The 122,025-nt window shown below is 38.2% G+C and overlaps 5 protein-coding genes across 10 annotated transcripts; 4 read left to right on the forward strand and 1 right to left on the reverse strand.

Moving 5' to 3' along the window:
* Nucleotides 1-17,071: 17,071 nt before the first annotated feature.
* On the forward strand, nucleotides 17,072-28,993 carry dhx40 (DEAH (Asp-Glu-Ala-His) box polypeptide 40). The gene is made up of 17 exons (XM_052110197.1): nucleotides 17,072-17,464; nucleotides 17,628-17,773; nucleotides 17,862-17,981; nucleotides 20,953-21,180; nucleotides 21,308-21,374; nucleotides 21,507-21,638; nucleotides 23,402-23,501; nucleotides 23,628-23,714; nucleotides 23,867-24,049; nucleotides 24,152-24,232; nucleotides 25,693-25,850; nucleotides 26,118-26,232; nucleotides 26,355-26,463; nucleotides 27,500-27,594; nucleotides 27,815-27,884; nucleotides 27,971-28,199; nucleotides 28,283-28,993. Exons 1-17 carry the CDS (start codon nucleotides 17,272-17,274, stop codon nucleotides 28,399-28,401), a joined length of 2,232 nt encoding a protein of 743 aa, XP_051966157.1. The 5' UTR covers nucleotides 17,072-17,271; the 3' UTR covers nucleotides 28,402-28,993.
* A 403-nt stretch (nucleotides 28,994-29,396) lies between these two features.
* Nucleotides 29,397-70,626, forward strand: cltcb (clathrin, heavy chain b (Hc)). Of its 4 annotated transcripts, XR_007969003.1 has the most exons (34): nucleotides 29,397-29,719; nucleotides 32,674-32,881; nucleotides 35,180-35,448; nucleotides 36,203-36,364; nucleotides 36,475-36,588; nucleotides 38,334-38,507; nucleotides 41,881-42,078; nucleotides 42,169-42,369; nucleotides 43,541-43,693; nucleotides 43,805-43,927; nucleotides 44,069-44,206; nucleotides 44,313-44,477; nucleotides 44,641-44,821; nucleotides 44,959-45,122; nucleotides 46,598-46,723; nucleotides 46,847-46,989; nucleotides 47,106-47,340; nucleotides 47,485-47,607; nucleotides 47,768-47,913; nucleotides 48,009-48,192; nucleotides 54,553-54,745; nucleotides 54,853-55,010; nucleotides 55,150-55,314; nucleotides 55,495-55,602; nucleotides 55,774-55,941; nucleotides 56,162-56,311; nucleotides 57,707-57,838; nucleotides 57,935-58,045; nucleotides 59,003-59,173; nucleotides 59,265-59,486; nucleotides 60,057-60,077; nucleotides 63,014-63,089; nucleotides 63,643-63,719; nucleotides 69,399-70,626. XR_007969003.1 is itself a non-coding variant. In XM_052109858.1 (33 exons), exons 1-33 carry the CDS (start codon nucleotides 29,678-29,680, stop codon nucleotides 69,527-69,529), a joined length of 5,055 nt encoding a protein of 1,684 aa, XP_051965818.1. In that variant the 5' UTR covers nucleotides 29,397-29,677; the 3' UTR covers nucleotides 69,530-70,626. The 4 variants fall into 4 exon arrangements, 2 of the variants coding, with proteins under 2 accessions (XP_051965818.1, XP_051965819.1); XR_007969004.1 differs by lacking the exon at nucleotides 60,057-60,077; XM_052109858.1 differs by lacking the exon at nucleotides 63,643-63,719.
* Nucleotides 70,627-71,443: 817 nt separating this feature from the next.
* On the forward strand, nucleotides 71,444-91,359 carry LOC127631795 (vacuole membrane protein 1). 3 transcript variants are annotated; one of them, XM_052110140.1, is made up of 12 exons: nucleotides 71,444-71,487; nucleotides 72,303-72,410; nucleotides 73,273-73,405; nucleotides 73,609-73,699; nucleotides 73,904-74,014; nucleotides 80,258-80,425; nucleotides 81,108-81,239; nucleotides 84,711-84,791; nucleotides 84,998-85,114; nucleotides 86,349-86,410; nucleotides 88,937-89,039; nucleotides 89,860-91,358. In XM_052110140.1, the coding sequence occupies exons 2-12, from the start codon at nucleotides 72,332-72,334 to the stop codon at nucleotides 90,001-90,003; spliced, it is 1,221 nt and encodes a 406-aa protein (XP_051966100.1). In that variant the 5' UTR covers nucleotides 71,444-71,487; nucleotides 72,303-72,331; the 3' UTR covers nucleotides 90,004-91,358. The 3 variants fall into 3 exon arrangements, with proteins under 3 accessions (XP_051966100.1, XP_051966101.1, XP_051966099.1); XM_052110141.1 differs by having other exon boundaries at nucleotides 71,470-71,483; XM_052110139.1 differs by lacking the exon at nucleotides 71,444-71,487 and adding an exon at nucleotides 71,533-71,648 and having other exon boundaries at nucleotides 89,860-91,359.
* A 1,508-nt stretch (nucleotides 91,360-92,867) lies between these two features.
* tubd1 (tubulin, delta 1) lies at nucleotides 92,868-99,477 on the reverse strand. The gene is made up of 8 exons (XM_052110249.1): nucleotides 99,058-99,477; nucleotides 98,532-98,679; nucleotides 97,924-98,140; nucleotides 97,608-97,839; nucleotides 97,352-97,516; nucleotides 93,984-94,124; nucleotides 93,419-93,602; nucleotides 92,868-93,332 (listed from the first exon to the last, which is right to left on the reverse strand). The coding sequence occupies exons 1-8, from the start codon at nucleotides 99,206-99,208 to the stop codon at nucleotides 93,230-93,232; spliced, it is 1,341 nt and encodes a 446-aa protein (XP_051966209.1). The 5' UTR covers nucleotides 99,209-99,477; the 3' UTR covers nucleotides 92,868-93,229.
* Nucleotides 99,478-101,378: 1,901 nt separating this feature from the next.
* On the forward strand, nucleotides 101,379-114,522 carry rps6kb1b (ribosomal protein S6 kinase b, polypeptide 1b). Its single transcript, XM_052109900.1, has 15 exons — nucleotides 101,379-101,551; nucleotides 102,647-102,690; nucleotides 102,791-102,911; nucleotides 107,589-107,657; nucleotides 107,748-107,895; nucleotides 108,174-108,231; nucleotides 108,466-108,566; nucleotides 108,655-108,745; nucleotides 110,363-110,453; nucleotides 112,580-112,687; nucleotides 112,830-112,892; nucleotides 112,994-113,071; nucleotides 113,164-113,271; nucleotides 113,360-113,472; nucleotides 113,696-114,522. The coding sequence occupies exons 1-15, from the start codon at nucleotides 101,483-101,485 to the stop codon at nucleotides 113,940-113,942; spliced, it is 1,509 nt and encodes a 502-aa protein (XP_051965860.1). The 5' UTR covers nucleotides 101,379-101,482; the 3' UTR covers nucleotides 113,943-114,522.
* Nucleotides 114,523-122,025: the final 7,503 nt, after the last annotated feature.

Consider the following 122,025-nt stretch of genomic DNA (forward strand, 5'->3'; position numbering starts at 1 on the left):
ATTTATCCATGCGTATGTTTTATTTATTTTAAAACATTTTTACCTTGTAATCTTTAATCAAAATTTCATCACTCAATCCTTTGGTGAAACGACAGACTTCTCTCTGCTGATATATGCGGGACTTCTTCATCAATTAGTCTGCTTAAACCCTGTCCCTTTCTTATAAATACCACAACCTTGCATAGAGCTGAACGAGTGCAAATCGAATATTGGTGAAGATGACAAGGTGTGTTTTTGTCTGTTTTCCTTCAAAACTATCATTCCTTAACTCAAACTTCCTTGGTTATGGGTCAGCTAGCTTGAATTTACATTTCGAATGAAGAGGAATAACAGCATTTCGAGACGTGTTCTAGACATTTCACGCCTGAATAGCTGATGTGATCACCTAATGAATACAACTCTTCAGATGCCTCTGGAGTTTATTAATATTTTTGAATGCAGTTATATTGGGATGCACAACACCAGTATGTGCATCCCAATATATCCCAATTATTTATTTATTTTTTTAACCAAAGTGCTGTACAATATTTTACAAACATTAATAACAGAATTAAATAGAACTTATAAAATGTTAAAAAGAACAAATTATAAACTATTATATAAGTAAAAAAGAAAAACCTACACAAAAAAATTTTATAATTCTCAACCAACGTTATAGGCTAAAGAGAAAAAATTTGTCTTCAATCTAGACTTAAAAATAGGCAATGAGGAAGAAGACCTAACAACAAATGGAAGTACATTCCACAACCTGGGGGCCGCAACTACAAACGCCCGATCACCTTTGGTTTTCACCTTTGGTTTTCTTCCGGAGAAGGTGGTGTCCAAGCAATCTCTCGAAGTATTCGCGTTGCCATAGATACCATGGTAAACTCACGTCCTCCTCTCGGTTTAGGCATCCACGATAAGCACACAAACGCACTATTGTGAGTAAAGAAACAGATCAGTACAGATCTAAACCAAAACCAATGAAGCTTCTGTACAGCGTTCCTCCAACTCAGTTGTAAACAGTGCTGCTCTTCCGGCTGTGACGCATGTGCATCAGTTCTCGCATGTTTCAAATGCCAATGCGATTATGTCACACGTGCGTACCACTGCTCACCAGAAGCATAAAAAAAAAGTACTTAAATATTTATCTTTTTCGCACCAAAAATGATTGTATTGCACACATAGTTTATGCTGACTGTCTGTGATTTTCAGAGCTTCAAAGAGATATCTTCATCCACTTGTATTTTAAGGACCTACTGAGCTGAGATATTTTTCTATTTTTCTTCAAACTTGTTCTAGTGAAGAAAGAAAGTATCACAAGGGTGAGTAAATAATGAGAGAATTTACATTTTTGGGTGAACTGTCCCTTTAAGTAGGCTGAGAAATCACACCCCATGATTCTCATATTAGATTAGATTAGATAAAACTATTGTTAGAGTCAGTAAAATACAATAGCACCAAAACAATAGCATTAAATTATATTGTGTAAAATGTTGTGCAAATGTTAAAAGGTAAAGATGGTAAGAGACTAGTCAATGCAAATGACAACTAATGTAAAAGGAAGGAGCATTGTACAATGAGTGAGCTAGAAATGGCAGAAATCCTTTACATATTCAGACTGTAAAAACAAACCCATTTCTGTGTGGTTTGAATCTAACCAAATGTCTCAAGCATGATAGAGCCCCTGCAATGGAATCATTTTGCATTCAGTTTTCATCGGCTCAAGGGGAAAACTTGGAGGGGGAAATAAGGTTAATTTTGAACATACATATAAGGCTCTGATGTGCCTGTTGTATAAATGGTAGAGCATGGTATTAGCAAAGGCAAAGTCAGGGGTTCAATTATCAGGGAACTTTAGGCCTACTGAGTAAGATGCTTTGGGTAAAAGTATTTGCCAAATGCATAAATGTACTGTTATGTACATGTAGAGTTTATGGGTCTTTGGGATGACAAACAATAATGAGGGCAACAGAAAATGAGGGTTAAAAGGTGTGGCGACAAATAACAAAGTCTGCTTGGAGGAAATGCTGTGGTTAACGTAGCTTTCGGAATCTTTTCACATGATTTGCGTGGTCCTCATGCAGCTATTCTTGCAAACTTTTTTGGACCTCAAAATAAACTCTGCACGGCTACGTTTAGCTTCAACAAAAGTCACAGTTGAAACCAGGATGTAATTATCATTGCATACTTTTTTCCTCTAACATTAAACATTTTTACTCCACTGATGTTGATGTTAGGTTTAGATTGGATAGTCCACCAGAACTAATACAAAGCGTTGCCTGTGTGCGGTCCGTTCAAATGGCCCGACGAGGTCCATAGCAATTCTTTTGATGGGGACCTCGATTAGCGGTAGAGGGTGCAATGGCACAATAGTGGCCGGTGGATTCACCAACTGACATTCACGGCACAACGCACACCACTTTCGAATGTCCCCGTGAATGCCCGGCCAAAAAAAACAGGCCACATTTCGGTTAAGTGTTTTCTCATGACCTAGATGGCCAGCCATTGTATTTTCTTGTCACTCAATAGAATGAGCTGGTTTATTCAAACTTTTAACTGATAGGTACCTGACAGGCTGCTTGGGCTGACAAATCCCACCCCCCTTTGTCACCAGGTTGTGTATAAGACCAGGGTGTATGTTTTTACAGGAAATAAAAAGGGTCTGTTTTAGTCTGGGAAGTTCTTTGTGATTTGACACGGATATTTTGAATGGCAAGCATGCTGTACATTTTGAAGCTTTGGATATTTTTTGGTGCTCTGGTATCTTCAAATGGTAGGTTCAAAAATTAAGAGATGCCGGTATTTTTCACCTCTAACATCTTCAAATGAATCAACAATGGCTTCAAACTAGAAATCTAGAATAAATTATTTTATATAACAAGCTACTTTATTAGATTGTGCATGTTCAATCTCTGCAACTGCCTGTGAGTGATAAAATAAAGGATCTGTCACATTTTTATGCTCTTCCCCTGTTTAGCATTGGACCACTGCAGAGAAAAATGTGAAGAGGTCACACTGATCACAATCAGTGCCTCTCTGAAATCTGAAGTCTTTCTGCCTTGTCACTTTGATACAAGGCTTCAAAAAAGCACTACAATTGAAAGAGTTGAATGGAGACACTTTTCTAGTCTCCTGCAGATCACACAGAATGGGACTGTCTTATTTGACGATCCTAGAGAAGGACGAGTGAATGTTTTTCCCAATCTAGCATGCAGAGGTAACTTTTCCATCATCATTCAAAACCTGCAGCCTTCAGATCTCGGCACATACTGTTGTGAGCTGAGCAGGACATGCTGGAGAGTGCAGATCACAGAATCACCTCATCCAGCTAAGAGTAAGATCAGTCCATGAAAATTTACATGCAAATTTATGAAAATGTATTCAAATCCAATAGAACAGAAATCACATAACAGTCTACAATTTTTTAAAGAAATATTGTAGGTTGTTATGAGAAGGTCTACCAGATCAGTTCAAAGTTATTCATGTGTATTATACAGTAAGTATTTGTGTAACTGTCTTTGAAATTGTTGCTTTTTACGTTTCACAGATATCTGAAAATATAGTCTATATTCAAAATATTTTGTCTTGTTTATGCAGAGAAAAAGGAGTACCAAAACCCCTGGTTATTCTTTTTAGCTGGAGCTGGAATTTTTACTCTTCTTTTTATTGCATTCATTTGTATTTCAAAATTCAGTGGTAAGCATTGCTTTCATTCACAATTCAAAATTGAACAGGAAATAAAAAAATCAATGGACTGTTATTATTCCAAATTATTAATCATCCTATTTATTTTTGTGAAATAATCTTTAGCCATACATAACTTTTTGCTTTACTGGACAAGAAAAAGTGTGAGACCATCTAAATGGTACTCTTCCAATGAAGAACACCAAGAAGGTAAGTTCTGTAATCAAAATTTAATTTTCAGAAACGTTAAAGACATTTTTCTGGCAAAAAGCACATTGGTAACAAACACCTTGGAAATATTTTAAGGTGCATCTACAAGAAAGTTTATTAGTGTCATTGTAATATAGTAATAACACTATATATGATTAAAAAAATACACCAAATATATTCTGGCGAATAATTATAAAGCTAATAATCTAAATGTTATTTTGATTTTATCAGCATTCAGAAAAGTCCCAGAGTCAGCTCTAGATCTTGATGACTCTACCACTTCTATAGTGTACTATGGTAAGACAGTTTGTGTTTGTAAAACATATATTTCTATTATAAAGCACTGATGCTCAGAATAAAATATCCACTTGAAATTTACAATCAACCAGGAGAACTTCACAATCCAGGCGAAATCGAGTGAAATCAAATGGAAAATAAAAATGCAATTATTTCCAGATTACAAATCTGTTGTTTATTTTATAACTCGGCAAAGGTGTGTCAAATTGTTTATTCTTTTTTCAAATGTCTGTTTAGAAGCATGTGTTTATATTACCATTCACTAATTTATGTTGATAAAAGAGAGCTGGTAATATCCTAGACTTTTGAATACATTTGTAGAGGTAAAAAAAAAAAAAAAAAGTACATTTCTCAGTTTTGTCCAAGTCTTGCCTGAATTATTGTTAAATATGATGCATTAATACAGATTTTACCCTTCCGGGTTTTGACCGAGACGCAGATCTGTAATTAATATGATAAATTTTTATCATTAGAATTAACTGTTTGATTTCTATGCTGATAAATCCACCACAAAAGTATATTTATTTTGCTTATTTTGGTGAGGCAAGTGGCTTATTTTGGGCTTGTTTTTTCCAGACCAGGTTGCTTGTTTCTCTTTATAGATCTGGCAACACTACAACTGATGTTTCTCCCACCCCTTATCACAAAGTACTGACATTTAAAAAAGAATATTATTAACCATTATTTTATTTTGTTCTAACTGGTAAACTTTTGGAAAGGAGGCTGTGGAACATCTGAACCAGAACAAAAAAAATAGTTTTTACTCAGAACAAACCAAAATGAAAAATATTTAGTTTTTAGTCCCTGCACCAGTGTATATCTACTATCTGGATGAACCAAGCACTTTTACTGTGCTCCTGACATGGGTCAGACCCTCAGTCATTTCTCATAGATTTAATATACACATTGCTTGTGACATTATAGTTAATATTATGTTGTACATACAAAAAATGTATATATGTCCATGTACCAAACAACTGTACAAATAAAAGAAAAAGCTGCTGTTGTGTCTGTGATGAAGTCCTCATTTGAATCAAACAATTTTGCACACATGATGTGACAAAAATGTGTCTGTTTCGAAGAACTAATTATCTAAATCATTTTTAGTGTATTCTGATGTAACATGGCAAAATAAATATGTTGGTAGAAAACTGAATCAAAATTGGATGGAGATTGGAAGTTAAGCAAAAGGGTATCAGATCTATCACATAGTACAGAGAAAGTGTGTAAATGCTATGTGAGTGAGTTGGGTTATTATTATCACTGGCATCTTGTTCTCACTGCGCAAAAGCGCATGCACCTAACCATCTGAGCTGCTCTAACTCTGACTTTGCTACAGGATGTGGTAAATATGATATATGTTTATAAGATGTAAACCTATGATTCTAACTGAGGTAACTAGCCAAACCTTTGACCGAAACCTGAAACACAAATATGCAAATGTAAATCCATCTGCCGTCACACTTTAATGTTATCAGATGTACCACAAAACACTTTTTGGTCATAGTTACAGCACTAATGTGGCATTAGAACACTATACTCACAGGTAAATGACAAGTTACTTGGGCAAAGAAGTTGCACCCACAGATTGCCACATGTTAAGAGGAGGGTTTGTGTATTTACAGGAAATATCACAAAGGACATCAGCCTACACATTCTCAGTTTTTCATATACTGTAGGTCTTGAAAACTTGACATTGGCTCGAATGACATGTATATTGTACATTTTACACCTTTGGATATTTTTTGGTGCCTTGGTGTCTTGTGACTAGGTCCATAAATTGAATATTATCTTGATATGAGCAATTCTAATGATTATTTGTATTCCCTGTTGGCATATTTAAAGGGATAGTTCACTCAAAACAAAAATGTTGTCATCATTTATTGACCCTTATGTTGTTCCAAGCTCGTATGACTTTCATAAAAGAAGATGTTAGGCAGAATGCAAATCTCAGTCACTATTTTATGAATTGAAAGTGAATAAAAATGATATCTCCTTTAAAGATAAAGACTATCGAATGACGTTACAGACTGTAGCCTTTAGCCTCCTTGTTAGAGCACCCACCTCCCATGCCAGAGACGCTGGTTCAAGTCCCATTCAGAGTGGGGTGACCAGGGCTGGTTACAGTGATCCCGTGTCCTGGATGGGAGTGAGGTTTAGGGGTTGAGTGTAACAGAAGCCAGCTGGTAGATGGCTGTGCAGTGTGTAAAATCTCACTCTCCTGACCTCAAGAGGTGCACTAACGACTGATGCTAGAGGCTGTAGCCTTTAGCCTCCTTGTTAGCGCACTCGCCTCCCATGCCAGAGACGCCAGTTCAAGTTCCGTTCGTAGCGGGGCGACCAGGGCCGGTTACACCTAGAATAATTTCAAATGATCTATAAATCTATGCTCTTTTACACTTTTAGGTAAGTCTTTATGGATATGGATAATCTTTACCTGCGTGTTATAGTACCAAATCAGTTATATTTTGATGCTCTTCCATTTTCACCACTTTTTCACCATTTGGACCACTGCAAAGGATGGTGTGAAAATGTCACAGTCAACGACTCTCTGAATTCTGAGGTCTATCTCCCTTGTCACTTTGGCAATAAAACAAGGAATAAAACAGAGAGTTGAATGGAGACACCGTTCCAGTCTCCTGAAGATCACACATGAAGGGAACATCGTTCAGAAACCTTGAGAAGGAAGAGTTCATGTTTTTCCCATTCTAGTGTCAAGAGGAAACTTTTCTATCGCCATCCAGGATCTGCAACCTTCAGATCTTGGCACAGACTGTTGTGAGCTGAGCAGGAGAAGATCAGACCTTGAAAATATATAAAAAGTGTATTGTTTTTCAAATGTGGTTGGAGAGTCTGAGATCACTGTAGTGAAAATTATTTTATTTTTTTATTGTATTCAGCTTGCTTTCTCAATTCTGGGGTGAGCATTGGTTCTTTCCATTTAACAATATACGAATATAAGTCATTTACTCAAATAAATGTTACAAATTCTGCAACTTTGTGTAATCCTGTTCATGTAGAACAGAATGAAGGTGAGTTGTACAACACACCTGAGTCTTTAATGTTAAGCAATGAGTGGATCATTTCCTTTTCACATTTCGGGAGTCTCTTGTCCTCTTTGAATTTGACTCTTAGGTAATAATCCCTCGAATAAATACAAAATACGTACAGAAAAAAAGTGTTGAGCACAGAAACAATAACCACAGGTGTAAGAGATAAAAATATGATCCAGAACTGTGAAAAAATAAATAAAACATAGTCCATAGCTGCAGTAGCTTTAAAAATTGTCTAGGCACACTTGAAAGTTTATGAATGTCTGATGCAAGTGGCTAGAGACCTTCCTATATTTTACACTTTTGCTTATTACTATACAAGCATACTATACAGATTTATGTACTCAACTATAATCAGAATATAATCATATACTTCACAGTCATGTAATCAGCTTATATGGCATTATCACTGTATTGATAATTCATGTATTTCTTCTATGCCCATCCATGACTCCTGTGTTTATACATGCATGTTTCCAGACTTAAGCCTTACAGTATATGTTCAGTGTGTGTGTTAGAAGATTACTTCATGCTCCTTCGCTATCCTTGTAACTGGTTTGTGCTTTCTGTGTCCAACGTTCCCGTGAGAAACTGGAGCGCTGCGTGCGACAAAGTATATACATATTAGACTCTTAGTATATGAACTTGTTGCCCTTTTGACCTGATAAGGTTTCAAAGCTGGTCACAGAGAGAGCTAAGTTTTATTGTTGTTATTGTTCTCAACAGCCTTTTTAGACACCTGTGTGTGCACTTTGCTGAGCATGATATTTACGAGCGCTTTGGCAAGAATGTATGCACAAATTATTCTGCAAAATATTCCTTCCACTTATCTGCTGCTTTTGCACTTCAGTTGGTCATGACAATATGAGCTGATACCTTGAGTTACAACTGCATCAATTGTGCAGAACCCGCTTTACGATCAAGAAGGTATAAAGAACTTAACTTACATTTTGGTCTTCACACTAACATCTGAACCCTCTAGCTCTTCGCTTCTGATCTCCTAATTTGAGGCCTCATCTTGACTCTGTACTTGAACTTTTTTCCATTTAAGTAAAAGACAAGACTTTGCATTATTAGGTTTATTCCAGGACTTAGTCCTTGAATATATCTACTTAACATTTTATAATCAAACATTTATTTTTCTGTATTGCATTTATTTTAAATGGATTTGATTCATTTTTATTCATTTATTCATATTTACAAATTAAAGATTGTTACTCCTACAAATCATCTGATTTATTGAAGTCATTTTCCATCTGCTAGATCTCACTGCATCAATGTCATTGCATTATTATAAAAGTTACTAAGTTGCATTTATTTATTTTAAATAAAGATAGCATGAGTACACTTTCTCAAGCAAAACATTTCACATAAAGAGGTTTTCTAGCTTTGTGATGAACTGCACCTGTGATTACGTTGCGAGGACACATGTGTGAGCTTGAGGGCAATCAACTAAAAGACCTTGGGAGCAGCTGGTAAAGAGTAATTGTAAATGTGGCTGGCAAAGTAAAGTTAGTTCTGGGACAGGATTTAGCAACATTTGTTTGCACTAATGCAACTTTGATATTTTGTTGTCTAAATCATATATATTACGTGTGACTTCAGTGTCCAGATACTGTACTCTAAACTTGGTTTAAGCTGATTTTGTCTGTGTGTTTCATTTTGGGATTTCAACAGACCAAAGGCTGAAGTGTATGTTCATACAATATAGGATGAAATTATGTCTGTTTACAACTGCAATAGAGATGCAACTTCAGAATGAACATGTCATGTATGTATTTTAATATTATTTCTGAAGGTCTGAGCAGAGGGAATACAACTGTTATGGTATGTCTTTATCTGTAAACAGTTGACAGCAGTTAGATTTCATTTTAATGATTTTACCTTCCTTTCAAATGAATTTTTTTCTCACAATCATTTGATGTCAAATTATATAGGGTTTTTCATGTCAAGAAAATGACCAGCATGCTCCCAATCAAATTTCTGTTGTGCAACCGGCACAATATCCTCAGAGAGGTGACTCATAATCTTTAGTTCTCGATTACACTACTTAATTAGTTTATTATTTGATTACTCTTTATAATGACTTATTATACTGTAAATTATAAAAATCTAATTTTTTAAATATCAACGTTCAGACCAGTTCCTGAGTCAAGTCATCAGTCCACTTCAAAACCATACTATGGTAAGGCAACCTTTAAAAATGATGAGAATTTTAATTTGTGGGTGAACTGTTCCTTAAAGTGAACGTTACATGAAAAAACAATGTATGCTTCAAAAACTATTGCTGTTATGATGCTCTCCCATTAGTATGCATAACAAACAGCAGTTAATGTATTTTATTTGCAGTTTGCACAATAATACATTTACATTAGTAATACAACCCATTAAATGTAAACATAATATTTTTGAGGCATCAGTTTGACCTTTCCAGAATTCAGGATTTAAGGGAATTTAAGTGAAATGGATTGATCATATTCAGCCTCTAAGCTCTCTCTTTTTCTTCTTAGTTACCTAAATTCTAAGGATCCATGTTTTCACAAATGTTCAGTGCTTGGTGATAACAGATTATATTATCTGGATTACATAACCAGATTACAAAAATCTTGTACTTTTAATTGGAATACATACTTATTTTTTAATGTGTGTAAATAGATTATAGTTTTTATGGATTACATTATGTATTAAATCATGTATAGGCCAAAGGCAATTAGAACTATAATTTACTAATTATTTAGCTAAATTTTAAAAGAGTGGTCTGTATTTTAAATATTTTATGTGACAGGGTTCTTGTTGCTCAACTGGTAGAGCAAGGAGCTTGCAATGACAAGAACATGTGTTTGATTCCCAGTGAACACACAAACGGATAAAATTTATACATTTTATGCACTGTCACTTTGGACAAAAGCGTATGCAAAATGCATAAATGTAACATACCAAGAGTGCATGTAGCTACCAAAATTGATACACTGAAATGATCGTGCTTATATAATCCACAAATACATTTATGACATTTGGTTTTAAATTTAATTTCCAAATTAATGCAGCATCTTATCATGTGGCTTGTTGAGCGTGTTACTGCCGAGACATAGTGCATGTGGAGGTTTCACACTATCCCCTGCAGCATCCATGCACAACTCACCACACACCCCACTGAGAGCAAACCACATTATAGTGACCATGAGGAGGTTTACCCATGTTACTCTACCCTCCCTAGCAACCGGACCAATTTGGTTGCTTAGGAAGCCTGACTGGAGTCACTCAGCACGCCCCGGATTCGAACTCGCGACTCCAGGGGTGGTAGGCGAGTTTTTACTCCAGGCGTCTTTAATCGCTGAGCTACCCAGGCCCCCAACATTTTCTCATTATAGATTTTAAATGACTCGTTATAGATTTTAAATTGCATCCATTACGTAATCTTAAAGATCATGATGTAATTTTAATCTTAAAGATTACGTAATGGATGCAATTTAAATGATATTATTTGTAATCAATTAATTACATTTCAGAAGCAAATGCAGTGCCCTATCTTAGCAAGGCAATACTTGTTATGGTGCTTTGATACTTGGTATTAAATAATTACCATATTCGTGTATCCTTTATATGGTATTCCAAACTATAAAAGAATACTATGACCACATGTCCAGTGTTAATAATAATTTAAAAAGTAGTGCCATGATGACAAATTTTTTTTGTCAGTGTAGTGAGTTTAGCATTTATTTAATCTTTTTGGTTAAATTGTGATATGCAGTTAAATACATAATTATTTATAATTATTAATTAGGCCTATTATTTAGGGTTATATACAAGTATTATTTTATGCTTGGGCCAAAATTGAGAATTTAGGAATAAAAATGCCCAGTCCTCTGTTTTTAACATCTGGTATAGTTCTTAATAAGCCTAGATAAGCAAATTATCATATTAATGTTATGTTTACCTTGTCTTGTTTCACTGTTGCCCTTTTGTTTGTCATTTTTGTCACTTTTGTTATTCCTTAGTTTTCACTTTTGTCACCCTTGTACCTCCATAGTCTTCCTGTCAGCCCTCGTGTTCACTGTTCATTGTTTTCACCTGCCCTCGTTTAGTTTCCCTTTGGTTTCTGTTTATCACCTTATCATCTTGTTTGAGTTCTGTTTGTTCATTGGTCCCTTTTTCCTATGTTCATGTATTTTAACCCTGGTTTTTGGTTTAGTCCTTGTCTATCGTTGAGTGTTGTTAGCTGGTATGTTTTCCCTTCCTGTGTGTTCAGCTTTATGTTTATTTCCCCATTGAGGGTTTTTCCCTTTGTGTTTATTTGTTTATTTTGATCATTCAATAAAGTTAACTGCATTTGGATCCGCACCTCCTCGTCTGCCTCGCTGCTTACTCGTTACAGAACGATAGACCAAAATATGGATCCAGCGGTTATCCGGGCATGCTGCCGCCTCCTGGACCTGAAGCAAGGAAGCCGCCCGGTGGAGGAACACATTAGGGACTTCCTGTTCCTAGCGAGCGCCACCGACTATCCTGACTCCTCTCTGGTGATGTTCTTCCAGGCTAGCCTGACCAGTTCGCTCCAGGAGCGGTTGCCGCCGGCGACGCGTGGCTGGACGCTCTGTGAATTCATGGAGGAGACACTTCTGGCATGCGGCTCACTGCTTACTGTGGAGGTGGTTGAGGATCCTGCCTCTCCTCCCACGGCTGTGGCCCTCCAGTCGTCCTTGGCTCATCCTCTTCCACCTGCCCCACCGTTCAGCGAGCTCGCCCCCACGCCTGTCACGGCAGCCACGATCTGCGAGCCAGAGCCCACACCTGCCTTGGTCAGTGAGCCTGCACGGCCCACTTCGTCTGCCCGGAGGAGGAACAGAAGACGGGCTTCCTCCTTCCGGCCAACTTCAGCCACGGTCAGCAAGCCTGTGCCCACGTCAGCCACGGTTAGCGAGCCGGCACCTACACATATCACGGTGAGCGAGCCAATGCCTACGCACGTCACTGTGAGCGAGCCTGTCGCCCCTGAAGTCACTGAGCCAGCGCCTGCAGCCTCGACCGTCCCTGAGCCAGCGCCTGCAGCCTGGACCGTCCCTGAGCCAGCGCCTGCAGCCTGGACCGTCCCTGAGCCAGCGCCTGCAGCCTGGACCGTCCCTGAGCCAGCGCCTGCAGCCTGGACCGTCCCTGAGCCAGCGCCTGCAGCCTGGACCGTCCCTGAGCCAGCGCCTGCAGCCTGGACCGTCCAAGAGCCAGCGCCAGTGGTCGTGCCCGTCCTAGAGCCAGCGCCTCTCGAGCCTTCCAGGGCTCCTCCTCCCAAGCTTCTCAGAGCTCCGCCTTCCGAGTTTCCCGAGCTTCCCAGAGCTCCGCCTTCCGAGTTTCCCGAGCTTCCCAGAGCTCCGCCTTCCGAGTTTCCCGAGCTTCCCAGAGCTCCGCCTTCCGAGTTTCCCGAGCTTCCCAGAGCTCCGCCTTCCAGGGCTCCTCCTCCCGAGCCTTCCAGGGCTCCTCCTCCCGAGCCTCCCAGGGCTCCTCCTCCCGAGCCTCCCAGGGCTCCGCCTCCCGAGCCTCCCAGGGCTCCTCCTCCCGAGCCTCCCAGGGCTCCGCCTTCCGAGCTTTCCAGAGCTCCGCCTTCCGAGCTTTCCAGAGCTCCGCCTTCCGAGCTTTCCAGAGCTCCGCCTTCCGAGCTTCCGAGCTTTCCAGAGCTCCGCCTTCCGAGTTACCCGAGCTTTCCAGAGCTCCGCCTTCCAAGCTTTCCAGAGCTCCGCCTTCCGAGCATCCCGAGCCTTCCAGGGCTCCTCCTCCCGAGCCTCCCAGGGCTCCGCCTTCCGAGCTTTCCAGAGCTCCGCCTTCGAGCTTTCAGAGCTCCGCCTTCGAGCTTTCCAGAGCTCCGCCTTCCGAGCTTTCCAGAGCTCCGCCTTCCGAGCTTTCCAGAGCTCCGCCTTCCGAGTTTCCCGAGCTTTCCAGAGCTCCGCCTTCCGAGTTACCCGAGCTTTCCAGAGCTCCGCCTTCCAAGCTTTCCAGAGCTCCGCCTTCCGAGCATCCCGAGCCTTCCAGGGCTCCTCCTCCCGAGCCTCCCAGGGCTCCGCCTCTCAAGTCTCTCGAGCCTTCCAGGGCTCCACCTCACAAGCCTTCAAGGGCTCCTCCTCCCAAGCCTCCTAGGGCTCCGCCTCTCAAGTCTCTCGAGTCTTCCAGGGCTCCTCCTCCCGAGCCTCCTAAAGCTCCGCCTCTCAAGTCTCTTGAGCCTCTCGAGCCTTCCAGAGCTCCTCCTCCCGAGCCTCCTGGGGCTCTGCCTCTCAAGCCCCTCGAGCCTTCCAGGGCTCCGCCTCTCAAGTCTCTCGAGCCTTCCAGGGCTCCGCCTCCCAAGTCTCTCGAGTCTTCTAGGGCTCCGCCCCTCAAGCTTCTCGAGCCTACCATGGCTCCGCCCCTCAAGCCTCTCGAGCCTTCCAGGGCTCCGCCTCCTATGGCTCAGCCTCCCACGGCTCTGCCTCCCGAGCCTCCCACGGCTCTGCCTCCCGAGCCTCCCACGGCTCCGCCTCCTATGGCTCAGCCTCCTACGGCTCCGCCTCCCGAGTCTCCTATGGCTCCGCCTCCCGAGCCTCCTACGGCTCCGCCTCCCGAGCCTCCTACGGCTCCGCCTCCCGAGCCTCCTACGGCTCCGCCTCCCGAGCCTCCTACGGCACCACCGCCCTCAGCTCCGCCTCCTGAGCCTTCCTCAGTTCTGTCTCCTGAGCCTCCTTCGGCTCCGCCTCCGGAGCCTTCCAGGCCTCCGCCTCTAGAGCCTCCCAGGGCGCCACCTCCATTGGCTCCACCTCCTGAGCCTTCCGGGCCTCCGCCTCTAGAGCCTCCTACGGCGCCACCTTCCTCGGATCCGCCTCCTGGGCCTCCCTCGGCTCCGCCTCCTAAGCCCCCCACGGTCCTGCCTACGCCTCCTTCGGCGCCACCTCCCAAGTCTTCTACGGCTCCGCCTCTGAAGTCCTCCTTGGCTCCGCCTCACGTGGCTCCGCCGGTCCCTATCCTGCGGCCACCACCCAGGTCCCCCAAGCCTACCCACATCCCGTGGTCAACTCCCAGGCCTCCTGAACCTGTCCCTGCCCTGTGGCCCGCTCCCGGGCCTCCTAAGCCCGTCCTTGCTCTGAGGCCAGCTCCCAGACCTCCTGAACCGGTCCTTGCCCCATGGCCATCTCCTAGGCCACCTAGATCGGCCTCTATCCTGTGGCCTCCTCCTAGGCCCCCTGAGCCGGCCCTTGCCTTATGGCCAGCCCCCGGGCCATCTAAACCTGTCCCTGCCCGGTCGATATCTCCCTGGCCCCCTAAACCTGACCCTTTGTGCCCTCGTGGACTGTCTCATTACCCTTTGTCTCATTAACCTTTTGTGCCCTCGTGGACTGTCTCATTGCCCCTCGTTGCCCCCTTGGACTGCCTGTCTGCCCCTCGTTGCCCCCCTTGGACTTCCTGCCTGCCCTCTGTGCCCCTTGGACTGCCTTCTTGTTTTTGTACCCCCCCCCTGGTCTGCCTGTCTGCCCCTGGTGCCCTCAATTTTGTTATTCCTTAGTTTTCACTTTTGTCACCCTTGTACCTCCATAGTCTTCCTGTCAGCCCTCGTGTTCACTTGTTTTCACCTGCCCTCGTTTGGTTTCTGTTTATCACCTTATCATCTTGTTTGAGTTCTGTTTGTTCATTGGTCCCTTTTTCCTATGTTCATGTATTTTAACCCTGGTTTTTGGTTTAGTCCTTGTCTATCGTTGAGTGTTGTTAGCTGGTATGTTTTCCCTTCCTGTGTGTTCAGCTTTATGTTTATTTCCCCATTGAGGGTTTTTCCTTTGTGTTTATTTTGATCATTCAATAAAGTTAACTGCATTTGGATCCGCACCTCCTCGTCTGCCTCGCTGCTTACTCGTTACAATTAAATAGTTTTGTGATAATATGCATGCATATGATTTAATGTTGATTTAAGTGTATGGGAACTAAGAGGTAATAAATGTAATAATTCAGTTAATTTATGTTAAAGAACTGATTAATTGAAGTAGGCTATTTGATATAAAAGGACGAGAAACGGTATGTGTTTTATATGGCCATGAAAATCAATTCCTGGGTGCCAAAATGTTATTATTTGTATTATTTATTATTATATATTATGAAATAACATTTTTAATACAATATGTTATTATTTTTTTAGGTTACTTTGTCTGTTACTTTGTCTGGTAACCTACGTCACAGTAGTGGTGGTAAAATCTGTTTTTTTTTTTTTCGGATTACTTTTTTTAATTATTATATTTTTTATTTTATTATTATTATAAAAATTATTTCAAGATCTGTCGTTGTCGGCTGTGGCTTCAAGCCATCAACAGAGCTGACTGGACTGAGGAGATCAATTTCAACTCACAGCTTTACAGCAAACATTTATAGCGAACATTATTACATGTTTGTTATTAACTAAAATAATTATAATAATTGTATAGTTAAGAATATGTCTGTATTTTTTATGGTTTTGTGTCATACTTTTGTTTAATCATCTGATCTGTCAAATCCAGGGTTGGGGAGTAACAGAATACAATCTTAAAATACAAAATATATAAGTAACAGTACTCCACTTCAGTTATAATTTAAATAATTAGTAATTAGTATACAGTTACATTCAAAAAGTATTTTTATTACTGAAGAGATTACTTTGCATTTTATTGTCTTTTGTTTAATTTAATAATGTGATCCAAAGTGCATTTGAACAGCGGTGAAACTCTTTCTTATGTTGTTACATTCATACGATCAGACAGAGAAGTAAGTTTGAAGTTTGGAGCAGAAGAAATAGAAATAAACTGTAAATTGTCGGCTTTATGCTAAGCTAAAATGCTATTTCTAGCCATTTTACATACACATGTACCAGACACGATCATATTTTTTATCAAGAAAATTCACGTTGGATCACAATTTATTTTTTTCTAGTAAGACCTTTGATATTAGGGCAAAAATCATATTCTTGATAATAATTTTTGTATTGCTTTCCTGTAAGAAATATCTAAAAATCCTTAAAACAAGATTAATTAGATTGATCTTGTTTTAGAAACAACATTGCATAAGATATTTAGGTGTTTCAGAGAATGTATTTTTAACATGTGTATTTTGTCTTACTGTTCTGGCAGAATTTTTATAACCAAAACAAGTGAAAATAAATCTACCAGTGCTGAAGAAGTAATCCAAAGCATTTAGAAATGTTACTGACCTTGAGTAATCTAACGGAATACGTTACAAATTACATTTTACAGCATGTATTCTGTAATCTGTAGTGGAATACATTTCAAAAGTAACCCTCACAACCCTGGTCAAATCTAACACATCAGTCTACTACCACCACTTACTGTGCATTCGCTGTAACTATGCAACTCATCCAGAATTGACATAAAGGCAGGCACTTACTGTGAATTGTGTTGTCAATATTAGCTAAAACATACTGATTGATATTATAATGTCCATTGACATAAAAGCAGAAATGACATCATAATAGCAAATAGTAGCCCTGTTCACACATGCATCCAGGTAAATTACAATAAAATCGTTGGGTTTCTTTTAATGGTAAATGTACCACATGTGCTGTTCACACATACCATCAATATGGTAATGTATAAGTAATGATGCAACTTCTCATTAAGGGAAATTGTCAGAGCAAAATGTACCAGTATTTTCAAAAAGGTCATGTTCACATCTCGAACTTGAAAAATTTAGTACATTTTATAAGGCTGTATGTGTGAGATATATCCAGCTGCAGACCCGCAGCACCACCAGTTGCTATTGGTATGTGTGGTAGGGGCTAGTAACTGTAATAATACATCCTATCCTGCAGGTGGCACTACTGTTAGTGTAATGAGAGGGCCGTAAGCGAAGAAGAGATATCTTAACCTCAAACATCACACATGTTGAACCAACCAAACAACAAATTATAACAAGATGAAAACAATGTTTGCTGTGCCATTTAAGAAATCGTATACGGATTGCGTCTTATCATTATACTGCTGAACTTTTCTTACGCGTCTGGAGCACCGAAATATCACTTTTAGCCACGTTAAGTGCATGAACAGTCATAGACATGTCACAATCAGAAAAGAGCAGAGGCACAGAGGAGTATGCCAAGACACATATGGAGGAATCAAGACACCTGCCTATTTACCAGCACAGAGACGAACTCATTCAGGCTGTGAGAAAAAACACGTTCCTGATCGTGACGGGAGAAACTGGAAGCGGAAAAACCACTCAATTGCCTCAGTACTTGTATAAAGCAGGTTTGGATGTTCTGCTACACTAATAAATAAATGAACGAACTCGCATATGCATATTCCTTTGCTGTGTATCTTCAGTATGTATATATGTATATATATATATATATATATATATATATATATATATATATATATATATATATATATATTATATATTTTCACCCAGATCTTTGTAGGCATGGCGGAATTGGTATTACACAGCCCAGGAGAGTTGCAGCTATCACTGTTGCTCAGCGGGTGTCTCAGGAGATGGGTGTCAGGCTGGGTAAGGAGGTGGGCTACCAAGTGCGCTTTGATGACTGCTCAACAAAGGTGGGAGGCAATACCACATATATTTAATACATGAGTTAAGTAATGTATGGAATATTATTTTAATGGGATTGTTTTTTCCTTGTATCAGGACACTGTGATTAAATACATGACAGATGGCTGTATGCTGAGGGAGATTCTCGCAGACCCCAGTTTGACGCAGTTCAGCATAGTGATCCTGGATGAAGCCCATGAGAGGAGCTTGAATACAGTATGTTGACTTTTTCAAAGTAGTTTGGGGTTCCCTTATGATTCAGTTCACTTGACATTGTGTCACTAAGCTGACGCTATGCGGAGTGTCCTTCTACACGACCTAGTTAAAACACTTCTACAATAACAGCAGTTAAAAAATTGACTATGGTATTTAAGCCCCGCCCTTTTAGGCGTGAAACTGTCCGGCATACATGACCCAGCAGACGGAATCTTTGGGTTGGGTCCTCGCTTTGACAACACACCTGATCCATGCAGCGCTTTGGCCTGAGTATCCTTTATTGCTATATTGTATTATATATATATATATATATATAAAGAGCCGCATGGTTGCGTCTTTTTAAAGATGTCGTTCTGTAAGTGTTCCTTATGCAAGGGACGCGTCCTGCCTTAAGATCAATGTGAGAGCTGCATTCCCGAGAGCATGAGTCTCAAGACGCTTCTCAATCTGGGGGACGATTCAGTCTCCCGCGACCTCCCAATTACCACTTCTGTGGTAGGGATCACACGAGTAGGCAAGATGGGGCCGGAGGTTGAGCAGGATGAATTTTAGTTGGACCTCGTGCCGGCCCACGCCCTGCGAGGTTATGTATCTCGTTGTATCTGGGAAGTTGTCAGTGGAGGACAACGAGATGCTTTGCGTCCTTTCAAGGGCAGTCGAAGAGCTTGGTCTCGAGTGGTCTCCTCCAGAGGAACCTGAAAAATCTTGCCTTGATGAATGGTTCCTGCAGTCCGGATGTCTCAAGCAACCGCATTCCTCAGATCTACCCCCTTCTTCCCAGAAGTTCATAACAAACTGACAAAATCTAGGTGAGCACCCTATTCAGTTCACTCTGTGGAAGAGGCGGTAGCAGCACATCTTTGTCCAGCGAGTAGCAGGGTGTGGAAATGGCCCCGTTCATCCTTCCAAGCCATGTTGACTGACGTACACACTGGCTGGAAAAGCATACTCAGGGTACAGCGCTAGTTGCACATGCACAAGACGCTCACACTTTTTCCAATAAAAAGCACTTTTCCAGTTCAAAGCCCACACATTATGCACAACTGCTTCTCAACTGTGAGTGGTGCATTATATCATACACGCGTACAGCGCTCGTTGCACATGCACGAGACGCTCACACTTTTTCAATAAAAAGCACTTCCACTTCAAAGCCCACACATTATGTACAACTGCTTCTCAAAGTCTGAGAGGACAAAGAAACAATTCTATTGGTTGCGCCAAAGTGGCCCAATCAGTCCAGGTTTCCAGAAATGAAAAATATTCTGGATGGCCCTCCATGGGGAAAAATCTGCTGAAGAAGGATCTCCTCTCTCAAGCCTAGGGCACAATCTGGCATCCCCAGCCAAGCTGTGGAACCTGCATGTGTGGCCCCTGAATGGAGCGCACTAAACATGCCAGAACTGACTTGGTCGGTTATGAACACCATTTTACAGGCTAGAGCGCCGTCTACAAGATGCCTTTACACTCTGAAATGGAATGTGTTCACTAATTGGTGCTTTTCAAATGGCAAAGAACCAGTGAACTGCCCCATATCTGAAATTCTCAAATTTTTTCAAGAGCGATTGGACGCAGGGCTCACTCCGTCAATGCTCAAAGTTTATGTGGTGACTATTTCTGCGTATCACGCACCCGAAGCCGGCACCTCTATAGGCAAACATGATTTAATCATAAAGTTCCTTAGGGGCTGAACGGCCCTCGCCTGGCTACAGTTCCGACTTTGACCCTCAGTCAGAAAATTCTGGGGAATGGTGTTTGGGTGCCTGCTTTTATACCAGACAACTTTGTGCCTAATTGGGCGGGGCTTAAACACCATAGCCAGTTTCAGAATTGGTGTTATTGTAGAAGGGTTTCAACTAGGTTGACACTCCCCATAGCGTAAGCTTAGTGACGCATGGTCTCGTTCCCTTCATCTCTGGGAACCGAGGTTACATACATAACAGAGACATTTTATTTGGGAAGTTAGTGAAAGGTAAACTTTTTATAATGCTCTTATTTCTCCCTTACAAAAAGTAATGTGGGGGTATCATGGCACAATGATGGTATGGGTGATCAGTGATGATTTTACTTTGGAAGTTTGATGTAAATCATGGTAATGAATGATTACCATTCATATACCATAGTATTTACTGGTACACATAGATGCTTAAATGGAAAGTTCACCCAAAAATGAAAAGTCTCTCATCATTTACTCTCCCTCATGGCATCACAGATGTGTATGACTTTTTTTTTCTGCAGAACACAAATTAAGATTTTTAGAAGAATATCTCAGCTCTTGTGGAACTTTTAATGCAAGTGAATGGTGGACAGAACTTTGAAGGTCCAAAAGGCTTATAAAGGGAGCATAAAAGTAATCCATATGACTCCAGGGTTTAAATCCATATCTTCAGAAGAGATATGATAGGTCTGGGTAAGAAAAAGATCAATCTCTACTTTCACATTCTTCTACTTTTGTTCTTAGCAATTCGTGCATATCACCACCTACTGGGCAGGGAGGAGATACTGAAGTAAAAAGGACTTCAATATTTATCTGTTTCTCACCCACAACTATCATATTACTTCAATAGACATGGATTAAACCACTGGAGTCTTTTGGATTACTTTTATGGTGCCTTTATTTGCTTTTTGGAGCTTCAAAGAGCTGGCCACATTTCACTTGCGTTGTATGGACCTACAGAGCTGAAATAGTATTCTAAAAATGTTTGTGATCTGCAGAAGAAAGTCATACATATCTGGGATGGCATGAGTAAATGATGAGTGAATTTTCATTTTTGGGGTGAACTATCCCTTTAAATGAATGCCTCGGAATTACCATAATACATATGCAAAATGTATCATAGTGTTACCCACTACAAAAAAAAACACGGAATACTATAGTAGGATTTATTATTATGTTTTGTTTGTGACCGCTTTGTAGTGTGCAGATGGCTTGATTAATTCCTTAGTGACTGACTTGAATTGTTTTTTTCTACAGGATGTTTTGCTTGGATTACTTAAAAAGACTCAGTCAAAAGGGTCCCATGGCCGTAAAACAACCCTGAAAGTGATTGTGATGTCAGCGACATTAGAAACTGAAAAGCTAAGCTCTTTTTATGGGAACTGTCCTGTATTCACCATTCCTGGGCGTACATATCCAGTGAAGGAGAAATTCTGCAATCTGATTGGTCCAAAAGATAAAGATAGTTCTGTCTACGTGAAAGAGGTGTATTGTGACCATCCAATATGTTACAAACTCTATTACAAATGTGCTATTTGCAACAAACTTTGTTTGAAACAAACGAAAACTCTGACTGTTTACACAGTATAACTGTTATGCTTATAATCTATAGGTGGTGAAGATGGCTTTAGATGTACACACAAATGAAGTAACAGGGGATATTCTGGTCTTCTTGACCGGTAAGTTCAGTAGTAATATCATTTATTTAAGATGAAGTAGTAATGCTGCCGTTTTTGATAGTATGTTTGTAGATCTATCATATTTCCTATATTCCTTTTTAGTCTGTAGCTCTGTGCTTGTGTTTTGAACAGGACAGTCTGAAATCGAGAAAGCTTGCGATTTGCTCTTTAACAAGGCTGAAGTCTTGGACTACCGGTATGATGTCCATGATCGAGCTGTTGAAGGTCTTCTTATCCTACCTTTGTATGGATCCATGCCAACAGGTAATCCTAACTATAGCTTCGTCTATAGAGTGAAAATCAGAGATTGACCAATAATCGGTTTGACCGATATTTTTAGCCGATATTTACACTTTTTCACTTAATCGGTCATTGGTTATTTTCAACCCCAATTCCAAAAAAGTTGGGACAGTATGAAAAATACTAATAAAAACAAGAAGTGATTTGTAAATTATATTCACCCTTTGCTATATTGAAAGTACCACAACTACACATAATTTGATGTTTTACCTTGTGAATTTTATAGTTTTTTTTAAAATGTACAGTCATTTCAAATCAGATGATTACAACACGCTCCAAAAAAGTTGCGACGGGGCAATTTAAGACTAAGAACAATTTGACGAGTTGAAATAACAAGGCGATGTGAATGTTAAACAGGTGAGGCAATTGTGTCATAGTATATACGGAACCTCCAAAAATAGCTTTGTCCTCCAAGAGCAATTTGCCAACAGATGCTTCAGCAAATAATCCAGCACTTTGAGAACAATGTTGCCCAAAGACAAAAGTAGCAAATGCAAAGCAGAAGCCCTACATCAACACTGTCCAGAAGTGCTGCTGACTTCTCTGGTCTCAGTCTCATCTTAGATGGAAAGTTGAACAGTGGAACTGTTTTTTTTGTCCTAAGAGTCCACATTTCAAAAAGATTTAGAAAAACATAGCCATCATGTTATCTGGGCCAAAGAGGAAAAGGACCATCCAAGCTGTTATTACCGTCAAGTCCAAAAGTCAGTGTCTGTATGGGCCAGGGGTGTGTCAGTGCCCATGACATGGGTAACTTGCACATCTGTTAGAACATCATGAATGTAGACCGATATGTACAATTTTATACGTAAAATTTTGGAGCAGCATATACTGCTATCCAACTCCTTTTATACTGCCTGGATTTCAAGTGTATGGCTGTGTAAGCAGAGAGTGTGGGTGCTAGATTGGCCCACCTGCAGTCCTGACCATCTCTAATTGAGAATGTGTGGTGGATTATTAAGCACACCATCTGGCAATGAAGACACTGTACAATTGTGCAGCTGAAGACCTGCATAATGGATGAATGGGGAAAATTCCACTTTTTAAACTTAACAATCTTTTGTCTTCAGTGTCCAAATGCTTAATAAGTGTTATTAGAAGAAATGGTGATGTTTTACTGTGGTAAACACTCGACTGTCCCAACTTAATTGGAGCGTGTGGCAATCATCTGATTTGAAATTACTGAACTTTTTTTTTTAATTAATATATATATATATGAAATTCACAGGGTAAAACATCATATAATGTGTAGTTCTGGTGCTTTCAATATAACAAAGGGTGATTATGATTTACAAATCACTATTTTTTGTTTTTATTAGCATTTTTCATACTGTCCCAACTTTTTCTGAATTGGGGATGTAATATTGGGTTTACTGATAAAGACTTTATATTTTAAATATGAATTAATTAAGGGGCTTTGAACAGTGTAGTGTATATTGCAAATAGAAGTAGTCAAATTAATTATTTTTAGACTGTGTGCAATTTTAGTTTGTAAAGCAGTTCACCAGAGGTTAGTGATAAAAGATTAAGTTGTTAAAGTGACTAAAATCTGAAATAAAACAAGAATTAAAAACCAGTTATGCATATTGGTGATAGCACACTTAAACACAAAAATAATTAGTATAGTATCCAATATCGATTGGATCTCTAGTGAAAATCTTGCACATAATAATAATAATAATGACAAAGCAATCAAGACATGTTTTGTGATATTTAACTTTTTTCAGATCAGCAAAGGCAAATATTTCAGCCTGCACCCAAAGGTGTAAGAAAGTGTGTGGTAGCGACTAACATTGCTGCAACTTCACTCACAATCAATGGAATCAGGTAGAACAGTCACAGAATAACACAGCAGAAATAAGTTTGAATTTTGATGAGAGGAAACATATTTTTTTTAGCATTTCGTTGCTACCAAAGGCTTTCTAACAGTTTTTTTGTTTGTTTTTGTAATAGATATATTGTTGACAGTGGACTTGTGAAACAGCTAAACCACAACTCAAGTGTTGGATTAGATATTCTGGAGGTGGTACCGATTTCAAAGTGAGTGTTTAACATAATTCTGCTAGAAAAATCATGCAGGGTTTCAATGTCTGTTTCCTGTCACATCTTAAAGGTGGAGTGCGTAAGTTTTTAAAGTTAAAATACTTCTACAGTTTATCTGTCATAAAAGTGATGGTGATGTTTCTATTCAGGAGTGAGGCTAAACAGAGAGCTGGTAGGGCTGGGCGAACTTCAGCAGGGAAATGCTTCAGGATTTACAATAAAGAGTTCTGGGAAACATGTATGCCAGAGTACACCATACCAGAGATTCAACGGACCAGCCTTACATCTGTCATTCTCACACTGAAGTGTCTCGGAGTCCATGATGTAATTAGGTATCATCAGGCTGCATTATTAGTTTTAGATTGTTTAATTCATAATCGATAGAGTAGACTTACATTGATTATTTTTGCTTTCCCCAATTATTGTGCATTTAGATTTCCATATCTTGACTGCCCAGAGGAACGGTTTATCCTAACCGCTTTGAAACAGCTGTATCAATATGATGCCATTGATAGGTGAGTAATATAATTTAGTCTCATACTATTGTGATCCACAAACTGTCACCTGTTTTGTCAAATTTTAAAGCAATAGTTTACCCAAAAATAAAAATTATTTCTACATTTCCTATCCTTCTTGCCATTCTGATGTGTATGACCATACAATGCAAATTAATGGGTTCCAAAATTTGGAAGCTCCAAAAAGCACATTAAGGCAGTATAAAAGTCATCCATAAAATTATATGATAGGTGTTGGTGAGAAACAGATCAACATTTAAGTCCTTTTTTTTTTTTCATAAATTCTTCTCCCTGCCCAGTAGGGGGCGATATACACTAAGAATGCAAATCACCAAAAACACAAGAAGAATGTGAAAGTTAAAGTGGAGATGTATCGTAAAAAACAACTTATCTGAAAAAAAAAACTGATCTGTTTATCACCCACTTTTATAATATTGCTTTTCAAGATATGTTTTTAACTACTTAAGTCATATAGATTACTTTTATGCTGTCTGTATGTGCTTTTAAAGCTCAAATTAATATTTTGGTACCCATTCATTTGCATTGTATGGACCTACAGAGCTGAGATATGCTTCTAAAAATGTTCTTTTAAAGTCTGGGACGGCATGAGGGTGAGTAAATGATGAGGGAATTTAAATTTTTGGGTGCACTATTCCTTTAAGTAACTGTGCTGCAGTGGAATATGGCCAGTTGCTGAGATTCTAATGTTACCTCACAATGACAATGCACATTGTTTCATTTCATTATGCCAGTTTTGTATCTACGTTAAAAAGATTCACCCAAAAATGAAAATTCTTTAATAATTCATTTGCAAATGCTGCTCCAACCCCGTATGACTTTCTTCATAAGGTGAATATTGACTCTTAACAACAAATAAAAAAAGCTTAAATCAAATATGGCAGCTATGTTATCGCAATAGAGGTTTGCAATCCTGCAGAACTCACACGGGACCCGCTGAATCTGATTAGATTTCTTGCGGTGCATGATTAAATTTCCGAGGTGAAGGTGGGAGCAGACGGCACTTCTTTGAGTTGTGTGTGGGACTCAAAGGAGAAGGAAAAATGGAAAGTGGATATAATGTGGATAAAAATCAAATAATAGTTTTGCAATCTTGTCAATTTGTTTGACTTTTGCTCTATGTGGAAAAAACAAATGCAGGGTTACAGGAAGTTGTAAAGTAAATCATTGCAGGCAGAGAGCGGGTTAAGGCGGTATGTTTAGCACAAGCAGGAGGGTGCGGGATAGAAACTTGCAGGAGCGGATGGGAACGGGATGGAAAAAAACAGTTCCGCACAGACCTCTACATCACACCTCGTGAAGTCTGGTAAAAAAAATTACGTTTTGTGTTCCATGGAAGAACAAATTGGTATGGGTTTGGAGCATCATGAGGGTGAATAAATAATGACAGAATTTGAACTATTCCTTTAAAATGCTCTACCATATATGGCTTTTTATTGCAGGAGAGGTGAAGTGACAAAACTGGGGCGATTGATGGTCGAGTTCCCTCTTCCTCCTAATCTTACTCGTACACTGATCAAAGCTGCCACTCTCGGATGTGAAGATATCATGCTGCCCGTGGCTGCCATGCTCTCAGTAGAGAATATCTTCATTCGACCAGGTAACCAGACTACACACCTAATGAAAGCCATGACTAGGTGTTGAGGTGACTTTTTTTGGCAACACTGTAGAACGCTTCTCGCAGAACTGAGACAACAGACACAAACTTACACTAGAGTACAATAGTAAATATATGCATCCCGTTAATAAAAGTGCATGGTGACTGAGGCTTTCATTCTGCCTAACATCTCCTTTTGTTAATTCTGCCACCTGTTTGCTATCAGGAAAAAAATACTTTTTTGACTAACAATTTGTTTTGTTTTTTTAGGCAAATCAGAAGCACAGAAGGAAGCTGAGATCAGACACAAAGAGATAGCAGCGTGTGCTGGCAGTTCCAACGATTTCCTCTTGCTGCTCTCTGTCTTTGAAAAGTGCAAAGCGAGGTATGCCATGCACAGACATGTATTTGACTGAACGCCTAAATTAATTCCTGAACAACTAAGGAAAACAAATAGGCTTTGGCATATGGAAATATAGGCATTCTAGATGTTTCTGTTCTCTGTAGTGACAATCCATCCTCATGGTGCAAAGATCACTGGATCCATTGGAGAGCAGTAAAATCAGCCTTCAGTGTTGAGACTCAGCTGAGGGAGATCCTTTACCGTCTTAAGCAGGTAGCACATAGTTTCTTTATTAAATGGATAGTTCACCCAAAAATGAAAACTCTACTCTCCCTCATGTTGTTTCAAACCAAAATGACTTTCTTTTTTAAGTGGACACATAAAAGATGTTAGAAAATATTAGTGACTGACAACCTCAGTCCCCATTCACTCTCATTTTTATTCCCCCCATACAATGAAAGAGAATGAAGAAGTGAACTGAGGCTTTCAGTTCCTAATATTCTGCCAAACATCTGCGTTTATGTGTCCACTAAAAAAGAAAGCTGTATTGCTCAAATAAAAATTCTGGCAATATTTATTTGCACTCATGTTGTTCCAAATCCATATTACTTTGTTTCTTCCATGGAATACAGAAGGAAATGTTACAGGAATAGTTCACCCGAAAAGGAAAATTCTCTTTATCATTTACTCACCTTCATGCCATCCCAGATGTGTATGACTTTCTTTCTTCTGCAGAACACAAACAAAGATTTGTAGAAGAATATTTCAGCTCTGTAGGTCCATACAATGCAATTGAATGTTGAACAAAACTTTGAAGCTCCAAAAAGCACATAAAGGCAGCATAAATGTAATCCATAAGACTCCAGTGGTTTAATCCATGTTTTCTGAAGCAATGCAGTCAATTGTTGGTTATTTTTATGCTGCCTTTATATGCTTTTTGGAGCTTCAAAGTTTTGGGCACCATTCACTTGCATTGTATGGACCTAAAGAGCTGAGATGTCCTTTTAAAAATCTTTATTTGTGTTCTGCTTAAGAAAGAAAGTCATACACATCTGAGATAGCATGATGGCGAGTAAATGATGAGAGAATTTAAATTTTTGGGTGAATTATTCCTTTAACATCTCCTTTTGTTTTCCATGGAAAAAAGAAAGTCATATGAAGTTATAACGACATGAGAGTAAATGACAGAATTTTTATTTTAACAGTATTTTCTGTTATTTTTGTGTTTTTAATTACCACATCATCATTTCTGTTATTTTTGTGTTTTTAATTACCACATCATCTTCTTGTTTGTTTATTGTTTATGTAGCAGAAAGACTTTCCACACGAGACGTTTGTGGGCAGTAGGAGTGAGCTGCTGAGGCAATGCCTTTGCCTGGGTTATTTTACCAATGTAGCCAGGAGGTGAGCATCATACAGCAACAACAGCTACGTCTACACAATTCAACATAATTTAAGAGCAGGGGTCTTCAAATGGGGCTCTGCCTATCATTGTTTGATCTCTGTCTATTTTTGGGGGGATTCACCAAGGGGTCCTTGGCATAAAAAGGTTGAAATCTCCTAGTTTAGAGCAACAATTCAAATTTCTGTGAAGCTAACATTAAAGCTACCCTGTTTTTCCCAGATCTGTTGGGAAATCATTCTGCACCATGGATGGGCATGGATCTACTGTTCTCATTCACCCTGCATCCTGTGTAAGGAATTAACCAAATGCTCACTTCTGCTATTATGTTATTGAATTGAAGAAGTGTTTATCTAGAGATCATTTCTCTTTATTCAGCTCTTTGGTCAAGAATTGCAGCTGGACTGGATCATCTTCCATGATGTGTTGGTCACCTCCCGGGTGTACGTGAGAACAGTATGCCCCATTCGTTATGAGTGGGTGAAGGACCTGTTGCCAAAGCTGCATGAAATAGACGTCTATGAGCTGAGTAGCGTCGCAAGAGAAGAAGTAACTGACGCTGAAATGGCCCAGTGGGACAAGAAAGAGGCAGCAAAAAGACAAGCAGGTGCGTTTGAATAGGTTAAGCCATATTTTGATGTTGCCAATTAGTGTCTTTTATTTTTGTAACACATTGTAATGTTTAAACAGAGGCGGCAGAGGACACAGCAAAGAAACTGGAAAAGAGAAACAATGAAAGCTCAATCACGGAAGCTCGAGCCCGATACCTGGAGCGAAAACAGAATCGGCTACAAAGAAAGGACACGTAAAAAGGAGGAGAGAGACACGATCAGATGTACACCACACATTCTGCAGCTGCTTTATTCAAATACTGGAAAAGACTTTATAATCTAAGATTGCAGAACGCAACACCTTTTTTTACTGGCAAAGCTCTCTGATTATCTTTTAAGTCATCCCTGTGGATTTGGAATGTAGACCTCATTCAGAGCAGAGCAATGACGGCAATGATAATGAGGCTGTGAGGGAAAGATATGTACACACTCTTCAATGGGCTGTGCTGCAGTTTAAAGATTTTTTGGATTGTTCTGCGGACAAAACATTGAAAAATGTATTTCCAAGAACATTCAGTTGACAAAAACTCCAGACATGAGAATCACATGTGATCCAGGAGCTTTGTACAGCTTTATACAGGGGATATCAGTGAAGAGACTGTATCCCTCAGTCTCGTTTTCATCCCATTAAAAACCAAAGAAGGCGCTGCTGTGAATAAGGTCTATGGCTTAAAATCACAATTAATAATAAACATTTTTAAGTCTACCTATACTTTTAAGTATACTAAGTGATTTTTTTCTTTTTTTTTTATGGAAACGTTGACATGGGGACAAAACGTGACAAATTGTAACTTGCTATCCTATGGAAAGGGTTTTCACCCATATATATATATATAATATATATATATATATATATATATATATATATATAAACCTGCTAAATGACAAATAAGTATAATTTTTATTGTCATTATTATTGTCATTCATTCTGGGCGTACATAATATTGGAGTTCTTAACGTCAATTTCAGAGCGCTCCCGGAACTGACGTACGCAGAATATGAATAAATTAATGATATGGCAAATATTAAACGATTTATTTCATTTCGACCAGACGAAGCGAAACACGTTTAAATCAAACATATAACCCTAAAAGACAGTAAACGTTCGTTTACGCCAAATCGTAGCTTTGTGCATCACCCTCTTGATTAAACAAATCGCAAATGTCCTTCCGCCGCTAACTCTGCGCAGCTACTTCCGGATTGTCAGTCTGAGCTGTTTCCGCCGCCATTGCGAGTCTGAGCGACTCCCATCCGTGCAGAGAGGGTAGAAAAAAAAACATCAGCCATCTGGCGGATTGGCTTGACACGACGAAAACACGATACTTGCATTCACCGTGTAATTTACGCAGCACTCCTGTATTTGATTTATATTGAATCGGGGTTGTCCGTGGAGAGGAGGTCGTCGCTCGTTAAAGCTAGGCAGAAATATTGCGAGGAGTCCGGCCGGGAGGATTGTGAGCAGAAAGCCAAAACCATGGCTCAGATCCTGCCTATCCGCTTTCAGGAGCACCTGCAGGTGAGTTTATAGACCTTATTCACGCTAGCGCCATCTTTGAATTTTAACGGGAATAACAATAAGACTGTGAGGGATAGACTTGCAATCTCTTCAATGGGCTATGGTGCAGTTTAACGTGTTTTTGGATCGTTCCATACAAAACATTGATACAATATCCGTACAAGCACTTTCAGTTGACAAAGAACTCCAGACAACACGAGTTGTGTAAAATTAGATGTGATCTAGGAGCTTTATACCGTTCGTGCCATTAAACTGTATGTCTATCCCTCACAATCTCGTTTTCATTCCCATTAAAAATCAAAAATGGCGCTAGCGTGAATAAGGTCTATACTGCTGCTCAACATTATGCGTTGCGTTTGAAGTATTAATACACGGTACTTCTGCTGGGATGAATGTGACAGTGCTCGTTAGCTTTAGCGCGTGCTCAATGAATGACCTCCCATACATTTCTGTGACTGTCTCAAAATCGAGCGAACTGCCTGCATGGACAGCATTATTCGAACGTTCGAATCGCACGCGCTGAAGATTCGAAGTATACTAGACATTCGAACGTTCTAACGCGCCTTAGATACACAAATGCTGTCCAGTTAGGCAACTCGCTAGATTTTGAGTCACAGCATGTGAAGGTGGATGCACTGATGGGTGAAAGGATTACACCAGCTTTATACCCAGCATACTTTAATTGCTTCTATTCTGATTTTATGTGAGGGATGTTTTCTGTGGTTTTGTTACTAAATGGATTTAGACGCATTAAATTGTGGTGGAAAAATAAGACTTTAGTCCATAGTTACTGCTTGAAAACGTCGCTGCTGCATTTAATGTCTATCTGTAACTGATTTAATACGCTGTGCACATCTTTATTTTCACTTTAAGTAACATTTAGCATTTAGATCAGGGGTCTTCAGATTTAGATTTTCAGGCCAAGGACCCCTTGGTATGTAGAGACTGAGCAGAGACCCCCATTCCATATTGTCTGAAAATTGAGTGTTGCATTTTATGCCTATAAAAACATGTATGGTACCATATTTTTTATGTACATATTTGATTGTTTACATTGCAAAGTCATTAAAATAATCATTAAATTAAGTATAGTAGAGGTCTGCAACCTTTTTACAAGAAGTGCTATTTTTAATTTTCCTATTTAATCACTGTGCCACACCCCCTACAATTAAAAAAAAAAATAAAAATACAAAAGGGACAGAAAGACAGACTGTCCATGCGGAATAATTTTTTTTATAATGTTTTTGATAGGCCTATACCTGGAGTCTTCATCTCATGTTAGTGATTGATTTTATACATGCTTTTCAAAATTACAGATCATTTATGTATGAGGCAAACATGACAAAATGACTGTATGCACCTTTAAATTATGTTGATTTGACAGTCACCTTCACCAGGTGCAGACTGGTCATTGGGAAGTTCAGGAAGTTTCCCAGTGGGCCGGCCGCAAAACGGGGCCGAATGGCTTAAATGGGCTGCCACGTTATGCGACCCCCGCTCAACTTTTGGCCCGGTTCCTCTTCCCAGTCCGCCCCTTACCGTCAGTGTAGCCTATGGCAGCTTGATAATCTCAGTGGTATCTATATTTAGACATATTACATATACATAGGTCTATACTACATATTAAGTAATAGGCTATTTTTCTGAAAGCAAAAAGCTACTAATAATACAAGAAATTTTAGGCTGACATTCGCACACCGTGAAAAATGCATAACAAACGCGTTATGCAACCCTCTACTGCAGCGCTGATTAACATGATATGCGTTGCATTATGAGCGGCTTGTAATGAGCAGGAAGTAGGAAAAGGGTACTCTGAGTTAAAGCTGATCAGGACATTATCTGGTTTATTCAGTATTTATTTTTGTTCGTTGATGCAAAGTGAGGACAACTTTGATAGGTGTTTTTTTTTTTTATGGAAAATATCATTTAAAGTTTTCTTAATGTATTGTTTGCTATCTTACAGATCCCTACCTTTAATTTAATATTTATGAATTTGTTGTGTTTTTAAACACTTTTTTTTTTTGTTGTTTTTTAGCAGTTTAATATTGTGACCTCTTGCTGAGGACAGGTTAAGTTACATGTGCTTCCAAGTATAGAGCATGCTTTTAAAAAAAATTCTAATGAAATTGTTTTAAAATACAGTAAAAAATGCCCTGAGTAAATGTATTTCCTTTTTAACTTTTCCAGTATTTTTATTGTTATGAATTTCTGATTGTTATGGATTTCTTGATTTTTAAAATAAATATGACTTGTATGCAAGACGCGTTTTGTCCCTTATCTCAAGAATCAGTCAAATATTGAAGTTTATATGAATGATCATGAATGTTTGACACCTATGTGACTCGAATGGCAATAAAGTTACTAATGATGTTATATTGACTTGATATCACTCGAGTCATTACAGTATACAACCTGACATTGCGCAGGTGCATCTCAGCGGAAGGAAGATATTTCGGGCTTGTGAAAGTGCCAATAGCTCTCTATTTTTATTGAAAATAATGTTCATCATAAACATTTAAACCCACAGGAGAAACATTTAGGAGCTAGGATGTGTATTAAAACCTAGAAAGTATTTGTGGGCTCTTCCAAATCCCGTTCATGACACCAAATAGACATAGTTCAGACTCCGAGTAGCACCATATTTAATTCTTTATGAGAATAAAAACAAGGCTGTGATTTTTATTTATTTATTTATTTATTTTGTCTGCTGGAAGTTTTAGTGCATATATATATATATATATATATATATATATATATATATATATATATATATATTTTTTATTATTATTTTTTTCATTGTTTTGTCATCCAAAAGTTGACTAAAATTTCAGTCCATTGAAGAAACTTTAAAGTCAATCCTTCACAGCCTTGTTTTCATTCACATTAGAAATGTAATTTGGCACAATGATTTCTAACAGTATTCATCTTGAGTAATGTCTGTTCCCCTCTAACAGCTCCAGAATCTGGGCATAAACCCAGCAAATATTGGGTTTAGTACCCTCACGATGGAGTCAGATAAGTTCATCTGTATCCGGGAGAAGGTGGGTGAACAGGCCCAGGTGGTGATCATCGATATGAGTGATCCAAACACACCCATCCGCAGGCCCATCTCTGCAGACAGTGCCATAATGAACCCAGCCAGTAAAGTCATTGCTCTTAAAGGTAAGATACAGGGGTGTAGTAGTTAGCATTTAAAAAGTGGGGGGGACACGTTAAGGCACGGATCTGTGAAATGTAAAAATGTGTTTTGCGATTAATTTATAAATTTCTACTGGACAGTTCCATGTGGTCCCCCCCCCCCACCCAAATATACATGACTGCAGTGTATTTGGCTGACCGCATTTCTCATTTGATCATTAAGACAGTTCAGTATAACATATTTAATAAAAACCCTCCATATTTATAACAAATGTATGTTCATAGCCATCTCTTGTCTCGCTGTGTAATAAAGCTTTTCGCTGTAATTTTGGTTAAGAATAGCCTTTAAAATGCTCATTGGAAATGTCTTGCCGTCATAAATGCTTTGTCTGTTCTTGCTTGTTTTTGTTCCTTTTTATTTGTTTTGTTCCTTACTGCTTTCTTATGTTTGCAGACGGTGAGTTCAATTTCATCTATCATGAGTTGTGGGATTTTAATGGTTGAATGTGGGGTCAATTGTTGGATCAATCTGAATGTTTTGATGTTCAATGATTTGTTGTAAGAGGGGGTAGGGATCATTTAACATGCATGTAACATGCCAAGAGCCTGCTTTCCACTTGTTTAGCATAACAATTAATACATTTTGTTAATAGTCAAAGCAACAATTTTCAGTTATTTCATTTTGTTTCGTTGTGGTAGCCTACTGGTAATGCAATGCAAAGGTTTACCATGTTGCACTATGTCATCTAAACTCAGATAGTTTTGCAGAGTAGTACATTTATTTAGACAGTTGCCTTTCAAGTCAAATGTTAGAATAAAACGTGAGATATGACCTTGAAAGTAGTGAGATCAAATAAACGCTATTATCATATTACAGTTCTGGATTGTAACATTCCAGTTGCTTTTAAACCATAGTGATTTTGGAAATCAAAATTTGATGGCAGTCAAATTTCAAATCCTCTGGTCTCTATGGTGACCCTAACTAGAGACAATGAATTGTGCTTTTGTTTAAATTAATATTGCTCATGTTTTTTCCTCTCTAACATATTATATACACTGCAATTATTTATTGATGAAAACACTGTAGCTTATAAAGACATTTAAATATGTGCAGCAATTTCTTTCTTGGCCTCAGCTTTACGTTAAGTAAAAAGCGGGGTTTATTATGTATTATCCCATGACATCTTTGTATAAAAGGTCAATGTGAAAATAATTTATCAAAAATTGAAGCCTGAACATCAGGTTAACAGAGATTAGAGAAAGTACAGTCACTCAAATATACAGTATTTGGACACTTAAGCCATACTTAATATATAAATTAAAACAAATATAGAAAATACTAAATTATCAAACCAAAGTGGCTTATGCAAACAAATGATTTTAGACATTTTCTTAGAATTAACTTGTCTTTTCCAAGCCATTTAAAACTATGTTTTTAACCATCTGGTCCCAACATAATATGAAATGATAGTGTCCTAGCAATGTAACCACAGGTGTAGTTTATCCCTTTAACTATGGACATGTTCCACTAAGTTTGACAACCAGAAAGTGTCCAAATACTTCTTGGCTTCGTTTTGAACAGTATATCTATTGGTTTATGGTTTAAAAAGAACAAACTTATTTTTTTGAAATGTTTTGGTTGAAAAGTGTGCTTGCTCTATGTATAAATGGCACTTTGTTTTGATATTTTGCTATTGCAATGACATTCATACATTTTGAAGTGTTGCTTAAGTGTCTAAATACTTTCTCAGGCTACAAAAACAATATGCTTTTTGCAGGTTTGCATAATATATCTGTAAATTTATCCAGTTCTAGTTAAGGTCAACATTTCTAGGAGAAAAACAACAACCTTTTACACATTTTTATACATGTTTTGTAAATTGTAAGACCACATACTTCAGATAAGGTGATGATTTTTGCGATTGCAGATTTCGAATCTGCATTGCATTTTTTGTAGTGCAGAGTAAATAAGTAGCCTATTTTTTTTTTTTCATTTAATGTTTGGGGGTCTATTAACTTTATTTTTAATAATTAATAATACATATTGGCTATAGAATGACGCTAAAAATTGTTAAACTAAATGCAAAATAAAACTTCGCTTGATGTTTGTAAATGTTTGCAGTGTTTGTCTTTTAGCTGTTCCTTTTGCATTGTAACTGCTTGGTCATGTTGTTCATATCTTTGTCATTACAATTTAACATACACATTATGATATCAGCATTATGCTTGAGGTCTGTATGCTAACTAATTAAAATAACAATCCACGAACAAGACAAAAAGTATTGTTGTTTTATTCAAATGACTTCTGTCCCTGAATTTCAGCTGCAAAAACCCTTCAAATTTTCAACATTGAAATGAAGAGCAAGATGAAAGCCCATACCATGACCGAAGATGTTACATTTTGGAAGTGGATCTCTCTCAATACCGTAGCACTTGTGACAGACAATGCCGTCTATCACTGGAGTATGGAAGGAGACTCACAGCCTATCAAAGTCTTTGACCGACATTCCAGTTTAGCTGGCTGTCAAATTATTAACTACCGCACTGACGCCAAACAGAAATGGCTGCTCCTTATTGGAATTTCAGCACAGGTATATTAACAAACCTTTATTTTTATTCTCCACTTTCCTCTCAAATAAAGGCAAAAAGCCCAAGAAATAAAATTTAAAACTCCTTAATGAATTGGTTTAAATTGACTTACCCATAAGCTGTAACCTGCATGACATAAAAGATAAGACCGATTGTTAGTTTGACTGATAGTTTTAACCGATATTTACACACTTTCACTTAATGGGTTCTTTTACAGTGTATATATATGAAGAAGAAAAAATCAGAATGTATTGGTTTAGTTTATCTTACCCATACACTGTAACCTGCATGTCACTAGAGACCGATAATTGGTTTTACCGATATTTACACGTGTTCAGTAATAGATTATCTGGTCATTAACATCTGGTTTATGGGTAGTTAGGCAGCCCAAAACAAAGATGAACTCTCATACTGGAAGACAAATTGTGCGTTTATTAAAATTTTAAGCTACATTAAGTGAAGAATCTTGGGCAAGTGTGTATTGCCAATAATATGTGTTAGATTATTTCATAATTGATTATGTGCATTGTCTTGTAAAACACTGTTCACCTTCAGAGTGTAGTGATGATTAAAATGATTCATTCATTTGTCTATATGCAGAAATAAAACATTTATAAATCAGTTGTGTATATCAATTATTGAACACTTCGCCTAAATGTAAAAAAAAAGTAATTAAAAAAGAATACCGGTTAATTTCTAAATGTTACTCTGCTTGAAGTTTTCCTGCTTAAATGTTTTTTTACTCGTTTCTCTTAGCAAAACAGGGTTGTGGGTGCAATGCAACTTTACTCCGTGGACAGAAAGGTGTCACAACCAATCGAAGGCCACGCTGCTGGGTTTGCCCAGTTCAAAATGGAGGGGAATGCTGAGGAATCCACACTATTCTGCTTTGCTGTTCGGGGACAAGCTGGAGGAAAGGTCTGATTATTTTTTCAAACAAACTCCATGTGGAAAGAAGAATAGTAGTAATGTTCTTGAATTTAAATGACTGTCAATTTGATGTCACTCTTGTAATTTTCCAACTGTAGTTGCACATTATTGAGGTTGGAACACCTCCGTCAGGTAATCAACCTTTTCCAAAGAAAGCAGTGGATGTGTTCTTCCCTCCAGAGGCCCAGAATGATTTCCCAGTTGCTATGCAGGTATTCATCATTTTTAATATTAAAACGGTGGGTTTCTCAAGTCTGACTCCACTGGAGAAATGTATATATATATATATATATATATATATATATATATATATATATATATATATATATACACTCACCTAAAGGATTATTAGGAACACCTGTTAAATTTCTCATTAATGCAATTATCTAATCAACCAATCACATGGCAGTTGCTTCAATGCATTTAGGGGTGTGGTCCTGGTCAAGACAATCTCCTGAACTCCAAACTGAATGTCAGAATGGGAAAGAAAGGTGATTTAAGCAATTTTGAGCGTGGCATGGTTGTTGGTGCCAGACGGGCCGGTCTGAGTATTTCACAATCTGCTCAGTTACTGGGATTTTTCACGCACAACCATTTCTAGGGTTTACAAAGAATGGTGTGAAAAGGGAAAACATCCAGTTTGCGGCAGTCCTGTGGGCTAAAAATGCCTTGTTGATGCTAGAGGTCAGAGGAGAATGGGCCAACTGATTCAAGCTGATAGAAGAGCAACTTTGCCTGAAATAACCACTGCTACAACCGAGGTATGCAGCAAAGCATTTGTGAAGCCACAACACGCACAACCTTGAGGCGGATGGGCTACAACAGCAGAAGACCCCACCGGATACCACTCATCTCCACTACAAATAGGAAAAAGAGGCTACAATTTGCAAGAGCTCACCAAAATTGGACAGTTGAAGACTGGAAAAATGTTGCCTGGTCTGATGAGTCTCGATTTCTGTTGAGACATTCAGATGGTAGAGTCAGAATTTGGCATAAACAGAATGAGAACATGGATCCATCATGCCTTGTTACCACTGTGCAGGCTGGTGGTGGTGGTGTAATGGTGTGGGGATGTTTTCTTGGCACACTTTAGGCCCCTTAGTGCCAATTGGGCATCGCTTAAATGCCACGGCCTACCTGAGCATTGTTTCTGACCATGTCCATCCCTTTATGGCCACCATGTACCCATCCTCTGATGGCTACTTCCAGCAGGATAATGCACCATGTCACAAAGCTCGAATCATTTCAAATTGGTTTCTTGAACATGACAATGAGTTCACTGTACTAAAATGGCCCCCACAGTCACCAGATCTCAACCCAATAGAGCATCTTTGGGATGTGGTGGAACAGGAGCTTCGTGCCCTGGATGTGCATCCCACAAATCTCCATCAACTGCAAGATGCTATCCTATCAATATGGGCCAACATTTCTAAAGAATGCTTTCAGCACCTTGTTGAATCAATGCCATGTAGAATTAAGGCAGTTCTGAAGGTGAAAGGGGGTCAAACACAGTATTAGTGTGGTGTTCCTAATAATCCTTTAGGTGAGTGTGTATATATATATATATATATATATATATATATATATATATATATATAGGTTTTTGCAATTTAATGCAGTTTTCTTTTTCTTTCTAAATTGTATTATCAGTATGACAAGTTGAATTGAAAAATGTACATTCATTTCAAAATGTCTTAGTGTTTTGCTTGCACAAGTTTGTGCAAACCCTAGTGATCACAAATTGCTTATTTGATTAGTGACCTACAAATAAAGCAGAATGTAAAATATTTTTTTCATTTTTATTGCTTGATTTTCTGTATGGACTAGACTTTTATTTTTGAACCCCACTGTCAGTTTGCAGAATTTATGCAATTGGCAGTGAAGTGATGACTTTGATGCCAATTAATTGTCTCCAAGAAAGACTTTGGAAGTCTGATCTGCTCCTTTTTTCATTTAGATAAGCTCCAAGCATGATGTTGTCTTTCTCATCACCAAATATGGCTACATCCACCTATATGACCTTGAGACTGGCACATGCATCTACATGAACAGGATCAGTGGAGAGACCATTTTTGTGACCGCACACCATGATGCCACTTCTGGAATTATTGGTGTTAACCGGAAGGGACAGGTACTGACTACACTTGGTTTCTGCTGCTATTGCAAACAAAAACATCACAGTTTTGAATTGGTCCACTTTTAGTTTTGATTAAGGAGTTTTGGTCAGCACATTTGTCTGGACTGGTGGAGCTAGTTGTTGACACACCAGGGGTTTGTTTCCATGTTGTTAACATCTGATTGGACTGCCTTCTATATCTGAAAGCAGACTAGTTTGTTTCGTTTTCATTTTTATTATTATTTCTATTATTATTTTCTTTCCAATTTTGGCATGCCCAATTCCCAGTGTGCTCCAAGTCCTCGTGGTGGCATAGTGACTCGCCTCAATCCGGGGGGCGGAGGACGAATCTCAGTTGCCTCCACGTCTGAGACCTTCAATCCGCCCATTTTATCACGTGGCTTGTTGAGCGCTTTACTGTGGAGACCATTTTCAGTAGCATCCACGCACAACTCACCAAGCACCCCACCTAGAGCAAGAACCACATTATAGCGACCACGAGGTGGTTAAGCCAATGTGACAATACCCACCCTAGCAACCGGGCAAATTTGGTTGCTTAGGAAGCCTGACTGGAGTCACTGAGCACACCCTGGATTCAAACTTGCGACTCCAGGTTTGGTAGTCAACGTCTTTACTTGCTGAACTACCCAGGCCCCCCTAGTTTGTGTTTCTTAATCTTGTGTGACAGAGTGCCATCAGCTGATTAATTATTTTGGAGCTCAGACCAAAGTTCCATTAAATATGCAGAAAGAGAGCAGAAACATGATCCCCACTCTGTTACGCTCCTGTTTGTTCAAGTCTTGTGTCTTGCAGCCTACCTGATCAAACCACAGGACTGTCAGGCTAGGCCTTGGTGATATGTCCAATGTATCGTCTAAATTATGGCCAGGCAATACAAAAAAAAAAACAATATCGTTATTATCAAGATGATTGTATTTGGTCAAGTAAAGACCCACATCACTAGACTCATTTTACAATCCTGCCCTTTTTTGCGAAACAAAAGAGATATTTTAATAGAATCTCTGGTTTAAAGGTCAGTTACTAAAGCACCATTAGAGTTGGCAAGTTCAATTCATTTCTGTGACTCGGTTCAAACTAGCCTACCCTTTTAATGAACTGATTCAAAATTCTGATTCACCAATTGGTTCAAGCCATCAATCAAAAATGTCTGTGTGGCAATTTCATATATTAAAATGTTGTAGTGAACTAAATGTAGGTAAAAATTGCTGTCGTTTACTATATTTGGTTTTATTGGCCCATCTGTTTTTGTTTATATTTTTAGCAGTACTTTTATATTGCTTCTTGCGTTTAACCGACTGAATTTATTGCAGGGTTCCCATGTTTGTTTGTTTGTTTGGGGGGCTTATCTGGTTATTCATTAGAATTCTTTAATAATAATTAAAAGGAAATAAGATAAAATAGGAAATTTTAATATAAAAACAAGATTTCCAGGCTTAGAAAGTTATGAAAATCCATACAATCTTAAGTTGAAAAGCATGAAAATCTTATTTCTATTTTGCTCATATTTTGCTTTTATAATATTTCATCAGCTAGACATTTGTTTTTGTAAGTACTAATCTTTATCATATACTTTTCACAAATGACTGGAAAAGTCATGGAAATTCTTTGGACAAAAGGTGTAGGAGCACTGGTTGTTGAAATGAATGTTCCTTTGATTGAAAACACAATGTCCCTTATTAAGCCATTTCAGAGCAGATAAATACATTTCAAGATCAAATATTGCCAAAAACCGAACAATATTGCTTTAATATCACCCAGCCCTAGTCCAAACCCAGTCCATATGTGCACACACAGGCCGTAACATACCAGGATGCCGTGACCTGTGGATGAAGGAATGCCTGTTAATAATGGCATTGGTTGATCCCCCAACACATACAGTGAGAACAGCATGTGACTCGCAGTAGGAGGTAGAGAGAGACGGTCACTGTAATCCTCTTACTGCAGTCTGTGATATGTTCTCTCGTGCTCTAGTGCTCAGATGACTGATGACCACTTCAGTATTGTTACACTATGTGCTGCAGACTTAAATAAGTGCCTAATGGGATACCGGCCTATTCATTAACATATTACCTTGAGGGGCAATTTTGGTGGATATGGGTACTGATCAACATCATTTTGAGCCAATCAGTGCTTTAATAGATGTTTTTGTGAATATAGATTTTCAGGCATTACAGCTAATGTGGTAATGCAGCAGATATAATGGGCTGATCTTGACACAGAGAGATTTGTTCATCTCAAGAAGCCAAACAGTCTTCACAAGTGCAACAAGTATTAATGATACAGAAAAACAGAGACATCTCTCGTTAATAAAATGGAACACACTGTGTGCAAGTCTTTGAGGCACTCTTAAAGTGACAGTACCATTTAAGCGATTGTTATACAAATGAATGAACTCAATGTTATTACTTGTGATTTTTACACATTCTTATACAATTTGGGAGTGTGTACAATTGTACACCAAGTTTCAGAAGAATTGGACAAATGGGGTGGAAATAGTATCACTTTGAAAGTTTTTTAGCACCCCCCTCTGGGCGAATGTGGGCCATTCTTGGTGTGGGGGTACCCGTTGGCATGTAGTATCAATGTGCCAATTTAGAAAATTTTTGAAATGTGACTTTTTGAGATAATGGGGCTCAAGGAGAATAATAATACAGTCAATATGATACGTGGGGTATTTTGAGCTGAAGCTTCACAGGCACATTCTGGGGACACCTGAGACTTATATTATATCTTGTAAAAAGGGGCATAATAGGTCTCCTTTAAATTTGATTCTAAAAACTCTACAGCGACACTGTTATTTGTTTGTGATCTGTTCTTATAAAGAAAGGGACATGAGAAATTCTTATTTAAACTTTGAGCATTTTTATTGTGTGTATTAAAGAACTTGATGAGAAATTGTTATGTACATTATTCACATCATTTGCTAAATATTTTCTGACATACTTTTTTTTTTTGTATATTGAACCAAATCATGAAAACCATATCATCCCATCCCTACTAGTTTGATGTGTAGATACAACTATAAGTATGAAATTTGTTGGCTGTTGGCTGACTGACTGAAAAGTGTACACACTTTGGCTCTTTCAAATTTCAATGCACTGTTAGAGCAGTCCAATTTGTCATCTTCTGGCCTAACCAATGGTGTGAGTTTTGGCGGGACTACCTGTTTGTCCATATCGTTACAGATGGGAGAGTGTTTTGGAAACCTGTTTGGAAACCATCATTATTTTTTGCAACTTGGTTTGGTCAGCACAGAAATTACACACTTTGTCATTGTATCATAATATTTAGGATAAATGCAATATTTCTGACATTTTGTCTGCATTCATTGTCTGACACTTTTTTTTTGCTGCCTTGTGATTGTCAGGTGCTATCTGTGTGTGTGGAGGAAGAAAACATCATTCCTTACATCACCAATGTGCTGCAGAACCCTGACCTGGCCCTCAGGATGGCTGTCCGTAACAACTTGGCAGGCGCCGAAGAGCTGTTCGCACGCAAATTCAACAACCTTTTCGCTGGCGGCAACTATTCTGAAGCTGCCAAAGTGGCTGCCAATGCACCAAAGGTACAGCAGACTCTGTCGTGCTATCCGAAGCCTCACTGATCTTAGTCTGGCAAATACTAAAGTTTCCCATTGGCTTTTGTGTTCTTTCAGGGCATTCTGCGCATCCCAGACACCATCCATCGCTTCCAGAGTGTTCCTGCCCAGCCTGGTCAGACCTCTCCCCTGCTGCAGTACTTTGGGATACTGTTGGATCAGGGCCAGCTGAACAAGTTTGAGTCATTAGAGCTTTGCAGGCCAGTGCTGCAGCAGGGTCGCAAACAGCTTCTGGAGAAATGGCTCAAGGAAGATAAGGTACATCCTCTTTCAAATAAATATAATTTATGCAACATGAAGCCATTTGAGCTGGAATGTTGTGGCTTATGTAGTAACAATAGGTGACTAGTTTGCTATGCAGTTGGGCCAGTAGATACAATTTTTAGGCCAGGCGTACACAGTGCGAGCTCAAGATGGTTTTTTTTCGTCATACCTTTGCCATACATGGAGGTTGCGCCAGAAAACATTTCTTTGCATTCTAACAGACTGAGTTGAGAAAATTTCTGTCATGGTCTATTTTCTTGGTTCAAATTGTATTAATTTCAGTTATACGGCTACATTCAGGGGCCAGTAGCATCCATTCTAATGGTATATACATGTTAGTGGATTTATGGTTTACTTTTTGTACTCAAGCGCAAGTCCGGTGAAACCAAGGACCTCTAGGGTGACAGTTCTACCTGTCAATCAACTGTTGTGTTAATCACAAGCTATTACTGCCACAAGGAGTTAAAGCAATCTCCTCCTCTGGCTTTGTTTTATAATGATAAATAGCAAGAAAATTCATGCCTTTACTTCAGAATTCACCAGGTCGGAAAGTAGTGTCGTGTACCACTGCCATCTGTACGTGTATCAGATAATCTGACTCACGACCACCGTTGCACCGTGTACACCCAGCCTTGCCAAAAAAAAAAATCAGCAACATATTTACAGATGTCAGGAAAGATATTTAAAATTTTCCATAAACTTTGTTTTTCCTTCGAGTAATTTTATTAATTTAATGTATTATAATAATTTATCTTTATAATTTACAGTTATACATTTTTCTTTTTACAAAATTTTTATAAATCAGGAAAAATATATTTTTCATAAACATTTTATAAATGTAATTTTTTTTAATATAATTTACAGTTTTTTTAATTTAGAAAAAATATATATTTTTAATTGTTTTAATAATCTAATGCGTTAATGTTATACTTATTTATCTTTTAGAATTTACAAAGTTACAAATAATTTTTTATAATTTTTTATTTGTAATTAAAACATTTTAAGTAATTAAATTATTTTTTTAATTTTGGTTGTATATATCAAGCCATCCTTACTGTTAAGCTCTGTTTAAAGTCATGTCTCAGTGACTGATATCATATTTTTTTTCTTTTAAGCTTATTATTATCATTTGCAAGGAAAACTTGCCTGTTTTTGCTTCTTCTAGCTGGAGTGTTCTGAAGAGCTTGGCGATTTAGTAAAGTCTGTGGATCCAACTCTTGCTCTCAGTGTCTATCTGAGGGCAAATGTTCCCAATAAGGTTATTCAGTGCTTTGCAGAGACCGGGCAGTTCCAGAAAATTGTACTGTATGCGAAAAAGGTGAGTTTAAGATCTGTTTCGAGGTAATACATTTTTACACTCCACTCTGTCCTGTGTAAGAGCTTAAAAATGTAAAGATCCGTCCTTTAAAGTTTGGTCATCTGTGTGTAGGTTGGCTACTCTCCAGATTGGATCTTCCTGTTGAGGAATGTGATGCGGATTAGTCCAGAACAAGGCCTGCAGTTCTCTCAAATGCTTGTTCAGGATGAGGAACCTCTGGCTGACATCACTCAGGTTTAAGACAATATAATATGGTTACTGCCATGACTGCTATGTAATGCAATTTCTGTACCTTGTAAATATGAATGTAATTATCATGTAAATATCTAACAAATGTGTTTACTAAAGGTTCTTTTTATAATTATTATTCCATAGATTGTGGACGTGTTTATGGAGTATAACCTGATCCAGCAGTGCACTTCTTTCCTGTTGGATGCCCTGAAGAACAACCGCCCCACCGAGGGTCCTTTGCAAACCCGTCTGCTGGAGATGAACCTGATGCATGCTCCACAGGTCACACTGTCATTAAAAAACACCTCATTCCTTGTTTCTTTTTGCTGTTTTACAAAGATGTATTTCAGTGCACTGAATTTAACTGTATTTGTATCATCATCTCTAGGTGGCTGATGCCATCTTGGGCAACCAGATGTTCACTCACTATGACCGGGCTCATGTGGCTCAGCTTTGTGAGAAGGCAGGTCTTCTGCAGAGAGCTCTGGAGCACTACACTGACCTATTTGACATTAAACGTGCCGTGGTCCACACCCATCTGCTGAACCCAGAGGTAAAACACACAGTCCTCTGCCTGCTCTGCTGTTTAACTGTATGAATCATATGGATATATTTGAATGTATCAACTCTCTGATCTTCATGAATGTTTATAACTCATTGAACATTAAGCACATGGCATTCATGCAGTCATATGATGTATTCTACTTTGTTTGCAGTGGCTGGTGAACTTCTTTGGCTCTCTGTCTGTGGAGGACTCTCTAGAGTGTCTGAGAGCAATGCTATCTGCCAACATAAGGCAGAACCTCCAGATCTGCGTCCAGGTGGCCTCCAAGTATCACGAGCAGCTCTCCACCCAGTCGCTCACAGAGCTTTTTGAGTCCTTCAAGAGCTTTGAGGGTATATTCTTGCTGTACTTGGACCAGAATGGGTTGTTCTGATCCTGATTCTGTTCTTTTTCATTCTATTGCGATTGGCAACTGTTGAGATATAAATTGAAACATTCCACAAACAGTATCTGGTTATGTGCTCTACAGGTCTGTTCTACTTCCTGGGCTCCATTGTAAACTTCAGCCAGGATCCTGAGGTTCATTTCAAATATATTCAAGCTGCCTGCAAAACTGGCCAAATCAAGGAAGTGGAGAGAATCTGCAGAGAGAGCAACTGCTATGATCCTGACCGTGTGAAAAACTTCCTCAAGGTACAATACCAGAATTTTGTCATTTAAAGGGGTCATGAAATGCTATATAAATTATTATTTCCCTGAGGTCCACTGATAAAGTCAGTATAGTTTTTTGCACCAAAACTGTAATAATTTAGAAATAAAAGATAATTATCCACCCTGTCTCTGGCCCTCTGACTGAAACACTCTGTTTTGGTCGCAGCGTCTCCTTTAAACTTCAATGTAAATGCCCACTGTTCTGATTGGCTAACATTGTGCAGTGCCTCCAATACAGCCATATTTGAAACCCAATCGGAAGGTAATAAAGAAGCTCTCCACAAGATTATAAAACGACATTTCAGGGTTTACACAAAACACACATCCAAAATGTTGCATCTGAATATTTTGTTCACTCAAGCACATAAGCACCATAAATATCAAACAGTCATGACATTTGAAGTATTTATTAATTAAACTTTTCTCACAATTTTGCAGTCAAGTCCAAGTGTTTTTTTAACTGCCCCATTCTTCAATATCAGTTCCTTTGCAAAGTTTGAAACTTATTATGACTGGTTCACAAGCAGTCCATGCTGATATTAGCCACACCAACACCATCCATAGCACCGTGAAACATGACGCGCACACATATGTGCACTGAGGCGCAGATCATCTAAAAATGCATCCAAATGGTCAAAGACGTCCAGCTGGTGCTTGTTTACATACACCAACAATTAAAAATAACACAGATGGCCGCAACAACAGCAAGATGAAGAGCAACTGAATGAATCTCCTTTTCTGATTTGTAACTGACACGTGTCTTTTAAAAGTGGTGCGATAAACATGACAATGAACAGAGAAGTCTGTGTAATGCATGTTATATGTAAAAAAAAAAAATTAAATAGTCCAGATGTGTCCTCCAACTATTCTTGAACAATAAAGTTCACAAAAGGCCTGCACTCCCTCTCTGTTTCACTTAATTTATTTGGTAAGTAGCTGTGTATTAAGTAGAGGTCGATGGTTTTCAATGGCTGATACCGATATCTATAGAGCAGGATGGCCGATATAAATGCCGATAAACATAATACCATTTATCAACAGTGAATCAGATGTACACAAACTTTCTAAAGTGAAAAAAGTTATTTTGTGTAATATTTACTCCAAATTTGAAAGGAAACATCTTGAAAACAGAAAGTGTTGACTGTCCATTAACCAATACATTTGTAAATGGATAGACAACACATTCTGTTTTCAAGGTTTTGGAATTGACAAAGGAAAGTTAACACTTCTGTTTATCGGCCAAACAAACACTGTTATCGGTCGATGCCGATGACCAAATATCGACCGATTAATCAGCCTGGCCAATTTATTGGCCTATCACTAGTAATGACTGCCTCTCAGTCTGTCATTATCACAAAATAAACCCCAAAGTTCATTGACCCTTACTTGTTAAATATCAAAATTAGTGTATTGTGTTATTTAAAACATTACAATTCTTTTCTGTGTGTCTTGAACAGGAGGCTAAACTGACTGACCAGCTGCCCCTCATTATTGTGTGTGACCGTTTTGACTTTGTCCACGACCTTGTGCTCTACCTTTATCGCAACAACCTGCAGAAGTACATTGAGATCTATGTGCAGAAGGTAAAGTGTTGGTTATTCTGCATCTCCTGTGTTCCTCAACCTATCCTCTCAGTTTTCTGTCTGGTGTTCCTGTAGCATGGTAGAGTTGAACAGTGAGTGATGAATAGTTGTTGTGTGTGTCAGGTAAACCCCAGCCGCTTACCTGTGGTGATCGGAGGTCTGCTGGATGTGGACTGCTCTGAGGATGTCATAAAGAACCTCATTTTGGTGGTGAGAGGCCAGTTCTCCACAGACGAACTGGTGGCCGAGGTGGAGAAAAGAAACAGGTGTGGACTGCCTTGGCTGTTTTTTAGATGTGGTAATATACTAGCTTAGAAAATGGATTGTGTTTTTTTAGTCTTGGGTTTGTCAGAAATTGACCAAGCTTTGATTTGTATGGCAGACTGAAGCTGCTCCTGCCATGGTTGGAGGCCCGTATCCATGAGGGCTGTGAAGAACCTGCAACTCATAATGCCCTGGCTAAGATCTATATCGACAGCAACAACAACCCAGAACGCTTCCTCAGAGAGAACCCATACTATGACAGCTGTGTGGTGGGCAAGTACTGCGAGAAGAGGGACCCCCACCTGGCCTGTGTGGCCTATGAAAGAGGACAGTGTGACCAAGAGCTCATCCATGTAATGAAATGAGGTCTTATTGTTTTGGAGAAGCATTTGTAACTGTTCTAACTAAATATGAAAGAAAGATTGTTCTTTCATATTTGTTTGTTTTGGGAATTTATTTTTTTTTAGCTTTAATTTGTTTACCTTTCACTTTCATAGGTTTGCAATGAGAACTCCCTCTTCAAGAGTCTGTCCCGATACCTTGTGCGTCGCAAAGACCCTGATCTATGGGCTAGCGTGCTTCTGGAAAGCAACCCTTACAGGAGACCTCTGATTGACCAGGTACAATTTTTGAAATGGATGAATTGTGCACAGTAAGACCTGGAACATGTATTGCAAAAACGTTTAAAGGATCTATTTTAATTTCAAGTTAATTTTATGTCTCAAACAGTTTACTAACTTCTAAATATTCATAAAGATCTTATTTTCCGGCCCACCACAGGTTGTGCAGACTGCCCTCTCTGAGACCCAGGATCCAGAGGAGGTCTCTGTTACAGTCAAAGCTTTCATGACCGCTGACCTACCCAATGAGCTCATTGAACTCCTGGAGAAGATTGTCCTGGACAACTCTGTTTTCTGTGAACACAGGTAATTTTAGAATATTCCAGAGAAAATCACTATCACTACAAGCATTTGGAAGATGATGGAATGAATGGAAACCTTGCCTTGCCATTCTTTCTCAGAAACCTGCAGAATCTTCTGATCCTGACTGCCATCAAAGCTGACCGCACTCGTGTCATGGAGTACATCAACCGCCTGGACAACTATGATGCCCCGGACATCGCTAACATCGCCATCAGTAATGAGCTTTTTGAGGAGGCTTTTGCCATCTTCAGGAAGTTTGATGTGAACACATCAGCAGTGCAGGTATATCTCACCACCTTCTTTTCCTCTCAAATGTCATCTATCGCCCAAAGCAGATTTTGTGCAAGGATGTGAATACAAACACTTTCAGCTATGCAAGCTTGATTCCACGTATTGTTTCATTCCAAAATGTGGCAGAATAAACATTTAGTTGATTAGTAGTTGCGTCGCAAACTTTCCAGGGAGCAGCATTCCTGAAATGCGTGTAGACGTCAACATCACGCAGAGCAGCGCAAGTGAAATTGAGGGGGGAGAGGACGCTGGCGCAATTGTGGCTGCCGCTTATCCATCAGCGTGTTAAATTGTTTTATTGTTTAATCAGGTTTGCACATTTGAACACTCACTCTATAAACAATAAAGCGGCTTTATTTTGTGACATTGTCTTGGAAAAAAAACGGGACTTTTTCTGCCTTTGTGAAACGTGGCATCAGCCAAATGTTTATTTCAATCTAAATTCGTCTTCTCTGCCTGGCTACACTTATCTTGACCTGCCCCGCACCACCGGTAGAGGTGGCAGTCTTGCTGTCATTTACAGATCTGATGTTGCAGTAACTGAGGTTTCATTGCCGTGCTTTTCATCATTTGAATGTTTGGCCTTTAAGCTGAATGGTCTCTCATCAGTTATTGTGTTAAATATTTATTGTCCTCCCAAACTTAACTCTGCATTTTTTTTCTGAATTTACTGAGTGTTTGACACTTGCCAGTGCACTCTGTCCAGTTACTCTTTTAACTGGTGATTTTAATATTCATGTTGACAATATGGCTTGCAATAATGCTGTGTGTTTCATGGATACACTAGAATGTTTTAACTTAACTCAGCATGTTAATTTTCCGACACACAAACACGGACATATATTAGATCTGGTTTGCACCTCAGGAGTACTTATTGAACAACTTGAGTGTACTGATGTATGTACAAGTGATCATAAGCTCCTCACGTTCAATCTAACTCCTCCGTCTTTGCAGACAGTGAAAGCACATGTTATCAGTTTTAGGAAAATCAGTGATCTTGATCTTCTTAGTCATACTATGGGTGATTTACCAGTTGCGGCCTCTATTGACCAGTATAATGCTGCTCTTACATCTATTCTGGATGAGTTTGCCCCTTTGAAAAAACTTGTTGTTTCTTTTAAGAGATCGTCTCCTTGGTATACATCTGAGTTGCGCAAGTTGAAGATGAGTAGGTAGGCAGTTGGAACGGAAATATAAAAAAATCTGGCCTAACAGTACATAGATCAATGTTTGATCAGCATCAGATTGAGTATCATAAAGCTCTTAAAGCTGCAGAAGCGGCATATTATTCTACTATTATTAGTAGTAACATCTCAAATCCCAGAGTTCTGTTTTGAACAGTTAATAATCTAATTAAATCTCCCAGTAACTTAAACTGTCCTACCATAGAGCAGTGTAATGCATTTCTCAATTATTTTTCATCTAAGATTGAGACTATTTATAATGCCATTGCCTGTGAGGATGCTTCTGAGTTTGTTGAGGCGCATTCTCCTAATCTCTCTGGTCTTGCTTTTTCAAGTTTCAGTACTGTTAATTTAGATTTTATTTCTAAACTTGTTTTGTCAATGAATTCTACTACTTGCATACTTGATCCACTACCTACGACTGTTTTGAAAAACTGTCTGCCTGTCATTGTGCCCCACATCACTGCTATTGTAAATGCTTCAATCAATACAGGGAATGTCTCTTCTGCTCCAAAAATGGCTGCAGTTACCCCAGTTCTTAAAAAGCCTGGGAGTGATATCACCGATATGTCAAATTATCGACCCATCTCTAATTTACCTTTCCTGGCAAAAGTGCTTGAGCGTGTGGTTGTTGGCCAACTCCATACTCCTCTCTGTATGAATAGCCTACTAGAAAATGTTCAATCCGGGTTTAGATCTGGACACAGTACAGAGACTGCTCTAGTCAGGATCCTGAATGACCTCCTCGTTATAGCCGACTCTGGGGCTTGTGGCATTTGTTAGACCTTAAGGCTGCATTCGATACCATATGTCACAGCATATTATTGGAAAGATTGCATATGTGGACCGGTCTGTCTGGAACTGTGTTAAATTGGTTTAAATCTTACCTCTCAGATCGTTCCCAATTCGTCTACCTGGGTTCTAACAGATCTCTGACTGTGCCTCTGTGTCAGGGTGTCCCTCAGGGGTCAGTTTTGGGTCCTGTTTTATTTAGTGTTTATATGCTGCCTCTTGGGCAGATCATTCGGAAGTATGGCCTGAGCTTTTACGCGGATGACACCCAGATTTATATCAGCTCTCAGCCTGATCATAATTCTTCCTCTTCAAAACTTTCTGACTGTTTGTTGGAAATTAAAGCATGGATGAAACTCAACTTTCTAAAACTAAACTGCTCCAAAACTGAAATCTTATTAATTGGTACTCCAATTAATGTCAATAAATGTAAGGATTTAGTAGACAATACCCAGTTGTCCCCTTCTGGCCAGGTGCGTAACTTGGGCGTGATTTTGATGCCCAGCTAACTTTTAATTCACATTTTAAAAACATATCAAAGGTTGCTTTTTTCCATCTGAGGAACATTGCACGTATTAGACCATTTCTCTCTAGGGCTGATGCAGAGAGGCTTATCCATGCCTTAATTACATCAAGGCTTGATTATTGTAACACTCTTTTTGCGGGTTAATTCGATTAGGACGTTGCAATATATACAGAACTCTGCCGCATACATCCTCACGCCATCACATTACACCCGTGCTCCAGCAACTGCATTGGCTTCCAGTTCAGCCACGTATTTACTATAAAATTCTGATTTTAACCTATAAAGCAGTACATGGGTTGGCTCCAGATTACATCTGTGATTTGGTTACTCCATCCATTCCCGCTCGCTCTCTCCGCTCTGCTGGCTCTCTCTCTCTGTGTCAGCCTCGTTGTAAATTAAAAACCATGGGGGAAGGGCCTTTTCCTATAACACACCTAAGTTATGGAACACACTACCCTCATCTATTAGGGATGCTGCTTCTGTGGACTGTTTTAAGAAACTTCTTAAAACACATCTTTTTAGTCAAGTTTTCAATTTATAATTGTATTATTTTTATTTATTTTTATTTTTGATACTTCTGTATATATTTTTATTCACATATTTGATTATTTTGTTCTGTACATGCTGTAGCGCTTTGAGTCTGAGAAAGGCGCATTACAAATAAAATGTATTATTATTAGTAGCAGAAGAGTTAGTTAGTGAAAGAAGAGCTAGTTAACTAGCTAGCTAGTAAGTTAGTTAGTTGCGAAATGGTAAGTTAGTAGCAGAATAGTTAGTTAGCTTGTTCGTTGCAGAATGGTTAGTTAGTCGGTTGCAGGATAGTAAGTTAGTAGAATATTTAGTTGGTGTAGGACAGTTCAATGGAAAGGAGGCGAGAACTGGCTTAACAATATAAATAATAATTTAATGATTAACTTCCCAAACATGCTGGGAAGCTGCCCTTAACACTCTCTCTCGAACTGCCACCTCCAGTCACCTTTATCCCTCTCAGGTTTGATCAGCCTGATCAGGACCCGGGTGTGCAGAATCTCGGGCCTGCCCTCTGCCCTGCCACAGTTGGCTAGCTAGTTAGTTAGCTTGTTAAATGCAGAAGGGTTAGCTAGCAAGCTAGTTAGCTTGTTATTTTCAGAATAGCTAGTTAGTGGCAGAATAGTTAACTAGTTAATAATTTAGCTTGTTAGTTGCAGAATAATTAGTACATTATTTAGTTAGGTAGCTTTTTTATTTGCTGGATAGTTAGTAGCAGAATAGCTAATTACTGTAGCTACCTTGATAGTAAGTTAGCCTGTTATTTGACAAATAGTTAGCTTGTTAGTTATTTAGCTAGTTAGTTGCTGAATAATTAGTGTCAGTATAGTTAGTTAACTTGCTAGTTATATTGTTAGATGCAGAATAGTGGTAGAAAAGTTATCTGGTTAGTAACTGGTAACTAAAACTTGCTTATTAGGACATATTTCAAATTTCAATTCTCTGAATCCTGGCTGGCAAGTCTGGAAACAGTCCCACTAGTAAAATATGTACATGTTTATATAAACTAGCATGTCAACTAATGAAAACTAAAAGTCCAGCTCTTCTTCTGAGGAAAATCTTCGTCACTATCCAGGAGTTTTCTCACTTGTGTATCGTGCTGTCTTTCAAATGTGCAGAAAAGTGAATGTACTTTGTTTTTAAGGCACAGTCAGGGGAGTTTTAGCATTTGCATTGATCGCCTCAGCACATTACCGTATGAATAGCGTGCTCTGCCCGTGTGTGTGATCATATTAGGGATAATTAGCTGAGCCTGGAGAAATTGTACATCGTTTTGTTTGATATCAATTACATTGCAGGAGAATATTTGTTTTATATTTGAATTGTTTTATTTAAAAGTAGACATTTTAAGCTTTCTTTAGACATATGTTTCATGTTTGTGTGATAAGTATTCGCTTCAATACATTTTCGCTAATTGTTTACAGACAGATTTTCACTTTTAATTGACTATATCACTATTCCAGCGAGTCAGAAGTTTACATACACCAAGTTAACTGTGCCTTTAAAGCAGCTTGTAACATTTTAGAAAACGATGTCAAACCTTTAGACAGTTAGCTTCTGATAGGAGTTGTACTGAATTGGAGGTGTGAAAGTGGATGTATTTTAAGGCCTACCTTCAAACTCTGTGCCTCTTTGCTTGACATCATGGGAAAATCAAAAGAAATCAGCCAAGACCTTAGTGTCCATAAGTCTGGTTCATCCTTGGGAGCAATTTCCAAATGTCTGAAAGTACCACGCTCATCTGTACAAAAAATAATACGCAAGTATAAACTCCATGGGACCATGCAGCCATCATACTGCTCAGGAAGGTGACGCATTCTGTCTCCTAGAGATGAACGTAGTTTGGTGTGAAAAGAGCAAATCAATCCTAGAACAACAGCAAAGGACCTTGTGAAGATGCTGGATGTAACTAGTATCTATATCCACAGTAAAACGAGTCCTATAACCTGAAAGGCTGCTCAGCAAGGAAGAAGCCACTGCTCCAAAACCACCATAAAAATTCCAATCTACAGTTGGCAAGTGCACATGGGGACAAAGATATTACTTTTTGGAGAAATGTCCTCTGGTCTGATTATACCAATATTTAACTGTTTGGCCATAATGATCTTCATTAAGTTTGGAGGAAAAAAGGGTGAGGTTTGCAAGCCGAAGAACACCATCCCAACCGTGAAGCATGGGGGTGGCAGCATCATGTTGTGGGGGTGTTTTGCTGCAGGAGGGACTGGTGCGCTTCACAAAATAGATGGCATCATGAGGAAGGAATATTATGTGGATATATCGAAGCAACATCTCAAGCCATCAACCAGGAAGTTACAGCTTGGTCGCAAATGGGTCTTCCAAATGGACAATGACCCCAAGCATACCTCCAAAGTTGTGGCAAAATGGCTTAAGGAAAACAAAGTCAAGGTATTGGAGTGGCCATCACAAAGCCCTGACCTCAATCTGATTTTTGTGGGCAGAACTGAAAAAGCTACAATTTAGGACTACAATCCGTTTCAGTTACAGCAGTTCTGTCTGGAGGAATGGGCCAAAATTCCAGCAACTTATTACAAGAAGCTTGTGGAAGGTCACCCAAAACATTTGACCCAAGTTAAATAATTTAAAGGCAATGTCACCAAATACTAACAAAGTAATGTATGTAAACTTCTGACCCACTGGGAATGTGATGAAAGAATTAAAAGCTGAAATAAATAATTATCTCTACTATTATTTTGACATTTCACATTCTTAAAATAAAATAGTGATCCTAAATGACCTAAGACATTAAGTTTAAATGTATTTGGCTAAGGTTTATGTAAACTTCTGACTTCAACTGTATCTAGTTAGTTAGCTTGTTATTTGCAGAATAGCAAGTTAGTGGAAGAATAGTTTGCTAACTTTAGTTGTCTTGTTAGTTGTAGAATAGTTAGCGGAAGAATAGGTAGCTAGATATGTAGTTAGTTAGCTTGTTATTTGCAGAGTAGCTAGTTAGGTGGCAGGATAATTTGTTAGCTAGCTAGTTAGATAAATTGTTTGTTGCAGAATAGTTAGAGGCTGAATAAGTAGTTAGCGTTCTTGCTAATAGTTAGTTAGCTAGTTCGTTAGCTAGCGACCTGAATAATAATTCAGACTTTTAAAGGTAACTATCACCCCCTTGAGTATTGAGGTTTGTTACCATTACAATCATGCACATGTTGTGTATGTACAGTGGGGCCACAAGCTTGTAATTTATTGGCAATTAATTTCTTTGATCGCATACTTGCATAGAGTGCGTTTCTGGCTTTACTTTCACTTTCACGGTTTCTATGGTCTCAAATCAACTTTTGTATTGTTTGACTGTAGGTTCTTATTGAGCACATTGGGAATCTGGACCGGGCTTACGAATTCGCTGAGCGCTGTAATGATCCGGCAGTGTGGAGTCAGTTGGCTAAAGCTCAACTGCAGAAAGGTCTTGTGAAAGAGGCCATTGACTCGTACATAAAAGCTGATGACCCGTCAGCTTACATGGAAGTGGGACAAGCTGCGGCCCAAAGCGGTGAGAACCCATTTTTAAAAAGCATCTAAATGATCACAAAAATGACTTTATTCTTTGTTTTAATATTTTGAGGTTAATGTTGTGGGTTTTTATTGCATTATCCTCAGGAAACTGGGAGGACCTTGTCAAATTTCTGCAGATGGCCCGTAAGAAGGCCCGTGAATCATATGTGGAGACTGAGCTGATCTTTGCCCTGGCCAAGACTAACCGTCTGGCTGAACTAGAAGAGTTTATCAATGGGCCAAACAATGCACACATCCAACAAGTATGAGTCCCCCAACTCCAGTTTAGCATAGAGAGATGTTATGCTTTGCTGGATATTGTTTTAATAAAATTTTGGACACATTTTTGTTGTAAATGTCAGATCTTTAACTAATTAAAGAATAATCTCCTTTTCTACCTAGGTTGGTGACAGATGCTATGATGAGAAGATGTATGAGGCAGCTAAACTACTTTATAACAATGTTTCCAACTTTGGCCGCCTGGCATCCACTTTGGTGCATCTTGGGGAGTATCAGGCTGCTGTTGATGGGGCCCGCAAAGCCAACAGCACAAGAACCTGGAAAGAGGTCAGTTTACAAATTGTGATGTGATTTTCACATTAGTATCCAACCATTATCAAATGTTATGCTTCAGTAAAACCATTTTCAGTATTGGGTTACCATTTTGTTTATAAAAACTTTAATATTTGTGTTTCTTGTTTTTGACATTGATTGTACATTGTTGAAAAGGATTTTATTTGGTCATAGGTTTGCTTTGCCTGTGTTGATGGGAATGAGTTCCGTCTGGCTCAGATGTGTGGATTGCATATTGTTGTTCATGCCGATGAACTTGAAGAGCTCATCAACTACTACCAGGTTTGCCTGAGAACTGTGACAGAATTATAAGTAATTTAAAGATCTAGACACATTTTAACCTCCTGAAAACCAACCTTTTTTCATCTTTCCACAAGAGCCTCCTTAGTGTCTGTCAGTCTCAAAACCCAGCAGGGCTGACTGCTATTTTTTTATATTTGATTCCGCTATCAGGATCGTGGTTATTTCGAGGAGTTGATCACCCTGCTGGAGGCAGCGCTGGGGCTGGAGCGTGCTCACATGGGCATGTTTACAGAACTGGCCATCCTCTATTCCAAATTTAAACCACAGAAGATGAGGGAGCACCTGGAGCTCTTCTGGTCTAGAGTTAATATTCCCAAGGTGAGAGAGCTATGAAATGTCTGCCTGCATATAATATGTATTGATTGACGTGAATGTATTTTGTATTTTTAGAATGTTAATTTGCTTGCAGGCCAAACAATCTGTCATCAAAATAGTAAACGCATTATATCTTGTTTCTTGCACTCTTTTGTATCTCTGTATACATACAGCATTCTGAATTGTTTTATATTAATTGATTTCATTTGTTGATGTTGTGCAGGTTTTGAGGGCAGCTGAGCAGGCTCACCTGTGGGGAGAGTTAGTCTTCCTGTATGATAAGTATGAGGAGTATGACAATGCCATCATCACCATGATGAACCATCCTTCAGATGCCTGGAAGGAGAGCCAGTTCAAAGACATCATAACTAAGGCATTGTCACACTTTGCACCTCAATATTTGTGTATTCTTATGTAATCTTATGTTTTACCTTTTAAAGTCAATATGAGACATAATTTTCAAACTATATTACTTCTGCTATGTGATATATGCTTGAGTGGAACAATTCAATGAGGAAAAAAATGTAGGGCGGAACTCATTTTGTATTTTCCTTAACCTGTTGATTCCTTAACCCTTTTTGAGCACAAACCATGAAAATGACATACCTGAACTTAAATGGTTGTATTTACTGACCCTTTGGAGTATGGACACAGTTGTAGTATCTTTTGAAAGAAGACACTTTGGGCTTTATTTCACAAGTTTCAGAATTAATATATGTTGTTATTTTTTAAAGTTAGAGAACTATGGAGTTTATAGGAATGGAAATATTTTGTGCTGAACATGTTTTTATAATCTAAAAAAACAATAATAAAAGTACCAAAACAACACAGGAATACAATGTTCCAAGTCTAAAGAAGTTACGTTTCAAATTTGAAGATGATCTAACTAAAAATTATGTTCCTGCAAGCTTTTGTCTTTGTAAAATCACTGCCAGTGTACAGAGTAAAATTAAGGCTCCACCTTTCAAGACGTAACAAAATTTGACTACACTTCTCGGCTATTATGAATAAAACTATGCCGCATTTTTAAAAATAGACTTTGGAGGCAGGCTCATTTTGTTTACGAGACTCTAATATATAAGATAATATACAGTTTTACAACATGAATGCTGCTCAGATTGCAGTTTGTTGAAGAACGATGACGAATGGTAACTCTTTCAGGCGAGATCTCATGTAAACAATTGATAAATATATCAATATTTCTCAGATTTATCATTTTATGGACAAAAAGTGCTATTGGATGTTTTTCAATGAACGCTTGTCATGGACAATTGACCCAAGTGTGACGAACTGGATTCATCTGGCGATCATGTTTTCATAATAAATGTATGAAGTCCCGTTTTGATATTGCATGTTTTCATTTGTACTCGTGGCACAAATAACTAAATTGCTGTTTCCGGAGGATTGCTATCACACAACAGAGATCGGATATCAATGTTGAACCCTTAGACCTTTGAAAAGATGTATAATTTTTTAACATGAATTACATTTAGAGATGGTAAATTATATATTAAATGTAAGCAGAGTGACGTCACTACAGCGTGCGGGCAATTGCGTATCATCAGGTTAATTGGTTGGATTGTGAAAAGGGGGGTGTTCCATACCAGAATGGAGCCATGTGGTTGGTGGTTTCAGAGGTGGAGCAAGTAATGTTTTGATGAAAGGTCAAAAGACCTTTTTTTTTTTCCCCTCAATAAATAAGGTACATTTTTATTTAATGTTGACTTTGAATCTGCATGGGAACTATAATAACTTATATATATTGCAGGTGGCCAATGTTGAGCTGTATTACAAAGCGGTCCAGTTCTATTTGGAGTTTAAACCTTTGTTACTGAATGACCTGCTGATCGTACTCTCCCCACGGCTTGACCACACTCGTGCGGTCAACTTCTTCAGCAAGGTACTGTGTGTAAATCTCTCCATACACTTACATCTCTATTAAAATCAAACATTAGCTGGGAACCCCTAATTTTGATGGGGTTTTTTTGGTGTTTAGGTCAAGCAATTGCCATTGGTGAAACCATACCTGAGATCTGTACAGAACCACAACAACAAGTCTGTAAATGAAGCACTAAATAATCTCTTCATCACAGAGGAGGATTATCAGGTAGGAAGCTTGTCTGGTGCACACCGTGTCCTCCCAATACTTGTGCAGGTGGCACTGTTCCAAATGTCACCCTCAACCCTTGTGGTCTGTTTTGGAATCCAAACTTTGGTGAAAGTTTGGACTTTAGACTTCAAAGGCCATTCTGGTTAAGTGTCATCTGTAATGCTGCATATAATTTTGGATGGTAGTCCACAGCAATGTGGGCCTTGTAAAAGGGTTAATCCCAGGTGCAAAGTGGGGCTATGGTCTTGTGGACTTCATTGATGCAGGCAAGCAAGTGACCCATTTGGGACAAAACTGTCTCTTAAAGGAATATTCGGGTTCAATACAAGTTAAGCTCAATCAACGTCATTTGCGTCATAATGTTGATTAGCACAAAAATTTTATTTCAACCAATTTTTGGAGGGTTTTAAGGCAGAAATGTGAAGCTTATAATTTTATAAAAGCACTTACATAAATTATTATATATTCTGTTAAAACTTGTGTATTTTTTGAGCTGTAAAGTTGTTTTAATTGTAATTTTTACAGTCATTTTAGGGTTTTATAGTTTGTTGACATTACATCGTCATGATGTAAAATCGGCTATAATTTTAGACATAAAAGGTTAGTAAGTGATTTTATCACACTAAAATCATGTTCACAAGCATATTATGTCTCGTGGCTATACTTTTGAAAAATTAGTATTTTAACATTAAAAAATTGGCTCCCATTCACTGCCATTATAAGTGCTTCACTGTAACACAGTTTTTTGCTTTTTTTAAAGAAAAGGAGGGGCAAGACAAAATAAATGTTTATGGTAATCAGCATTATGCCACAAATGCTGCTGATTGAGCTTAACTTGTATTCAATCCGGAATATCCCTTTAAGCCCAAAGTATACTTTGGCCAAAACCGAAGTATTCTTTGGGCTTTAGTTGACTGGTTTTCACCCCTTGTCTTCCTCATTTGTTTTTCACAGGCTCTGCGCACATCCATCGATGCCTATGACAACTTCGACAACATATCTCTGGCTCAAAGCCTTGAGAAGCACGAACTCATAGAATTCAGGCGAATTGCCGCCTACCTCTTCAAAGGCAACAACCGCTGGAAGCAGAGCGTTGAGCTCTGCAAGAAAGACAAGCTCTACAAGGTCTCAGACTTAGTCACATGCAACATCAAACCTATTATTTCACCCAGTTTTTGGAAGACTCCATTATAACCAAATCTTTTTTTTTTCACAGGATGCAACGCAGTACGCTTCAGAGTCGAAAGACACTGAGCTGGCCGAGGAGCTGCTGCAGTGGTTCTTGCTGGAGGATAAGAAAGAGTGTTTTGCCGCCTGCCTCTTCACCTGCTATGACCTGCTGAGGCCCGATGTGGTTATGGAGACCGCATGGAGGCACAACCTCATGGACTTCTCCATGCCCTACTTCATCCAGGTCATGAGGGAGTACCTCACCAAGGTGAGTCTCCACCCAGTGGATCTGATGGGTTTGCTAGTGAATACCTTTTGGGATGGTGGATATTTTAGATCAAGAAGCTTTTCTAAGATCAGTTTTGGTGTAAGCACCTTACCTATATTCCAAAACATTATAAGCCGCCTTGCTGTCTACAGCCTACACAGTCAACTGCCTATGATGCCTTAAAATGCTGTCTAGGTTGGCAGCTCAAGGTGTTTTGGTACAGAGATAAAGTCTACATCCTTTTTCATTTTATTTACTTAAAGACTTTTTCTACACATTTTGTCAGCATGTTAAGTTTTATTAAGTTTGGTTCCTCTAATTACACATGTACATTGTCAGACCTGCAAAAGCAGTTTATTTCACTTGTCTGTTTATAGAAGTAGAAAAGGCCAAATTACTAAAAAGTAGTTGAGATACAGAGGACATTTTATTTATATCTTCTGATTTCCTGCTGTTGATTTCTTTTAACATGTCTGGTGATATCTGCATTTGTTCTCTGCCTGCTTTTTCAATGCTGGTCTGTTAAGTTTTGCTTTTTTCTTAAGCTGCCACTCTTAAATTCCCTTTCAGGTTGATGCAATTAAGGAAAAGGTGAAAGCTCTCTCTTATTCCATCCTTAACCCTTGTAGTTTGGAAGACTGCAAGTTTGGAGAATCTGCATGAGTTCTTCCCTCCCATGTCACTCTGCTGCTTTTAAATACACACTTTAACTAGACTTTCCTCGAGTTTCTTCTAGATTACTGACCATCTCGTATGCCAGATGCTGTGGTAGTGAGCCTCAGACCTAGAGATGATAGTTAGCTGCTGTAGTTAGCTGATGAACGGTACTGAACTGCCTTTCGCAGTGGATCTGGTGTCATTTCTTTGATTGTCCTCGTAATTTAGACCTGGTTTTTAAACTGGAAAATTTTAGTGGAGAAATATTTTACAAAGTGCATTTCTTTTTAGGGCTGTCAAATTTAACTCATAATTAATTTACAGAAATATTCTCAGTTTAATGTAAATTAAGCTCAGTCGACAGCATTTGTGGCATAATGTTGATTACCACAAATTAATTTTGACTCATCCCTCTAAAAAGAGCAGAAATCTTGGATATTGTCAGGCACTTACAATAGAAGTAAATGGGGCCAATCCATAAATGTTAAAATGTCAAAAAAGTTTAGAAAGCCACAAGATGTAAACAAAATGTGTGTTGTTAACTTGATTGTAGTCTGATAAAATTGTTGACTAACCTTTTCTGTGAAAAGTTATATCTCATTTTATAACATTGTTGCCATGACAATGTAACCCCAATGTAAATCTTGTAATCCCAGGACATTTTGCCAAAACAATGACATAAACAAATTTACAGCTCAAAGAATACTTGAGTTTTAGCAGAAGAATTAATGTAAGCACTTTTATAAAATTACAAACTTCAAATTTCTGCCTTTTTTTAAACCCTCCAAAAATTGGCTCATTCACTTCCATTGTAAGTACCTCACTGTAACCTTTTTTTTTTTTTTTTATGGAACGAGTCACATAATTTTTTTGTGGTAATCAGAAATTTCACAAATGCTGTCAATTTAGCTTAACGTGTATTGAACCCAGAATATTCATTTAAATTATACATGCGTAAATTTGTATTAATATTTTTATATTTAGTACAATGACAAGGTAAAACCCAATTATTTACAAAGAACATTTCTAATGTATTTTAAAATTTTTCCAATGGGTATTAAAACATGAAAATATATAGCTTTCTTTATATTTTAGTTAGGGGTGTCCCTTGAAAGGGCAAGTTGATGCTCATTGGCATCAAAACGTTTGAAAACCCCTGAACAAGATGTTCAGACCGAATGCATTTTTGCCTCTGTCTGCGCTGTTTTATTTTTTTCACACTGATGCACCGTGTTTTTTTATATGAGGTGTCAAGTTAAAAACAAATTTAACCTTTAAAATCCCCATCTCAAGACACCTGTGTTCTGTTTATTCATTGCGCAGCATCTAGCTTTTTTAGCGCATGAACACGTTTGGTCTGAACGGTCCCTTTGTTGTTGTTTTTTTTTTCAGTAAATTTGAAATCATAGTTCATCAGCTAATTCAGTTGTAGAACGAAAATGTGATTTAGTTGAAAATAAGATGAGCGCAAAATGAAGTGACCACATTTTCTGAATTATTTCTATTTATACAATTTTTCATACTGAATTGTTTTTCTTTAAACCGAGTGGTGCATAGTTGCTCCACTTGCTTTCCAGCTACAATCTAGCAACAGTAATGAGAAAGTGTGGTCACATGAACAAAACCTTTGTATTTTGTAGATCTTTTGCAAGCATGTGTTTTACAGTGTTAGTAGCACCCTTGAATGATCGGGGAACATGGCTGTTGGCTTTGCCTGCCTCTGGAAGCCGTGAATGGCTGTATAAACCATCTCTCACCCTGCCACACCTTCACTTTTACTCTGCCTTTCTCTCATGCACTCTTTTTAACATAGGAATAACAAACTACACTTTGGCATGATTTCTCCCTTTCAACAAAATTCGTCTTGCCGATCTCTTTTACGCCTGCTCAACAACATTTTTAACTTTTCGACGTTGACACCAGCTCTGTGTAGAGAACTGAACCCAAATGCAACATTTAAAAAAAATGTATATTTATGTTTGCCTATAAATGAAAATTCTTTACCCTCATGTAACTGCTTTGGAACAACATTGAGAGTGATTAAATAATGACAGAACTTAAAATTTTTGAGTGAACAGTTCACTCATGGGATGGGTTAGACATAAAGAGGAGACATCAGGTGCGGACTGGCCATAGGGAGAACCAGGAGTCCCCCAAGTGGGCCGGCCCCATTTTGAGTGATAAGCTAAAACGGGCCACGATGTGCAGAATGTGACAGCGACACCCCCACTCAACAACTCTTGGGCCGGTTTCTCTTCCCAGTCCGCCCCTGGGAGACACCCTACTATTTTTACCTTGGTTTTCCCATATTTGTCAGCTATTATATATTTCTGTTAAAACTTATGAAGTTTCTGTTTGTGTAGTACACACAATTTCTTTTTTATTTTCAAAGCACCTATCCAATGAGCAATGTTCTACAATTAAGTTTCAGAACTTTCACACAGCATTTTTAAGAATCACATAAAGTTACTACTAACATACTGTAGCAGTTTGAATAAGAGGGTTCTGTTTTCTACATATGGACTGTTAAATAGGATACTGACTTAATGTATGAGGGAACCATGTACTTTTAGTCCCATGCCTTTTTTGTTATTTATTGAAGTACAGAGGTCACATAAAGCCATAGTGATCATGATTCCATGTGATGTTGGTTAATAGAATGTTGATTTGATTAGGAAGTGTTTGTCATCAGGTATGGAGTGCCATGGCAAGGAGCTTGTGCCCTGAGACCTGCTTTGAAAGCGTGTGCACCATGTATTAAGTTTGGCTTTGTGCATCTCCCATGAATGGTCCCATTCATCAGTCATCACCACTTACTCCTGAGTAAAATCTCATTTTCTTCTCTTTCATCCTCCCTCTCCTTCATTCAGATTGATAAATTGGATGCTTCAGAGTCTTTAAGGAAAGAAGAAGAGCAGCTTACAGAGGCACAACCCATTGTTTATGGTAGGACATGTGCACTACTGCTTATTAAAAATTTGGTGAAATGGCACGAAAACAAATTACGTGCTACTTGATATACACATTAAAGACAAGAGTATTGTATTTCCCCACTCTAAATAGTGGTGGAGTGATATGGGTATTTCACTGGCCGATGCTCATATCTTGAGAGCAGGGTGGCCAGTAGCCAATATAATGTAGACATATGAATGTACAAATTTTGCCATTATTAACATTTATTTTACATATTATGTACAAGGCTGCCTATTTATCGTTTTAATTCAATACAAAAAAATCAGCGCATTAAAAAAAAGAACACAATCATGACCCATGACTGTATGTTTATTCCATATTAAGGAATGTTAATTCCAACTATTTCAAGCAATTCAAGCTTGATGTACCACATTAATGTTTTTGCGACTCGAAATCAGCGAGCAGGGGTATCGAGACACATTTTATTGAAGTTCTAAACTACATTTAACTTGTAACCGAAGGTACTGGAACCCTATTGTATTTGTACTGATTTTCTTATTCTTTTTTTTTTTTTCTTCCCTAAAAGTGTCTGGGAGTCAGAAACTGTAAGGCCCAGAGATCTCATACTTGGTGGGATGGTCCCAAATCCCACCTACTACTCAGGCAAGCGAAATTACATGCGCCCGCCATTAGTTAGCGCTATTATAAGCACATTTACTTTTTCGCTCATAAAAATGACAATTTGCGGCAGTTCAAATTTTCCGTTTTTACAATTTGCAAAACATTTTGGCATGTATCATGTAGAGTCCTTCCTGACCAAAAGTGTTTTTATTTATTTAAAAAAATATATATATATATATATATATATATATATATATATATATATATATATATATATATATATATATATATATATATATATATATATATATATATATATATATATAAAAATATATTTGGCTGTGGCCCATTTTTACTAAATGGCCTATATCTCCTTAACACAAATTCCAATTTGCATTAAACTTTGGGCATATTAACAACAGGAGATTTTAAGGATGCACACAGTAGTTAGCTGCCAATTCTGCCAATAGGTGGCACTATTAAAAAAGAAATGCCGTAACTGCAACCATTTGATCGAGGAAGTTGACATTTGGTGTGGTGCTTCTTTAGTATAAGTGCTGACATAACCTAAAATATCAAGTTGACAAGTCAACAAACATGGCAGCAAATTAAATTTCAACCAGCATAATTTCAATTGTAAATGGCTGATCTTCATCAAATGTAATACACATGTTCCCAATATATGTTTTAGCTTGTATGTCAGGGACCCTATAGGCTGTAACTAAAACTCTTGATTTCTCTGATTCTTTCAGTAACTTCTCCCAAAACTATTGTTCGTGTGTTTGCCCATTTTATCTAAAACAACATTATGCCATTTTGAATTCTCAAATAAAAAAAGCTTATTTTTTTATTTCATCCTTGACCTTTTGTCCAATTTGCACAAACTATGGCATGAATCATCTAGAAAAAAAATTATATATTAGATTAGCAGATATAGGCCAATAACATTTCTTGGCATGGCCCGTAATGAGTTGTGAAGCAATGTACAAAATTGGTACACGTTGTTGCCAGGACAATCCAAGGACACATGCCAAATTTAAACCTTTTATGATAAGAGGTGTACTATTACTAAATCAAATGAATTGCCAACACATGCCAAATTTCATAAATTTACTATGCTAGGGAACGCTTTTACTAAAGACAATCAAATCTATTAAAACGTGTCCTAAGAATTCAAAGGATCTGTGCTTTCATGCTTGGCAATTAAGGCCAAATTTAGCCTATTTTTCCAATCCTGATTGAACCCCAAAAATTGTCAGCTGTATTTGTAGTATTTAGAATTATTTTGATTAATATAAATTGAAGGATTAATTAATTGTGATCAATTTAATTATACAATTTATTAGATTTTTTTTTTTTAAAGAAAAAAAAGATTCACACTTTTTTTTCATGGAAACATAAAACGTGCATTATCCATCAAGGCTGTTGGTAGTTTTTGGGACGGACACAAGTAGAACTAACCCTAAAGTTTATCAGCAGAAATATATTGTAATTTATTGTTTTTAACACTGTAACACTGGCTGTAGTAAAAGACCATATCAAACAGAAATATGTATAGAGGCAGCTACTTAAAGGGATAGTTCACCCAAAAATGAAAATTCAGTCATTGTTTACTCACCCCTGTGCTGTTATAACCCCATATGACTTTCTTTCTTTTTCTTAACACATAGGGAGAAATTGTGAAAACATCTTGTCCTCATTGATGTCATAAAATGGCAGTTTATGGGGACTACCTCTTCATGTATTTATAATGAGGTTTGGTGAGAATCAAACCAAAATCTAATGTATTTTTTAATGAAACTGTTGACCAACCATTTCTGTCAGCATGTTCATGGGACTGCATGAGAGCAGTATCCCTCGCAAGATGGGGCGTTCAAGTGAAAATTAGTTTTGCTTATCTTAAAACAAGTCCGCCACAGTGATGGTAACAACAGAACACAACGCAGTTGCAAACAAACCAGAGAACAGAACTTACAAACATGTCTAAGTTTTTAGTCGGAGAATAGATGCATTTCTATGCCCAGCCTTATTTGTTTGAAATGGTACTCAACCGGCTGAACAGTAAACAAACTTTAGTGACATAAACAACATAAGGACACATGCACTGCGGCCGTGTGTTTCTCACTTGTACTGGCATCTCGGCTGCAAATATCTCGCTCTCAGTCAATGTCAATGCCAGCCGTGCTCACTGGTACGTGGCACCACCGGTCTGACTAACTCCCCCCGTGAACCTGGGGGAGAGACGAGGGGAGGCGTGACGAGAGGGAAAGTGTGAGCGGAGACGCACACAGAGAGAGAGAAAAGAACTTGCTTGGCAGCTCCTGGATGTGCTGTTGCTCAGTCCTCAACCATTCCTCCGCCCTCTGGCGTATGCCAGAGCCATATAGAGAGAGAGAGTTGCGACAACGGAAGTTCTAATTGCTTGATCGTCACGTGATTCATGTAGACTTCAGATAGTTCCAGGAAGTGCTTTGGCGGGCATTTCAAACTGTTAGAGTGACAGAACTGCGATTTCTGGTAATTAGTAGTCAATAAATGCATTTATTTTATATATTTATGTAACACACCGACATATGTATGTAGCATGAGTATGTTGTTACAGCGATGTTGTTTTTTTAAAGATCAAATCAGCTAATATTTGAGGGCTTACCGTTATTTGCCTCAACTTATTTCAGGCTAGGGTTTCTGTTGCCTTTTTATGTTACCTCATGTTCATTGTTTTCACTAATCTCATGGTAACTAATGTCATATTTATGACTTTTCAGATAGTACAGAGACAGGCTGGTGACAGGTGATTTCCAGCTCGCACCGCACAATGGGTCAATGAACTATTAACTATTAGCAGCAGTTACGTAAATGTAAAATTTAGTGAAATGAAGCTTATTGTTTACAATTCTACAATTCTATATAGTAATATAATTATTTATGTATTATAAATATTATATATCTAATGTATAATTCTTACAATACTTATTCATATACACAATATATTCAGATTTAAAACAACTTAAGCATACTCGTATATAAACTGCCGTTCAAAAGTAATGAGGCTGAAAATTCAGCTTGGCAGCACAGGAGTAAATTATATTTTAAAATACATTAAAATAGAAAACAGTTATTTTAAATTGTAATAACATATTACGATATTACTTTTTTTTGTATTTTTATTCAAATAAATGCAATAACTATTTACAGCAATTCATGAATACATTTCTAATAAATTAAATAGCATGCCAAGCATTTTGTATGTGTCCTTTTTTTCATGTTGTCGTTGCATAGTCTTCACCATGGTTTGCTGTGATGCATGGATGCTCCAATCGCTCAGAGAAAGGTGTGCGAATGTATGGCTTCCCCACTGACATGGAGAGGAGAAAAAAATGGTTGGCTCAAGTCAGCAGGAGCAATCTAAATATAAATAAAAATTACAACAACAAAAAAATGTTTGAGGAATTTGTAAAGATTTTACAATTAATAGGGTGTTCGTTACTAACTTTATCCAGCTCCAATCCTTGCCTAATCTGTTAGTTATCCGATAACATCCCTTATCTCCTAATTTAATGAGTAATACTCAACTATAAGGTTTTAATTTACAAGTTATTTTTATTTAGATGTACTGATAATATACAGAATAAGATAATATTATTTTTTAAACGTCTCACCTTTTAAAAGTGCGTCGCAAAGGGTTCGTTCTGCTTCATCTCTACGGCCGCGGCATGTGTTTGCTGCTACTTCCGGGAACTATTGAGAGGCTCCACGAGCCGCCATTGCTGTAAAAAAAACGTTCCATTGGAGTCAATGGAGTTGTCGCAACTCTCTCTCTATATGGCTCTGGCGTATGCTAGCTAGCTTGCTCCTCCTCCAGCAGATGGAAGCGAGTCCTCCGGCCCCTGGTGGACGGAACCGCTCCTCCCGTTTTTGGCAGACAGCCATGGTTCTTCCGGCTCTCAGCAGCCGGCAGCAAGCCCTCTGTCCCCAGGTAGACACCCACGGCTGGTCCCCCTGGCGGATTGCAATGGCAAGGTCTCCGCAACAGCTCATCCCTCCTCCCTCCCAGGTTTCAGCGACGCTGTAACAATATAAGAACGGGCAAGGAAAAGAGGGATCCGGCTGAAGAGTAAATATAAACTTTAATTAAATGAACTTAAAACAACATAAAACATAAGGATACAGACACGTATGCAATGCGACCGCGCGTGTCTCTCTCGAACTAGAATCTCCGGCTGTCCCTTATCTCGCTCTCCTGCTAATCAGCTGATTCAGTGCCGGCCGTGCTCAAGCATGGCCCGGCCATGCCCTCCTCCTCATCACACAAACTAAGAGGGATTGAAGAGGTTGAAGAAGCCAGTCACACCGTATCATAACCTGACGGCTAATGACACATGATAAAATCTCTGTTAATCAAGAGTTTTTGTCCTGATCAGCCATGACAAGCAGTGGTCTATTCTGTCACTCGCTTGGTTTCTATTTGCGGCATTGCGCTGTATAACCCAGTCTGCTGTGAGCTGGCACCAGTCCAAAATCGTTCTCATAACAGTATATTAAAGCCAGCATCTTATGAGCCGGTTAAAAATGACTTTATTTTGGCTGAGAATGTTGCACCAACTGAATGTTTTCGCTGAGGTCTATTCAGGCAGAGGTCTGTCTCTCTCACACACACACACGCACGCACACACACACATGTTGGGTTTCAATGTTTTATGGGGACTTTCCATAGACATAATGGTTTTTATACTGTACAAACTATATGTTCTATACCCTACCCCTAAACCTAATCCTCACAGAAAATGTTTTTACATTTTCAAAAAACATAATTTCCTCATGGGGACCGACAAAATGTCCCCTCAACGTCCAAAATTTTGGGTTTTACTATCCTTATGGGGACATTTGGTCCCCACAAAGTGATAAATACACATGCACGCACACACACACAGGTTCAGAATGTAGAAAAGGTGGCAGACATTCCTGCCTCTATCCCTCTCAGTTTGATTGAGGACTCTGTTTCAACAAATAAGGCTGGGCATAAAAATGCATCTATTCTCCGACTACAAAGTCATACACATTTATTAGTAAGTTTTGTTCTCTGGTATGTGTGAAGCTGTGTTGTGTTCTGTTGTTTCTATCGCTGTGGCAGACTTTTTTTTAGATAATCATAGCAGTTTTTAGCTTGAATGCCCAATCTCACGAGCTATCTTGCTCTCGTGCAGTCTCATGATCGCACACAGGAGAGCAACGGTCGGTCAACATTTTCACTAAATGATACATTTGTTTTTGGTTTGTTTCTTACCAATCCTTATCGTATGCTTTCAGAACAATCTTGAGTCTCATGGAATAAGTCATTAGACTTCTGATTTGTGTTCTTTTGATGAGGCAGTCATTATAAACTGCCGTTGTATGACATCACTGAGCACAACATTCTTTCATAATTATCTCCCGTTGTGTTGGGTGAACTATCCCTTAAACTACCTTAAACTAAAGCCACTGCCATTTGTTTTTACATGACACCACTATGGTCAACTTAAGTCAAGTTGGAGTTGTCATTAAATTAGAGTTTCCAACATGAAGACCGTTTTGTTTTTAAGGAAACTTTAATGACATTCTAACATGACATGATCGCAGCATTAACCATTTAACAAGAATCTTTAGAAAAACCAAGAGTATGTATATGTTTTTTTATTAATGCTCTCATTTTTTAGTGTTAAATCATTTTTTTTTTTTTTCCAGGCACATCCCAGCTGATGCTCACCGCAGGCCCTAATGTTGCAGTGCCCCCACAGCAGTCTTACGGCTATGGCTACCCCACAGTGCCTGGCTATGGCCAGCCCGCACAGCCCGGCTTTGGCTATGGCATGTAAAGCCCTCCTGCCCACATCTGTCCATCCATCTCTCCTTAAGTTCTCTAGAAACTTATTGTGGTCTACTCACAAGCTTATATAAAGTAAAAAAAAAAAAAAAGAAAGAAATATGCATTTTTAAATTATTTTCCTTACAATGCAATGAAGGACATTTTTATTTGTGTTGTCAAAAAATAATCAGACCACATTTTTTTTTATTTCACATTCCATATTTAAGACTACTTCTGTCACTAGTTTTCTTTTTGTGAGCTGATTTTTATTGGGGGCAAAAGTTGTGTATGTAAATGTTGTGAAGCATCTGATTTGCACTCTGCTGTGAGAGGAAACTAATGTAGAATCTCTTAATTTTGATGTATGTGAAAAGCTTACACTGTCTGTTTAATGCATTTCATTATTGTATATTCAGAAAAAGGTTAAAACAATATTTTAACATGAACATGTGCATCCATGTGTACGTTTAGCTAACACTAAGTAATAATCTGATGTTCTACACAAATATGTAGCTGTATGCCGATTTTAAGCGCATACAGTCATGAATATAGTAAACGATTTGAATCCCTTAGATTAAACCGGTTCCCCAATTGACCTCATAGTTCTTAACATCTCATTCAATCTGTGTGTAACAGGTGACCTTTCCTTGTATTGAATACAGTGCTCTTTCTTGTGTGAATCCATTTTCAGAAATGAGCAAGGGATACATTGATTTTTTTTCTGACACATTGTTTACTCATCTGTGTATTGAGGTTTGTGTGTGCCAGGTGTTGTGGTATTCTAGCTCACTATTTGAAGTGTACAGAAGAATAGCATGGGATACCAGTGCTTGTCCTGTGAGATTTGTGTGCAATCTGGATAAAAGTAATTGGCAAGTACATTTCCAGGATTGTGACTATTTTGGTGGCTTGCTTGTAAATGGGCAATATTAAAATGAAACTAATTCATTCTCCATTATACTGTATATCTTGCCACTCAATGTTTCCATAAGTTATGTTACAGCAGACAATAAGAGTTGTATGTAAATTTATCTTAATAATATAGAAATGAATATACACATGCTTGTTTACAGCAGCCTTAGAAAATAAAGTGTTTAGAGCTCTCAACTAGATTTTTAGACGTCTATCATTACAGTCACACTGAAAAAGGACATGAACAACTTAGGGAAGCCCACTGAGTAATTCAATAGTGTGCTGGAAAACAGCATGAAGTCAGCTACTGTAGTTCACGATTATGTTCCTAGAAGCTCGGTTGTCAAAATAAAAGACCGCCCTTAAAACCAATTGCCTCAGAAATCATTCTGAACTTATTTTTCTGTTATTTGGCTCATTGAGTAAAATTGCAGTCATCATCAAAAATCACAAGGCATTTTGTAATGTTCTGAATTAGAAATGTAAATTTTTATGTAAATTTATTCACAGAATAAATAAAACTGACAAGAGTGTAATATATTCTGTTTAGCCTAAACTGTTCAATTAATTTAAATGACACGATTTAAGTTTCTCTTTACCATCTAAATGAATGAGCAGCCTGTGGACAACAGTAAATACTGTCTGTTGATTGGTATTTTTAAAAAATAATTTCTTGCATTATTATGAAAAATAAATCTTTGGGGAAATTGGGCTTTAAAAATACATAATTCGTAATTTAGATGTCATTCGTAAATTAAGCCTTTAACAGTGACCTTTGGAAACAGTGTGTCACAATTATTTAAAGAAAAATAAACTAATCCTAAAATGTTTTAAAACGGCTGTTTTTACATGGAAAATCACAAAATAAATGGGTGCATTTAATTATTTATTTAATAATTCAATTATTTTAAATAAAATTGCTACTTTATTGGGCCTGTATAAATGAAAGTACTTTTATTTTGAAAGAACTAAGCCGCTCTACAGCTGAACATGAGTCATTTCCTGTGGCTGTTATTGTGTCTTGTTGCTTCTGTCAGCACGGAAGAGTAGCTGTAGGTATGACTGTGTCCCTTCTGACTTTACTATACCGTTGTAACAATATTTTATCATTTATTCTGCCTAAATGTGTGTGACTAGCACTGTGTAGTCGATACCGATGGTGAAATCACATCTTAACAGTGATAGTTGGCTCCAGCCTAGACAGCTAATTATTGCCGGTACGTCACCCACATGGGCTATTTGATATGAAGATCATCTTGAGTGGAAACACAAAATGACATCAGTCACTGTTGGGTAGATAGAAAGTGTTAAAAGGCCTATATATTCAATCCCATTTGGTCTTTGGCATGGAGTTTTGGCTTAGTTAGGTTAGCTTAAGTGCAGGTTAAAGGTCTGTCATGGTACAACCTGTACTGGTGGTCAGAGTCCCATGATTAATCGAAATAAACTTTGTTTTATATGAAGATATTGGTACTATAATAAATTATAGTGTGTGTGATATTGTCATGCATACTACATTGTGTCCCTCTTTATTTGTCACTGTAATACCCAAGTGTGTAATGGGATGCAAGTCTACAGTACCTTTATCATATGATCCTTCAGGTAATTTTATGTGTTTTCTAGATAATTTACATGTGATCTGTCAAGATTTTCTCAAAACTGTCAGTATTTTCCACTTTTATTCCCGAACAATCTATCCAGAATACCATCACTGCTGGCAAAGTTTGATTTGGGATGTTTGCTTGGCCTTTGCATGACAATGCAAACTTATGTGTTTTTATTTTGCTTAATCACACTTTCAGAGTCTTCTTTGACTTGTATACATTTGGTTGATTTATTTTGTCATTACTAAACTTGTTTGGTTTATGCAGGTGTCGAAAGCTGTAAACCATTGTGGGAGATGGCTGCAAATGGAGCAGAATGTGAACAGCCACAGAAAAGACAAGGACCAAAAGACAAGCAGAATGGCAGTTCTACAGGTACGTAGCGGTGTAAGAAAGCTGATCTAATCAATAACGCCCAGGACAGCCACTGTTCAAGCCTCAGCTGAACTGATCAAGGGTCAGCTTCAGAGATAAAGCATCCCATAGAGATAAACGGACCTGTCCTCATTGCTGATAGAGCGATCAAACACTGAGCTCATCGTTTGTGTGGTTTCCATTTGTGACACTTCCAATATATAGTTTAATTAATTCAAACGATACACATATTTTATGCTTGGGGTTGGAAGAGGCTGTTGTGTTTTCTTTAGTAATCACACAGAAGAGAATGAAGCATTTATAGCTTTTAAAATTTAAGTGCTAAACAAATGTAACTAAGTTTGTGTGTGAACATGTAAACTCTGACCGCCCTAATAATATTTAATGTTATTTAAAGATGCACTCAGTAATTTTTTGTATTGTCGAAGTATGGCTTACACTGACACCTAGTGGCCTGGAGGATACTGCATTATTCAAACGCAGTATTTTCAGTTGGTCATGTGATACTAACATGGCTTTCTCCATGTGGGGACCCTCTCCATGTAGAATAAAACAGCTTTTTATAAGATTACTGATATGATTGAGCTCTTCATCTCACATGAGTGGTCATGATTTTATGCATATGTTTCAAATTTACTATTAATTTCTTCAGAAGTAAAACTTTTTAAATGAGGCAAAAAAAAAAAAAAAAAAGTTGCTTTTTGTTGTTTTTGCTGTCCTCTGCTGTGTGTTTGTGAACTCACTGTTTTGAACTTGCTGTCTTTGGATGAAAGTGAATATACATTATATTTCATACAAGACACATATTGTTTTAAAGCATCATTTAATCCTCTTTGTAAAATATTGTGGGTTTTACCCACAGATTCATCTCTTCGAGAGAGAAAGCAGCAGGACAGAGAAGAGCGTCTGTCTTTAGTTCTGTGGAAAAGGCCTTTTATCACACTACAGTATTTCTTCCTAGAAACCCTCATTACACTAAAGGAATGGACGTGGAAGTAAGCGATTTATCTTTTTATCATGTCCGTTCTAACAGCTGAGATGATTGGAATGCACTTTGACTAATGTGTAGTACAGCTCGGTGGGCCGGGCCTGCTTTGAATAGTATCACTAAATTCAGTTTAGTGTTGAAATTATTTGCATTTACATTATGCTTTTGAGAAGTGCTCTTTTCACTGTACACATACTCTCTTTTTTACAGGCTTTGGCAGAGAAGAGGTGTGGTATTTCTGACCCTTGTCCTTTTTTCCCTTTTCTCATTGGCTTACTCAACAGAAGGAGAACATCAGATGGTGAGCTCATGGGTTCTTGAGATCTTTGTTTTTGAGATGCTGTAATGTACTGTTCTTAAAATCAGTGTTGCTATATTAAATCAGTCTTTTTGAAGGGTTGTTGTTCAACTAATATGTACATCTTTCACATGCTCCTATAGGGGGTTAGTTATTGTGGATCGTCTTGAATCCTGATAAACATAATATGTTTTTCATGGTTTACAGTATGTACATTACCTGGAGAAGAAGTTCTTGTGGTGTGCCTACTGGGTAGGCCTAGGGATTTTGTCTTCAGTTGGTCTTGGCACTGGACTACACACTTTCCTCTTGTACCTGGTGAGAACTGTTAACACTGAACTAAAATCAAGTTTGTTCACAGACTTCAATGTTCACGATAGGTCAACCCTTATAAACAGTACTGTGGTAGTACCATGGTACAGTGATGATATCAGATAGTAATAGCACAATACTTTAAGATATATAAACCATGGTGGTGAATGATTACCATATTCATAAACCATGGTACTATAATTATTCTGGTTTTTAAACATGGTAGTACCATTGTACATGTCCTAAAAACATGTAAAAAATGGTTTAATGGATGTTCTGCAACAGTTAATTCTAGCCCTTGAATCTAATTGGACTCCCAAGAGTGCCGACATACTGTCCAACAGCACTGGGATGCTTTATTGTTTGTATCACTCTGCTTGTGTCGGTCCAACTAAAGTGTAAGTGCAGTGCAGAGAGCTAGAGGTGGGGATTTTGATTCATATTTAGTGGTCATCTGCTAGAGGGTGCTTGTGCGCTGCATGTCATATCTTCTCCACATAATAGAAGACGCACAGATGAAGCGTGCTCAATGTAATCAGTGTTGGATCGTTTCTCTATAAATAAACATTGTTTTCTGCATACACTATTATATATGTTAAAGATCAACATGAAAACAGTTGATTTGCTTGTCTCCTCATCCCAACCTACAATTATGTTAGTGATTTAATGGATGTTTAATTAATTTAATGGGTGAAAACACATTTAGCGGACATGGTGTTTGCACAACGTGTTATGATTTGACTTTTTTTCAAATAAAAGTCAAAATGTCTGAGTTATACCACGATCTACAAGGTGAAGTTTTAATGTTTAAAACTTCAATTTAAATAAAAATATATATTGTTAACAGTAATTAATTTGCTGTAATTAAACCATTCACAAATTCGAACTAAAAACAGCCTAAATGTTTTGAAAAATACACTTAATATTTATAAGAGGAAAATGCCAATACTTGCATTTCTTAAGTGTATTATGAATTTAAATTATATTTAAACTGTAGGCTACATGCACATATTATTTAGTCCACCACGTGCATTTTGTGATGTTAAAGATGAATGGATCCACCCAATTTTCATGATGATCAATTAGGAAAATGTCTGAATGTACATCCCTAGTGAAGACGAATCAATCTTTGTGACATTACATATTAACCGCCAGTTAGGTGGCAACAGATTCATCTTTGTGACATTACATATTAACCGCCAGTAGGTGGCGACAGATTCATCTTTGTGAAATTACATATTAACCGCCAGTAGGTGGCGACAGATTCATCTTTGTGAAATTACATATTAACCGCCAGTAGGTGGCGACAGATTCATCTTTGTGACATCACATATTTGCGCCAATTGGTGACGACAGATCTATCTTTGTGACAGTACAAATCTACACAAGTAGGTGGCATCAAATTAATCTTTGTGACATAACATATTAACCGCCAGTAGGTGGCAACAGATTCATCTTTGTGACATAACATATTAACCGCCAGTAGGTGGCAACAGATTCATCTTTGTGACATAACATATTAACCGCCAGTAGGTGGCAACAGATTCATCTTTGTGACATAACATATTAACCGCCAGTAGGTGGCAACAGATTAATCTTTTTGACATTACATATTTGCGCCAATTGGTGACAACAGATTCATCTTTGTGACAGTACAAATCTACACAAGTAGATGGCAACAAATTAATCTTTGTGACATAACATATTAACTGCCAGTAGGTGGCGACAGATTCATCTGTGACATTACAAATCTACACAAGTAGGTGGCGACAGATTAATCTTTGTGACGTAAAGATGTAATGACGTAAAGATGTAATGACATAAAGATGTAATGACATTACAAATTGTAATGACATTACAAATCTACACAAGTAGGTGGCGACAGATTCATCTTTGTGACAACATATTAACCGCCAGTAGGTGGCGACAGATTCACCTTTGTGACAACATATTAACCGCCAGTAGGTGGCGACAGATTCATGTTTGTGACAGTACAAATCTACACCAGTAGGTGACAACAAAATAATCTTTGTGACATCACATATTAACCGCCAGTAGGTGGCGACAAATTCATCTGTGTGACATAACATTTTTGCGGCAGTAGGTGGCACCAGATTCTTCTTTGTGACATTACATATATACGCCAGTAGGTAGCAACAAATGAGAAATGTCTTGTGTTATGACTGGGTTTTTGTTGAGCGAGCATCTCAACAAAAGAGTAAAAGTTAGAACATCTGCATTTTCTCTCCATGATTGCTGGTAGCTGGATACTATCACACTACAACTGAGAAATAGAGATAACTTTGCTGAGAGTCACGACAGATGCAGGTAATGTCACGCTCAATCTCAATATTTTTTTTATATCCGAATATAAATCGGGAGTCCTTTGCATGTTTTAATGGTCGTTTTTGTAGTTGCAGCCATTAAGTTTTACATTTTATCTACAGTTAATTATGGTAGTTGTGCATTTTCCTTGTTTAACTGTCAGTAATAAGGGAAGAGTGGGTCTGTGCTCACGGTTTCACAAAAGTGTATTATTAGTGTCAGAGTGAGAGCATCTCTGAAAGGGTGCCTCTTTCTGCTTCTCTGCATTGCCTTTTTCACAGAAGATCTCGTAATCGGAACCGTTCACCAGTTTCCACTGACTCAGATCCAAATGCTTGACCACTGGCTGTGGTGAAGTCACACCCCATTGACGTACACCCCCTTTGTTACTGGAGAGCTCGAATACATTTTACTTAGTTTGTGTGTCCATGGTCAGCATTGTGAAAATGGGATGTGAAAGTGCAATTACGCACAATGTTTCACCACCAGACTTTTATACAAGGATAAGCTTTTTTTTCTTTACACATCTAGCTCTTTTTTTGTCTTTTTGAATGTTCAGAAGACAAACTACATTTGCAAATTAGACTTGAATATAGGTAAAAACAGCTAATATAAAGAAACAACCCTTGTCAGAAGTGCCTGGTTCTCTTCATATTTATCCAGTGAGTGAATTTGTTTGAGAAGTAACTTGACCCTGTGTCAAGTTTCAGTGCCTGGGATATACAGTGCATCCGGAAAGTATTCACAGTGCTTAAATTCTTCCACATTTTATTATGTTACAGCCTTATTCCAAAATGTATTAAATTCATTATTTTCCTCAAGATTCTACAAACAACACCCCATAATGACAATGTGAAAGAAGTTTGTTTGAAATATTTGCAAATTTATTAAAAATAAAAAACGAAAAAAATCACATGTACATAAGTATTCACAGCCTTTGCCGAGCCATGAAGTCCAAGGAATTATCTGTAGACCTCTGAGACAGGATTGTATCGAGGCACAGATCTGGGGAAGGGTACAGAAAATGTCTGCAGCATTGAAGGTCCCAATGAGCACAGTGCCCTCCATTATCCATAAATGGAAGAAGTTTGGAACCACCAGGACTCTTCCTAGAGCTGGCCAAACTGAGCGATCAGTGGAGAAGGGCCTTAGTCAGGGAGGTGACCAAGAACCCGATGGTCACTCTGACAGAGCTCCAGCGTTTCTCTGTGGAGCAAGGAGAACCTTCCAGAAGAACAACCATCTCTGCAGCACTCCACCAATCAGGACTGTATGGTAGAGTGGTTAGACCATGAGAAACACAAGATTGAACTCTTTGGCCTGAATGGCAAGCGTCATGTCTGGAGGAAACCAGGCACCGCTGATCACCTGGCCAATACCATCCCTACAGTGAAGCATGGTGGTGGCAGCAGCATTCTGTGGGGATGTTTCTCAGTGGCAGGAACTGGGAGAATAATCAGGATCGAGGGAAAGATGAATGCAGCAATGTACAGAGACATCCTAGACTGGGGCGAAGGTTCATCTTCCAACAGGACAACAACCCTAAGCACACGGCCTAGATAACAAAGGAGTGGCTACGAGACAACTCTGTGAATGTCCTTGAGTGGCCCAGCCAGAGCCCAGACTTGAACCCGATTGAACATCTGTGGAGAGATTTGAAAATGGCTGTGCATCGACGCTCCCGATCCAACCTGATGGAGCTTGAGAGGTCCTGCAAAGAAGAATGGGAGAAACTTCCCAAAAATAGGTGTGCCAAGCTTGTAGCATCATGCACAAAAAGTCTTTAGGCTGTAATTTGTGCCAAAGGTGCTTCAACAAAGTATTGAGCAAAAGCTTTGAATGCTTATGTGCATGTGATTTTTGTTTTTTTAATTTTTCATAGATTTGCAAAGATTTCAAACAAACTTCTTTCACATTGTCATTATGGGGTATTGTTTGTAGAATTGAGGACAATAATGAATTTAATCAATTTGGAATAAGGCTGTAACAGAACAAAAGGTGAAAAGCTGTGAATACTTTCCGGATGCACTGTTGCAATGAGTAACCAGATTAAAATAGTCACTATCAGGCTATGATAGCATTTACCATGACGCTGTCATGAGCTCTTTTCTGTGACTAAACTTGTGGTGGTCTGATTGGATGACATAATTTCCAAATGTAAAGATCCCAACAGTCAGCAGAGTATCAACGATGGCTCTGAGTAATCAATATTTTCACTAGTAACAGACTTTTAACCTAAAAATGTGTGTTAGGTCTTTTGATTGGGTAAAAAAACAAAAACAGTGGCAAGTATAATAATAAAATGCAACCTTACACTGATTAGCTACAACATTAAAACCACCTGTCTATTATTGTGTAGGTCCCCCTCGTGCCGCTAAAGCAGTGCCAACCTGCATTTCATAATGGCATAATTAAATTCTAGAGACTGCTGATCTCCTGGGATTGTCTCACACAACAGTCTCTAGAATTTAATCAGAATGGTGCCAAAAACAACATCCAGTTAGTGTAAATTCTATGGATGTCAACAGAGAAGGGTCAGACTGGTTTCAACTGACAAAGTCTCCGTTAATTCCGATAACTGCTCTGCACAATTGTGGTGAGAAGAATATCATCTCAGAATGCTATTCTGAGATGCGGGTTAGGGCTGTTTTGGTGGCACGAGGGGGGACCTACACAAAATTAGGCAGGTGGTTTTAATGTTGTGGCTGTTGCGGTGTATAATTTTGCATAGTTAAGATCAAGCTAAATCAGTAGGCTTGTCAACTTTTTAAAAAAAGGAGGAAAATGCATCCCATGTCTTTAACGTCAAAGGCAGTGCATCCTCTAAAACTGTATTTTGATACAAATATATCTGTCACCTGGTAGAAGCTTGCCAGATTTGGCAGATGTCAATATGGACAGTTTGATTGACATGCCCTTTGATTGATTGACATGCCCAAAAAACGTTTTGTTTGATTTTTAAAGCCTTTTTTGTTTTGTTTACTTTTGTACAATAATACCAATTTTTATAATGTATTCGGTTACCACTTGATGTCCAATATAAAATCTGTGTCCTGAAACAAAAGTCTGGGAAAACGCGTTGCTAAAGAACTTTTAAAGTGGCAAAATAAAGGATTTACACAGATGTTATATCCACTTCTGCATATGCTTAGGATGTCCTGCTGGATTAAGGTTTTTACTGGAGTTGTCCACAGAATGGTGCCACATGAGTCACTTTTGCCTCCTTGGGTAAGCAAGGTTAATCAGAGGTTAAAAATGCTAGACCTTGTATATTGACCAGTCTCCTCTCCCACGTAGACTCGCCCACACATTGAGCTGCCCTGGAAAAGAATGACATCAGTAACATATCTGCCTGTTTTCACTTAGCATATGAATTGTCATTTAGTAGGTTGTGGTCTTTCCATTGCACTGTGTTGTGGTCACAAGCTTTTTGCAGTTGCATTGAACAAGTACGTTTATGGTAGTTTGTACTTTGACAACACAAATGTGAAAATTTTGCATTATTGATCCTGAACAAATTTGAGCCTTCAACTAAAACTTAAAATGGTTGTTCATTTTAACGCAGGCCAGAACCAATAAACAGTCCAGCAGCGATCAGAATCATCATGGCAGAGCCCAGTGGTTATTCAGGGAAAAGACTTTCTGTACATTTTGCTTTTGTAGATTAAAAAAAGAACAGGCTCATAAGATTAAATTGATCAGGAATCAAAATACTCTGGTCATGCTGCTGATTTAATTGCAGTGCTGCTGAAGTGCAGGAAGCATTTTCAGATTATTTTAGCTCTGTGAATGTCATGCAAACATTTGTTTCCGGTATTAAAAAAAAAAAAAATGGAACCTGTTTGTTCCTATTGCTGAACCTTAATATAATATAATCTCAAAAGTGGCTTGTCAAGAAGATTTACAAAAGTGATTTTTCTCCAGGGTCCACACATAGCCTCTGTCACCCTGGCTGCCTATGAATGTGGCTCTGTGAAATTCCCAGAGCCACCCTATCCAGCTCAGCTAGTGTGTCCAGAAGAGGAAGTCCTGCAGGAGAGCATCTCACTGTGGACCATCATGTCAAAGGTTCGCCTGGAGGCCTGCATGTGGGTGAGTGTTTTCACAGCACAATCTGACCAGATGAAGTATAAAGCTGCTCAGTCCTGCTCCTCGAGGTCTGACTTCTGCATCTATCAAGCTCTTTGGGATCACTTGAAAATGCCTGGATGGTTTGTTAGAGAAGGGTTGGAGCTAAACTCTGCAGGAAGGTAGATGTCCTGGAGCAGGACTGAGAATCTCAGTAGAAAATTATTGAATAAGCGCTGACTTTAATGACCCAATGAAACTACATGACGTGCAGTTTTGTTTCCTCTGTTGACTTATTTCCTAATAAAACAGGAAGTTAAGGCATAGCAGGACATATCAAAGGGCTTGAGTATATTTAAAAAGAGTATATTAATGCAAAACCACCATGTTTGATTTTGAGTTTTAGGTCAATAATGTTAAGATCCTCTATAGATCAAACATATTTGTGCCATATAAATTGACCGGTCAAAACTCACCAAGATCTCTCATTGAACTGATATGCAGCAAATGACCAAAATTTAACAAGTTATGTTTGTGTATATGGTCTCCCACACAACACAATACGAATCTATTAAAATAGCTTTTTTTTTTTATTTATCTACTCACCACCTTGATGGCTTCTTGTTTGTGAAGATTTGCATTTTAAGGTAGCTCAGAAGCTGTTGTAAATCAAACCCCATTAAGCAGTATGTGAATGTGTTTGAAGGGTGCGGGTACAGCCATCGGAGAGCTGCCTCCTTACTTCATGGCGCGGGCGGCACGTCTCTCTGGAGCAGATCCTGATGATGAAGATTATGAGGAATTTGAGGAGATGCTGGAGCAAGCACAGAGTGCACAGGTCTGGATTCATCTCACCACTAAATAAGATATCATCATATGCTGGACCTATGTGTCCAAAGGAACCATTCACCTTGTTTACAAAAACCTTCTGACAACGATTTGTACAGACGGCAGCTTCCATTTATTATAATCAGAAACTCTGGAGTATGTTTAGAGATTAATTCTGACCATTTGCTTCCAGTGGTCATGACTTGACAAATCTGACAGTGATGCCCCCCATGATGCAGAGATTCTGTATCCTGTTAGTGGGAGGTGTCCCTGGGTCCCATTCCCACGAACCCCCACTATTGTGGTTCACTTATGGGGGTCACATGATTTCTTGGAAGGGCTCTCCCCTGTCTTCCAGTAAACCCTTTGAACAGCGGGTGACTCAGAAGCAGAGCTTCCCTTTAATCATGACCTGTGGACCCCACATGGCCTATGCTTTTACACAAAGACATTTTATCGGGGGGGTCTTTTTGATCCTCAAAGTGATGAGGAATTTAAAAGTCACTTTCCCAAAAATTGTGGCAAATTGAATTTTAGAACAGTTGTTTATGCATATTAAAGATGGAAATAATTTCTTTCTTTTGTAGCATTGCTTTTAAAAAATTGCAAAAATTGATAATGAACTTAAAGCTTTGCCTGTATTGCTTTTAGAAATTGTTCTAATGTCAAAAACAAAAATAATTCTTAACATTTACATTTATGCATTTAGCAGAGACTTATTCAATGCAACTTAAGTGAATTCAAGTATATATATATATATATATATATATATATATATATATATATATATATATATATATATATATATATATATATATATATATATATTTTTATTTTTTATTTATTTTTCAATAAGTTAATTCCCTGGGAATCGAACCCATTACCTTGGCTAATTGCTAGCACCATTCTTTACCAGTTAAGCTGCCACAGGAACACTATCCTGTATTATTCCTGTCTCTTACGATACAGCAACTAATATATACAGTGGGTACGGAAAGTATTCAGACCCCCTTAAATTTTTCACTCTTTGTTATATTGCAGCCATTTGCTAAAATCATTTAAGTTCATTTTGTTTCCTCATTATTGTACACACAGCACCCCATATTGACAGAAAAACACAGAATTGTTGACATTTTTGCACATTTATTAAAAACAAAAACTGAAATATCACATGGTCCTAAGTATTCAGACCCTTTGTTCAGTATTTAGTAGAAGCACCCTTTTGATCTAATACAGCCATGAGTCTTTTTGGGAAAGATGCAACAAGTTTTTCACATCTGGATTTGGGTATTCTCTGCCATTACTCCTTGCAGATCCTCTCCAGTTCTGTCAGGTTGGATGGTAAACGTTGGTGGACAGCCATTTTCAGGTCTCTCCAGAGATGCTCAATTGGGTTTAAGTCAGGGCCCTGGCTGGGCCATTCAAGAACAGTCACGGAGTTGTTGTGAAGCCACTCCTTCATTATTTTAGGGTCATTGTCTTGTTGGAAGGTGAACCTTCGGCCCTGTCTGAGGTCCAGAGCACTCTGGAGAAGGTTTTCTTCCAGGATATCCCTGTACTTGGACGCATTCATCTTTCCCTCGATTGCAACCAGTCGTCCTGTCCCTGCAGCTGAAAAACACCCCCACAGCATGATGCTGCCACCACCATGCTTCACTGTTGAGACTGTATTGGACAGGTGATGAGCAGTGCCTGGTTTTCTCCACACATACCGCTTAGAATTAAGGCCAAAAAGTTCTATCTTGGTCTCATCAGACCAGAGAATCTTATTTATCACCATCTTGGAGTCCTTCAGGTGTTTTTTAGCAAACTCCATGCGGGCTTTCATGTGTCTTGCACTGAGGAGAGGCTTCCGTCAGGCCACTCTGCCATAAAGCCCCGACTGGTGGAAGGCTGCAGTGATGGTTGACTTACTACAACTTTCTCCCATCTCCCGACTGCATCTCTGGAGCTCAGCCACAGTGATCTTTGGGTTCTTCTTTACCTCTCTTACCAAGGCTCTTCTCCCCCGATAGCTCAGTTTGGCCGGACGGCCAGCTCAAGGAAGGGTTCTGGTCATCCCAAATGTCTTCCGTTTAAGGATTATGGAGGCCACTGTGCTCTTATGAACCTTAAGGGCAGCAGAATTTTTTTTGTAACCTTGGCCAGATCTGTGCCTTGCCACAATTCTGTCTCTGAGCTCTTCAGGCAGTTCCTTTGACCTCATGATTCTCATTTGCTCTGACATGCACTGTGAGCTGTAAGGTCTTATATAGACAGGTGTGTGGCTTTCCTAATCAAGTCCAATCAGTATAATCAAACACAGCTGGACTCAATTGAAGGTGTAGAACCATCTCAAGGATGATCAGAAGAAATGGACAGCACCTGAGTTAAATATATGAGTGTCACAGCAAAGGGTCTGAATACTTAGGACCATGTGATATTTCAGTTTTTCTTTTTTTAATAAATGTGCAAAAATGTCAACAATTCTGTGTTTTTCTGTCAATATGGGGTGCTGTGTGTACAATAATGAGGAAAAAAAATGAACTTAAATGATTTTAGCAAATGGCTGCAATATAACAAAGAGTGAAAAATTTAAGGGGGTCTGAATACTTTCCGTACCCACTGTATATTTTTATATATTAGGGCTGTCGATTTAATGCGTTAATTCACTGCAATTAATTTGACCATAATAAGGAAGATTCCTGAGAAATGCAAGCTTGTAGTACCATCTGTTTACTCCAGAGGGCAGTAAGTGAATTCAGCTGTATGAGCAACACACAGTTTATACAGTGAAGAAAACAACATTCAGCAGACACAACACAAACATGCGTTACGTTCTTGCGTTCAAAACAGTTGAAGGAGCGGAAATGCGAACTAAGGGATCTCAAGATGTGTTTAAAGATTGAATATTAAACTATATTTAACTTGAAACAGTGACCTAAACATTTTATGTTAATGATGCAACCACTGATCTATATATATAACTGGATTGCTCATGACGTCACAACAGTGAAGCTACTGCGCCATCATCTTGGTATTCCCTAACATTCTATAGATCATATAGTTATATATATAGATCAGTGGATGCAACGCACCCGAGACGCTACACCGGCATTTTGACGCAGGTGTAGATTGACAGGCTATATATATATATATATATATATATAATTTTTAAATATTTAAAGATAACTATGTATGATTATATATTGATATAAATATGTATAATCTTTATATATTGAGTTATTGTTATATGAGGGGCTTTCTCAGCAAATATTTGTATATGCGGTTAATCGCAATTTAATTAATCGTGACACCATGTAATTAACTCGATTAAAAATTGTAATTGATTGACAGCCCTAATATATATATATATATATAAACCTTCATATAGATTGCACATCTGTTTTTCTTTTTACAAACCGATATCTGTGAATTGTTTTTATTAATAATTAGTTTTTTTTATACATTTATTTTACCTAAATTGTTGAATTCTTTGCAGGATTTTGCATCAAGAGCAAAACTTGCTGTACAGAACATGGTCCAAAAAGTGGGATTTTTTGGAATTCTTGCATGTGCCTCTGTAAGTAAATCTACTGTTTACATGAAATAACATCTTTATCTTTTGCTAATTTTGTAATTACAGATTTTTTTACTCTTAAAAATCAAATTTATAATGTTTATTTTACAATAGATTACAGTAAATAAAAAATGGCACATTTATGAGGATCAAGTATATTTGCAACTATAATTTATTTTGCTGCTCACCAGTATTTTTTACTCTTTAAGATCCCAAATCCATTGTTTGACCTGGCTGGAATCACTTGTGGTCATTTTCTGATTCCTTTTTGGACCTTCTTTGGAGCAACTCTCATTGGAAAGGCCATTATTAAGATGCACATTCAGGTATACAGATGCTTATTTTAACGGACTAGTTTATCCCAAAATTTGCGCAGTTTACTCATTCTAATATCGTTCCAAACCCACATGACTCCTTTTCTTCTGCATAACACAAAAGAGATGTTCTAAGAAAGTCGCAATTGCTGGTATCCATTCAATACTAGTTGATAATGTGACTTTAAAGCTTCAAAAAGCACTCAAATGTGTCATAACAGTAGTCCATGCAACTCTTGTATAATATTCCAATTCTTCTGAAGGCATGTGGTTATTTTGTATGAGGAACAGACCCAAAATGTAAGTAATTTTTCCTCTCTCAAATCATTGTCCGACTCCTGTATAAAGAGCCTTAGTCAAATAGGGTGACCCATCAATAACATTAAACCTCATTGTGTCATGATGTCATGGCGTTTTGTCACAAGACAAGCAACAATCAATTAGGTTTGATCAATTAGGTCACTGTATTTGTGTTCTGTATGCACAAGTTGACTTAGGATTTGAGAATGAATAATGATGTACATTTCAGTCTGTTCATCATTCAAAGTGATCATATGTCTTCAGAACACTTGGAATATGATGCACAATTCACAAACAATACTTCTGTATCACTTTAGGGATTTTCTTTAAGCTTTACAGTGAATCGCAACCAACTGCTATTTCATAGAATCAGCGATTGCGACATTATTTAAAAGATATCAATTTTGTTTTCTGCAGAAGAACGAAGTCGTATTGTTTTAAATGACATAAGGGTGAGTAAATTATGAAATTTTTAATATTTGGGTGAAATATATTTTTATTGTGTAATGTAAAATATAGCAAATGTCTGTTTTTGCCAAAAATAAGTGTTTTGCTAAGGTTGTGTTATGATTTAAGTGAGTCATACCTAAAGAGGTGATATTCCCATAAATCTCCACAAAGTAATTTTTCAATTACAGCTGTGATTGAGTCGGTACCATTAGGTCACCCGTTGCTTTGAGTTTTGAATGTTGACTCTAGATTCCAGACTCTACTGGTTAATGTGATGTCTACAAAGCTGTTTATTTCATCCAAATGATCAAAACCTGACGCATCATGAGCGAGTGGAGTCAGTGGTCGGGGGGTTGGGTGTTGTTACTGTCTCACTGTCTCCTAAGACACCATTTGCCTTCCTCAAAATCAAAACTGCTGCATGCAATCACTGCCATGAAGAACATGCCGTTGATTCATTGAATAGAAATTTTATTCACTTTTTGCTTCTTTACAGAAACTGTTTGTTATCATAACATTCAGCAAGCACATAGTGGAGCAGATGGTTTCTCTAATCGGGTGAGTACACCTCCATGAGATGCGTTTGGATGACAAATGTAAAGAAAATGATAGATAAAAGACCAAATCTTGATTAATACACCGAACACTTTTGAAATGATGGTAGTTGTGGATTCTAAGATCATTTGATTTTGAAACTTTGGTCACATTGGGCTTGATGAGTGATGATGACATTGAAACTGCTATTCAGCCACATAACAAATGTTTAATTATTAAAGACTATATGGCATCTAAATAACGGTTTTGTGGCTATTAGTCCATGATCCACTTCTGACTAACAGTAGCAAGTAGCAAATTATGGCTCTTTGCTGTGACATGACTAATGCTATAGGGACTCGAAATGTCCCACCCTAACTTGTTTCAATAGGAAATGCACCAACAAAAGAGAGAAAACTGTGCTCACCAATCCATTTCATGGGGTCTTTAATCATTTAATCTATTACTGCTGTTTCACAGTACATTGAGAGTGAAATCAAGCTGGAGCTTGAGTGGATTATAAGCACACTATACAAAAATCGACAAAAAGTTGATTAAGTAGAATACCAGGAGTCGTTGCAGGAAACCCCTTAAGTTATGAAAACATTTGGTTTTAATTGAAGGGTATTGTCACTAAGGGTTTTCTTAAAAGGATAGTTCACCCAAAAATAAAATCCTCTCATCATTAACTCAAGCATTCCCAGATGTGTATGATTTTTACTTCTGCAGAACACAAATGAAGATTTTTAGAATAATTTTTCAGCTCTGTAGGTCCATACAATGCAAGTGAATGGTGCCTGAAATGGTTAGCTCCAAAAAACAAATTAAAGCAGCATAGAAGTAATCAATATGACTCTAGTGGTTTATTCCATGTTTTCTCAAGCGATATGATAGGTGTGGGTGAGAAAAAGCTCTATGTTGAAGTCATTTTTTACTATACATTTTCTTCCCTGCCCTGAAGGTGATTTACACCAAGAATGCAAATCACCAAAAACAAAAGAAGAATGCGATTTAGTATAAAAGGGTTTTAAAAAAGCACTAAAATATTGATCTTTTTCTCACTCACACCTGTCATATGTTTTCTGAAGACATGGATTAAACCACTGGAGTAAATGATGAGAGAATTTACATTTTTGGCTGAACTATCCCTTTAACTTAACCGGCTACAGAGTGGTAAATGCCACTGCCCTTTGCTAACAAATTATTTATTTTAAATGTCAATATAATGCTTTTATTCTTGAATTTCCCCTTCATGGATTAATAAAGATTCTGTCAATATATTTAAACTGCCCCAGATGAATTAAAAAGTCATAAGGTAACATTTTACAATAAGATTGTATTTTTTTAACATTAGTTAGTTAACTACATTAGTACATCGAAGCAACAGTGAACAATACTTTTCAGCACTTATTATTGATGTTAACATTAATGCATTATTAACTAATAATGAACAATAGTATATTTATAAATTAACATGAACCACGATTATTAAATGCTGCAAATATATATTGTTCATTGATAGTTCTTGATACCGAATACATGAATGTTAACAAAAATAACCTTTATTTTAAAGCTTTACCAGATGCATTTAAGAAAATCTTGGCCTGCAAGAATTAAATGTAATTCATTACATTGTAATGCTAAGTATAAATGTTTACACAAGAGGAAGCAGAAAAAGGATCTAGCAGAGGTCATTGAACTCTTTGATAAACTGTGGGCAGCTTGCGTACAATTGCCCCTCAGTTTTCTTAGATTCTAAACATTAAGTCTGAATCATCTCTGTACTGCTGTAGATGAATACTATATTTGTGCACATATTAAGGCTGTGAAACCCTCACCATTTATGGTGATGTCTTCGTTTAGCAATAGGTGTTATGGATAGAGTTCATATGAATTGGTAGTGTGACTCAAACGTAGAGATGGTGTCTCCATCTTGGGGCATTACACACCAATCAAAAGTGTAAATTAAATTACAGTTCATCCTGAGATACGTCAATATTAGATACGTCAATATTAGTAGCTTTACAATTCAGATAAATTAAAAGCACTTCAAAATTATGTATATATAATTTTAAAAAAAATTGGTGTGTTGTTATCAGTCATGTGACTTTAGCCCCGTCACACTGAGGGTAGTTATGTGCAGACTTTGTAATGTGGTTCCTTTCAAACCTATTACTTTGCATGTTGATTTAATAAAGAAATATGGTGCCCAAATATAATTCAAATCAATCTGTTACATTATGATTCTGTCTCACTGACATTCACACCCACCCAAGTCTGGGTGGTTTTTCCTTCATTGCAATGATGACACGATATTGAGTCACTTCCTCAATTGGTTTAGACCAGTTCCTATAGAAGCCTCCGTGATATAAGTGACCGTTCAGAGAGATGCTACCTCACAGTGTTCTGTGGCACCTTAGCTGGAGGGTTCACTTTAATCAGGGAGAGCTATTGTGTGCATTGAGAGATCTGGTGGACTGATGCCTACTTCTGGTCCTGGTAAGTCTTTTCCTTATCACATTATCTTCATTTTTTTTTTGGTTTGAGCAGTGTTATACCTGGAGTCGGAGCATCCCTTCAGAAACCTTTTAGGGAGTACTTAGAAGCCCAGAGAGGAAAGCTTCATAACCCAGCGGGCGATGGTGCTGCAGCGGTAAGCTTTGACCAATACTTTCTAATTTAGTATTAAATTAAGGAGCCAAATTTTATGGACTGTCTTTCTTCCTTCCCTAGTTTAGCTTTTTTTTTTTTTAAAGTAACATTCTGTTTTAAACATTTAATCATAGATTAGAAGCATGGAAACCTTCATTTCTATTATGTCAGTAACATTTAACAATAGGTTTTCTTTTTACATTAACATGAATGCATTAGGTATAATACACTTATAAATGAATTCATTTTTGCATTATTAATCTTGGATAATGATAATTTATAAATGTACTTTTGCTCATTGTTAGCTCATTTCACAATGCATTAGCATAAGTTAATGCAATATTTAACAATGAATAATACTGTTATAGCATTTATTAATCTTGATTTGTGTTCATTTCTACATATAAATGTTTTACATTAAAGGTTATATGTTAGCATTAGCTAACACTAGAGTTAACCAGGACTAACAATGAATTCTACTATTACAACATTTATTAGTCATGATTAAAGTTTACATTTACGAATACATTTTCCATTAAAAGTTGTACATTAGTTAACAGTATTTAAACTTAAAATGAATAATACATTTAAAGCATTTATTTATCTTTGTTAATTTCTACTTGTACAAATACATTTTTAACATTTAAAGTTGTACACATTAACAGTTGTTAACGCACCTAGCATTATTGTGAAGTGTTACCATTTACCATTAATGCAAAAGACAAGGCATTCATTTAGTCAGAAGATTTTCATTTTATGTTTATAATTTTTATTCACAGAAATGATCGTGTTTACTAATCTAATGTGCCTTTTCTGTGCAGGGTGAAAGCTGGCTCTCGTGGGTATTTGAGAAAGTGGTGCTTGTCATGGTGTGCTATTTTATTCTGTCCATCATTAACTCCATGGCACAGAGCTATGCCAAGCGTCTCCAGCAGAAGAAGTACTCTGAGGACAAAACAAAATGACGGACTTGCAGAAAAAAATGTCATGCTTCGTTTTGGAACCTACTAAATACTTAAGCTAAAACTGCTACATGGGCACTGATTAATATGTCAATGTCTTTTTAGATCCTTTAGTTACGTGAAGTTCCTCTTCATTTGTCTGTGTGTTCGGCTATTTAACGTCAGATTTATCATTTAGAGATTTGTGTCTTAACAGAAACAAAGCAGTCTAGCTAAAAGGCTGTGTGGAGTCATATTTGTTGCAATGCCTTATGCAACATTGGAGGTCATGCTTCCATTAAAGTAAATACAGTTCTTAATAGATTGATTGATTTAATTTCTAACGTGCAGGCATGGATGGGCAGGGTCAGTTTTGTGATTTTTGAATATGCAGGGATATAGTTTTTTTTTTTATCATCAATATGATGACATTTTTGTATTTCTTTAAGTGTCATAAGAGGATAGCAATATCAACTGAGATCATTGTGGTTTCTAAGTAGTTTGCACATCTTGTAAATAACATATGTTTTGAATATATGCACATAATGTTTATTCTACAGAGATCTTAAACCAAACATGTCACTGACTTTTAAACCAAGAAAATGAATAACTAATCTTGCATTTGTTAGTAATTTTTAAACTTTGACATTTGATCTAAAATCATAAATTGATCCATATGTTCCTTTTTTTTCTTACTTCGGACTGAAATGTTTGTGTAACAAACTATAGTTTCACTAAGAATTCTTGTTGCATAATTTGTTTGACATTAAATTGATTAATACATCTGCTGTGTTACATTTGCCATTTACCTTCATCTCTGAGTTATCAAAACATGGTTATCATGAAAATTCAATTATCTTGGTTCAGACCAAAGGATGCAGGAAGTTGGGGGAAGACCTTGCCAAAAAGGTACGTGGAAGGCATCAAATGAAAACTATGCTGATTCATGTATAAAATAATTATTTTGAGATAAACCTTGATTCTGTATAGACAAAGTGTACTACAAATCTTGATGTACATAAATAATTTTGTCCCAAAATATAGTGGCTTTACATTTGTAAAGCCTAGGCTCATCTAATTTGCACCAGTTGAAAACCTGCAGGCGCAAGTCCTCACTGATATGACCTATTGTTTTAAGAAGTGTCCCCTCTTGTTTCAATGTGAAGTATACACTGTACAGTGATCATACAGCCCATAAGTTTCCCATTCTGTCAGGTAGCTTATCAGACTGGTGTTGGCTGGTAGTCTCATGGCAACATCAGTTTAGTAGGCTGACTGAAATTTTGGGTCTAGTCACCCAATCGGCATTTGTGCATCTTCAGGTCTGTATGCTTTTGCCAGATATGAAAGAATACAATAATTGTTTGTTCTCATGGTAAATGCAGCCAGAAATGTTCAACTGAATAAAATATTTTCAATCTGTTATTTGTTTGTTTGTTCTATCAAGTATGGGGATCCATTTAATGCATTATTTCCAAGCTTTGTGGAAATTGAACACATTTGAACCTAATTAAGAGCAAATGCAACATTTTGCTTTTCATCGTAAATAAACTTTAGAAAAATGTATTGGGCTATATTCAGTCTGATTTTAAACAAATGGTAGTTTTGTGAACAACCCTTCCTCTATCTAAACTTATATGCTCCATTGGATTGAGATTTGGGCTGTGAAGATATTTAAACAGTTTTTGTTCAGAAGAGAAGTCCCTCCCCTCCAATTCTCACTGTGCTTGCATATTTCTTCAGGATTTTCCTGTACTTTGGTTCATCTATATTTGCTAGGTCCAAACTCTGCTACAGAGAAGTATACGGCCATATACTGCATACACTGTTTTCTATTGAGATAGAATTCATAGGGTTGATGTGCTGTCATGTTTGGACCAAATACAATATTGAGCATTGATTCTCATCAACTTAAAAAACAGCTGCTGGACAAGATGTTCCCTTGAGGATTTGTGCACCTTTATATGACTTTTGTACAAAAGCAAATCACATGCACCCTTTCTAAATTCACAGGAAAGTACAAGAAAGTGTCTGGCAACTCCATCCAGCTATTCTAATGAAATGTACCCATGCATTCGAAGACGCAAATTAGCCAGATATAAATTTTCACGACTATATGATCCTAGATAACATATCCCTGTATTTGTTAAGCAGTGTATGAAAAACAGGACCCTGGTGGGTTTTTTTTTAAATCAGGTATGCTGTTAAATGATTGACTGTTTAATACCCAATCGGTTGGTTCGATTTAGAACTACCATGTTGAAAACATTTAAAAAAGGAAATATAACAATTTGCAACAGACAAACACACTGTAGGCCACATGAAGGAAAACATCAAAGGATAGTTCACCCAAAATGAAAATTATCTCATTACTCACACCCTCATGCCATCCCAGATGTGTATGACTTTCTTTCTTCTGCAGAACGATTCAGCTCTGTAAGTCCATAAAATGCAAGTAAATGGGTGCCAAAATTTTGAAGCTCCAAAATCCACACAAACACAGCATAAAACTTATCCATAAGATTCCAGTGTTTAAATCAATGTCTTATGAAGTGATATGATAGAAGTTGAGGAAAAACAGAAGTCATTTTTTACAGTTACTCTACACTGCAATTTTGTTTTCTTTATGTGATTTCTGGAATCACAATGTCTGGCCACATTGACATTCAAATGTCTGGCCACCATTCACATGCATTGTATGGACCTACAGAGCTGAGATATTCTTCTAAAAATCTTTGTTTGTGTTCTGCAGAAGAAAGTCATACACATCTGGGATGGCATGAGGGTGAGTAAATGATGAGAGAATTTTCATTTTTGGGTGAACTACCCCTTAAAGTATAATTATGTATCACTTATTTCTACACTGCTCAGTAGTCACAAATCTTTTATTAGACATTTACATTTATAAGAGTATGCAGAAAATGTTGGACATTCTTGTTGAAGTGTGTATGTTCGTATGTAGTGGATGATGCAAATGTGTTGGTTGCAAGTAACAGGTTGGATATAAGAATAGGAGCACCAGAAAGAAATGTAACTTTTTTACTTTATTAAAAATAGTCAAACCACATTTGTAGAACCAAATATTCCTGGGGTTTTAAAGAACACAAAATCATTAAATTAACTGAACCAATTTAATTTCTCCAGGGGTCAGTCAAATAAAGTCTCTTCATATGAAATCTTTTCCAGAAATCAGCATCATCACAAAATCTTTATGATGCATACACCTGACTGTCTCTGCGAATAAGGTCTTTCAGAGGTGTGTGTAGCTGGAGATTATCTGTTCTAGAGCAGTAAAGCTGTCGAGAAAATCTTCCTCAGATATTCCAAACTTAGTATACTGCTGAACATAGGCCCTACAGAGAAAAAGAGAAGTCATTTTGAAAGATTCATTCTTTACCTGATGCATTATATCACAGTATTATATCACAGAATGTCTCACCTTGATGCAAACATATTCCAAGCTTTCCTGACTATATTGTCCAGCGGTTTCAAAAGGGACTGGCTGTTGCTGACCAAAGTGGCAGACTTTTCATATCCGTTAAAGGGCACTGGGGAATTCCATGAACTAAAACTATTTTCTGTATTAAGCCAGGGCACATATAATGCAGGATCCTTAAAACCATCTGTTGATTGAAGTATTTTGTATGTTAGTTTACAACACCAGCACTTGATACAAATTAACACAGAAGACACAGGCAATAAATATAACACTTGAATAGATTCCAATATATACATAAAATTAATTCATTGAACTGTTAAAAATTATTTGAGTGCACACATAATATACAGTATATGCTGTATAGATCTGATCATCACAGCCCTATATACAAGTGAGCTAAACATGAGTTTAGTATAAGGACAGGGATTACACTGTGTAAAAGATAATTAGCTTAAAGCAGAAAGTTATACATTTTATTTTTCTTCAGATGTGCATGTATGACTATAAAAAATTCACCTATAAAAAATGATTTTAATGAAAGGAAGGATATTACAGGGCTACTTGCCTGTAACTGCAGTGGAAACATCTTTCCCTCGCAGTATTAAAAGATTAGCAATTGACGAGTTAAAACCTCTATGCCTGATATTTGTCATGCTCTCTCCTACAGATGTGCCCGCTGATGGCACACTTACTGTCCAGTCGATCCCTTTAAGAGTGTTGAAGTTCAATAAAATCATTATGTAGAAAAAGTGATACACAGTTTTAAAACAAAGGACAGTATGGCAATGTTGGGGTTGATTACTTCTCAAAGGTAATCTGGTACTGATTACAAATTACATGACTAAAATTTTAATCAGTAAAAGTCTTTTAGATTAAACCTTGCAGGTAGTCTAATCTGATAATTAATTGCATTGTTTTGATCTACTAAAATTACTTGTTGAATGAAAATCTAATTTAAACGAGTTTTAAGGGAATAGTTCACCAAAAAAAATGTAAATTCTCTCATCATTTCTTCTGCAGAACACAAACTCAGCTCTGTAGGTCCACACAATGCAAGTGAATGGTGATCAGACCTTAGTAGCTCGAGATATCACAAAAAGAAAACATACAAGTAATCCATAAATCTCCAGTGGTTAAATGAATGTCTTCAGAAGCAATATAATAGGTGTGGGTGAGAAACAGATCAATATTCAAGAAATTTTTCCTCTAAATTTCCACTTTAACATTTAGAGTATAAAAAAGGACTTAAATATTGACCTGTTTCTCACCCACACCTATATTGCTTCTGAAGACATTAATTTAACCACTGGAGATTTATGGATTACTTGTAAATTTTCTTTTTGTGATATCTCGAGCTACTAAGGTCTGATCACCATTCACTTGCATTGTGTGGACCTACAGAGCTGAGTTTGTGTTCTGCAGAAGAAAGAAAGTCATACACATCTGGGATGGCATGATGGTGAGTAAATGACGAGAATTTTCATTTTTGGTTGGACTTTCCTTTTAAGATCCATTTGTAATTCTTTCATTTAAGGAATATTCCAGGTTCAATGCAAGTTATGCTCAAATGACAGCATTTGTGTCAATGTTGATTACCACAAAAATGACTTTGATTCGTCTCTTCTTTCCATAAAAAAAATCTGTGCAAGCGTAAAGCACTTAAAATGGAAGATAATTTGTAGGGTTTAAAGGTGGAATTAAAGCTGATTAGGGCTGCAACTAACGATTATTTTGATAATCGACTAATCTACACTGGCAGCGACGTCAGAACAGCCTTGTTGGCTGCGAGTAGAGGAAGGGACAGTGGAACAACCTCCATGGACACTGGGATGGCTGAGGCTTCAAGCATTGGCTCTGGGACAGACAAGGCTTCAGACACTGGTTATGGGATGGACGAGGAACAGGCTCGTTGGCCGTGGCATGCGTGGACACTCTGAAAGAAAGTCTAAATACACTGATCAGCCACAACATTAAAACCACCTGCCTAATATTGTCCCTTGTGTAATAAAAATAAAGTCCCCCTTGTGCCGCCAACACAGCGTCAACCTGCAATTTAGAAAATAATTCTGAGATAAACCACAATTGTACAGAGCAGTTATCTGAGTTACCGTAGACTTTGTCAGTTCGAACCAGTCTGGACATTCTCTGTTGACCTCTCTCAATAACAAGGCATTTCCATCCACAGAAATGCCACTCACTGGATGTTTTTTGTTTTTGGCACCATTCTTAGTAAATTCTAGAAACTGTTGTGTGTGTGAAAATCCCAGGAGATCAGCAGTTACAGAAATACTCAAACCAGCCTGTCTGGCACCAACAATCATCCATGGGATTTTCTAATCAGCCAATCGTGTGGCAGCAGTGCAGCATATACAATAATGCAGAGACGGGTCAAGAGCTTCAGTTAATGTTCACATCAACCATCAGTATGTGGAAACATTTTATTTTCACACACAACAGTCTCTAGAAATTACTCTGTATGGTGCCAAAAACAAAAAAACATCCAGTGAGCGGTAGTTCTGTAGATGGAAACACCTTGTAGATGAGAGGTCAACAGAGAATGTCCAGACTGGTTTGAACTGACAAAGTCTACGGTAACTCAGATAACTGCTCAGTACAATTGTGGTGAGAAGAATATCATCTCTGAATGCTATTCTGAGATGTCGGTTTACGCTGTTTTGTTGGCACAAGGGGGACCTACACAATATTAGGCAGGTGGTTTTAATGTTGTGGTTGATGCTGGTGTATGTTATATGCTGCTTCTCTGTTGAATGTATTTTGTTTTAAAGATTTTTAGATATTTAAAAATATATAAATATTTAATATTATATTCAACATTCTCAGATAAAAAAAAAATATTTCTTCAGCAGTATAGCTCCTAACGTAAATGTACGTTAGATATTTACTGTATATTGACAAACAAGCCAAAACAACACATCGTAAACATATTTTGCTGCAGTGTTTAATGTGGTAAGACTACTCTCTTGCCTTTTTGTTCCCGTCGATCCATTTTTAACTCTCTATTCTTAATAGAGCTGCATATTGCCGATTTTCTTTACAATAAGATACACACCGCAACACATAGGCTTATGTATTATGATTCACTGTGTCGCAAGCCATCACGTTCTAATCTAACAGCAGCAAGAGCGCACAAGGGATGAGCGGTCTCCGTGAGAGATCTGTGCAGTTTCAATCTCTCCCCCTTAGATCGAGTCATTCCACATGGTGCTGATTGCACAGATAAATGCCAGTTTCTTCTTATTTACATGACCTTCCTTATTATTTGAACTTTAATTAAGGATGCATTAAAGATATAACACCGGGGTGTTTCCTTTAAAGTCGCTCGACATGAACGTTTTGATTCAGTGGAACGGCAGCTCCGGCTCCGCTTTATTTCACTAGAGTGCTTCTTTATTTATTTATTGGCAGAGGCTATTTGCACTTAAGTGCAAATAGTGGCAGATACTCTAACACCCCTGTTTAAATACTAACATACATACACCTAATCCAACCTTACAAAAATTAACCATGGTTTAACTTCAGTAACCATAGTATCACCATGGTATTTTTCTAGTAAAATCATAGTAACCACAAAATTAAACATGGTTACTATTAACAAAATATTACTGTAGTAACACCATGGTTAGTACATCAGAACTATATAGTTTCCACCAAAACACATGGTTACTACAATATCACTAAAATGAAAATTGTTAACATAAATAGTTTACATCCAGTGGCTATTCTTTTGAAAAAGTTGAAGTTTTAGCCCCATTCACTTCCATTGTAAGTGTATCACTGTAACAAAACTGTAGCTTTTTATTTTTTTAAGAAAAGGAGGGAAAAGTCAAAACTATTTTTTTGAACCCAACATCATGTCTGTTTACAAACCATCCTTCATAATAATACATTGGCATGTGACATCACAGCACTTACCTTCTTCCATTCTAGCACTAGCGATGAGCATTTGACGCAAATGTTTAAGCAGGCCAGGCCAGTTAAATACGCTATAGGCCAAATTCGTGCTGGACATCTGAGGTATGTTACACAAACTTAGCAGTTTGTATTCAGGATGACACACCAAGGAACTCAGTAATTCCCCTGTTTAGAGCAGATAAACACTGTTAAAAAGTGTCATTACTGCCTGATGGATGGAAGAGATGGGATGTGAACTGTGATGAGTCATTTGTACCTATAGGGTTTCTGCTGTAATGGCTGGGTGAATCAGCAGTATATGCAGGCTGAAGTATGCTGCCTAGCTGGTGAGCGATCACCTTATTAATGTCACTGATGGAGATGTGTTGGATGTTCATCAGCCTGCTACAGATTTTGTGCACGGTGTCATTCTCGTGAACCAGAATAGCATCAGATAGCTGGTAGAGATGTGACAGTGTGAGCACAGAGTTGTAGTTTTGCACGATCACCTGCAATGAAACAATACGATGAGTACAAATTAAACTAATAGTTCACCCAAAAGTGAAAATACAGTACAAGGTGGTGCTCATTACCTCACCAGCTCCATAAGGCCATGTTAGTTGATTGAGGATGAAGGACTGGGGGTACAGGTCCCTCAAACACTGAGTCATGTAGGTACCCACACCAGAACCTGTGCCACCTGCAACACTCATCATGGTGAAAATTCCTGCAAGGCGATCGCAGCGTTCTATCTCTGTACGTATTAGATTCTCCACAACCTCTTCATGACGTGGCCCATGTACACAGAATCTTCAGAAAAGACCAATAAACTCACACATGACAAACGTATTTAAGGGTGATTCTCAGGTAACCTGTCAAGAAAATGTCCTGGTCATAGTTAACCTCAAACCTATGCAAAAAATATGAAAATATATTTAGCATAAAGACAACTGATTAGGACCGATACATTTTTTTACATTGCAACATAATTTTTGGGACAAGGTTTTGGTCACCATTCACTTGCATTGTTATGGGACCTACAGAGCAGAAATAGTCTTCTAAAAATTTTATTTGTGTTCTGCAGAAGAAAGAAAGTCTTACACATCTGGGATGGCATGAGGGTGAGTAAATGCAGAGAATTTTCATTTTTGGGTGAAATATCCCTTTAAGTCAAAGTTAAAGCCAAGATTTCAGTTCTTACCCATTAGCCCAGTTGTTTCCAGAGCCCTGCTTCTGACAGAAATGGGCTTTGTCTCCATACCTCCATCTTCCAGATTTTGAAGCTTTTGCTATTGCTTGAGAGATTACCTTAGGCTCCATATCAACAAGCACTGATCTGGCCACAAGATCTGACATAAACAGAATATGAAAATGCATAAACTTGATATAGTATGTAGGCAGAGCCAGTCCTAGCATTTTGGAGGCCCTAAGCAAAAATGTGTGTGGGGGCCCTCGTAAGTATCTTCATAACACTACTTATAATGTCTTTGACAGTGTGTGGGGGCCATGGCAGATCGGGGGCCCTAAGCAACTTGCTTAGTTTGCCTATCGGTAGGACTGGCACTTATGTAGTCCTATTTGTGACTTGCTCCAACATCATTGAGTCAATTCGACCCACAAACACAATGCGTTTAAGATATAATTAACATTTATAATAATTGAAATGCAAAACTACCAACATGTTTCAGTGTCAACAGAGAAATCAAACATGACTTAGTTGAACATACCTCCTGTCGAGCTCTCATAGAAGAATCTCTCCTCACTGCATTGCTTGTACTTCTTTCTGTTTGGTCCATTGGAATCATCGTTTATTACAGTGAACAGCTCATGGCCTATTTGATTCCCACACTGACCCAACTGTAAGGTTATAACTGACATACCTTCAGGCTTTACCGGTTAAGTTAAGCAATGATTAAAACGGCTTTAATGGCAACTGTACCCCATTCACGCAGTGTAACTATAACAACGCACTTTCTAACGAACTATCCCAACATAACACATACAGTGAATGTCAGTTTGGAAATTCATGACAGTCCAACGGTAAATACACCACCAATCACTTTAAAACGACTTTCCCCCGTAATACTTTCCAAACATTTACAAAAGTAAAACCCCGTTTCTATCTCTACAGTTGAAGGCGGGTAAAAGGTTTGTGAGCGTCGGGACAGATGCATGATGGGACATAGAGCAAAACATTTATTTTACAACCATTAGATGGCGCAATAAACATACTGTCACATTTATGTACATAAACATACTTTCTAATAGGCCCACTTATGGGTGTCCCTTGTCACATTTATGTACTGGAATAAGACAAAACGTTCCTTTTTAAGTCACCAAAATGTTCTTTTTTCTTTCTGTGTTTAATGCAGAAACATATGAATATTCTTTTCAATGTTAAAGGAGAAAGTTAAACTCAGTCGGCAGCATTTGTGGCATATTGTTGAGTATAAATTATTTATTTTTTTAACTCATCCCTCAAAATCGATGTTACAGTGAGGCACTTATAATGAAAGTAAACGGGCCAGTTTTTGGAGGGTTTAAAAGCAGAAGGTTATAACTTTATAAAAGTGATCTTGCATTAATTCGTATTTTACAACTCAAGTATTATTTGAGTTGTAAAGTTGTTTAAGTTGTTTTTGTGGTCAATGTAATGATTGTGTTGCATCGGCATGGCAACTTAGTAGTAAAATTGAATATAACTTTATTCAGAAAATGTTTTTAGTGAATTTATCGCGGGGGCCTGGGTATCTCAGCGAGTAAAGACACTGACTACCACCCTTGAAGTTGCAATTTTGAATCCAGTGCATGCTGAGTGACTCCAGCCAGGTCTCCTAAGCAACCAAATTGGCCCTGTTGCTCAGGTGGGTAGAATCACATGGAGTAACCTCCTTGTGGTCTCTATAATGTGGTTTTCGCTCTGGTGGATGTGTGTGGACAGAGAATAGAGTGAGCTGCCACACACGCTAGGTCTCCCCAGTAACACGCTCAACAAGCCATGTGATAAGATGGACGGATTGACTTTCTCAGACACAGAGGCAACTGAGATTCGTCCTCTGCCACCCGGACTGAGGTGAGTCACTACTTCACCACAAGGACTTAGAGCACATTGGGAATTGGGCATTCCAAATTGGGGAGAAAAATAAGTGATTTTATCACACTTAAATCATATTCACAAGCATATTGTTTGCATATATATGTGCATAAATATGTCTTGTGGCTATACTTTTGAAACCGAGTATTTTAATGTTTATGGATTGGCTCCATTGACTTCCATTGTAAGTGCGTCACTGAAACCCAGATTTGTGTGTTTTATATATATATATATATATATATTCAAATACGTTTGGCGTAATCAATTTTAAGCCACAAATGCTGTCGATTGAGCTTAACTTGTAATTATCCCGGAATATAATATGTTAAGTTTTGATATCAACAGTTTAGTGAAGTAAATATGTGTTGTATCTCAGTGCACACGCGACAGGGGGCCTTCCTCAATCAGTTTAATTCTCTTCGATCTCTCCTTGTATGTTTTTCTCTTTGATTTCCTTATTATTTTTCTAGTAGGCTATTCATACTCGTATTTCCTTAACTTTGCATGTATGTTGATGTATTTGTACACACGTCTTCTCTAAAGCAATTTGTAACACTGTTTAAAAGATTTAACTTGTCAGGTACACTCCAAAAAAAAAAAAAAAAAAAATAATAATAATTGATATATATATATATATATATAAATAAATATATATATATAAAATGTGTGTTCGTCAAATTTTAAATGCAGCAAAAAAAAAAAAAGAATACAATATATATATATATATATATATATATATATATATATATATATATATATATATATATATATATATATATATATATATATATATATATATATATTATTTTTTTTTTTTTTTTTTAAACGTATCTACTCATCAACTAAATGTTTTGCATTAACACAAATTACTTACATTAAAATTAATTCGTTTTTAACAGAATGACTGTCCGGCGTCAGCATGTTCCCGCATTCCTCCGCGCGGGGGGGTCAGTGTGTTGCGCTCATGCTGGTCATGGCGACGGTGCGTTCATGTCCATGAGGCGGGAAGCGCGAGCTCCTCACGCGATTTGAAGCGACCCTAGACGGCGAAACCAACAATGGCTGGCGTTTTCGACATCGATCTAGACCAGCCAGAGGAAAATGTCTCCGATGATGAGCTGGAGGAGGTAACGGAAGGACGGGTTTCAAGTAAACGATGTTCCACCCATAGCAGAGCGCAGGCCCGATTTATCAGCGTCAGGCTGCATACTGTTATGCTAGCAGGCTAACATCACTGCTTTACAATGCGTTTTAATGGACTGACTTGATTGTGCTGCTCCGTTAGTCAACATATAAGATAGAGATAGTGGACTTTATTGCATGCGATCTGTTTTGTATTTACTAATTGAAGACGGAATCGGGACATGGGTGTTTAAGCTTGCTACTTGACAGTGCAGTGCAGTACAGTACAGTACAGTAATGACAGTTTAAAGGGCTTGATGTCTGTTTCTGGTCGGTTTACTAGACCTTGTACATGCAACATTCCTTGGGTGATTTCTGATTAGTAACTGCTCAATTTTACTTGCTTGATATCTGAAATCGTTTTTAGATATGCGTGGTTTACATTGTACAGTATTTACACTGTTACAGTGTTTCTATGGACTGACGTGATTGTGACTGAATAGTATTGCCCGAATCCGGTTTTATCTGTACCAGTTAAAGACTGAAACTGCAGATGGTTTGTGTGTAACCATGCAAAATGCATTGGGCAATTTCTGCTGGAACAGCTGTTTTACTTGACATCTAAAATGTTTTTTTACATTATACTTACTGGCTTTCATCTCATACTTTATCTAAAGCTGGTCAATGAGCCACGTTACTTCTGTGAGGATCAGTCAATTAGACCTTTGCAATTCCATAGATGGTCCATGTCATATTATGGGATCTCTGGGAATAGTATTGCGAAATCCGACCCCTTACATTTTCAAGTTCAGGCTAGAACTGCTGCCAACTGTTGCCTCGTAAGGTTATCTCCTTGCGCTGCACTGATCATCTCTGCACCCAACCAAGGGTGTAGATTTGGCTTGAACATTGGGGGGGTGGGGGTTACAGTGTTAAGAATTTACATGTTTCCATTGATCATGGTATAAATAGGGGGAGGGGGGTTACCTCTCCCCCATCCCCCTTTGGAATCTCCGCCCCTGCACCCAACATACCTTGTTCTATATTGTGCTGTGAATTGAGCTCTGATTGATTGTGCATTTAACATTTCTATTCTGCAGGCTCAGATCAATGACATCATGGATCAGTGCAGTGGCTTTGAATTGTAAGTATATGTAGTGGTTTTAAAGATTTTGACAGTGCTGATGTTACAAATGGTTTAGTAGTGTAACTGTCATGTGGTGATTTATGGTTTGTTCTTCTAGCAACATGGACGACTGTGAGAAGATTGAAATATCGGAGGACAATGTAAACCAGGGCACTGAGAACATCCGGCCAGAGTGCTTTGAGCTGCTTCGTGTTTTGGGGAAAGGAGGTTATGGAAAGGTATGTTTTAATGTTACTGTTGTTGATTTTGTATTTACAAGTATTAGATATATGGAACCGTGGTCAAATAAAAGGAATAGTTCACCCAAAAATAATAATTCTGTCAAAATGTACTCACCTTTGTGGTGTTCCAAGCCCACTTGACTGGCTTTCTTGTGCAGAATGAATGGAAATAATTGAATTAATGTTCTGAATTAATTCAATGCGATGGCAGTAAATAGTGACTCACTTTAATGCTTAATAAAGCTCCCAAATGTATTAAAAATAATGTGATTATAAAGGCACACAATCCCTTTGTGTGAAGAACAGACCATAATTTGTCAGTATTTAATCTACATTCAATTGATTACAAAGGTAAATAGTGCTGAAATTCAATAAAGCAGCTAGGTCGATAACATCAATCTAGAGGAAGACCAATATATCAGTTTTACAATTAGTCAGTGCCGATAGTTAGCAATATTTTTTTGTATTCCTCCATGTTCCTTTGTGGCCGACGCTGAATAAGTTAACTGTTAGAACTGCTTGGTTTTACAATATAACAGTGGAGTCTAGAAGTGAAATAAAAACAAATCACTGACACCTAGTGAGGAATTGCTGGATCTTTCATCATTGACAATATTCACCCATATTTTTACCCTCACTTCAATGCATTTTGTTATTTTGGTTAGATAACCAAGTGTTCGAAATTGAAGCGAGAACATGCAAAGAAAAATGTGGCAATGGAAACATGCCCTGTCAGCAGATACATTGTATTAGACTTGCCATAATATCATAATTTTCACAACGGTGTAGTGTTCATGTACAAACCAACTAACACCGGTATTACTGCTGGTTGGACACTAAGTGGTACTATGGGGTAATTTTCGTTAAGCAAAAGCCTACACAATAACGCAAGGCAGCTTGATTTCAAACTTTGAACTTTATTTTTTTTATTGCAACCCAAAATTCTAATTCAAAGTGCAATTAAAGTGTGTGTTGTTTAACTTTTTAAAAGATGGTTTTTCAACAGTTGTGAAGGGCAACGAACCTACTTCATCCGTACATTCTCTCCATCATGGGCTACCGGTTGGGTATTTCGTTGTCCGGGCAAATAAATCACTTATTGTGGGTTGCTGTGGGTTTAATCTTGGTGTTTTATTACCTTTCATCCCAGGACCCAGTTTAACTGCTTTGGATGTGTAATGACTTTAAATGTGTGTGAATAAATTTGTTTTGTTCCCTCCTAGCATTGAAAATTAAATTAATTTTTTTAAAACCGAAAACATACAAATTTAGACATTTCTAAATTGCACTTTAAACTAAACGAAAAAAATAAAAATTTACAGTCAGGCAAGTATCTGTCTATGACAACTGGCGGAAATTACGAATACATATTAAGATCTAAAAAATGTAAACATAATAATTATAATGATGATAATAATCACAAAAATATAAATCATGTTTCGAGGTGAATGTGTTTTTGTGTCATTTTATGATTTAATCACAGGTGTATAGCATAAGTTATGCTGTATAAAGTGACAGAGGTGCGCTCACAACAAACTGCTCTGTGGAAATAAATCGAACTAAACTCAAAACACCTCCCGAGATGAGATGGTCAGAGGTAATTTGCAGCACTCATAGACGATACTGTTCTTGCAAGAAAAAAAAAATTGAGAATATGCTTTAGATATGCGTGCTCCACGAGACTGCACGCCTCCGAACAAACAGCACATCAGACATGTGCATAGATGCTTTTTTATTTTCTGTTTATAAATATTATAAAGTGTGTTTCTTCAAGCGTGTGTCTGTGTGTCTAACAGCATTTCTTGTGTCATTCCGAATCAGAGACTTCTTACAGTTTCCCACCATTTACATTATATTCGCTACCTGCAATTAAACATCTTCTGTCAGTGCGTGTACTTTACTGCCTGTGTAAGTTGATTCGTTGATAAAGAACATCTGGCTTTCAGTGCGTTATTTAGGTTAATTTATCATGGGTTGCTAACTCTTCATTGGGCAACTATTCTTTATTTAAGGCTATTCTATTCGTTAGGCGATATTGGAAGATCCATTCATAATGTTTCCCCCTTTTACCCAATATAAAATGTCACACCAGTGTTGTCCCTTGTACAGAGTAAAACCGATAATATGTGGCAACCCTATATTGTATGTGTGTATAACCTCATACCTTGTGAATAATAATAATAATAATAATAATAATAATAATAATAAAACATATTCCTCATTAAACCTCATCTGGTGAAGTCTATATATTACAGTATATACACTCACCTAAAGGATTATTAGGAACACCTGTTCAATTTCTCATTAATGCAATTATCTAATCAACCAATCACATGGCAGTTGCTTCAATGCATTTAGGGGTGTGGTCCTGGTCAAGACAATCTCCTGAACTCCAAACTGAATGTCAGAATGGGAAAGAAAGGTGATTTAAGCAATTTTGAGCGTGGCATGGTTGTTGGTGCCAGACGGGCGGTCTGAGTATTTCACAATCTGCTCAGTTACTGGGATTTTCACGCACAACCATTTCTAGGGTTTACAAAGAATGGTGTGAAAAGGGAAAAACATCCAGTATGCGGCAGTCCTGTGGGCTGAAAATGCCTTGTTGATGCTAGAGGTCAGAGGAGAATGGGCCGACTGATTCAAGCTGATAGAAGAGCAACTTTGCCTGAAATAACCACTCGTTACAACCGAGGTATGCAGCAAAGCATTTGTGAAGCCACAACACGCACAACCTTGAGGCGGATGGGCTACAACAGCAGAAGACCCCACCGGGTACCACTCATCTCCACTACAAATAGGAAAAAGAGGCTACAGTTTGCAAGAGCTCACCAAAATTGGACAGTTGAAGACTGGAAAAATGTTGCCTGGTCTGATGAGTCTCGATTTCTGTTGAGACATTCAGATGGTAGAGTCAGAATTTGACGTAAACAGAATGAGAACATGGATCCATCATGCCTTGTTACCACTGTGCAGGCTGGTGGTGTTGGTGTAATGGTGTGGGGACGTTTTCTTGGCACACTTTAGGCCCCTTAGTGCCAATTGGGCATCGTTTAAATGCCACGGCCTACCTGAGCATTGTTTCTGACCATGTCCATCCCTTTATGGCCACCATGTACCCATCCTCTGATGGCTACTTCCAGCAGGATAATGCACCATGTCACAAAGCTCGAATCATTTCAAATTGGTTTCTTGAACATGACAATGAGTTCACTGTACTAAAATGGCCCCCACAGTCACCAGATCTCAACCCAATAGAGCATCTTTGGGATGTGGTGGAACGGGAGCTTAGTGCCCTGGATGTGCATCCCACAAATCTCCATCAACTGCAAGATGCTATCCTATCAATATGGGCCAACGTTTCTAAAGAATGCTTTCAGCACCTTGTTGAATCAATGCCACGTAGAATTAAGGCAGTTCTGAAGGCGAAAGGGGGTCAAACACAGTATTAGTATGGTGTTCCTAATAATCCTTTAGGTGAGTGTACACGCATACAAAGCAAGCTTGTTTTTAGTTGAAAATTCCATTTAATGCACCAAATAATCTCTTTGTCTTTCTGGAAATTATTGGGATTTTGGTTGAACAATAAACTGCATCTGGAACAGGTTTTTCCTGGGTCAAAGATTTTCTTTTTTGTGGCTGACATACGTGCTCACACACATACGTAATGCTAGTTATAATGTTCATTAGTAAACCACTTTAATGATTTGAGACTGTGCTTCTATAGTGAAAATGTTATTTGTTTTTTCTACTCCATAACCAATATTTTGAATAACTTTGATTGGGGGCCTGGGTAGCACAGCGAGTATTGACACTCACTACCACCCAATCTAGTCACAAGTTCGAATCCAGGGTGTGCTGAGTGACTCCAGCCAGGTCTCCTGAGCAACTAAATTGGCCTGGTTGCTAGGGAGGTTAGAATCACATGGGGTAACCTCCTCGTGGCCACGATTAAGTGGTTCTCACACTCAGTGGGGCGCGTGGTGAGTTGTGCGTGGATTGCGGAGAGTAGCATGAGCCTCCACATGCTGTGAGTCTCTGCGGTGTCATGCACAGCGAGCCACATGATAAAATGCGCAGATTGACTGTCTCAGACGCGGAGGCAACTGAGACTTGTCCTCCACCATCTGGATTGAGGCGAGTAACCCACCACCAAGAGGACCTACTAAGTAGTGGGAATTGGGCATTCCAAAATTGCCGAGAATAGTAGGCGAAAAAAAAGAATTACTTTGATTACAGGATATAAGAATATGTGAAGCCAAGCCAGACTATTTTGTTTACAATTTATAAACGTTCTACATTGTACCTGCCCTTATTTTTACAAGTCTTTTTTTTAATTTATTTTTTTAGAAACTTTATATATTATAGAAAAATATAAAAGCCTAAACACATTAAAAAAAAAACTTTTCAGAATTTTCCATTACAACTGTGGCTGTTGTAGTTAAAAAAAAGTTATGTTTAGTGTGATAAATTCTAGTTAGAGTGTAACTAATTGTACATAACATCTTGTAATTGATGTTGGTGCAGGGCAGGTGTTTTCTCTTACCCTTGTCTATGCTGTTCAGAATGTCAGGGTGATTTAGCCATTTGAAATGTCTGAATTGCTCCTTAAGGCTTTGAAATAGAAAATTCTCTTGTAGAGTGCAAATAAAAAAAAATAAAAACATTTCTTTGCAGGTTTTCCAGGTTCGGAAAGTAAGCGGTGCAGCATCAGGAAAAATATTTGCAATGAAAGTCCTGAAAAAGGTTAAACAAGTCCCTTAAATTTGAATGAAATCATTTACATTTGAAATGTTAATAAGCCTGCTCAACGTCACCTTGCTTTACCTCTTTTAGGCAATGATTGTACGCAATGCCAAGGACACAGCGCATACTAAAGCAGAGCGGAACATCTTAGAGGAAGTCAAGCATCCTTTCATCGTCGATCTGATCTATGCCTTTCAGACGGGCGGCAAGCTTTATCTCATCCTTGAATACCTAAGTGGTTTGTGAATCAAGAACAACCTTTGTCTACTAGAGATAGATACCTTCTCATTCTTTCCAGTCTCCTGCATTTGCTGTGGAGTTGCTAAGGGATATTTTGCATTCCTCTGTGGCATTGCTCCTTTGAATGTCCTTTTTACTTTTGAAATAGAATGCGTCAAAACGTTTTCACTTTCCGCATTTTGAATTCTAATGTGGCAAAGCTTTATCATTAGTTAATCTCTCTCGGTGTTTGAATTTAAAACAATTATGTTTGTTGTAAAAACCTTCCGTTTGCAGGTGGGGAGCTTTTCATGCAGCTCGAGAGAGAGGGGATTTTCATGGAGGACACGGCTTGGTAAGTGAAGATGTTTTGGTCCACTCTCTGATTCTTATATAAACTGCTGCTATGTTTTGCATCAGCTCCTTTAAGTTAAGATCTAGATATATAGTTAATTATGGTCATATCACATACAGTGATTTATTGAAGTGTCAAAAGGACAAATCTGCCCATCGACACATGCAATACAATAAGCCTATTCAACATAAGATGAACGAAGATACTCAAAATGATTTGGCTTTTTGCACGCAGCTTTTATTTGGCTGAAATCTCAATGGCCCTCGGACACCTGCATCAGAAAGGCATCATCTACAGAGACCTCAAACCTGAGAACATCATGCTCAATAGCCAAGGTTTGACCACATTGAAAATAAACCCAGCACACTGAAGAATTGATTAAGTTAAATTACTTAGTGGTGTCCTGTCTTTTTCCTATTGCAGGACATGTAAAACTGACTGACTTTGGACTGTGTAAGGAGTCGATCCATGACGGCACAGTGACTCACACTTTCTGCGGCACTATTGAGTACATGTAAGTTACAGTAAAAGAAAAGCCCGGGTGGTCCATCTTTGTTATGTGACCAATGTCCTGTTTTGCATGCATCACATTCCCTGACATACCCGCTAGGGCTGCAACTAACGATTATTTTGATAATCGACTAATCTAACGATTATTGCAACGATTAATCATTAGCTATTAACCGACTATTCAGCTTGTGCCCCGACTTAAAAGGTTGAATTAAAGGGCTTACTAACAATAATGAGGATAAAATCATCTAAATGATATTAATGTTAATGATATTAAAGGAAAAAAATACTTTCAGTAAATAAATTCACTGCAAAAAATCCTATTTTTATCAAGTGTTTTGTCTTGTTTTCCATTTAAAATAGTCTAAAAATTCTTAAAACAACATACATTTGCTTGAGAAGCAACATATAAGATATTTAGACTTACTTTAAGAGATTGTATTTTAAATACTTGATAAGTGTATTTTGTATACAAGTGTATTTTTTTGTCTTTGTTATACTTCTGCGAGTGCAGTAAAGACAAAATATACTTATATTCAATATCTTTTCTTTAAAACCAAGTCCAAATATCTTGTATGCTGCTGCTCAGGTGAATGCATCTTTTTTTTAAATAATTTTTTGATATTTTAAAATATTTGTATTATTAATATTAAATACAACATTCTCCGATATTTTTTTTTCTTCTGCAGTATAGCTGCTAAAGAAAATGTACGTTGTTTTAAATGAGTTTTAGATGTAATTTTTTGGAAAACAAGCCAAAACAAAAACAAATCAAAAACATTTTGTTGCAGTGTATAATGGGGCAAAGACTACTCTCGCTCACTCACTTCGATCCATCTTTAACTCACAAAAAAACTCTCTCTCTCTTATTAATAAAGCTGTGTATTGCCAATTTTCTTCACGATAAGATAAACAGTGACACATATATTATGATTCAATAAGTCGCGAGCCATCATGTTATAATCTAGCTGCATTAAGTGTGCTATCGATGGATGAGCATCCCCACGACAGAGTGTCAGCCAGGTGCAGTTTCAATCTCTCCCCCTTAGATCAGGTCACTTCACCAATCTCATACAAGAGGCACAGAGAAATGCCAGTTTCGGAGTGGGTAGTTATTTTAACATGACCTGCTTCCTTATAGCTTTATTATAGTTCAGATAATAACACATTAAATATAACTGCATTAAAAATGTAACGCCGAGGTGTTTCATTTAAAGATGCTCTGATATGCAAGTTTTGCTTACGTGGAACTGCAGCTCCAGCTTCACTTATTCCACATTGAGAGTGCTTCTGTATTGACATATTTTTTATTTTTGTCTCGTACTTTGTGATCTACATCACCTTAAGCTGTTTGGAAATTTTTAAGTGCGTCTGGTCTGTGAGCGGTGTGTTCTTCCTCTTTCAGGTTCGAGCTGCAGTGCTCCTCTCCGCCATCATTAGCGTTTAATGTGATCTCATATTATGTTAAATGAGATCAAATGACAAGTAGACAACAAAAATGTATGACAATTTTTGATTGTCGACGTTGTCGATAACGTCGACTAATTGTTTCAGCCTTAATACTCCCATGACATGCATTTGAAAGAATTCTGCAGTATTGTGAGAAGTTTCTTTGTTTCAGGGCTCCAGAGATACTCATGAGAAGCGGACACAATCGGGCTGTTGACTGGTGGAGTCTTGGAGCTTTAATGTATGACATGTTAACAGGAGCAGTGAGTATCAGCTTTTATTGTGCATGCAACTTTTAATGCATTGTGCTAGTTTGCAATTATACATCGAGCATTGTATTGGTCAGGCTAATTAATCTGCAGATATTTGGCCATTTTGAGATTATTGGCATTTGCTGATAACAGTCAGTCTGTTTAATTAAGCAGTTACAATCGAGCTACAGAGAGTTTTTGTGTAGTCAAGCTTAGGGCTGGTGTCGTTCCAAAATTTTCGCTACCGATACCTTGACTTCAATAACGGCTCCTAAATGCTACTTTAGGAGCATTTAGCATTTTAGAAAAACTCTCAGCAGGAAAAGGACGAACCATATTAGTGCTGGTTGGACGCTAGGTGGTACTACGGGATCATATTCGGTAAACATGGATAGGGTTAAGCTTACACAATAAAGCAAGACAATTTGATTTAAAACTTCAAAAAAGTTCAAATGAAACAAGTGCATTTAAAATGTGTTGTTCAACTTTTGGAAAGATGGCTTTACAACAGTTGTGAACTTGTGAACATGGCAAAGAAGCTTAATCCGTACATTCTCTATCCGTCGGGTATTTCGTTATCCAGGAAAATATATCATGTGTGTGAATAAATTAGTTTAGTTCCCTCCTTCACGATATATATATCCAACTACATCGGAAACCTCAGGGCTGATGTTGAGTGAATATTCTTGCTTTATTGATTTTGCATTGAAAATTTTAATAATTTATTTAAAAAACGAAAAACTTAAATCAAATACATTTGATTTCGAAACGAAAAAGCAAATAAATAAATAATAAAGTGGTTATATATATATATATATATATATATATATATACACGTAACCACCTTTCCATTTATAGTCTAATAATAATTTAATAGATTAATGAGAAAACGAGCCAAATATCGTCATGACATGGTCAAAGGCATCAGCTATTGGTGATCTCTCTGACCATCATTGATCCCGAGATCATCGTCTGTTTGCTCAACCCGAATGTGCATTTCTCTCTATAAATTAACTAAATGTTCAGACAGTCTCTTGCTGGATTTTCCGACACATTCAGAATCATTACTGCTTTTGCCTGTGTCTCTGTGGCTCGCTTTGTGTGCGCATGTAAAAATTATATTTTAAAGGCTCATTATCACAGTTTAGTTTTTCTCTGTAATGTAGGACAGTGTTAACAATGTTACTTATACCGTTCTTTCTCAGCCCTGGAACTTAAACCATTTTCTAATACTAGTGTTTTTCCTTGATGCCTAAACACAGCCAATCACCAGCACTTTTAGATTTGGGCACATCTAGCATGCTACATACTTATCACTGACGTTGACTAGATGAACCCCTTAGGAAGCGAAATTTGGTACAGAACGACAAGAAATTTTTTGATACTTGATTGTTTAGACGCGATCCGGTCAGTGCCTAAAATTTATAGAATTCGATACCCAGCCCTAGTCAAGCTATATTTTTCATCTGTCTGTACAAGTATGCATGACACGATGGGTAATCAAACATTTGAAAGAAGAACATTAAATTTGAGTCTGAAGGAAAATATATAAAGACATCTTTATGGGTCTAAACTCCTGAAGGGAAATAGTCCAGTATCTCATAGCAGTCTTAGTGCGGATGCGCCAATGACCTGTGTATGCGTGTACAGTCAAATGTAGTATACTTTGAAAGTATGCAAGTGCTAAGCATTCGGGTCAAAACCGGGCTTAACTTGTGTACGTGCTGGATGAAGTGGAGCTACAATCGCATTATCTAGGTCTGTTAGTCCATCTTCACAAAATTAGATTGGACAATTAGTCAATTGGACTTCAGCATCTACATGACATTTTAAAAATGGTGTCTATTTGGATACTTAACAAAAGTGTTACTTTTCCTTGTTTCAGTTCCAAACTTTTGACAATATTTGAGTTTGAGTAAATGTTGTGTAAAATAAGTGTTCAATTCAGCAATTTTGCCTACATCTCATTTGTTGTCACTAAATGGTCTGTATATATTAGCGTTATATATCAGTATTTTGCTCTATAGATATCAATATTGGCATCGTCCATTGAAAAACCCAATCAACCATTAGTTGATGCCAATAAATGCACGATTCTTTTTTTAAATGGATTTCTTTTTTTCTTTTTGCTGCTCCAGCCACCCTTTACTGGAGAGAACCGGAAGAAAACCATTGACAAAATTCTTAAATGCAAACTGAACCTCCCGCCCTACCTCACACAAGAAGCCAGGGACCTACTCAAAAGGGTATGGAAATATCTCTTGACCCTATCCCAGTTTATACAGTATTGTATATTAGTTGCTTGTATTACAGTAAGTGACCTTTTGTTTATGGCTCTTAATAGGTTAATGTTATTTACAATAATTCAGATTTTACTGTGTTTTTCAGCTACTGAAAAGAAATGCCTCATCTCGGCTTGGGGCTGGACCTGGAGATGCAACAGAAGTACAGGTTTGTTTACATGCAGTGTAACAATGCTTTTACTATTAAATCGCAATCATCATGCAGTTAATTGAAATGCATTCATTAGAATTCTTGTATGTGTCTCTTAGACTCATCCATTTTTTCGACACATTAATTGGGACGACCTTCTTGCGCGAAAAGTAGAACCACCATTCAAGCCTTTCTTGGTAAGGATTGGCTAGTTTCTTGCTGTGTGCTGGTATTTTAAGGGTTAATTGAGTTTAGATGAATTACATGACCTGATGTCTTGCTTCAACAGCAATCTGCGGAGGATGTGAGCCAGTTTGATTCAAAGTTCACCAGCCAGACTCCAGTTGACAGTCCTGATGACTCCACTCTGAGTGAAAGTGCAAATCAGGTCTTCGTGGTAAGAGTGCCAGATCATGATTTTGCTGTCTTTGTTTTCTTTGTTAATTACATGATGCTACCATATTGTAATTTCATTTCTTTTGCAGGGATTTACCTATGTAGCTCCATCAGTATTGGAGAATATAAAGGAGAGGTTCTCATTTGAGCCAAAAATTCGTTCACCTCGTCGGTTTTTGGGAAGCCCCAGAACACCTATCAGGTAATCAGATTTTACGGGCCATTTTCGCGCAGAATAACTAAAACCTAACATATTGCATTCCTTTTTTCTTACACGTATGTTACATTTCTTCAAATCTGTGCACTCAAATGGGAATGAATGGCTTCTATAATGACAAATCATGCAGTAAAGTTAGAGTTGTTGGAGACTCAGTTTTGATACATGTGGACATTGTGCTCATTTGATTTCTTCCCCACTGTTTTAGCCCCATTAAGTTCTCAGGAGATTGTTGGCCACGAGGTCCCACTTTGCCTGAATCCTCTACCCTACAGTCCCCCACAGAACTCGCTATGGAAGTGTCCACCATGGATCAGATGGATTTTACAACCAGCAATGAGGCCACTGCCCCTCTTCCCATCAGGCAACCTGCTGGCTCCAACATGGGCCAGTTTAAACAGCAGGCCTACCCAGTAATGTCCAAAAGGCCAGAGCATCTACGTATGAACCTATGACCATTAGTTCAACTTAGAGTTATTCTTTGCTTTCTCCATTTCTTTTATATGGACACTAGGGGAAAGAAAGGTCCCCAGCATTACCACCATCTCCTACTATATATTGCCCTTCACATCTGATGAGCATGAGTCTTTCACAGAGTTTGAGAAACTGCTCCAGTTCTTCACGTCCCAAAACCTCAGTGTGCATTCTTAGATGATTTCATTACATATCAGATGGATTGGGCCTTTTTTTGGATTATCAACTTTTATACGTGATTTTACCATAAAAGGAACATGAAATAAACAACAAAAAAAATAATGACTTGATGCTATTTGCAAATGTGCAGACGAATAGATGCTGCCTGCAAGATGATCAAATGATGTATTTACAAGGGACGCTAAATCACTTTCCAGCTGTCAATGAATTGTACAAATCATTGTGGATTGAAAAGTGAGATGCTTTTGTGGGAATTCCATCAAGCGGAGAATCGCAACCCGACTCAAGTCTTATACATTTTTAAATGAGTGTATAGATGTGCTGTATAGATGATGGATAAAAACACGAGCCTCAATAAAAACCAATACATTAACTTTTGATACTTTATTATGTGCTGGAGTGTGAAGTTAGTTCCACTGGAGATTTGCAAGATCTCTCTGTGCAGTGTCCCAACAGCGGTAGTGATGTGCATGACAATATTAAATATTGTATGAATGCACACTAATCATAATTAACCACTTATATCATAAGCTTTTTTTAATCGAATGATTGTGGCCCATTGTTTGAAATTTATTTGGCAAACAAAGCATGATTCCCACAGATTTTCAAAACCAGAAAATTTAGGGAATTTTGAAATTGTGTTTTCTTCATCTGGATAAGTCAGGGAAATTAATATTAAAAGTCATAGAAAATCAAGAACATTTCAGTAGTGAATATAAGATATTTCAACTGTTCTCTGTTCTGATTCATTATCTAGATATTGCTTGTGTAGAGTACATTTTCTTGCAAGCCATGGGGATGTCCAAGATGTTAGCGAATTCTTCTCTGGAATCAGTTCTTTTCAGTGAAACTCAAAATGGTTCACAAATAAGAAATGACTGAATACTTCCAATACTGATTTCACTGATTAATGTGAAGTATTGAAAATTGGCTCTGTATTTACTGGAAATCAGTTTACCTCAAAGAGAACACACCTCAAAATCATCTAAAATGAGTCTCCATTAGTTTAATTATTGTGAGGGTACTGAGGAAGTGACACAGTTCACAAACAGTAACTTATATTGGTACACTTGCTTGTTAGTCTCCAGTTAGAATCTTCTGCACTAAAGCTCACAGGAACAGGATGGACATGAAACCACAAAATTAATTTCATTATTGGGTGAAATGAGTCCCTTTGGCATTGAGATATAGTAAATGACAAAAAGTAGCAAAATGTAACTGCATTCACCCTAATTATCTGGGCATGTTAAGTTTACTAGGAATTTGTACTTTTTCAGCAACAGCTGTGTTGTTGCTTTTATCATTTTGATGAAAAATCTAGTGACATCTGTTGAGGTTGAGTCTTATAAGAATACGCAAAGTATGCCTTTAAATTTTGTATGTTAGTCACATTTCTACAGTTAGGCCCACTCCATTAGTGGAAGGGAAGTTGTGAATGTCAAATGACAGTTTGGTCTGCTCATCTGTGGAGATTCCTTTAAAAATGTCCTAATAACGTAAAACAACTGTCTGCCTCTTAAGGAAACAGATGTTGAACATCACTTGTAGCAGAACTAACAGTTATAACAGCTTTGGAAGATGAGAACACTGATGATTAATTTATGTTCAAACAGGTGATTTGTATTGTTCAAACTCTCTTTGCTGTTTTTTGCCACACATATTTTCTGTGCTGTGGATTTCTGCAGAAAAGATTTAAACATGTACAAATGTGTTAAACAGAGCTAAGAGTCATTTGTAGTTGAAATCAGGATAAAATTTGCCAAAATTGGTTCATAAAGGAACATGTAAGATCAGGGGCATGTGTACGATTTTAGGAATGACTGGAAACTTCTGTGAATCTGCAGTTTTCTGTGGAATTCTATGCACACAGATTCTGTCGGAGTTCACTTATAAAGTATTACTGCAGCACTAGGTCTAAAGTTAGATTTGTCCTTTTGTTATACAGTTGAAGTCAGAAGTTTAAATACATACACCGTAGCCAAATATATTTACAGTCAATTTTTCACAATTCCTGATATTTAATCATAGAAAACATTCCCCATCTTAGGTCCGTTATTATCTAAACAGCCATTCAGGTTATGCCAATATAGGACTTGCTTTACTGTGGATATAGATACTTGTCTACCGGTTTCTCCAGCATCTTCACAAGGTCCTTTGCTGTTGTTCTGGGATTGATTTGCACTTTTCGCCCCAAACTACGTTCATCTCTAGATGACAGGATGTGTCTCCTTCCTGAGTGGTATGATGGCTGCGTGGTCCCATGGTGTTTATACTTGTGTACTTTTGTTTGTACAGATGAACATGGTACTTTCAGGCATTTGGAAATTGCTCCCAAGGATGAACCAGACTTATTACACTAAGGTCTTGGCTGATTTCTTTTGATTTTCTCATGATGTCAAGCAAAGAGCTTGAAGGTAGGCCTTAAAATACATCCACAGGTTCACCTACAATTGACTCCAGTTAGTCAATTAGCCTATCAAAAGCTAATTGGATAATTTCCTAAAGGCTTGACACAATTTTCTGGATTTTTCCAAGCTGCTTAAAGGCTTACCAAAACTATAGTTTGCTAATATTAAATCTGGAGTGGTTAAAAAAAAATTGTTTTAATGACTTCAACCTAAGTGTATGTAAACTTCTGACTTCAACTGTAAGCCTTAATGACCCCTTGTTCCAAAAATGTTCCAGAAAACTTGCATTTCACTCTGTTCTAGGAATATTTAACCCAAACATGAAAACACTCACCCTCAAAGATCCCAGATGTGTATGACTTTCTTCTGCAGAACACAAACAAAGATTTTTAGAAGAATATCTTTCTCTGTAGGTCCTCACAATGCAAGTGAATGGTGACCAAACATAGTGCCGCTCCAAAAGCACAAAGTCAGCATAAAAGTAATCCATATGACTCAAGTGGTTTAATCCATGTTTTTAGAAGCGATATACAAGTGTGGGTGAGAAACATATCAATATTTAAGTACTTTTTCTACTATAAATCTCCACTTTAATTTAAAATTCTACTTCTCTTGTTTTTGGTGCTTTACATACTTCAGGCATATCGCCACCTACTGGGCAGGGAGGAGAATTTATAACTCCTATCGTATTATTTCTGTAGATATGGATTTAACCACTGGGGTCCTGTGGAATACTTTTATGCTGCCTTTATGTGCTTTTTTGAGCTTTTATTTTTTACTCATTCACTTGCATTGTATGGACCCACAGAGCTGAAATATTCTTCTAAAAATCTTTGTTTGTGTTCTGCAGAAGAAAGAAAGTCATACACATCTGGGATGGCATAAGGGTGAGTAAATTATTAGAATTTTCATTTTTGGTTGACACCTACTTACACCTCTTTTACACTAGGCTAGTAACCTCATTCAACTAGAAAACCCACCTGATATAAACCTAACTGCAGAGCAAAATGTAGCGCAATGAAGTTGTGGATCTAATCCCATGTGTATTGGATTTTGGTGACATAGTGGATATTTTAATGCACATGCCTATTCACATTTTAATATTTTTTTTACTGAAGCATACTTAACGGTCATTAATACTGTATATATTCATATCACACACACACATTTATATATTAGGGCTGCACAATTAATAAAAAATGTGGTATGACATTGTTATTATTTACCTGCAAAGGGCTACTACGAATTAATTAAATTAATAGATAAATCAAGCTGTTCGCTTCAATGTCTATGCATGCTGCTCTGTCCTGTCTGTATTTTGTATAAGCATTATTATAGTGTATTCAGAGCGATTCTGTGCTCCACAACTCCTCCTTGTTTTCAGAGTAACAGCCGTTGCACACATGATGTGAATGTAGTGCTGTGACAGGGCGGAGGGCAGGGCCGGTTCGTGATTCTAAACACCTGGCCGCTTATCAGGCTAATCAAGCTTCCAAAAGGGATAAAGGCCAACTGCAGACGGTGGTGCGACAGAGAGAGAGCGTTTATGGGCAGCTGTCCATCATATGTGTGTGTTTGTGTCTTTAGTTTCAGTTTTATATTAAAACTATTATTTATATAATAAAATAATAAAAATTAAACCGCCAACCGCGAGCGGGGAGGGGCTCCCTGCCGACCACCTGGAGCGGGAGAAATGCTGCCAGGGGCGGGGGAGACCCCTTCTGTTCCCCGAGAATGCAGTGGGGCGTTCCGTCCTCCAGGGGCCGGAGGACTGCCTCCGATCCGCCCTGGGAGGCGCGGCTGTTGTCCGTTAGAGGGTGGAAGAATGGCCAAGGACCAAGCAATGGCGTATTGGAGAACCGGCGAGTACGTGTTTTTTTCCTCTCTCTCCCACTGCTGCTCCGCGTTGGCCTTTTCCTTATCTTTTACATTTTAGTGTTTTTTGTTGGGGGTTCTGCACTGTTACAGGGAGTACCCCCTATTCTAATCGATATTACTTCCCTCCCCCGTCCCCTCCCAGATTCAGGAAGGCGGACGTGGTGTAAGGCACGCCCTCCACCAGGGAAAGAGTGGGGTTGTAAGTCATGCCGTGGGCTCCCTGGCCTGAGAGAACGATGGAGGAAATGGACAGGGTGGAGGGCGGGGCCGGGTCGTGATTCTACACACCCGGCCCCTTATCAGGCTAATCAAGCCTCTGAAAGGTATAAAGGCTGACTGCGGACGGTGGTGCGACAGAGAGAGAGCATTTATGGGCAGTTGTCCGTCATATGTGTGTGTTTATGTCTTTTGGTTCAGTTTTATATTAAAACTATTATGTATATTGTCAAGCCGGTTCTCGCCGCCTCCTTTCCATAATTCCCATTACAAGTGCATAAGCAGTACAAATTTTTTTCAGTGCCCACGTTAACAGGTTAGAGCATTCAGGCCACACGTGGGTGCAGCACAGTAATGCATTGCAAGAGCGGTGCAGAAGCATTAGTGCAGCGATCGTTTCCGCACCGTGTCTAATTTTTCTGTGCTGCACAAGCTTAATTAAAGTGATAGCGCAATGTTCATGGCCAAAATGAACATGGTTTGACTCGAAAAATGGCAAAACAGGGCCGCGATATGCAGAAAAGGACAGTGACAACCAACAATTTTGACTTTTCAATGTTTTAATTCAATTCTCAAGAAATATGACAACAAGTGATACAGTATTGGCATTTATATGTTTATTCACTTTGTGGAATTTCTTTAAATTTTTTACATCAGTTGTAAAGTTTACAAAGAAGGAAAGCTATTTACAAAGTGAAGATCGTAATATGCACCAAATTCTCTCCTGCACTGGTTGACTGAGTGAAGTCTTTATCTCATCCTTCTCCAAAACCTTCTTAGCAACAGATACAGCGCTATTCTTTCTTCTGTCGCACTCGCAAAGCATTTTCAGTGACTTTAACAATGTTTGCATTTAAAAATCGAAATAATGGCAAACTACATACCCATTGTTGTATTTGTGGTATATACAGAAGCCACAGGTTCAGTTGCACACTGCAAATGCATCGAAAGCACAATCAAGCATGCTGCTTCCACTCCGCCTATGCACTGCTTACGCACTGCTATGCACCTAGTGTAAAAGGAGCTGACTCCATTCGGTCTGTCATCCATGTGCTGAGTTTGTCATTTTTAAAGTGCTACAGATTCACTTTAATTTCACTTTTGCATAATTCCAAGTATGTTTGACCACTACATATCAATATACAAAAACAAATAATGCATTTATGTAAAGCGGAGATGTTGAAATGAGGAGCACGTTATAGTGAGGACTACATTGCTTAATTTATAGAATTGTTTTCTGTGGGTGAAGAAGGAAAACGTATCGGTTACCTAACGTAACCTCGGTTCTCTCTAGATGAGGGAACGAGTATTGCGTAAGCTAGCTTACACTACGGGAAAGATTCATCTTTTCTGAGATATTGAAGCCAAAAATTATCCTTAATTTTTGTATCCATTGTCAACGCAGTGCGGCGGCTGCAGACCTTGAGCGGGCTAGCTAGCGAGCTCATAGGTTGCTCTGCGGCAACTGCTGCAGCCTATAGACGAGCTTGGGCGAACTCGCATCCAATGAGAGGCGTCCGCGCGCTCACTGCAACAAAGCCCGCCAAAATGGGCGTGACTAGAGTGCATATAAGCGTAGTTCAGTAGGCTGGAACCCTGGTTTTCATTGACTGAAGCGAAAAGTCGCACGTGGCGCGAAGCACGGCCGGCTACGCAATACTCGTTCCCTCATCTAGAGAGAACCGAGGTTACGTTAGGTAACCGATACGTTCTCTTCACGAGAGGTTCTCTCGTGATATGTAAGCTAGCTTACGCTCACGGGAACCCATTGTCAACGCCGTGCGCGCCAAGCATCCACTGTATGAGCCCCAGGGAATTAAGGGTGGACCCGGGGAGCCCTTATGAGTGGGGAAATAATATTTGGCCGGCAAGAATGCGGGTCATTGATTGTGTAATACATAAGCACATAGTGGGAAGGGAGCGACAGAGCGGCGGTGCCGGTCTGTGTGGAATGTGTCCCATCAGTGCAGCTCACCAGGGAGCTGTAGCGTATTAAACCGCTAGTAGTTTTGCCTGCAGAGCGGGCACTTCCATATTGTAAAATCTGACAAAGGTGGAGGGGAAGTCCATCCGCTGCCACACATATGTCGTGAATGGAAATCCCGCTGGACCATGCCCACGAGGATGCCATGCCTCTAGTGGAGTGAGCCCTAATGCCCAACGGGCATGGCAGGTCTTTTGACGCGTATGCAGCAGCAATAGCGTCCACTATCCATCTAGATAGTGTCTGTTTCGAGGCGGCGAGACCTTTGGTGCGACCTCGAACGAAACGAAAAGCTGCTCAGAGCGTCTGAAAGCGGCGGGCGTGCAGTATACAATCTCAGTGCTCTGACCGGGCAAAGGAGATTGGCGTCGCGTTCACTATCGGATGCTGGCAGCGCCGATAGGGAAATGACCTGTGCTCTGAAAGGAGTACCGATCACCTTGGGAACATAGCCGTGTCTAGGCTTTAAAATGACCTTGGAGTCACTTGGTCCAAACTCAAGACACGCAGCGCTGACAGACAGCGCGTGAAGGTCTCCCACACGTTTGACTGATGACAGGGCAGTCAGAAAAGCGGTTTTGAGTGAAAGGTATTTCAAATCCACGGATTGAAGTGGTTCGAAAGGGGGCTTTCATAGTTTCGAGAACTATAGAAAGATCCCAGATAGGAACCGATGGGGGCACGGGGGTTCATCCTTCTAGCTCCCTGAGGAAGCGGATGACCAGCTCGTTTTTACCCCATGACTGGCTGTGCAGGGTTCAGCGAGCGCCGCCGCCACTTCACTTTGGCGTGGATGGGGATCTGCCCTTATCCAGCAGCTCTTGTAGAAATACGAGCAGCGATGACACCCCACATGTCCGCGGGTCCAGGTCTCGGTCGGTGCACCATTTTGAGAACACAGACCATTTTGACGCATAGAGTCTTCTCGTGGAAGGGGCTCTAGCGTGTATGATGGTGTTTATTACTCCTTCTGGCAGAGCGACGGGTAGTCATTGATCACCCACGCATGCAGTGCCCAGCGCTCTGGGTGGGGATGCCAGATTGTGCCGTGAGCTTGAGAGAGAAAATCTGCTCTCACTGGGATGGGCCACGGCGCTGTCAGTGACAGCTGCGTAAGCTCCGGGAACCATGTCTGATTCTCCCAACGTGGGGCTATGAGGAGCACCGAGTGACGCGTTTCCCTGATCCTCTGCATTACCTGTTGCAATAGCGAGACGGGAGGGAAGGTGTAAAGCGGGCGTCTGGGCCACTCCTGGGCCAGCGCGTCCTCGCTTTTCGAGAAAAATATTGGGCAGTGAGAGTTCTCTTTGGACGCAAAGAGGTCTATCTCCGCTCTGCCGAATAGGTGCCATAACGTCTGGACTGTTTGAGCGTGCAGGGACCATTCCCCTGGGGAAT

The sequence above is a fragment of the Xyrauchen texanus genome, chromosome 38 (genome assembly GCF_025860055.1).
Source record: "Xyrauchen texanus isolate HMW12.3.18 chromosome 38, RBS_HiC_50CHRs, whole genome shotgun sequence".
In the NCBI taxonomy this organism is placed as follows: domain Eukaryota; kingdom Metazoa; phylum Chordata; class Actinopteri; order Cypriniformes; family Catostomidae; genus Xyrauchen; species Xyrauchen texanus.

Excerpts from the sequence above, each read along its gene's own strand:
- tubd1 (XM_052110249.1), bottom strand. The coding sequence starts at position 99,208 with ATGTCAGTTATAACCTTACAGTTGGGTCAGTGTGGGAATCAAATAGGC. Across the intron at positions 97,840-97,923 it reads GGCCTTATGGAGCTGGTGAG|GTGATCGTGCAAAACTACAA; the intron begins GTAATGAGCACC and ends GTTTCATTGCAG. Across the intron at positions 93,603-93,983 it reads TGTTTCCACTGCAGTTACAG|ATGGTTTTAAGGATCCTGCA; the intron begins GCAAGTAGCCCT and ends TTCAATCAACAG.
- LOC127631795 (XM_052110139.1), top strand. The coding sequence starts at position 71,588 with ATGGTGAAATCACATCTTAACAGTGATAGTTGGCTCCAGCCTAGACAG. Across the intron at positions 73,406-73,608 it reads CTAAAGGAATGGACGTGGAA|GCTTTGGCAGAGAAGAGGTG; the intron begins GTAAGCGATTTA and ends TCTTTTTTACAG. Across the intron at positions 86,411-88,936 it reads CAGATGGTTTCTCTAATCGG|TGTTATACCTGGAGTCGGAG; the intron begins GTGAGTACACCT and ends TGGTTTGAGCAG.
- dhx40 (XM_052110197.1), top strand. The coding sequence starts at position 17,272 with ATGTCACAATCAGAAAAGAGCAGAGGCACAGAGGAGTATGCCAAGACA. Across the intron at positions 21,375-21,506 it reads TATTCTGGTCTTCTTGACCG|GACAGTCTGAAATCGAGAAA; the intron begins GTAAGTTCAGTA and ends TGTTTTGAACAG. Across the intron at positions 23,502-23,627 it reads CTCACAATCAATGGAATCAG|ATATATTGTTGACAGTGGAC; the intron begins GTAGAACAGTCA and ends TTTTTGTAATAG.
- cltcb (XM_052109858.1), top strand. The coding sequence starts at position 29,678 with ATGGCTCAGATCCTGCCTATCCGCTTTCAGGAGCACCTGCAG. Across the intron at positions 43,928-44,068 it reads CTCTGGCTGACATCACTCAG|ATTGTGGACGTGTTTATGGA; the intron begins GTTTAAGACAAT and ends ATTATTCCATAG. Across the intron at positions 44,822-44,958 it reads GTCCTTCAAGAGCTTTGAGG|GTCTGTTCTACTTCCTGGGC; the intron begins GTATATTCTTGC and ends TGTGCTCTACAG.
- rps6kb1b (XM_052109900.1), top strand. The coding sequence starts at position 101,483 with ATGGCTGGCGTTTTCGACATCGATCTAGACCAGCCAGAGGAAAATGTC. Across the intron at positions 110,454-112,579 it reads ATGACATGTTAACAGGAGCA|CCACCCTTTACTGGAGAGAA; the intron begins GTGAGTATCAGC and ends TTGCTGCTCCAG. Across the intron at positions 113,272-113,359 it reads GTGCAAATCAGGTCTTCGTG|GGATTTACCTATGTAGCTCC; the intron begins GTAAGAGTGCCA and ends TTTCTTTTGCAG.